Raw genomic sequence first — 129,419 nt, 5'->3', positions numbered from 1 at the left:
GGTCCGGGGACAGATCTGGGCGCCCGCGCGGGGAGGCGAGGAGTCGGGCGGGGGCGAGGTTGGCCCCCGGGGGCGCCGCCCCTCCGGCAGTTGGGGGGCTGGCGCGGCCCCCGAGGCGCAGGGAGGGGACGGAGCGGCCCCGGGGCTGACCTGCGCCGACAGGACCCCGCCCAGCCAAGGCCACGGGGCTCGCGTCCCCGCCCGGGAAATGCGCCCCTGGAAAGTCTGCAGGCGCTGAGGCCGGTGCCCCTGCCTCCGGCATGGAAGCTTCTCGCTTCAACTCGTAGGTCTGGTCACCAGGCGGGGGGCAGCGGGGCGGGGCTGCCCTCCCAGACCTGCGGGACTGCCGGGTCGGGGCGAGGACGCCGCCTCGACTACTCGGCTCTTTTGCGGGGAAGCGGGGTGCCCCGCTAGAAGGGGGCGCGGAGCCGTCTTCTGACGGGGAGGGGACGGGGGAGCGAGGAAGAGCACTTTTGGATGTAAAGCCAGAGACCGCCGGAGTTAGGAACACAACTTGCTCAGAGAATTTGAACTCAGTTAGGTTATTTCGTGATTATAAGAGTAATCATCCCCCGCCGCCTCTCTGGGTCCGTTGTTCTTCCCTGTGCGCTTTTCCCTCCCCTTCTTACTACAGTGTTTCCTTTTGTGGCTGCAATTCTAGTTTAGCCTATGGCTGGTCCTACAGTGGTTGCTAAACATCCTGAAGGGATCCTACAGGTAGTTTGAGCAAAGCCCTGACTTTATGATTGATGAAACAGAAAAAAATACGAATGTTTCTGAGATTATTTGCTTTTTTTTCTCATCTGATTATGAACGCACCTGATTCCACATGGAAACACCTCAATAAATGTGTCTCTGAATTATATACACAATTACGATGTATAATGTGCACAATTTTAGTTAACATTAATGAATATATATTTACACTACACAACTACCATGTTGAATGAAATTACTTCATATTCATATGTGTAATGAAAAGATTAAAAAGTGCTAATTTGCATTAAATCAGTCAAAGAAATCTACGCTCTTATGTCTTCGCGATTATCTTTCTGTGACTGGGTTGAATGGCAAGCTAATCTCTACTATAGCTACTATATTACACGGTAAATTTCTTTGCACTTCTAATAAAAAATGCATAGAAATGTCAGTCAAGTTTCTGTGTGACTTTAAATAATTGAAATGACAAAGTTTCTGTCCCAGTGCATCACTTTATTTGGGTCTAACACCTTACACCCTTTATTGGATATCCTGTAGGGTAGTTTAGTAGGAAAGCCTAACTTACCTGGAATCCTCAACCTTTCCCATGGCTATCAACCTCATGCTCCCAATCAGAAGCGTCTAAAAACAAGAGATAAAAGTCCCTAAAGGAGTGAAATAGGCCCAGCAAAATAGTGATTGAAGGTTGCTCAAGACTGCTAAGAAATGAAGAGTAAGGGATCAAATTTCCCACAGTGGAAAAACTGTGAATTGTGCCTCTTTGGATAGTTGATGCTACAAAACCCTGGACCGCTTTTCTTCTAACAGCCTTACAGGGTCTTGAGGTCGGAAATGAGATAGTATTCCACACAGTTGTCCCATCGTTTACTCTTTTGGAAGAATATGCAGGTGTAACATCTTTGAAGGAAGCTTACATTTTTTTACTTATCTGAAATGTTATTGTTCATATTTATAATGAGTATTTGTGGAATGATGCAACCTATTTTTAGTCATTTTAAGAGTTCTACTATTACTGAGTTCTCCAAGGGTATCACTCTTTCTTTAAAAAAAAAGTCTAGCTCAGGAAGAATCATTCCAAAAGACACACGATGACAGCATTTATCTCTGCATAGCCTCTAATCGTCATAGACAATTAAAAAGAAACTTCACTAGAGACCTACTCGTCGAGAGAAAGGCAGAAGGTTCAACTCACCAATTTTAGATTTGCAATAATCACAACAAATTGTGAATTTCATGTGACAATTTTGATAAATCTGCTAAGGCCATTTATGAACAAGAGGGTCAGCCGCAGCAATGGAGCGAGAGGGCAACACCAAGCGGAAGAAGAGGAAGCAGACGGGCAGGCCAGAAGGAAGGCTAGGGGAGCATCGCAGAAGAGGAGAAAGGCCCCCTCACCCGGCCCAGCTGGTCCCTAAGAACAGTGACTCCCTCCTTACCAGGCCTCCACTGGAAGCTCCACCCACTCAGGAGTTTATCAGTCATTAAGCTCTCAAAATTTCAAGATGCCTAGTAGCAGACGCTGCTCCCACAAAGAAAACTTGATCTTCCTCTTCTCCCTCCAGCCAGCATCTACATTGAACCAGTCCCGCCGATTCGTCAGCCCCCAAACCTCAAATCTGTCTTGCCGTTGTGGTAATACTCCACATCTTCCTCCTACTTCCGCATCCGGATTAAAATTTTCTCTTACTCCCTTTCATGGTCTGCATCAAGACTAGCATGCCTACCAAGCTCAGGAGCCACCCTCTCTCTAGGGAGCATGGACTTCCATTCGTGCTGCCTGTACCAACCTCCCCTCAGCTTTTCAGCCAAACCATCCACTAGAAAGTTTGTTAGGTCACTTGCTTGAGAGTTACGTTTTCCTTTTGCAAGTGTTCTTGGACGGAAACATTGCATCTTTGAAATATAAGGTCAGTTTTATTACTCTCAGATATGTAATCAATTGGTCGTGTTGATTTGCTTTAAGGTATAGTACTAGACAAATACTGCTTTCTAATCTGACAAGGACTGGAAGGAATGAAGCTGAGGTCTGGATCTCCTCTTTTACTTATGACTCCCATCCTTACTAGAACAGTCTGCGAAATACTGTTAGATCCTCTTTCATTGTTTTCTTAAACTAAGCTTATCATTCTTTAGGGGGAAAATCCCTTTAGAAGTCAGCAGTCCGTGACATCACTGACTCCAGTGTTAATTTGCACTTTGATAGTAGCGGCCAAGAGGTTCTCTGTGGGAGAATAATAGCATGCCCAAACCACATGATGTTTGTGGACACATGTAAAATAAAAGCAGTCTTAGAAAGGAAACTGGGTTTAGGGAATGGGTGACAAAACAGTGCAAAGATACACTTTGGCTGTCCGAGATTTATGGTTTGCAGTTAACCTGAAATGGAATGGAAGGTAACTTCAAAGGCCTAAGAAGTGTATGGTTGATTGGGTCAAAATATTGGAAAAATTGTGAAGCAGGAAAAATCGTTTCTGGCAAACCTTGCGTTTCAAGCACGCGAGGATCTCTGTGAGGGTATTAATGCATCTCACCCCTAGGTGGCAGGCGCGCACCAAGCAGTGCAGCTCTCCCGGCATCTTTTCATAGATTTCAATAGCATCAACTATTAGTTTAACCAAGCCAATTATAAAGTATGAATTATAACTTCATGACCAATTATATATAATTATACTTAATTATAATTATATAACAATTATACAATTTTATGCTATAATTTAGTGGCTAATGATTAATTAATAAAAACCATATTCAGAAAATTGAAAAGAATTAAGAGAACATTTTTCTTATAACAAATCACTGATTCTGCTTGCACTTCTTTACAGTTTGCACTAAGGTTAATGTCTTTAGAAATAAAATTGGAACTTTTCATTTAAATGAATGTTTTTGCCTACTTGACCCCCTCTCTTTCCCCTAAATGAGGAGAAAGAGTGTCTATGAACCCAAAAGGTGGGCAGATATTTCCTCCCCATCGACTGTCAGGATCTTCAAGAGGTGACACAGTGGCCAAAGTTCAATTAGAAATTATTAGAAGTGGCATTGTGGAGCTGAGAGTTCAACGGCCAGCAGAGAGTGATCAAGGGCAACAGAATCCTGCAGTGTGATGGCAAGTGTCCAGTGGTGTCAAGCCAGCAATGGCAGCCTAGCCAGACTGTTCTTGGTGGTGGGATCTTGGCCATGCGTCAGCTTCACCTATGCCAGCTCAAGCTTGATTCTCCAGGCTTCCTGTTGATTCTATGGGGGGTCTATACACCTACAAAAACATTTTTTTGTGTAAGTCAACTAGCGTTGACTTGTGTTTGCAACCAAGAACTTTGAGAGGAACATAGCTTTAATTTCATTCAGCATCCCATTTCTTAAAGGGTCCTGGAGACTGAGGCACTGTGAGAAATCAAGATACAGGAGTTTGGGGACAGAGGAGCCCACTGGTACTCTTCAAGTCGGACTCTCTAGGCCTGCACTGTCCAAAAGGGAGCCGCTAGCCACTTGTGGCTATTCAAACTTAAATTAAAATTAATTAAAATAAAATAAAATAATTCTATTTCTTTAGTTGCAATAGCCACATTTCAAGTGCTCATAACCGTGTGTGACTACTGTATTGGACAGGGAAGATCTAGAACATTCCCATCATCATAGAAATTTCCATTGAACAGAACTGACTAGAGTTTTAATCTTATCTGAATATTCATGAAGCAGGCTTTACATTTATAAATGCAAGAGACAAAAAAGCCCCCTCCCTAATTATATCTCTACTGTTTTACAGAAACAAGAAGTGAGGGGTAATAGGAAGTTGAAGACACTTGGGTTTATAGAGTAGGAGCTTTCTTCCTTTGAAGACATGAATCTAAAAAGTAAGAGACCAGCTGGATCATCATAGAGGGGTCAGAGATAGCTACAGATTCATCAATCTGAGGCTTGTAATAAAGTAATACAATGATTACTTTCAAAGGATATGCAGGGAGAAACTCACCAGAATACTGTACTCAAATTCCTATACATAAAGCTAAATCTTGGGTTTAGATTTTCACCCAACAGTGCTTGAAGAGATGGCCTTATTCCTGGGTAATTCCAGCCTTAAAGCACAGAATCATCTGTCTTCAGCCAGTGGCCATCAAGCACCCTTTCTGCTCGGCTGGTTGAGCAGATAATCATTGGGGCACCCAAAGGATAATTGCTTATATTCAGCTCTGTCTCTGCCGAGCTGTAGACTAGATTAGTCATGCTGGATTTTCTGTATGGCAGATGTGGGGGGAGGTGGAATTAATGCGTCTTTCCCAGAGGTCTGCACAAACCCACTTTGGCTCTGGTTCAAGACACTCTCTTCTCATGCAAAAACAACAACAACAACAATTCTTTTTTCAATGTACATTTAATGCTTAATATTAATAAGCATTTCTGAGTGTTGTCAAAGACTTTAAGTGTAACTTAGAGATCAAGCTCATGTTGAAATTTATCATTGTAGAACAAAAAAAAGAAATCTAACCAGGGTTTCTCAGGCCTTCAAAAAGAGCAGGGGAAATGAAGAATAAATATTTAATGATGACATTTAACAAAAAGGCATGTTGGCTTCAGATTTGTAGTAGAAAAAATTTGATCATCAGAGATTCTTCCATCAGCCAGAATTTATCCAGTGTAAATTATGTCTTATACCTCACAGTCTTTGAGTCTATAATTATTTTCAAATGGTAGTTGGACACTCCAGATGCTGAATTTCTTTGGATTATTTCACTGGTTGATAAAACCTTCCTCCACATGCTCATATTTCAGTCTCTTTGATAAGGAGTCCTGCTATGAAATGCTAGGTTGACACTGAAATATCAATAACCTTTATATCTGGAATATGAGCCAACATGGGTTTTTGTTTTTCAAACACTCAGTATTGTGGTTGAGGGTTCAGAATCCAAATAATTAGGGGTTTTGGATTTTGACCTTTAAACCAAATAATAGGATTGCGTGATAAATTTTCGTTCTTTTAAGCTTTCCATTGGATTCAAGAAAATATTAAAGATAATATTTTGTAATTTCCAACACATAGAAAAGATTTTACAACTTGGCATAGTCACTTTGTGAATTATTGAAAAAATATGTTAATTTAATTATAATGTATAAATTATTCAGTTTAAAAATGTGTTTAATGGATAGAAAAGGTAATTAGGCTTTATTTATACATGATGTAATAATGAAACTTTTTAACGTTGTCACTGGAATTTGCATTCAAATATGTGTATTCATATTCCTAGATGCTGCTAATTAAAGAATAATTATAAATTCCTGTAGATAACTATCTTTACCACGGGAAAACATCAATATTCCATTATTTTGTTAAATATAGTAAGCACTGCAATGACTTATATTGCCTCCAACACTGAAGTAAAATATCTAGTTTGGCTAAAAGTACTAATTAATTTTCTTCATAAAAGGTCAGTTATAACTGTCATCGTTAGAAAACAGCTAAAGTTTCCAAAATGTTAACAAAATTTTAAAATCGTGGACCTATTGAGGCTGCTTAAATATCACTAGGGACTTTTCAAAATTTCTGTAGAGTATTATTTAACAAATATTTATCAATTGTGGGCTGTGTGCCCAGGTACCAGGGATATTCAAACTAAAGAACATGGTCTTTAGGCTCAAGGAGCTTATGGACTAGTGAGAAGACCAGTGTACAAACCTTTGTAGTGCTGTACCAATTACGATAAAGGAGAAATGAGTCCCTGTGCCTGGGACAGCCAGGGAAGCCTTCAGAGAACAAGTGGAATTTGTGCTAAAGCTTAAAGGATGAGATGGAGTTTGCACTATGGAGAAATGAAGGGATGGTCTTCTTGCACAGGGAATGCCTTCTCTCCTTGAGAGGCCTATTTTGGGACCTAGAAGGAAAGGGAGTATTAGTCAAAGTCCAGCCAGAAAAGCAAAACCCACGCTAGGTAATTCAATGGGAGGAATTTAATACAGGAAATTCAATTCAAGGATGTTAGGAGAGGTGAAAGGGCCACCAGGGAGAGGCGAGACAAGCAAGATTAGCAACTACAGGGAGCCACTGCCACCCTGAGGACTGAAGGACAGAGGAAGGTGGTGTCACTGCACCCCAACATGATGGGTGACCTGGTAGCTGCTGGGGACCATGAGATGATTTAACCACTGCTGGAGACATAGCTTGAGGGAGGGAGAGAGGGAAAGAAATACCAAATCTAGTTGTCACCTCCTTCAAACAAAACCAAAGAAATTGGCCTTGTACGCCATTTAGAGGAGTCTGAATGTTACCCAATAGTCACTAGACAACTTTCCAACAATTTTAAGCGGGAGAATGAGATGCTAAATTTACGTTAGAAAGATAATTCTGAAAGCACAATAGTGTGTAAAGTGGAAAGGCAGAAAAAAAATAGCATAGAAACTCTTGTCCACTTGAAAGAAAATGAAATCCTGAACTGGGACAACGACAAAAGGGATGGAGGGAAAGGGACCGATTCCCGGAAAGGCTGGAGGAATAAGAAAGACAGGAAAGATGAGAAGTTTTCCTAGATTTTGGAATCTGCAGAATGGAAATCCAGGGGAAGGCCCAGGGGTTGGACGGCCCATCACACTCCATGTGGCTCAGAGTGGACACGAGCAGGGCCTGAATTCATTTTTGAAGTCCTGGGATCTTCATTTGCAGAATCCCCCTGCGTTTCTTTCGTGACCTCTAGTTTCTACTTCACCACAGTCAGCTAAGGAAGTATACGTCTCTGGCTGCCACAGCTGCCGTTAACCATAGCATTTTTGAAAATATCCCTTCAAAGTAAGATGCATGGGAGACCCCCAGCTCTAGAAAAGTGGGCATGGTTATTTCTTTCTGCCTCACAGGAGTCTACACTTACCCATTCCATCTGGATAATAAGTTAGGGCACATCTTAAAAGTTTTTTGTATTTTATCCTTCAGTTATTTCTTCATGTGTAACAACTCGCACTCTTTGGTTTGGTTTGGTTTGGTTTGGGTCTGCTCCTTATTCAGAGGGCGTTGGGGCTGCAGCTTGGGAAAATCATTTTGTTAGCCACCATGTTAGAGATGAAAAAGCAGAAGCACAGGGGCTGGCCCCGTGGCCGAGTGGTTAGGTTCGCGCGATCTACTGTAGGCGGCCCAGTGTTTCGTTGGTTCGAGTCCTGGGTGCGGACATGGCACTGCTCATCAAGCCACGCTGAGGCAGCATCCCACATGCCACAACTAGAAGGGCCCACGGCGAGGAATATACAACGATGTACTGGGGGGCTTTGGGGAGAAAAAGGAAAAAAAATAAAATCTTTAAAAAAAAAAAAAAGAAAAAGAAAAAGCAGAAGCACAAAGAGCTTAGATGACCTGCCCAAGGTCACACCACTCTCCGGTCAAAAAGCCAAGAACCCAGGCCTCCTGACTCCCAGCCTGCTGTTCTCTGCGCTCCACTGCCAACGCAAGCGGATCAGCTCGGTTTCTTTTAGACTCCAAGCTTGGCTAGGAGTCTAAAAGCTAAGCCCAGGAATTGAAAGTGCGCAGGGGAACCAAGTGAAATGCCATTGTTAGATCTTATTAAAAGAATATTAAATATACGCAGGGTAAGTAAATACTCTCGGGTAAAAGATCTAACCTAGAGAAAGTGGAAGAATCACGCAGGGGCTCAGATATTGTTGGCTATTCATTGTGTGAGACTGTCGTCCAGCATCTCTGGCTCCTTTGCGCACTAAGCGACAGGCCCGCCCCCTTTCCTAGGCATCTGACGACAAAACCATTCTGTCACTGGGGCTGGGTGAGGAGGGGAGCTGGGAAGGCAATACCACCTTCGAGACAACCACTGTTCGACTAAAGAATGGTACAGAAGCTTCTGTCTTCAATAGACACTAGTAGGTGGGATTATTGTACCATATAGAAAAAGAGTAGACTTGTATAGAACCTTGTATAGAAAAAGAGAAGAGAATCTTGAGGAGGAGAAGAAGTTTTATCACATTTGTATTGCAAGAGCAGGGTCATTTCTCAGGCTGGATGTTTAGAACTATAATCGAAGTACCAGCATTAGAGTTTGGTTTTCCTCAGGGGGTTGAAAATGGAAAAATCTGCATTGGAATTCTGGTTCTGCCACCTACTAGCTGTTTGATCTTAAGCAAGTTACTGAAATTCTCTGACATTTCTTGAGGATATTTCTTGTTTCCTCAACAAGAAAAGGGGGAAAGCAACATGCGAAAGTCCTTTAATAAATACATTCATTCATCCAGTCAATAAATTGTGATGGTTCCTGTGTTCGAGGTATTATTGCTAGGTGACGGTTATGTGGGGGGCACAAAATCAAACCAAACCAAACCAAACAGAAACACAGCAAGGGGCTTGCCTTACCAAGTTCACAGTGCAGCTCAAGAAAATGTCCGCTTTGAGGTCTCTTGTTTGAATAGGGATAACTTTAGGTTCCCTGGAGGGGCTGTCATCGAAGATGTCCCGCTGGTTTGTATACGGTCTATGCTTACACAAAACCTGGTACAGATATGCGCATCCAGATTCAAGAATCCATCTGAATTGCCATGATCTAAAATGCAGGCAGTCTGTGTCTAAAAGTGAAAATGGCCATAACTGGCATGATATGTGGACATGTTAACGTGAATAATTTGATCCCAAAATGTCTATTCCTCAAATATTGCTGATGTCAATTTGTAGTATATACTGTATGCAAGAGCTCTGGAATGTTCTCACCAAAGCAGAGCATCCCCTGTGCTGGATATCTCTCTTTGCTCTTGCAGATCCATTCTCTACCCTTCTTTGTGCTATGGGGAGGCTCACCTTTTAAGATCTATATCAAAGGATTCCCTTGCACTCTGGGTTCTGGTGGGTTCAATCAGTGGAAGGTGGGAAGGTGATCCAGAGGGTCAGATGATTTCATGGGGGTGTGTTTTACCTCCTGCAGCCTGATCACTGAAGATCACGGCCTCTGGGAGCTCTCTACGCTCTCTCTTTGCCTCTTCAAGCCTGGCGTAGGGCTAATCGCCAACTCCCTGGGGGTGCCCAACCTGACTCAAATGTCTTTTACGTTACTCTACAGGCTCTCGAATCCTTTTGAATAGCTACAAATATTCTATTCTGTAGAAGTACTATAATTCATTAAACCGTCCCTCTTTTGCTAGATATTTAGGTGTGTTTTAAAATTTTTCATTGATGTAGCAACATAAATAACTTAGCTCATATAGTATTTTCCTTGTATTTACTGTTTTCTTTGGTTAGAGTCTCAGAGGTAAAATTAAATCAAAGAGTCAAAGTTTGAAAAAATTATGCAGCTGTAGTGATTTTAAAGAAGTCCACAATTTCTTTGATACTCCTTTCTTTTCTTTGAAGATTGGTCCTGAGCTAACATTTGTTGCCAATCTTCCTCTTTTATTTTCTCCTCAAAGCCCCAGTATGTAGTTGTATATCCTAGTTAAGTCATTCTAATTCTTCTATGTGGGATGCCACCATAGCATGGCTTGATGAGTGGTGTGTAGGTCCACACCCAGGATCTGATCTGGCGAACCCCTGGCCACCAAAGCAGAGGCCAGGAACTTAACTGGTATGCCACCAAGGCGACCCCTCATACTCTTCCTTTCGAGAAGTGGAGGCTAATTCCCCTCCCCTTGAGTGAGGACTGGACTTGGTGACTCACTTCTAATGAGTAGAATAAAGCAGAATTGATGGTGGGTAACTTCAAAAACTAGGTTAAAAAGACTCTGTGACTTCCTCCTCTCTTTCTCTCTCAGACCTTTTGCTGTGGGAGAAGTTAGCTGCCGTGTCATGAGCAGCCCTATGGACGGGCCCTCCAGCCAAGGAGTGAGATTTCTTGGGAATCGATCCCCCAGTTACAGTCGTGCCTTCTGCTGACTACAGTCCTAACTGACAGCTTGACTGCATCTCATGAGGATGAGAGACCTTGAGCCAGAATCACCCAGCGAAGCTGCTCCTGAATTCCCGACTCTCAGAAATTGTGTGATATGATAAATGTTTCTTTAGGCCACTGCATTTTGGGGTAATTTGTTCTGCAGCAATAGAGAACTAATACAGCAGCAGAGGAAATACTGTTTTGTAGCATTTGTCTAAATAGGTTCAAATATGAGGCACTTAGTGAGCATCTTAATTCCAGGTAATCATGGCAAATTACTGCCACTTAAGGTACACGGAAAGAGCCAGTGAGAGATGTGGGGAGAACAAAGAGGAGGAGAAAGGGAGAAAAATAGGAGAAAAGAAGGAATAAAAGAAAAAGTAAGAGAGGGACCTGGGAAGGGTGACGTACGTCCCGGGCAGCCCCGGTTTGTGGTGGTGTTCTGATGTAATTACAAATAGAGAGCCCCCTTTCACTTTCAAAAGTGTCCTGGTTTGGATGCTACCTTATATGACTGTAGATGTAGGCGAATATTTCCACCCAGTTTTCTGTCTTGATGTTCCATCTTTCTGCCATGCCTAGTGGACCACACAGCCTCTCTCCAATCTTCTCAGAAGCACTGGCTCACAGGCCTAAGTGTCCCACGAAAGCATAGCCTGTCACTAACACCTCTTCTAGGAGTTAGAAGTCACCTCTGTCCACTTCCTAGTGTTCTTGCATCACCATAAAGCAATTTATCATAGAGGTTAAGAGATCGACTCAGGAATCAGGCAAACTTGGGTTTGAATCTTGATTTTATTCTTAATGGTTATTTGACTTTAGGGGAATTACTTAACTCTTTTAAGCCTCAGATATAAGCTGGGAAATAAAATATTATCTACTACCAGATAGGATCGTTTAGGATATTAATGAGATTATGTATGTAAAATGCTTAGCCTAGTGCCCACATATATAGAGAGGCTATACATATATGGCATGTGTCCACATGTAGAGTGTACTAAGCATTTATATGCATAATACATATGATGAATATATGTCGGCTACTATCAGCATTTACTGTCACAGGAGGCAAATTCATCTCATTGAAGCTGAAATACTTTGTGTTTTTTATTTTTAAATTTTTAAAATAATATCTATCTATCTCAAGGGACTGTAAGTATTAAATGAGATAGTCCATAATAAGAGCTCATCAAATACCAGCTCTTTCTTTCACCAACGCTTCGTTAATGGGAGTTAAAGGTAAAGGCTGAAGCACTGCAATTGTTGGGTCGTGTATTTTCCTAGGAAACTCTCGAGTATGGGAGTAATTGCATTTGTTAGTTTTAATATGTGAAGGCAGAGACATGGTTTTGGAAATGTATTAAGTAAAAGTCAGGCAGAGACTGTGTTTGCTCTTCAGGCTTGATATGCCTCACTCTGTTTATTCGTTCATTTACTCATCCATCCATCCACCGATTCTGTCAGCAGATATGCAGTGGTTATCTACCAGATCCGGACACTATGCTAAGCACAGGATTGAGCCGTGCTTTCCAACAAGAACAAAGCTTTATTCCCACTTCTTAAAGGAAAATATTAGATTCAAAAAATAAAAAATGGTGTTGTGGGAGCCAGCCCGGTGGTGCAGAAGTTAAGTTTGCATGCTCCACTTCGGCAGCCCGGGGTTTGCTGGTTTGGATCCTGGGTGTGGACCTATGCACCACTTGGCAAACCATGCTGTGGTGGGCATCCTACATACAAAGTAGAGGAAGATGGGCATGGTGTTAGATCAGGGCCAGTCTTCCTCAACAAAACGAGGAGGATTGGTGGCAGATGTTAGCTCAGGGCTAATCTTCCTAAAAAAAAAAGAGGTGTTGTGAGGGAATATGAGTGACTGGGGATCTGAAGCCAAAGTGAATATATATATATATGTATGTATGTTTTTCAGGATGACCAGATTTTTCTTTTTGTAAGGAAGATTTTGCCCTCAGCTAACATCCATTGCCAATCCTCCTCTTTTTTTGCTTGATGAAGACAAGCCCTGAGCTAACATCTGTGCCAATCTTCCTCTACTTTATATGTGGGATGCCTCCACAGCATGGCTGATGAGTGGAGTAGGTTTGCACTTGGGATCTGAACCTATGAACCTGAGCCTCTGAAGCAGACCCCACAGAACTTTAACCACTCAGCCATGGACTGGCCTCAGATTCTTTTTTTTTAATTTTGAAGAGTTTGTTTGAGCAATCATCGATTCAAATCAGGTAGGACCAGACGGAAAGTTGTTAGGAGCACTGAGATTTTATTTTAAATTAGCTTTGAGCAGTAGAAGCAGTTTTCTGCTATAAAAGGAATGTATTTTAGCTTTTGAGTTAACTTAATGTTGTTTTTTAAATTTAAACTAAGAGTGGAGAATGCAAATTAAGTGAATATATGATTTGGAATCCTTGAGATATCAGCAGAAGGAGCTGACAAGAAGATAGGCTTCTATTTTTTTTTTAGCCGTAGGCATTCCTCTTTTCTGTTTTTAGGAACAAGAAAAACTAGTAGACAGAAATAATCCTAGGTACATGGACTATATATTTCACATGCACAGCATAAAATATGTAATGAAGTTAAGTAGGTGCCCAAAAACCAAGAGAATTCAATAGATGAAGATGGTGACAACAATTAGAAGATGTACGGGATAGGTTTAAAGTATTTGGCAATATTTAACAAGAGAAATTTTTTAAAAAATATTTTCTTTTCACTGTTTTTATTCCACTTTAATAATCAGTACATTTTCAATTTCCCATGAATTTTTACCTTCACCTTAATCTTCAAGGTCAAGTTCATGAACATGATTATAAATAAGTTGATTCTAAATGAATTTTGTTCTTTGTGCCGTTGAGTGGATTCTGACTCCCAGTGACCCAGTGTTCAGCAGAGGGGAGCCCTGCCTAGTCTTTTCACGCCGCCCTCTCTCCTTCTGGTGCTATCAGACAATGGGGTTTTCATGGCCAATTTTTCCAGAAGTGGGTGGCCCAGTCCTTCTTCCTGGTCTGTCTCAGTCTGGAAGCTCCGCTGAAACCTGTCCACCAGGGGTGACCCTGCTGGTATTAGAAATACCAGTGGTGTAGCTTTCAGCATCACAGCAACACACAGCTACCACAGGATGACAACCGACAGATGGGTGGTGTGGTTCCCTGACTGGGAAATGAACCAGGACATGAAAGCGCCAAATCTTAACCACTAGACCACTCTAAATGAATAGGGATATTATTTTAGGAATAATAATAACTAACATTTATTAAGTGATTGCTAAACTCAGCACTTTCCAGGCAATGTCCCATTTAATTCTCACAACAACCCTAAGACTCAGCTGCTGCCATCATCTCATCCTACACGTGAAACAGCTGAGGTGTGGAAAGTGTAAGAACCTTGCGGAACTACAAAGGCAGGGAGTGACAGAGCCAGGATTTGGACTTGGCGAGTCTGACTTGGAAGCCTACGCCTAACGATGCTATTCTGAATGGATAGGCTACATGTATTTCACCTGTTATGGGTATTTTCCAATTTATCCTTTTTGAAATCTTTATGTCTGTTTAGATTCTGTTTTTAGTCCTTGCTGATTTTCCCACTTTTGCCCAGGGATCATTTAACTTTATAATTATACAAGTCCACGCCTGTCTGAATGATACACTGACTCATTCATTTAGTTGAAAGGCAGAAACCAAGTCGATTTTTAAAAATACTGTAGGAACCTAATTGAAAAACTTCGTGAATCACCTTAATGAGAAACTGGTACCACGATATCAAGCACAGAGAACCTCAGACAATTACTTTTTGAAAAATGCTAATCAACTACATGTTCCTCTTGAATGAAAATACCTCTTTAGCAAAACATTGTTTGAAGACAGTAATCATTGAAGTATCGGACGTGAGAACCATTTCAATGGCTTTTAAAGAATTATCCCTCATTCTTCTGAAAATGATGATGTCTATTTATTATTAAAAAGCAAGGAGACCAGTATTCTTTCCAGCACGGAGTAAAGACAAACAAAGTTGACATCATTATTTGCTAATTCTTGCATTTTTTCTTAGCAGCTGCCATTTATTATTTCCTTCCCTAATTTGGATCAAGGCTAGGTTATCTGTTAGAGTAGTCTGGCCACTCTGCCCTAACAGTTGAGGGCATGTTGTGTGTGTCCTTTAAACTCTCATTTTTACCTAATTTCTGCCTCATGTAAAATTTTAAAATATTGTAACATCTTGCTATTATTTGTTCTTTATAAACTTACATTCTGCTAGAGTTATAAGCTTAACTTTGTACTTTCTTTTTTTAAAGTGAACCTATTTGGAATTTGGTTGTTAAATAGAGTCCCTAAGTCATATTGATGACACTCAAGCAATCAGTTCAAACGGCTCATTGTAACTGCTCTCCAGACATCAAATTCTCCTAGAGCTTAATGCCAGGTTGTTGCCATGCACTTGGGGGTCATGAGCAGCATACTTACCACCTTAATATTCTTTTCTCTTATGTTTTTTCTAATACAGAAACCATTTTCTCCATTATAGTTTTGAGAAAATCAATACCCACTTCCAAGTAGCATAAAATATTACTCTTTTCCTCATTTGTTTCTTACCATCATGTGTCTCATCAAACCCACAGACACGCTTGCACACTGGCCCAAATGTCCATATCCCAGGGCAGGACAGGCTACATAATTTTTGGAGCCTGGTGCAAAATGAAAATGCAGGGAATTTTGTTCAAAAAGGCAGGAAAAATTTCTATGGTATCAAAATACAAAGCTTTTTTCTTTCTTCCATGGTCTCTCTCTCTCTCTTTCTCTTTCTCTCTCTCAATTTGTCATGATGTTTCTTATTTGCTATTGAATGTCATTTTAAGTAAGTAAAAATTTTAAAGTTTAAATTATTAGCATGACTTTTACCCTTCATCTTTATATTGTGCAATGCCAGTTTTAAATGCACATATCAGAGCCTTTAACTCCTCTGTGAAATCACTGAAATTACGTGATTTGTATTTCATAGCACAGCTTCTCAGAGTGCTTCCAGTTGGTCAGAAGAGGCATCACAAATCAGACACAGGAAGGCTGGAAGGAGGAAGAGAGGATTCGCCCAGCCTGAAGGAAGCCAAGGGTATGTTCCTTCGGGCATGGGGATGCTTATGTGGTGAGTGTGGACCCCCACAGGTGCCCGGGGACCCCATCCCATGACTCAGAATGCATGTGCATTTGCTCAGGCCTGAGGGCTGCCAGCTTCCTTCTCATGCCAGCTGCTGGACTGCTGCTCATGTTCCACCTGGGGGACACCCTGGGGAAGTCCAGTCAGACACCTCTGTTTCCCACAGGCGTGGTACCCCAACGAGCATTGGATGAGCAACCCCCAAGAGTAGGGCACCCTCTGAGCTAGAAAGCTCTCAGTACTGGGATTAGGAGTGGTTAAAGGCTTATTTCCACTGACTTGTGGCCTTTGGCTGGCTACCAGCCGATGCACCATGGCCCTGTTAGCCTAAGGCAGGATAGCCTCCTCATGTTGTGCCCCAAGACTCCATGGGGCATGGGTGTCCCTCCGCATTCCTACCCGTACCTGCACCCAGGGCCCTGCCAAAGGGCTGGAGGGTGGAGTCAGTTGCTGGGCAGGCGCAGGGAGGGTGAGGCTGGGAAGGCAGAGGGTGGCCAAGAACCCATCCTTGGGAGCAGGAAGAGAACCAGGTGTGAGCAGAGGCTCCAAGCCCCTGCATAAGCTCCATGGTCCCACTGAGCTCACGGACAAAACAAAAATTCAAAGACAGCATTATTAAGAATTTCAAGGTGGTGACTGCCAAGCGTTAAACCCCAAGTGTGGGGCCCTTCTCTCGTGGAGCTTTGTACAACTGTGCAGGTCACATGACCATGAAGCCAGCCCTGCCTGGGAATACCATGAGGGAGTCATCTGACCCATAAGAAGGTAGGTGTAAACAAACAACACAGTTTTAAAATAAAATGAGAAAATAACTCTTTTTGTTGTTTCTTCCCATGATTCCTACAAGAAAATTTAAAATGCTATTTTCTTTTCTTTAAGAAAGAGAAACTTCTCACTCACAAATATAAAAAATCCTACAGGATATATAACTTTCTCCAGTCAAATGATATTCAAGCCTCTTGGTTCATAACAATAATAATGGTAATATTAGCTGAACATAGCCTATGTACCAGGCATATGCTACGCACTTAAATGAATTTACTTTATGTAAATTATCTCATCTAATCTCTATAATATGGGGCAGATACAATTTTTAGCCCCAATTTAGAAATAGAGAACCTGATATAGGAAAATCAACTTGTCTAAGACCAGGAAATGAGAAGAATGGTCTGCCATGACCAGAGTTTATTACAATAATATTAGGAAGCTTATAAAGCAGATATATCACATCTGGGGGTGAAATTGGAAAAAAGTATAATCATGTCACTGGGAGCTGAAAAAGCATCTGAGATGATTCAATACTCATTTCTTTTTCCAGAATCTTCTAAATCCAGGAAATAAAGGATACTTTCTTAACAAAATAAAGTATTTGTCTCAAATCAACAGGAAAATATTATGCATAATTTGAAACATTATAGATAATCCTATTAAAACAGGAAATCAAAAGATTTCTGCTATCACTATTAGTATTTTACTTTGTCCTGGAAGCTATAATCAATGCAATAATACAGGAAATAAGAGCGATAAATAAGAATAAGAGAAATGGCAAAGACGCATTTACCATTATTTGCATATAGTATGACTGTCCACCAGAAAACTCAAGAAAATCAAGAGAAAAAAATGTCAGAACTACTGCGAGTTCAGTTAAGTGGCTGAATAAATCAACTGCGTTTCTATATACCAACAAGCAGATAAAAAATCTAATGGGGAAAATTCCCATTCTTTTTTCTTTAATTTAAAATTTTTTTTTAAAGATTGGCACCTGAGCTAACATCTATTGCCAATCTTTTTTTTTCTTCTTCTTCTCCCCAAAGCTCCCCAGTACACAGTTGTACATTCTAGTTGAGTGCCTCTGGTTGTGGCATGTGGGATGCCGCCTCAGCGTGGCCTGATGAGTGGTGCCATGTCTGTGCCCAGAATCCGAACCGACGAAACCCTAGGCCACCAAAGTGGAGCATGAAAACGTAACCACTTGGCCATGCAGCCGGCCCCTAAATTCCCATTCTTAACAGCAACAATAATTATGTAGGATCTAGAAAAGACCTGTGAGAAGTGCTATGCGTAGGTAATGAAAGCCATAAATCTTGAGAATAAATAACTGGAATAATTGTTCCTGGATGGGATCAAAACATTATAAACATGTTGTGATGGTTAATTTTTTTTGCATCATCTTGACTGGGCCATGGAGTATCCAGATATTTGCTCAAAAATTATTGTGGGTGTTTCTGTGAGGGTGTTTTTGAATGAGATTAACATTTAAATCAGTAGACTGAGTAAAGCGGATTCCCCTCTATAATGTGGGTGGGCCTCATCCAATCAGTTGAAGGCCTGAACAGAACAAAAAGACTGATCTCCCCCAAGTAAGAGAGAATTCCTCTTGCTTGAGTGCTTTGAACCGAATCATTGGCTCTTGAGCCGCCAGCCTTTGGACTGGCACTAAGCCATCAGCTCTCTTGGTTTTCAGGACTTCAGACTCAGAGTGGAACTCCATCATCGGCTCTCCTGGGTCTCCAGCTTGCTGACTCACCCTGCAGATCTTGGGACTTGTCAGCCTCCATAATCTCATGAATTAATTCCTTACCATAAATCTCTTTCTATGTATGTGTACATCCTATTGGTTCTGTTTCTATGGAGAACCCTGACTAACAGGTGTCAGTTCTTTCCAAATGAATTTATAATTTTAAAGTAATTCCAACAAAAACCCTATTTGGAGGAGATGTGATTAGACAATTCTAAAGTTCATCTGAAAGGATAAACAAGTAAGAAGAGTTAAGGAAATTTTTGGAAAGAAGAGGAAGCTAAGTGTGGCTATCGAGGGAGAAAATATATTAGTCTTATGGAATATGAAGACATTCTAAAGCTAAAATAATTAAAACAATGTGGTTATGAGGTTAGCCAGACAGTCCAAAGGAAGAGAAGAGTATCTGAAAACAGATTCAGGTATGTAAAAATACAATTTTCATTATATTGGGTGGCAAATATAACTAGAGGTTATATTTAATACACACAGAAATTGAATGAATAGATTTTTAAAAACTAAGATTTCAATATGTGTGACAAAGGACATGAGCAATCTATAAATGATAACAAAATTCTCAATGGCAAGCAAGTAAAATGCCAAAACCAAGGGATTTCTAGCTTCTGGTAATGGAGGAGCAGCTTGATTGGTCTAATTCTCCCATAGAAAACAATGACATGGTGCTCTCTCCCCACGGAGCCAGAACACGTGGGTTCAGGAATGAAGGGGTGGAAGCAAGACGGGCTCCTCTCATTATTACACCCAATACCCACTTGCAGAATATTTGCTTCTTATTTTGGCATCTTTGAGATCTACCAGTTTAGAGGTCTTAGTCCTCAAGTGGAGCATGGTCCCACCAGGGGACATAACAATGGTTCCATTTTTTGGAGAAAGAAGAGACTGCCATCTGGCTACTTTGACCTTCTTATGCCACTAAACCAACGGGCAGAGAGACGGGTTGCTCTTCGAGGTGGAGAGATTGATCCCTATTACCAAGAGGAACTGGGTTACTGCTACACGTTAGGGGCAAGGAGGACAGTGTCTGTAACCCAGGAGACTCTCTGGGTTTCTTAGTACTCCATACCCAATAGGAAAGTTTAATGGAAAACCACAGCCACTGAAAAAAAAAGCAGGATGGCTGACTCCAACCCTTCAGGAATGAGGGTTTGGATTACTTGACCAGGCAAAGAATCCTGATCAGCTTGGGTTCTGGCTGAAGTTTGGGGAAGTAAAGAATGGACAGTGGAAGAAGGAAGCCATAGATAACAATTAGGGCCTTGTGACCAATTACAGAAACGACTATAGTTGCTTTTCATATTTTCTTTTTGCTTCTTATAGGTCTGTGTTTATGGGTATATGTTAGCTATTTTCCTCTTCTTTCTCCTTTCCATTAAAAACATTTATATACGAGTTAGAGGTTAATTCTACAGTTTATAGTCATTAGGCAACAAAATATTCAGTGGATCTGTGATGGATTATGAGGGGTAATTAAAATAGCCCAGGAGGCATATGCAATGATTGTTGGGCTGTCCATCGCCTCATTTGAGAAGATGGTGAGTCTCCTGTCGGATGAAAATACCGAGTTGCTTCATTGTTGTATGGCATTCAAGAGTGTTAGAGGGTACATATGGAAGCTGAGTGGTGAAACGGGTGGACCATGCTCTTTATCAATTTATTTTCTTTCAGCCCCAAATCCACCCTTTTTGTCTACTCTGTAACAACAAAGCTGGATTTTGTAAACATTTCTCCTTTTTAGCCAGCCTGGTATTGAACCTTGTCACTAGAGGGTTCTGGAAGGACATTGGAGGAGGAGGGGATTTTCTCTTCCTGGTTCTGGTATGACTTACTCTCTAGGATCTGACAGACTGCACTTTTCCCCCACTTCTTGATCCCTGCCTGGTCTCTCCAGTGCTAGGTTCCTGCAGGGAGCAGCTGTCTCCAGCATTTAGTGACAGCCCGCATTCTGCAGTGCTCAACTCAGGCAGCCGTGGTGCATTTGGGATCCCCAGATAGCTTGAGACTTTGTCCCAAACCAGATCACGGCTCCCACATCCTCTCTTCAGCCCTAGAATCCCAGAGCCACCCTGCGAGTAAGCTGGGCTCCTGCAGAGGGCTGCCTCTCCAGATCTGGTTCCTGCACTACCCAGCCACCAGCAGCTCCCCCTGGTACTAGTGAGTCCTGAGGCTCACCAAGGATTCTGATGATGATCGAGAACTCCACTTCTATGTGGATGGCCTCTCCTGGTATCCCAGAGACTTCCAGAAAGTCCACTTACGAGGCAGCTCAGTGACTTCACCATCCAGTAAACCAAAGCTGTGCCCTTCCCAGACCCCAGTCTGGGTCTCAGCCCTGGTAGGGCAAGGACTCTGCCTTGGGAGCTCCATCTCAGCCCTGGTGGTAAGCGTTTGCTCCTGGTATCTGCTGCTCTCGTGTTCATTAGAATTCCCTTTCATTCTCACCAGTCTGTTCCCCCTTATTCCAATAATTCTTTGTGTTAAATTATCCTCTTTAAACCATTCTGTTATTTTTGTCTCCTGACTGAACCTCCACTAATACATCTGGCAATATTCCTGGCCTTGACATCTACTTTGTTTGATATTAATATAACCGCTCCAGTTTCTTATCATTAGCGTTTGCATGGTATTCTTCTCATTTTACATGATAGAAAAAATCCTATCCATGTCTTTATATCTAAAGTATATCTTTTCTAGACAGCAAATGACCTTCATAAAAAAAACCAGTTTGATCATATCTGTTAATTGAAATATTTAATGAATTTACATTTAATGTAATTATTAATTGGTTGGATTTATGTAATCATTTTGCTATTTTTTCTATTTCATCCTAGTTTTCTTTGTTTCCCCCTTTCCTGCCTTCTTTTGGGTTAGTCAATATTTATTATTGCATTTTTTTCATCTATGATTCTATGGGTGAAAATATGTGTTAATTGAATGAATATTATATCATTTCACCTATAATGTAAGAATCTTACAACAGTATATTTCCATTTACCCCTTTCTGTCCTTTATGATATTATCAAAAATTTCAATGATAAACTCCACACTGCATTCTTACTATTTTTGCTTTAAACAGTCGATTACTTTTTTATACATTTAGGAGAAAAAAATTTTATATTTACTAAAAATTTACCACTAATGGCAAACTTCATTATTTTGAATAGATCAAAGCTTCAGCCTGGTTTCACTTCCCAACAGCCTGAAGAACTTGTTTAACTTTTCCTGTAGTGCAGGTCTGCTGGTTGCATGTTTTGTAACCTTTATCTGAAGGTGTCTTTATTTCACCGTTATTTTTAAATGCTATTTTGCTGAATACACTATTCTACGTTGACATTTCTCTTTTCCTCTCTATACTTGAAAGATGTTATACCACTGTCTTTTGCCCTCCATTGTTACTGAGGAAAAGTCAGCAGTTATGCTTATCACTAACCTTGTGAATAACATATCTTTGGTCTCTGGATGCTTTCAACATTAAAAAAAAATTCTTTTGGCTTTTCACCACTTTGGCTAGGATATGACCAAGTATAGGTTTCTTCACTTGGGGTTTGTTGAACTTCTTGAAATTCTGGTTTATATATTTCTTCAAACTTGGAAAAATTTTGGCCATTATCTCTTTTGATATTGTTCTGGCCTGCACCCCATCCCTGACCTTCTCCTTTTGGATTTACAATTACACTGATGGTAGACTGTTTATGCGGTCACCGAGGCACCTTTTTTTTCTCAGTAATTTTTCTTCTTTGTGCATCAGTTTGGCTAGTTTGTATTTCTCTGCCTTCAGGTCAGTGAACCTTGCTTATTCTGTCTCTAATCTTCTAAGTTCACACAATGAATTTTTTATTTTAAATATTGTATTTTCCAATCGGTTATGTTTTTCTGTATATAATTCCCATTTCTTCTCTCATTATGTCCATCTTTTCCTTTAAACCTTTGAACCTATTTATAAGAGCTCTCAAAGTGTTTATTTGCTAATTCAAACCCCTGGGCCACCGCTCATTTGTTTCCACGATCTGCTTTTTCTCCTGGTTAAGGGTCACATTTTCCTGCTTAGCATCAGTAATACTTGTCCACCTTATAGTGGATGTTGTAGATACAACATTATTGAAAACATGGATTTGGTTGTCTTTCTCTAAAGAGTACTGAATTTGTTTGGGCAGGTAGTTACTATACTGGCAGATCAGCTTGATCTTATCAAGGATTAATTTTAGGTTTTAGTAGGGTAGGTCTAGAGTTGTCCATACTCTAGAGTAGCCTTACTCCTAAGGTATGTCCTTAATTTAGTTCTTGTTGTTTGGTGAGGCCTTTACACTCTGGCTGATTAGAACTCCAATGTCTCCCAGTGCTGCATGACCTCCAGCAGCTGTTTTCTGCCATGCCTCGTGGGGTCTCACCCTACTTATGTGCAGCTTAGTATTCAGCCAAAGACTTAAGAGTGCCCCATGAAGATTTCTGGTGCTCCTTCTTTGCACAGCTCCCTCTTCTCTGGTACTCTGTCCCACAGATTCCAGCTATGTGAGCTATCCTTAACTCTGGGCTCATTTCTTCCATCCCATGAAACTTGTTTTCTGTTTAGGCTTCACTTCCCTCTGAAAGCCAGAGTGAATGTAGAGGTCACCTCATGAATTTCCTTTCTCTCAAGGATCAAAGCCCTGATGTGTTTGTTGTACAGTGTTGTAGTTGTTTATGAGAGAAGGATAAGTCTAATATCAGTTACTCAGTCATGGCTGGACCCAAAACTCTCCACTGAGGATTTTTTGTTTTTGTTTTTTAAAGATTGGTACCTAAGCTAACATCTGTTGCCAATCTTCTTTTTTTCCCTTCTTCTTCTTCTTCTCCCTAAAGCCCAGTATATAGACATATATTCTGGTTGTAGGTCTTTCTGGTTATGCTATGTGGGACGCCACCTCAGCATGGCTTGACGAACAGTGCCATGTCTGCACCTGGGACCCAAACCCACAAAACCCCAGGCTGGCAAAGTGGAGTCTGCGAATTTAACCACTTGGCAATGGGGCCAGCCCCCCCCATTGAAGTTTTGATTTGAGCAATTACATTTTTTATTTCTGTAAATTCTAGCTGGTAAGTGTATCTGTTTAATCTCTATAGGTCTTTTTTGAAACTCATTTGTGCAATTTCATAGTTTGTTTCATACACAGCTCTCATGCATTCTGTATTCAGTTCAAACATAGGCATTCTTCGGAGTCTAAATTTATTGTCCCCGTTGATTCTCACTCTTGGTGGCTGGCCTTCCCCGGATTTGGTTGTCTTTAAGAGGTTATACTTGATTGTAATGTATGGGAGTCTTGTGGGATGGTTTCTTCTGCTTTGGCCAGTTGTGTGTGTGTGTCATGTGTGTGTCTGTACACTCATTTCAGGACCCTTCAGGACCTCCTTGAACATTTTAGCTCAGCAGAGGGGGTCTCAGATTCAGGTTCTCCTCCTCATTGCTCTTTCAAGGCTTAACATACTCACATACTGTCAGTGTAGAACTCTGACCTCAGGGCAGTCATACCCCTCCACAAAGCCTGCAGGCTCCCTATCTTTATAGTTACAAGGACCTGTGAGCTCTGTTGTTTTGGCCTGAGATCTCCATCTGTGTCTCTGGCTATTGCCAGCAGGTCTGCTCAGGCTCTAAGCTACCTGGTCTACATCACCGGCTACTTGGGGCTCAGCTCTTTAACTTTTTAAAATTTATTTTTACCTTTCATTTTTAAATTTTATTTTAATTTTTAAAGGAAAAATCCATGGAGACTAGAAATGCTTCAGTGTATGTTGTATTTGGGAGTCTAGCTATTGTGGAGGAGAAGTTAACCTCTGAGCTTCTAAACCTCAAGTATTAGGGAGAAAAAACATATGTATTAATTTTATAATTAGAAAAATAAAAAAGGCAACAAATATCTGTATCTGAATTACTAATGTACATATTTATGTGGTAATTAATCACTATGAGAAATTGAGTTAACAGTATAATCTATTTAGCATTTTCGTATTGCTTAATTTACTTCTTAAGTCCAAATACTAGCTAAAGGATACTTGCCATTGACTGAATCTTTGTAAATTTTAGAAAAACATATTTAAGTTGACAAATGAAGACTGACATTTGGCCATGCTTTAATAGGCTGAACACCAAGCAAATCCTACTTCTTTATTTGTTCATTTTGCAATAAGTCTTGACATCTCCTTCTCCTCTTTCTTACATTTGCTTACTTAGCAGGGTACAATGCAGTTTTGATGTGCAATCTGATTTCAAAAGAATCTTTGAGACAGCTAATCTCCTGTACACTCATTGTAATTAAATATTATAGCACAAATGGTATATAAGATACTCAATTTCTTGAGAACCTCTTTGCACCAAAGAGCAATGACATAAAAAAAGTATAGATTTTCAGAGTGGTTTTTTTGTAGATTTTTCAGCTTGAACTTTTAACTCTTATAGCACCTAGAGCTTGCAAAGAGTAAAGCATTATATACCACAGACTGGAAATATCTTTATTGTCTTTCATTCTGCCCTACATTCTCAACTTTACCTCAGTCTAAAATCTGCTAGTAGACAAATCTGCTGACCTTCAAGCCGCTTGCTTCATCCTTGAAAATATGCAACAGGCAATGCCATACTGAATTGGACTAATAATCAAGATCAACTTTTTGTCTCTTATGGTAAACATCACCAAAATAGGTTTTGTAAGGAGGTATGGCTGCTATCTTTAACGTTTTTAACCCGGTAACTGATTTCCACTGATGCTCTTTTGTGAAATAATCTCTTTCCCATCCCTACCATCCAAGCTTAAACCACGTGATAGCTCCATAAATTCACAATCACCATTATATTTTTATTTTTCTTAAAACTATCTCCATCACTTCAGGAAGAAGTAACCTATCTCTGGATTTGGTGACTAAATCCACCTAACACATGACCTTCATGATTCAGTCCCCCTGTTTCCAGACTGAGATGCCAAGTTTTAAAAACGTGCTTTTCTTTAAAAAGTAAACAAAGACATAGTAAAAACATTTTACTATGTAAAAATTTGACATAGTAAAAACATTTCAGTAACAGCTCCTTAAATATATTATACGAGCTTATGGCCCCCTTCATTAAATAACCCATAGCAGGGGCCGGCCCTGTGGCATAATGGTTAAGTTTGTGCACTCCACTTCAGCAGCCCGGGCTTTGCCAGTTTGGATCCTGGGTGTGGACTTGCACACCACTCATCAAGCCGTGCTGTGGTGGCACCCCACGTAGAAGAACTAGAAGGACTTGCAACTAGGATATACAACTATGTACTGGGGCTTGGGGGAGGGGACAAAAAGAGGAAGATTGGCAACAGATGTTAGTTTAGGGCCAATCTTCCTAAAAATAACACAAAACCCATAGTGCCATCTTCAAAGGGCCTTCTGAACAAAACAGGGGCTAGGCTTTGAACTATGAGGCAGGAGAAATTTGACCAAAGAGAAAAAATATATTGATACTGATGGTCCAGTTCCCTCCCATGAAACGGCCCAGCCAGAACAGCGGTGAGAGGAACCCGTCAGTCAGAAGCTCATTCCACGCACGCAGAGCTTCCAGTTTGTTTTAACATAGGAACACATGGCAAAAGATTACCAGATAGTTGAGAAAAACCTCTACTATGAGACACCTAAAATACAAACAGAAAAAAGGAAGGAGGCAATGAAGGAAGCAGAAGAAAACTACAAAAACACTGAAATTAAGTAATCAGAGAGAGAATAAAAGCTACTGAAAACACAAAACAAGAATAGGAGACAATAAAATGGTAAATTCAGAGAAAAATTTAAAAAATATGATGGAATAAATGAAAAACAAGAGAATGGGTAGAAGGTAAGAAGGTTCTCAAGAAATCTTTTAAAAAGGTACATTAAAAAGACAAAGAGATAAACAGTAAGAAAGAAGAAAAGAAAAATTCCAGGCTGAGCATAGGAGATTCAATATCTGAGTAATAGAAGTCCCAGAAAAACTAGACAGAGAAAACAAGGCGGGGAGGAAGTTCTCAAAGAAATATAGATGGTCCTCGACTTATGATGGTTCGACCTATGATTTTTCGATTTTATGATCGTGCAAGAGCGATATGGGTTCAGTAGAAACCGTACTTTGAATTTTAATCTTTTCCCAGGCTAATATGCGGTACGATACTCTCATGATGCTGGGCAGCAGTGGTGAACCGTGGCTGCCAGTCAGCCCCACGAACACCAGGGTCAACAACTGATAATCGACAGTGTGCTGTGTAGCCAGCGCTTGGACGAGCACCCATACACCAATTCTGTTTGTCACTTTCAGTACAGTATTCAAGAAACTATATGAGATATTCAACACTTTATTATAAAATAGTCTTTGTGTTAGATGATTTTGCCCACCTGTAAGCTAATGTAAGTGTTCTGAGCATGTTTAAGGTAGGCTAGGCTAGGCTATGATGTTCGGTAGGTTAGGTGTATTAAAAGCATTTTCGACTTACAGTATTTTCAACTTATGATGGGTTTATCAGGACGTAACCGGATCATAAGCCCAGGAACATCTGTAATTACTTTATTTCCCCCCAGAATTGAATGCCATAAGTTTTCAGGTAGAAAGGACTCTTGAGTGCCCAGTACAAACAATGAGTAAAAGACCTTTGCCAAGTTACAGCAATGAGCAATTTTAGAACAGTCGGGATAAAAAAGAAGATTCTACTAACTTCCAGAGAGAAAAAATCCAGCTCAGAAATCAGATTGGCATCCGATTTCTTGAGAACAACACTGAAAGCTGGAAAACAATGGGGCAGTGCTTCAAAGTTCTGAGGGAAAAGTGTGCCATTCTGGATTTCTACCTCTGGACAAACTGTCACCCAAGCATGAGGGGAGAATAAAGGGCATTTTTAGGCATACAAGATCTCGAGCATTTATTTACCATGCAGCCTTTCTCAGGAAATATGGAAGATTGTGCTCCACTCCAAAAAATGAAATGATAAAAAAGAGGAGGACCTGGGAGATAGAGAAGGTAAAATAGAATCTGCAAGAGATGGAGAAGGGAGATGCTGGAATGACGATTCTGCATCGGGACTACAGAACAACCATTCTAGATAGGACAGTGAGACGGAGAGCGCCAGGAGGCATTTCTACAACTATAATGAAAGTTTACATATTACTTGATGTGTTAGAATGTATAAACAATGTATGTTTAGTTCTGGAGATGAGTCTGGGGATAAATCAATGATAGGTAAATGAGAAGTACATAAAAAATTAAGCAAACTGTAAAGGAGAAAATGATGAACTCTAGAGAAAGTAAGAAAATCTTTAAGGAAGGAAATATAATAATTGATGATGATGAAATAATTGATTTAACTAAAATTATGCTCTAGCTATACTGAAAGGCTGGAGAAGGGGAAATGTGTGTCTGTACATCTTGGAGGGGCTTGTGTAAGAGCCAAATCCTCATCTTCCATTATAGGAAGTTGACAATTAATAATCTAAAAATTAAATGAATCTACAAATATTGGTATAAGCATATTATCTTGAAATATGAAGGCAGACACCAAAAGAAACTGCTAAAAGATTTGAAAGATTGCCTCTGAGGAGCAGCAATGAGGGAAGAGGTATGCTGGTTTTCATTTTAACCCTTTAGAGCTCTTTGCTTTTTAACAGTATGTACACATAACTTTGATGAAGATATATTAAATATAATTCTATGCAATGAAAGTGTGTTTTGAACGCACGCAGTAGCATATCACACACTCTTCGGTACCTTACTGCACTCCTGTAAAAATATCCTGCAGATTATCTAGTATCAGCATGATAAATGGACTTTGTTCTTTTTCATAGTTACGTACTAGTTCATTGTCTAAATATATTTGTTGACATGCCTATTTATAAATATGTTTTGGGATATTACAATCCCAGAAGTAAAATTCTAGATCAAAACTTTTAGATATTTCTATATTGCCCTCCAAAGACGTTCGACTCAAATTTATAGCCTTACCGACAATTGGTCCCCACACTTACCAACACGATATACAACAAAACCACTCTATCTTTTCAATCTGGTATGTGAAAGGATGTATTGTCATTACTGATTTAACTTGCATTTCTTTACATTTATTTCTCTAAAAACTGTCTACTCAATCCCAATTTTTAAAATCTCTCCTCATTCAGCTCCCTTCTCCATTCTCATTTTATCTATTTTCTATTTCTCATAAACACTTGTCTTTCTCTTCTTTACAATACTGGACAAAATTTATCTTTTCCAAAAAACTTTTATAATAATGTTTTTACTTCCTGAGCATTGTATATTTATGTGCATATAGTCACAATTATAGGTATATTCCTCAGTTTTTAAGATGTGTGACCAAAATACTGTGTTATAAAGAGAATTATAAAGATATAAAGAGAATTATATCTTTTTGTTGATTTTCATTATACAATATTTCACAGAATTTAAGATGTGATTGATTGCAAGATGCACCATTATTTCATGAGCTACTAAGAAAGTAAAAATGCTGCCAATTAAAAGAAAAAACCCACAATGTTTTCATATCATTTAGAATTTTTATTTTTACTTATAGAATATTATACAATTCATGTTTTTACATCCTTTGGACTTAAAAGCACTATAAAAATGTTAATTTATTGTAAGGCTATAAAAAGTAGGATAATTAGTGTATTTTGAAAACTGGTAAATTTCTAGGAGTTTTCTTAGTTAAGATGATGCCTACAAAATGCCAACATTAGTAAAACAGGGGCTGCTGGTTCTAATTACTTTAAGCCATTTAAACTATTCAGTTCTGTAAAGCATAACTGATAGTCCATTACGTCTCATGAAAACTTTCGGAAAGCTTTCCAGTACCTACCAATGACCATAATTCTATAATGTACGAATTCCTACTATATACTTAGACAGGCTTTATAGCTCCATGATTTATCTAGTGTTGATGAGATTAACAGTGTTGATGAGACTGATGTCATTAGCATGCATTGCTAAAGCAGAGGGTATAAGATCAACAGAAGTTTGGTAACCAACAAAGATCAGCCAAAGTTTGGAGGTGATACTTTTTGGAAAGACATTAGTTCACAGATTTACATAAAAACAAAGTACTAAGTTTCTTGATTCAAGAGCAGGTATATTTATTTTAAGATAATATAAGAATGTAACATAATCTGCTTTACAATTATATTTTATAATAAGAACAATAAACTGGAACTTTAAGTTAAATGAATTCCTTAATATGAAATGATTCTGAGAGAACCATAAACCTTTTATCAGGGAGACTTTCTGTAAAGAGTATGATAGTAAAATTTTACGTATAGCTTCATCTTTCCAAAGAATAATTGGCAGATGGAAATGCTGAGAATAAGAGCATACATGTATTTAGTATATTACTATTTTCAAAGCATTTAAATTTTTTTAATTGATGTAAACAACAATCCAGTGAGACATTTTACCTCCATTTTACAGATGATGAAGTTCAAGAGTGATAATATAGGGAATTACTGTAATTTACTACTCTTTTCCATTTTAATTGATTAGAATATTTCATTTATTCACATTTTAATATTATGCTGCAGTCTTACAAACAAATGAATATCCATTCACTCTGATAAGCAATAAAGAATAAAGATTGCATATGTAGGATTCCTTGGGGAAATGGCAGAATTATAAAGAATTTTAATGAGCTAATTCAGTTTTTAATCTATATTTATAGGACTGTTCTAAATAGCAGTTTTTCCATGTATGCAAGATAATATAACTTACAGTCAAAGATAAAAGTAAACTGGATCTTTTCAATGGTTTTAAAATAGTCCTGGGGCATGTTAATGAGTGGGTAGGCATTTTCATTTAGTCAGTCAATTGAAGCAACCTTCAAGCAGGTGAAATTAAATTATTATACTCTATGGAATCTTCAAATTTATGCATCATATATTTCTATAACAATGTAATAAATACTATCAGATAAAGAATGTAAAAAGTCTAACAAATACATAGTCAATGTTAATAATAACATTTTCTTGGAAATAACATTACTTTTATAAATAGACTGATGGAGAACTACCAATTTCACATTTAGTAACATAAAAAAAAGTCAGTGTTTCCTATTTTCATGTGCAAAAGCAAGGTAATAGTTGGAGTGTGTGCAATTTACATTAAATACATCTTAGAAAAGAAGAAAAATGAACTTATCTTCCACATACAGTATATAAATATATTAAACTCCTTGTTCTATTTTTGTATAGTACCCTTTCATAACCTATACTTTTTAATTGAACAGATTTCCATTAAGTACTATTGAATTATTTTCTCCATGCGAAAACCCAATTTTGTTTTTCAATAGAAAGTTTTCCCTTTCTTTTTTATGATTTATTATTTTGAAATAAGGAATTATATTTAAATTATTCATTATTACTGGTTGTGTGGCATCACTTTTGCATGTGGTCCTTTTACAAGAAACAAAATAATAACTTTTACCTAATATATACATCAGTCTTCTAAACCATTTTATATTAGTCTTTTATAGTACTCATTTTGACACTACAGACATATACTAAGAATATGCAATAAGTTACCAAGCTGTAAGATATTATTTTTAGTAGTGTTATTAACATACACCATGTGCAATCAGGAGCAGCATCATGTTTAAGATGATAATGACAATGACAGTGACTACTGCTACAACAACTACCAGTGTTTCTACCATCAATATATGACTTATTTTGAGGAAAAATATCTACGTTTTAAATTTCTTTACACAAAAGAATAACAGACATTCTGTTACCTTTGGTAAATAAACAAAAACTTAAAAAATTTTTTACATGATTCAAACAATATATGTTAAGTACTTTTAAAAGTTAAAAGTACAATGTAAACCATCATGTTTTATAGTAGTTTAATTTCTATTTGTTTTTCAAAATTATTTCCATGTAACTAAAAACCTGGCAAATAATGAGGATTTATTAACAATTTTAAGAGCCCTGAGATAAATCTCAAGGAATAGTCATTTTCTGAAAATAAGTTCACAGTCTAAAACCAAAGGAAATATGTTGTTGTTCATTTTTAAGTGATCTAGATTCCAGAAGTCATACATTATTTTGAAATGAGGCAAATTTCTAATAAATTAAAAAATATTTAAAATACATTCTGACATAGTCATTGGAAGTATCTATATACTTCTGAAGGGAATGAAAAAGTGCAGAGAGTTCAGTAAATCAAGGCAAAAGCTCAAGTTGGTAACATATAACATTTGTAGTTAGTGAAGATCCATTTTATCTCTTATGTTCAAGAAAAAATGATAGTTAGCGTTTCACCTTCTCCTTCAATTCTACCCGTTCTGATCCCAGACCTCCTTCCGCTCTCTGAAATTTTTGCTTGTTGCACTTGTCATGTAGATAATAATGCTTTAAACTTTGCTTTAGAAGTACCTAATTAAAAAAATATACATATATAAGCAATATTTATTTAAGATGAAATTCAGAGGTGATTTCATCAATCAAATATTATTATGATAATATGAAACAGTCAGGTACATAATAAAAACACTCGGAAAATATAAGATTCAAAGACAATAATAAAATATTTTCTTTAATTTAAAAGCTCAGTGTTTTCTTTAGTAACTTGTCTAATCCAAGTCTTATAAAGGTCTAGAATAAATGTAGTCATTTTTATCTATGGTTCTCTGTACGACTACATAGAAGCAACAGTGTCAGTGTGACACTATTACAAGTTGGTTGGGAACACCACGCATATGGACATATAAATGGTATAGTCCTACTTTCTTTAATGTTTACCTTCTTACAGGGCACTAGAAAGTTTCTCAAAATAGGGATTAAGACCTGACTTCTTTTGTTAGCTCAATCACAGCAGTTACCACCTTAGATAAATAAATAAACCTACTTGCCAATAAGCATTTTAGACCAGCATTTCCCAAATGGGTTCCATAAAACATTAGGCCTCAAAGCTACTTTGCAAAATACTGAATACTACAGTTTTCCTTCACAGAGACAAACGAATAGTGGCATATTAAGATCTGATAAGTTCTAAGGGGGAAGGAACGTATTTAACTATGTTTATTTTGGTATTTCTCAAACTTATGTGACTAAGCAGCTTCTCTTTTTCTTTTAAAGAATAATATGCATTGATAGCCTATGGAATCACTTTGGGAAATACTGCTATAGACAAATTTAAATGTTTCAAGCTTGAGAGAAACAGCAAGAAATATATATTTCCAAGTATGTATAAATGAACAAAACCTTCACCGCAGAGATCTAACTAGTCAGAATCCATAGCTGACCAAAATTTTATAGCTACAGTGGACTTTTAAAAGAAAAAAGGAAAAACAAACCCTTCATTTTGGAGATCAGCAACAAGTCTGAGATATTTCTTTGGGTTGATACAAATTGAATGAATCTCCTGTATCTTCCTCACCTAACGCATTCTATGGTGCTAGTGCAGTAAATACTAAGAGCTCTGCCATCAGACAGAATGAGGCTCAGACCCTAGCTGGCCACTGACTAGCAAGTTATCTTGGGCAAGTTACTCACTAAGCCTCTATTTTCTCTCCGGTTAAATGGGACACCTCTCTGTGAGGATTAGCTGAGATGCTGCCTGTGGAAGAACACCTAGCAGAGTGCCAGGCTCCCACTGTACCTCTAAAAACATTAGCTGCTATTATTGTGGTGGATGTTTGGAAGCATCATCCTAAAAAATGGTACCAAATTCTTCTTAGATGCTAATGAGCCTAAACTATAAAAATCCAATTTTTAAATATTGTATCTGTACAAAACTGCAGGTTAAACAAAATTTTTCAATAAAGACACTGCAAAAGAATGCCAGTCAGATGAGTATTTATTCCAGTTCATTTTTAGATGATACCTTAGTGTCGAACTAATGATGGCACTAATTAGGGGCAAACTAATGTTTTGTTATAATGACTAATCCTTAAATTGAACTACTACTGGTCTAAAATCAAATCATTAAAAGATTAGTTCTTAAATTGAATTAGTGGCTTACAAATTAAAAATAAATTATAATTCTATTTCTTTCAGCTATTTTCTAAATGTCATAATAGAAAAATAAATTATGACCCTTCCTTTATTGTTACTGGACAAATTTAGACAGCAAGCCAACATACTTATCTGCTATGAAGTTCCTTCTTCAGACAGGATTTGAAAGTGGGATACTTCTGAACAGTTTTATTATAACCCTGTGGAACAGAGGATTGAAAGTGTGCAAATGTAAATAAAATATTATGGGGCCACAGGTGTGCAATAAATGAATGAAGCAAAAATAACACAGAACACCTAAGACAGCAAAACAGTGCCAGAGGTTTATAGCATAGTTCATATTTTAATTTGATCTTGCTACTCTAAAATTTTTGAGGAGAAATACATGATTTTCAATGTCTGCCCTTCCAGGTACCTGTGCCATCATTGCAAATGTTAACTAACCACTAGGTGGCAGTTAAGTACACAGTATCTTCACCAGGACAACTTGGATTTTAAAAAATCTTTAAAAATACGATGTAAGATGAATCTTGTTTTTTTTTGTATGTCTAACTTTTCCCCTTTCTAAATGTATAATACTTAGGGGTATTCTTACCAAAGAGGGAAGACTGAATATTCTGGCTGTTAATAGAAAAATGTTTTTCTTTTCCTATTCGTGGCACATCCACAAATACGTTAGGTGTAAACACATTTATTGATTCACGCTATATTTCATTGTTTAAAACATGTTTCTGAGAAAAAAATCATCGAATTTCTAGTACTTGACTTTGTAGTATAAAATGTTAATGGAAAAAGAGTTCAACAGACTAAAAACATTTTTTACTTTATTTTCCACATAGAAAGTACTAAATATGCAGTGACTTAAGAGCCTCAAGTTGCCTAGTGGAAAGGTGTGTCATATAAAATGAGAAATAGTGATATTTCTCATATACTAACAAGTCTGAACAGCCAGTGTGCAGACTGAATCTATCAAAATATTTGGCAACATTCCCCCTCCCCCAACCTGAGATGACATTAAAGTAACAACATGAAAATAAGTTATTGAAATTCAAACTGATTTTATATTTTAAAAAAGTAGTATTTTTTATCACCTCAAATTGTCTGAAGGTACGAAGGCCTTACGTTTTTTTCTTTTCCAATATAACTTTTCAGTTTATATCCTTAAAAATTTATATAAATTATTTCTGAAACTTAGATGGATTTTTTTCTTTCAGATTTAAAAAAAGAATATCAATAGGCTTGAAATTTATAGGTTTACCCGGAATCCTCTATGGAGTCTGTCTTTCATAATTCCAATAAATTCTTTATAACTTAATTGATCATCTTTGTCAACGTCAAAAATCTTGAAGACTGTGTTCACTAAATGTGGTGAAAGTTTGAGGCCAGTAGCTACATAGACGGCACGCTTAAATTCATCTAGATAAATGTTACAGAAAAGGAGTAGACTGTTAACATTATTTTTATAATATGTGTTAATTTACTAGAAAGGTTATTAAAGTTTTTTTCTAAACATGGGTAATGAACTTATGTAACACAGGACTTTTCATTAACCACGCTATCTTCCAGGGAACAAAAAATTTTTGTGGTTTTAAGTAAAAGGCCAAGTAGCTGTATTTTAGGTTAATAATGCATTCATATCCAATGAATTATGCTTAACGAGCACCTAATGTCAGCAACAGACACTTGAGAGGTTATTAAGATGAGTAAGTTCTCAAGAAACTTAGAGTTCAGGTGGGAGACGAGACACCCACCCAAAGACCCATTACGCAGGACCACACAAGAAGTACCAACAAAGCACTATAAGAATTTGGAAACGAGTGATTGTTTCTGTCTGTAGTGTGGAGTAGGGAAAACAGAGAAGGACAGTGATTAGGAAAGGCTGGGGCCAGCCCTGTGGTGTAATGGTTAAGTTCATGTGCTCTGCTTTGGCGGCCCAGGTTCACAGGTTTGGATCCCAGGCATGGATTTACACCACCTGACAGCCATGCTGTGGCAGTGACCTATATATAAAGCGGAGGAAGACTGGCACAGATGTTAGCTCAGGGCTAATCTTCCTCAAGCAAAAAAAGAGGAGGATTGGCAAAAGATGTTGGCTCAGGGTGAAGCTTCCTCAAGAAAAAAAAAAAAAACGAAAGGCTGCAATTTTGAATATAAGCTGAGTGCTGAAGGATAGAGGACTTCAGCTTACAGGGATGGGAGAAATGGCAGATGAGATAACATAAAGGCACAAAGGCATGGGGGAGACAGGAGAGTATAAGGCACACTGCGAAAACAATGAGCGGTCTGGTCTGGGTAGAGCCCAGGGGACAGAGAGGGGCTGGAGAAGCCCTGCAGAGAGATTTTGAGGCAAGGAACCTGTGCATTCTTCAACAGGTAACCGGGGAACTGAAGAGTTTTCCATAGCAGCGTGTCAGAGAAAGCTTACTCTGTATTTTAGAAATATTACTCTGTGAGTTGTCTAGAAACATCGGAGATGCAAGTGGAGAATGGCAGGAATACCACTGAGCTGGCTACGGCAATAGTCGTTTTGAGAGGTGATAACCTGAATTAAGGTTCTAGCAGTGGCAGCAGAAAAGAGATATATTCCTAGCACCTGCAGGAGTAAGCAACTGATTGCTTTCATTTCCCAGTTCCACAAAAAAGCAACTTTCCATTGTGAACCAGGTATGCAGATACTGACTTTTATTTTCTTTTTAAGGTTGATTAGTAGGTTTATCATGGTAGTTAAGGATGGTCTGTGAAGGCAGGGCTCCCAAAAGTTCTGGTTTTTAAACGCTAAAATGGATTGAGTTGAGAAGATACCCTATTTGAACATCTAGGCTAGACAAAGGATAAAATATGAAAAAATTTCCAAGCTTCTCTTCCTCAATGAATAAATGAGTGAAGCTATGTGAGGGAGTCAATATCTACATTTCCGGGAGAGAGACAATTATCATTAGCACTTACAGGCTGCAGTTTGGCTCCTCCTTAGAACTTGGTCATAAAATAACAAGACTGTCCTCTGAGATTTAAGCTTGGGAACCAGCACTTATTAGATCATGGCAGACACAGGTAAAATCACGTGAAAGACATAAACAGAAAGTCCTCATACGGCAAGAATATTAAAAAAGGATATGGTCATGCAGGGAGGGAAAGTGGTCATAGCTACAGAATCCTAGCAAAAGAACTTGACTTGTTAGTGTACCTACAGGGAAAGAATGAGCTGCTCCTGAGCACAATAGCACTCTGAATTCTATGACAGTTGTATTTCTTTGTAAATTAAGCAAAATTGACATTCAATTTTGTACATCATTCTTAAAACTTGGCTCATGTAAGTCCACAGGTAAGAGGTGACTCTGTTGACAAAATTCAGGTTTCTGAGCCAGCAGGGATTGTGGGTAAAATCAGTAATATAAATAGCATCCTGTGAAGATGTCTGAGGCGTGGCCAGCTGGCCCTTCTATAGATAGATACGTCCCTCCATGCCATCAAGTGGCCATGAAGCTTCTTCCTCTTTGAACCTTTACAACATCATTAGCTTTTTCCCGTTACACAAAATGAAGGGCAATAATAAATTTAATACAAAAATTTAGTATATTTCCCTAAACTCTACTTAGGGAAAACAGATTTCCCACTGAAGTATACATCAAACTTACAGGCAAGGTGATGGCTAATATGATATATCTAATGAATTTGTTGTGAAAGTCCCTAGAAAAAAATGTAGGATTATTTTTCGCTTTTAATTTTTGAAAGAGGCTTACTTACCTTGCCCTATAGAACGACTTGCAAAGTTATACATGTTCAAGGCAATTGCAAAGTCTTCTAGGTTGTTCAAAAACTGGAAAAAAGACCTGAATTCATCAAATGTGATGCCCTATATTAAGAAAACACATGTAAATATATTTGGTATTGCCAAATTTATTAAAATAAGTATCTACACTTACTAGAAATAAATAGATTAAGCATCTGCAATATATCTTGTAAGTAAACATTTCCAGGGTACATTCTGACACCTTTTTCCAAATGGAATGTAAAATTCACTCAGATTTATTTCCACTGGGTAGTGTTGCTACCATTAGAAATGAAAGGTGAAAATATTTTAAAAACACTGCCATGTTGGCACAAAGTTCCTAAAAATGAATGTAAAAGTTTCAATTTTGAAAACTTTGTATTTCAGGTCTGAATTATTTAAACCCTGAAAGCAAATATGCTGATTAAGAGAAAAAAAAAAGAGTAAAAGAATCTAAAAAAACAGTTTTTGGGGCTGGCCCCATGGCCTAGTGGTGAAGTTCAGCATGCTCCATGTTGGTGGCCTGAGTTCTGTTCCCAGGTGTGGACCTACACGACCTGTTGGCAGCCATGCTGTGGTGGTGACCCACAGGCATAATAGAGGAAGATTGGCATAGATGTTAGCTCAGGGAAAATCTTCCTCAAGCAAAAAGAGGAAGACTGGCAACAGATGTCAGCTCAGGGTGAATCTTCCTCAGCAAAAAAACCCCAAAAAACAACAGTTTCCCCTCTACATGTACTCCTTAAATATAATTCAGCATTAGGTCACTAATGTCTTTACAATGACTATGCAAAATCAAAATGTTAAATAAACCAACAGTAGTGTCTTCTCCCTAGTTCCTGCCATGATAACACTGCCAGGACAGCAGGAGGAAGTACAATGACTGTGTGCGCACAGCTCTGGGAGGCCCAGCACCGGGCTTGGTGTGGGACCACGGAAAGGACCCTGGAATGTCCTTTACATAAACTGCAATTATGGCTACTGCTATTACGTCAATCAAACAGGAAAGTTATTTGAAATAAGCACAATGTATCTCAGATAATACAAATTGGGACATGAAGAACTGCATTTAATTAATGTGTTCTCCTCAGCAAAATTAACATAATTGAGAAAGTAAACAGAAAAGAGCAGAGGGCCAAGAGATTAGGCTTAACAAATTCTGACCTTAATACAATGCAGGGGTAAAAGGGGAAGGGAAGCTACCAAGGCAGCATTGGAAAGCTAGGGCAGGAACCAGAAGAGTCTATTTTCATATAAGCCAACTACTGATTAAGTGATTTATTATCAAAATAACATTTATTATTGAAAAAATAATACCAAATTTTGGTATACATTATTTCCACTTCAATTACAACCCCTCTTTATTGCAAGGAGAATCCTCACTGTCTTTTCTCTTAAGATCTTCTCTTTCTCTTTCCTTATATTCATTTATGGCCACGCCTCCCCTGGAGTCTGCCTGCCGTGTCTTCCAGAGAGGACTGTTTGAATCAACCAGGGAGACTGAGCCAGAAGCGGTTTGTCTCCATGAGTAGAGCTTGTTGCCAGGGAAACCGGTCACTGCTCTGCTTCTCAATCAGTTTATGCTGCGACCAGCTGCCACGGCAACAGTCTCTGTCTCAGGGTGACAGCTTAATGCTGGTACATTAACAGGAGGATGGGGTATTTTTAAGCAAAGTGTAAACAAAAACGTCAATAATTTTAGGGAGTATAAAATTAAAAAGCAAACCAAAGAATGACAGGATACAATGTTTACCATTTGAACCTTTGGAGTTTTCAAAATAGGCTTCTCATTTTTGGAAAGACAGGTCAAATTCAAAATTGTACACTAATTCTTTTGTGTAGATTAAACTCTTTGTGTTTGGAAATATGGAATCGTAAATTGAAAAACAGGGCATTCATTTTGATGGAAATAATTTAAAGCAATCAGTTCTTAACAGCACTGAGGGAACGATTGTCTGGGGGAATGGCAGGAAGAGCGGGTATGGCCGTTTCTTCTCACTCCCCACTCACATCCTCAGAATCACTTCTGTAATGAGCCACTGGGACTTGAATGGAATGTGTCCTAATTGTTAGGTGTGCAGTGAAAAGAAGTAGCTTATATTTTAACAAAAATAAAATGATGATAACTGAAAAATTTAAAACATCAAAAATACATACATACTGAGAGTCCAGAAATAAACCCAAACATCCATGGTCAATTGATTTTCAGTAAGGATGTCAAGACCATTTATTGAAGAAAGAACAGTCTCTTTAACAAATGGTGCTGGGACAACTGGATATCCACACATAAAAAAAAAGAAGTTGGACCTTAACTTCACTCTGTATATAAAAATTAACTCAAAATGGATCAAAGACTAAAATTTAATAGCTAAAATTGCAAAACTCTTACAAAAAAACACAGAGGCAAAAACTTCATGACCTTAAAATTGGCAGTGGTTTCTTAAATATGGCACCAAAAGCATAAGCAACAAAAGAAAAAATAGATAAATGATACTTCATCAAAATTAAAAACCTGTGTGCATTAAAGGACGTTATCAAGAAACTAAAAAGACCACCTACAGAATGGGAGAAAATACTGCAAATCATATATCTGATATGAGTCTAGCATCCAGAATATATAAAGAACTCTTAGAAATCAACAACAAAGACAACCCAATTAAAACATGAGCAAAAGACATGAATAAACATTTCCCCAAAAAAGATATACAAATGGCCCAAGAAACATAGGAAAAGATGCTCAACATCATTATTCATTGGGGAAATGCAAATCAAAACCACAATGATACCATTTCAAAGCCACTAGGATGACTAAAATTAAAAAAGCAGACAATAACAAGTGTTGGTGAGGATGTTGGGAAATTAGAAACATCGTACATTATTAATGCAATTGTAAAATGCTGTAGCTACTTTGGAAACAGTTTGGGAGTTCCTCAAAATGTTAAACATTAAGGTTACCACATGACTCAGCTATTTACTCTGAGGTATATACCTAATTCTCTGGAATTCAAAACATATTTCCAATCAACTTACAAAAATCAGTTGCCTTTCTACACAGTAACAAACTAGCAGAAAGAGAAGTCAAGAATACAATCACAACAAAAAGAATAAAATATCTAGGAATAAATTTAACCAAAGAGGTGAGAGACCTATACACTGAAAACTATAAGACGTTATTGAAAGGAATTGAAGAAGACATAAAGAAATGGAAAGATATTCCATGCTCTTGGATTGGAAGAATAAACATAGTTAAAATGTCCATACTACCTAAAGCAATCTGCAGATTCAGTGCAATCCCAATCAGAATCCTTGACATTCTTCACAGAAATAGAACAAAGAATCCTAAAATGTATATGGAACGACAAAAGACCTTGAATAGCCAAAGCAATCCTGAGCAAAAAGAACAAAGCTGGAGGCATCACAATATCTGGCTTCAAAATATACTACAAAGCTATAGTAATCAAAACAGCATGGTACTGGTACAAGAACAGACACACAGATCAATGGAACAGAATTCAAAGCCCAGAAATAAAATCACATATCTCTGGATAGTTAATCTTCAACAAAGGAGCCAAGAACATACAATGCAGAAAGGAAAGTCTCTTCAATAAACAGTGTTGAAAAAATTGGACAGCCACATGCAAAAGAAAGTATACCATTATCTTGCACCATACACAAAAAATTAACTCAAAATAGATTAAAGACTTGAATGTAAGACCTGAAACCAGAAAACTCCTAGAAGAAAATATAGGCAGTACACTATTTGACACTGGTGTTAGCAGCATCTTTTTGAATACTATGTCTGCTCGGGCAAAGGAAACAAAATAGAAAATTAACAAATAGGACTACATCAGACTAAAAAAGTTTCTGCAAGGCAAAGGAAACCATGAACAAAATGAAAAGACAACCCACCACCTGGGAGAAAATATTTGCAGACCATAATCTGACAAAGGGTTAATATCCAAAATAAGTAAAGAATTCATACAACTCAACAACAACAACAAAAACAGCCCAATCAAAAATGGGCAGAGGATATGAACAGACATTTTTCCAAAAAAAGATATACAGATGGCCAACAGACACATGAAAAGACATTCAACATCACTAATTATCAGGGAAATGCAAATCAAAACTACAATGAAGTATCACCTTACACCAGTTAAGAATGGCTATAATTACCAAGACAAGAAACAACAAATGTTGGAGAGGTTGTGGAGAAAAGGGAACCCTCATACACTGCTAGTGGGAATGCAAACTGGTGCAGCCACTATAGAAAAGAGTATGGAGATTTCTCAAAATATTAAAAATAGAAATACCCTATAATCCAGCTATCCCACTACTGGGTATTTATCCAAAGAACTTGAAATCAATGATCCAAAGAGATTTATGCACCTCTATGTTCATGCAGCATTATTTACAATAGCCAAGAAGTGGAAGCAACCCAAGTGTCCTTCTACGCAGGAATGGCTAAAAAAGATGTCATGTGTATATACAATGGAATACTATGTAGCCATTAAAAAAGACAAAACTGTCTCATTTGCAACAACATGGATGGTCCTCAAGGGTATGATGTTAAGCAAAATAAGCCAGAGAGAGAAAGACAAATACTAAATGATTTCACTCATATGTGGAAGACAAACAAATACACATGGACAAAGAAAACAGATTAGTGGTTACCACAGGGGAAGGGGGCTGGGGGTGGGCAAAAGGGGTAAAGGGGCACATATATATGGTGATGGACAAAAATTAGACTGCTGGTGGTGAGCATGATGAAGTCTATTCAGAAACTGATAAATAATAATGTACACTTGAAATTACACGGTGTTATAAAACATTATGATCTCAATAAAATTATTGAAAAAACTTATTTTCACACAAAATATTGTATACAAATGTTCACAACCACATTATTCAAATAGCCAAAACTGGAACAACTCAAATGCCCACACTAACTGACAAATAGATCAAACGTGGTATATCTATATGATGGAATATTACCTGGCAATAAAAAGGAATGAAGCACTGCTATTTGCTGCAACACAGATGAACCTTGAGAAAGTTATGCTAAGTTAAAGAAGCCAGACACAAAAGGTCACATACTGCATGATTCCAATTATAGGAAACGTCCAGAATAGATAAATCCATACAGACAAAAAGCATTTTAGTGGTTGCCAGGGGTTGTGGGGAAGGGGAGTGAAGAATGGCTGCTTAATGGGTATGGGGTTTCCGTTTGGGATGATGAAAAAGTTCTGGAACTAGTACTAGTGATGGTTTCACAACACTGTCAACACACCTAATGCCACCAAATTTTACTCTAAAATGGTTAAAACAGTAAATGTTACATGTATTTTACCACAATAAAAAAATTATACATACTCATTGAAATATGTTATTCAGGATGTGAACATGCATATATAGGTGCACTTGGATTGAACTGCGGCAAAGCATAAGTGGACAAAACTGAGATAGTTAATAAAACATAATTCAATAAAAATAGTTATTAAAACATAATTAATAAATAGTTAATAAAACATAATTGTCTTTTGACAAACCAGAAAATGCTGTGGATGTCAAACTGCTACGATAATTCACTGGTTGCACTGGCTGATAATGTGCTCTGTGTGCAGCCATGACAGTGCTCTCAGTGTGCACTCTTGCTTACCTCTGGGTGAGTTATAGAAGCTGGAAATAATTGCTATATGGCTAGGAGAATGGGAGAGTGGTGTCACGGAAAATGGGAGAGTAGGGTGTTTAAAGAATTAGTCCCTCCACTGAAACAACCATAAACCGGGAAAGACTGATGACATCAACTCTTGTGGAAGTCTGGAATCTAATCCAAAGTGTACAGCAAGCAGGGGACTGATTAATGAAGAGAAGGGTGGCTGAAATTCAGTGAGAAAATTTCAGTTGTGGTGTTTTTGTCCACTGAACTACTATTTTTATCTTTCAGTGCTGTGGCAGCTGTGGGAACGGCAACTGGTGTTCCTGGTGTACCTTCCTGGTGCCAGATGGCTAATATGGACCTTGTTCTTAAAATGTTGTAGTGTGTGATTTGACCCATCTGGTGGTTCCCTGAGGAACCAGCACAGAGGCTGACTTTTGTTTCATCCCCTTCCCCTTGGACTGGAGCAGCTTTCCTGGTGACAGCAACATCTATGAAAAGATTTAAAGACATACACACTCTGTGCCAGCCTGGGGCAAGTGGCAGACAGAACCCAAGAGTCTGGGAAGGAGGAAGCTGAGAAGAATGGACACTGGAGGAAGATGGGCTCAAAGGGCCACTGCATATACCTGGGAAATTGGATGTGCCCAGGAACTGATGCTTGCTTTGAAAAGACCTGAGAGGACCCTAGGTTACCACCTCTGGCAGATCTGTGGACTCTGGAATCAGTAGGTGAAGCCGAATGAAGAAACTTAGGTAGGAAAAAACTCAAATGCCCATGGACAGATGAATGTATAAACAAATAGTGGTATATACATACAATGGAATGTTATTCAGCCATAATAAGGTATGAAGTACCGATACAAGCTACAACGTGGATGAACCTCAAAAACATTATGGATGAAGCCAAACATGAAAGGTCAAATACTACATGATTCTCTTTATAGAAAATAGCCAGAATAGGTAAATCCACTGAGACAGAAAGCAGACTGGTGGTTACCAGAGGCTGGGGGAAAACGCTTAATAGGTACAGGGTTTACTTTTGCTGGAATGAAAATGTTCTAGAAGTAGATAGAGATGGGTGTGAAGTGGTAACTATGTCATTACCTTTACTGGAATTCTTTATGTCTTCATATGGCTTTGATTTAGTGTATAGTTTCCTTTCTTTTCAGCCTGAAGGACTCCCTTTAGCATTTCTTGTAGACAAGTGTACTAGTAATAAACTCCCAGAGCTGTTATATATCTGAGAATGTCTTAATTTCTTCATTTTTGAACGACAGTTTTGGCACATACAGAATTCTTGGTTGACAGATTTCTTTCTTTCAGCGCTTGAAACATCCTACTCATTTCTGGCCTCCATGGTTTCTAATGAGAAATCAGCTGTTAATCTTATTGGGGCTCTCTTCTATGTGAAGAGTCACTTCTCCCCTGCTGCTTTCAACATTCTCTGTGTCTTTGGCTTTTGATAATTTGTGGATATCTAAGAGAAGAGCATTCAGGGCTCATAAAAGAATATATATATATGATTCCTGAGACAGAAGATTGCCTAGTATTAAGAAATAGGAAAGCAGCCAGTATGGTTGGAGCAGAGTGAGCAAAGGGGAGAATGGTAGGAATGAGGTCAGCAGTAATGAAGGAGCAGCCTGTGGAGGCCTCGTAGGCCATTGTAGGGATTCTGGCTTTTACTTTGAGAAAAATGGGGGGTTATTACAAGAAAATCTGAATCATGGTGTAAAGCATTTCCTTAAATGCTAAATGGAGAACAAATTGCAGGGAGGCAAAGCTGGAAGCAGAGAGATGATGTAGGAGGCAACTGGAATAATCCAGGCAAGAGAGAACGGTGACTCTGTTGGTAGCAGTAGAGGTGGTGAGAAGCGGTCAAATTCTGATAGATGCAGTATCAAGAGGATTTACTGATGGATTGTATATAGAATGTGAGAGCAAGGAGTCCAAAAATTTTGGCTAGAACAACTAGGAAGAATGGAGTTTCCATTAATTGAAACAGAGAAGACAGTGTGTGGAGCAAGAGTTTTGGGGTGATAAGGAGTTTCGTTTTGCAACTACTAAACCTGAGATGTCTATTGCATACCCAAGGGAAGATGCTGAGGAGGCAGTATGATGCGAAAGTCTGAAACTCAAGGGAGAAGTTTAAGCTGGAGACACAATGTGGAAGTCTATACACAAATGATTACCAAAACTAGTCGTGACTGCAACTGATTGCTAGAGTCACATATCCAATTGCCTGCATAATTTCTTCACTTAGATATTTCATAGGAATCTCAAACTTGTCCAAAATAAAACTATCGATTCTTTCCTAACCTCAAACTTGTAGTCTTGCTTAGCTCAGGAAATGGCAATGGCACCACTGTTTCACCTTGTGGTTCTAGTTCTTTTTTTTGTTTTCTTTGCTAAGAAAGATTGGCCCTGAGCTACCATCTGTGCCAGTCTTCCTCTATTTTTTGTATGCGGGATGCTGCCATAACATGGCTTGAGGAGCGGTGTGTAGGTCCATGCCTAGGATCCAAACCTGCAAACCCAGGGCCGCCAAAGCGGAGCACGCAAATCCAATCACTAGGCCCCTGGGCTGGCCCACTTAGGAGTTAGTCTTGATTCCTCTTTTTCCTTCATTTTGAAGTCTAACCCAGCAACAAGTTCTATTAGCTCTACTTTTCAAATGATCCAATATCTGACCACTTTTCCCTACTTTCACCCTGGTCCAAGCCATGCTCATATCTTACCTATACTCCTATAAAAACACCCTAAGTTGTCTCTTTCAAAGCTGGGCCAACAAAAGTCTATTCTGTATAAACCAGCTAAGATGATCTTTTGAAACATGAATCAGATCATTTTCTAGTACTTGAGTCAGATCACACTTAACTGTCATAGTAGACAGGAAATACTCACTGAATGTGTATTTGTTGAACTAACAAACATCACACCTATGCTCAAAAGTAAGCTTGGCAAACTTTTTCTACAGAAGGCTGGAGAGTAAATATTTTTATTTTTGCAGGCTACACGGGGTGTGTTGCAAACACTCAACTCTACCATTAATAAGCAAAAGCAGCTCAGATGATACATTAAAAGAATGAGTATGGCTGTGTTCCAAGAAAACTTTATTTACAAAAATAGGAGGTAGGTTGCTGTTCCCTATTTTAAAGTGTAAATACTACGGTAGCTTCCAGTCACTCTTAGAATCACCATTAGAATAAAATATAAACTCCTTATCTGTAAGACCTAATACCTTTCTATCTCTCCATCTCCTACTACTTTGCCACTCACTTATTTTACCCTTTTGGCAATTTCTCAAATAAATCTAGCTTTGTCTGTCCCCAGGCCCTTGGTATTTGCTGTTTCCTCTGCCTGGAATGTTCTTCATCAAAAGCTACCTCTTCAGAAATGCTTTCCCTGACAGTCTATCTTCTTTTCTGTTCCCCTCACTTTTGGTCCTCTTCATAATATTTATCATTATCTGAAAATATATCATTTATTTACTTTTTGTTTGCTTGTTTATTGTATCTCTCCACTAAGATGTATTTCCATGAGAGAAGAATTTATTATCCTGTCACTTTATCTACAGTGGTTAGAATAAGGCCTAGTAAATCGCAGATGCTTAATATTTGTTAGGTAAATGAATGGAAATTAAAATATTTTAGAAATGTAAAGTGCTATTCAAATAGGAGAAGATATTACCCTTTTGGAGAGAAGGGGCTGAGAGGTGGAGGGAAGGGAAGGACATAAGTAGGGTGTGGTAGGAATGTCACTGGCTTAGAGTCTTGGGTTTGAATCCTTGGGAAAGTGTCTAAGTACCTGAGGGCCTCAGGTTCCCTGTTTCTAAAAGGAAGATGTCAATATCTGGAAGGTTGTTCTAAGTATTGATGAGGGAATGCCAAAAAAAGGGCAAAAAAAATCAACGAGAATCAGTGCTGGTTCGTTTGCCAAATTTTCCTTTTTTATCGTAATGCTTTGTAGTGCTTAAGATACTTCCATCAATTAGAAGTTTTCAGGAGCGGATTTAACTTAAAACTTTTTATTCTGAAATAATTTTAGATGTAAAAAATAGTTTCAGAAGTAGTACAAGGATTTCCCATACACTCTTCATTTCCCATTCCCATTCCCTCTTCATGGGAAAGATTTCCCATTCACCCTGGAATTGGACTTTTTGAGTTACATATTTCTCAGTTTCCATTAGATAAAAGAAAAAAAAGGTAGATTCTTTAAGGTCCTGAATAATACCTTAGCAGCTTGATAAAGTGGTACAACATCCAATATTTATCGTTAGGTGAGTGTCTATGAATTGGAAAAATTCAGTTTAACATATAAAACAGATAAAAGACCCCTGATTAAGAGATTATGTAAACTAATAGCCAAATGCATCAAGTCCTTTTTTCCTATTCCTTAGGGGACCTGTAGAATTGTTAGCACTGTCACAGTGTAACCATTTTAAAAAAGGTCAAACTATTTGCAAGTTTTTCTTGGAAAGATTAACTTGATCCTTCTACAAACACAAACAGAAGGCAATATATCCAAAACATCCCATACTTGAAGGGATACTTGTAACACCAGTTCTATTTGGTTGCAATGATGCATTCAAATACCGCTAGATAATGCAACTGCTTAGAAGTGCTGACAAAACATTTGCTACTAAATAAATAGACAATCAGTCGTCCCAGGTTCTTAACCATTCATGCCATCCAAACCCTTTGAAAACCTCACTTTAACTGCTGATAAGATCACTCACTCCCTCATCAGTGGCCATCTTCAAATGAGCTTTTATTAAGGATATTATAGAAATGACTAAAGTGTGACTGAAATGAAGTCAATATAAACTGTTTTATATGAGTTGATGTTTATGTGGTAGTCAAAGCATATAGCTAGGCAGAATTTTCTTGAAATATGATATTCATAATTTGAATAAAACAATTGCTAATAACCTTAAGTGTTTTCAGCATATCTAAGAAAAATACAGATATCTACCCAGAATTTTAAATTAATCAATTCTTAAAATTTAGCCAGAGCACTTAGCACACAGAGTAAAAAAAAGAATGAAATATATCCAAAGTATCTGTTAATCTACAGAGGAGCAAAAGAACTAACAAAAAGACAATATATTTCAAAGGCCTATATTATTTCAACATTATAACACATATAACAAAGTAAACATGGGGATTAGATACCTTTTCTTCAGGTATACTGTAACGCACATTTTCCAAGAATACTGACGTGTTTTCCACATTTGTATATCGTAAAAGAATATGAGCAAAATCTTCTTCACTGATTGTATTCATCCCATTAGAGTAGGAAAGGAATTCTATTTCAAGAACTTCTGTTTGCAGGTTATCCATGAATCTACGACAAGAATATATGGAGAATGAACAAGACAAATGAAGAGAGATGGTAACAGATGGTACCTAGCCTCTCAGGGCTTCACCTTCTTCATCTGTGAAAACACCTTGCAGGGTAGTGATGAGACTTAAAGGAGTTAATGTAGTGCCTAGCAAACACTATGTACATGCTTACTGTCATTACTGTGGCTTAATAAGACTAAGGAATTGATAATATACTTTCTTCTGAATATACAGGAAATAAAAATCAATCCAGATACCCCAATTTTTTTCACTCAGTAACTTCCCATTATACTTATCAATATGACCACTGGTACACAGGTACTGAAGGAAATGGACATTTGTTACAGTGTATCTTCAGGTAAGGTGACAACAGCAAAGAGCTGAGTATCACCACACTAGATGATTCCTAAAGACCTTTCTGATTTTAGCATGTCAACATTTTTCAATACAAATAGAAAAATTAAGCTCACCTATAAAAATCTTCAAAGTTGAGCTCAGCTTTTCCTTTCTTTCCAAAAAAGTGTACAAGAAGTGTAGTGTCTGTTACTAAACTTGTAATGTCATCAGCACGCTTAAAAAATCACAATTTAAAGGTTAGCTGCAATAAAACAAACAGAATAGGGATATCCAATATCCCTCAAAGAATTTTATCAACATATAAATTTCAAGAACATAAATATATTAACATTAGAATAAAAAGCATAAGGCTGTATTAATAAATGCCATTACAGTTAAAATGAAGTTCAAAATTTGCAAATAGAAATAAGAATGAAATTGGTTTTTTACCCTCAAAAAAACTTTAAAGATCTGATTATATTTTAAGAAGTTTTCAAGTTCTAATTATGCATCTAGGCTATCCATATTTTAAATTATCTAAAATAATTGAAACCCTTTAGTAATCATCAATTATTTTATTTTTACTTATTCAGTTTGGTTTTTCCTAATGAACCTGAAAAATCCATTCATTTAGGATGTTCAAAAGAGGTAAATTCTTCAGGTGTATTGAACACATGGGGCTGACAAAACAATGGTCTCAAGCTTCACAGAATAGCTTCCTTGACCCATGATACTTTAAATAGAAGATAGTGTATTTGAAAGAGAAATTACAGTAACACTGCCTTGGAATTTACATCATCTATAATTTTTTTCAAATAAAAGTCTCACATTTTTTTAACGGATAGGAAATTAATTCCAGAAGATTTTTCCTTCCCCACTTAAGTTTATAAACCAAGCTCCAACAAATGTAATCTTAAAATAGCTTAATTATAGTCCTTATAAATAGTTTAATGGCCTATGAAAATCTTCTTTCTTCCTTTATGTAGCTTTATAGGTTTTCCTTTCTTTTCCCTCTCTCCCTCCCTTTCTGTTCCCTTTTCTTCATTCTCTTTCTTTCCTTCATCACTTGGTCATTAACTCATACCTATCTTATAAACTCAGGTACAAAAATCATAAAATTCAAAAGACTGTACCTCTCCCATATATTATCCTGGGAAATGTAAAGAAAAACAAGAGGTTAAATAATAACCACCATTTTCTGTATTAAAAAAAATAGCTGTAAACGTCCACCTAAAGGTACATATTTGAAACATTACTTCTTGGCCAGACTCCTCATAGTACTCCATAGAAAACATAAGAAATAGAATGCATATACTTCTCTACAAATGGTCAGTCGTCTTCTATGTCCCCTGACAAAAAGTCCCATCTTATTCGTCTTCCACACACTAAATTTTGGTAATCTTTAGACTCCTCACAGCCCTCTTCCCAATCTTTCATGAAGATAGCTATTTCATCCTCCATAACATTTGTTGGATCTTTATTTCCCTTCTCCCTGGACCAATATTCTTCTCTTCTAATGACTAGTATGTAGAGACATCTTCTGATTAGTCTTTGCCCTCCAGCATTGCCCTCCTTTAATCCATGAAACTGTTTTTCTAAAGTGAGCTCTCTGCCACTTTGAATATTCATATCTCTCTTAAAACTCCAACATCTAGGGTATCTTCTACTTTAAATAATCTAAAATTGTTGAAATTCTTTAGTAATCATCTATTTATATTTCACTAATTTAGCTTGGATTTTCCCAAATAATCTCTAGCATAGAACCTCTGTATAACTAGTGTGGAAGAGCTCTACTACTTGTCAGTTTAGTTGGCTGACCAGTCCCGGGTACTCTCTGGAGTTGCAATAATTGAGAAGTTCCCTATAACATAACCAACTCCTTTGAAGATCTGATTGTGGTTTGATCTGATTGCTAGGGAAAAAAATAACACAGCCAGAAAGCCAGGTGTCACATACTATCTTTTAAATGTACTTTCTTGAACAAGCTTCTTATGGATGTTGAAGAATATTAGGGGTGCCAGCCAATCAAGGCTCCATACGTGTCAGTAGACTAGTTTAATTTTGGTTTAGATCGAGGAGGCAGACTGTGGTAATGGAAAGAGGATAGGATTTAAAACCAGAAGACCTGAGTTCACTGACTTTTTTGACCTTCAGCTTCCTTATCTGTAAAATGGGATTAAAGCGATCTATAACTACAATTTTGAGGATAAAATTAGAATATGAGCGTAAGTGAAACATATAAATATTCTTATTGGTAGTCATAAGATGCTGCAGAAAAAATTATTATGATCTTTGGGGCACACAAATATATTTCGTTAATTACAGACATTCTTTTGTGATTGTGTATAATTAAGTCTAATCAGTTTATTCTCCATGGAACAGCTTAAATTAGTAGTAGGAGGAAACACTTGAGAAGGCATGCCTAGATGGAGTGTAAGGGGGAAGGCTCTAGCCAATTAGAAGTCAGCATGAAGAACTGGGGCATCTATCTGGAAGCTAGAGGAACGGGATGAGGGGAAGCCACAAAGTGGAAACAAGTGGAGGGGGGATGGTGTTTTAGAAAAAACCGCTTACTTCACAAATAAGCAGTAGTGTGGTGAGCAAACAAGATGATGAGCTCAAAAGTCAGATTTCTGGCTTTGAATCCTGACTTTTTTCCTTATTCCTTAAGTGACCTAGGGGAAGCTAATCTCTCTGAAGGATATTATTATCCACAGGAATAGCAGCAGTGCTCCCTGAAAAGGTTGTTGTGAGCGTTAGGTAACACATGTAAATCATTCAGCACTATAACTGCATATTGTAAATGCTCAATAAATGTTAGCTATTATTATTCATTTTTGCCAAATCAATATATTTCAAGAAACTGAAATAGGACTAGACAAGACAGAAAAGATGATAACGTTAAGCTTAATGCAAAACAGATTTTTACATAGTACACTGTTTTTTGTTATTGAAACTATACACATTATATAGATCTGAAAAAAATGACTTAAAATGAGAGGTTACAGGAACACCAAAAGTTAGTGGACTCAGATAACTTAATTATGGAGTGTTTCCTCCAGGCTGTGATGTCCTTTATAATACACGAAAATGAGAAGGCTTTGTTTTACACGGGTTTTAAATAATGACCTCATTCAGCCAGTTTTTCTCATGCCCATTGAGCACAGCAGAGCTTCATTTACAGTCTTTCATCATCAAAATCTTATTAGACTTAGGTTGCACTTATCCAGATAATCCAGACCCACAGAGGCATAAGTAACAGTTTGACATTAGAGGAAAAAAATTAGAAAATGAAAATGCTGAAAACCTTCTCCCTCCACTCAGTGAAACAGAGCACAGCTGGGAGTCACCGAAAACTATACCAGTGTCCTTGGTATCCCAACAGTGTTATATAACTTAATTCACAGGACAGCTGAGACAAAAATAAGAGACTTTATCCCTTTGATTCTTGTGCTCATTGTTAAAATAAAATGAATCTAAGTGTTTTCATAACAAAGCAAGAAAAAGCCACAAAAAGAACCCCATAGGCCACTTACATGAAAGGCCATTATCTAACTTTACTTTGATTAAAAATTATTTTAAATGATTTCATCAACAATAAAACAAATTAATAAATTTGCATGAAATAAATGTCAAACTATTAAGGCATTTTAAGATATTCTTTCAACATATTTTTAGTGATTACAATGTGATAATAAACTGATCAAGCTCTATCCAAGGGCTGGAGGAAATCTTTAAACTCTTGATTTGTAGTGAAGGTTCTGAATAATCTACTGAAACTTATTAAGCATAAGTAAAAGTTTAAAATAAAAACAATTAAAATTTCATCGGTAAAACTCAAAACAGTTTTTGTAATTTGGGTACTCACAGACTGTATTCAACAGTTGCATGATAGGCTTATATTGTACTATGAATTTATTATCTATTATTTTGGTTAGAAAGTGCTGTCAGCTACGGCATATTCAAATTTTCATTATAACGCGGTTTTACTAAAACTGAAAAAAACCTATGGTTAGAAATAGCTCTGGAATAAGAATATAAGAGGCTAATCTCAAATTTATCTACAATATTTAAAGAGAACTGCTTTATCTCAATATTCATATTTTAAATATACGAGAAACAAAGAAATACAAATACAAATAGATTTCTAAGCTTTCTTTCTGAACTAATTTGAATCCTGAAATACTGATACTATAAACAATTCAATGTTAACTGGCATCACTAGTAACCTATAAGAAATTACAATGAGTTGTAACTTAACTACAGTCAATTCTCAATTATCCTCTCTAACGTGGGAGGGTGGTAACAGAGATAATCCCCAAATAATTATTTTACTTTGGAACACAATGTAAGTTTTGTTTTCTTTTCTTCTTTCTTTTCTCCATCAGATTTACTTTCATGATGTTTGAGTCAATTCGTTAATTAATTTAGCAGCTTACGATTACAGCGTGGATTGATTACAGCCAAAGGTGTGTTAGTAAACTGGCTCTCCAGGGGAAAAAACCCCTGATTTGCAGCGTTTACCAATTTCTATATTAATACTCCTATCACAGCCACTTTCAAGGGACTAATGGGATGTCGCAGAATGTTGAGCTGGGAGAGATGTGCAGAATTAGCTCTGGGAAGCCGTAAAAGCTGCTCCAGCACACCTCTGAAAGAGTGATAAACATCCTCAAAAGATCTTCCACACATAATCTTTGAGCGTATATAAGAGCTGGCTGATCTTCTGATATTAAATCTCCCAAGATTTAAATTAAATTCAACATTTAATTAGCAGATTGTGTCTGTGAGAATTTCTAGCAAAGTTAAATGAGATTAAAGACAGGTTGGAGTCTGGGAGAGATGACAGTGATGTGACTGATAATTTGAAGCTGGGCCACAGCTGGCTTGTAGGGACTTAGGGACTTTACAGGTTGGTGTCCCCAGTTGCTCTTACTTTTAGGCAGTGACTACTGTGTGCCTGCATAAATGATTACAAAAGCACTTCTAAAATATCTGTAAATGGAACATCTATTACCACTTTATGCCTAAAACTGGTTCAAATTTAAAAGGTAATTTTAAACAGTTAATTGCTGGTCATAATCACATCATATATATGTATTACAAACAGATTAGAGGTAGGACAAAATGCTTGTTTTGTTTTGGGATTTTAAAATTGAGTGCAAGTGACAAAATTAACATCTCCAAGTGTTTGCCCTAGACTAAAGGTGTCTATTGAGTGACACTGCGTATACGCATAACAGAAGGCACATTTGATTTCAGTTTACTTCCCAGCATATTTTTAGATGTAATTTTTAAAAGTCAAACTTTAGAAAAAGAAATGAGAAGCCAACTTTAAAGACAAAAAGATACTGAAAAATATACCTTAGTATTTACTGAAAAGTCCTTTGTGGTAAGACTGATAGCCATCTCTAACAAAGTTCTTAAAAATTCTTAATAGGAAACACAGAGCAGTGTTTACTCCACAAGACACAGCCCATCTTTGGAAATGACAAATCCCTATTAACGGTGGTGTAATGAGAGTGGGGTGGTGGGAGTTGCCCACCTGACGGCAGCAATAAGGGGTGTGTCTCTAGGGAACTCAACAGCAGTAAGGAGTAAGGGTCAATCTGCTTTTAAGTTTCCATGCACTGGCAATCCTCAACAAGGTCAAGGTGAAATATTCCTCCCTTCCTTGACTGACTGCTCCTAGCACACCTCCCCCAAGCCCTACTCTTAGTAAGGCACTCACTATCAGTATTAGAAGTTTAGTTGTTTAAATCTACCCATAGCTCTAAGGCATTAACTATCTTTACCAAGTTAAAAGTTTCAGTACTTCATATAAAATTGCAAATTATTAGGTTTAAAAAATTCAGTGAAACTACAAAATAGTATTTCCAAATTTCCTAAAAGTGATCTCTAAGTAAAAAATAACAGTATTTCCTTTTAACCAAGTTGTAAAGTCCTGTTTTCTATAAGAAGCAAGTTGATTTAATACAGACTATTACAGGTGAGCTTGCAGCCCCTGCCAGCACAGCTGACATATTTAAATATACCACTTATATAAAGGAATTATTACTTTATTGGAGAAAAGGGAAAATATAAAATATATTTTTGACTTCATCACTGTGACTCTAAAATGAAATGAGAACTAGATTAACAAAATGGCAAATAGTACAAGGACCTGGTGGAGGTTAATTATACCTCTGCGAGGTCTGAAAAGAGTGCTTGGCTTGTGTTACGCCTCAGTGTATCCCAATAGCTTCTGGAGACAAGTTCCTCAGCATCTGTTTTAAGTACCTGCAGAAGTTTTAAGAAGCACAACTGAAATCTAAAGAACAGTCACAAAGAACGACAATTTATACACTTTAAATCTCTTCTAGTCAACCTTGAAAAGAAAAGAAAACACATTAACTTACCTGTTTTGTTTTCTGCTGCACACAACAGTATCATATTACAGTGCTAGTAAACCCAGGGTAATTTCAAAGGTGTAATGGTATACAACCAATGTTTCCAAGTACAATGTGGCTTTGTCAAAAAGAATCACATTATCCACCCCCTCCCTCCATGCCCTTCTCCTGAAACATGTGTAACCTCTAAGAAAGTGTGAAATAAAAATTTTACTCCCACCTCATGTGAAGTGAATTCACTGGGAGAAGATTTTTGGTCATTTTGTAGCAACCTATAAAAATCATGCTTAATTTAAAAATGAATTATCGTTGGCTAGGATATATTGCGTTAGTGCATCAAAGAATCAAAATGACCACATCCATACTTTAGAGAAACAAAATTTAAACTAATCCAAAACTTGTCAAAAAGAAATATGCCAGTTTAAGTCAAACCACTCAAAGCTACTCAGTGATTTGCTAAGTGTGCCTATTGTGAACAGATAATGTACTTTATAATCCATTACAAGGACAGAACACTAGCTCCCATCTCAGTGCTGGCTAGTCAGAAGAAGGCGATATGAAGATTAAGAGGTGTAGTCTTATCTTCAGATGAAAACGTAGAACCACAAGCTTAACTTGGGTCTCACAAACAAAATAAGTAAATGCCATTTCTGTGAGGATTTATCAGGGAAGATTTCATAGTTTCTCAGTCTCGGCTGTTGTGAGAAAATGCTGCATGATGTACTGAGGAGTGTCTGGCTGATGATGAGAGAACTTTTATTTTTTTGTGTGTGTTAATTTCTAAAAGTGCCACTAATAAAATTATAATGCATCTGGGAATTATTTCAAAGGTCTAAGTTTTAATTGATTATTATTAACCAGAAAACACTGCTTACTGCCATATTTTAATAAAATGTTAATAGGAAAGTGTTACTTGGCAGGAATCGCTTATACAACATAGACATATTTATTACCATGAGTGCAAATGTAGCAATATGACAGAGAATCTGCTCGTCATCCCCTTTAGTAATAAATAAGCTTTAATTAAGCAGTTATGTAAGGTAAATAAGTAGAACTAGCTAACTGGAACTAACACAGTTCATTTTCTTTTATATAGGTGTGGTAGAACCTCAATAAGTGGTAGCTAGATTAAATACTCTGCAAATATTACCTAAATATTTTTATTGTGAGTATATTTTTTAACTGTAACTTAGAAGGCCAGTATATGATAAACAAACGGACTGTTAAACCTATCAAACTGGAAAATAAGGCTTACTACACTATTATTACGAGGGTAACAGGAACGATTCGCTTTGTGAAGCCATGTCTCATCCCTACTTCCAAACACTGGTCATCGTCGCACACGCAGACACACATATGCACGCACCCACGCACGCCCACACACACACGCTGATGACATTAGAAAAATATTCACAACGTGTTAAGGGATAAAATTAGTTTAACAAACTATATCGAAAAAGATCTCTATAGAAAAAATATATTTTCTGAGCATAGAAAAGAAGTAAATATACTAAAATATACTTATTATCTCTGAATGATAGGATTAGGGTTTTAAAATTTTCTTCTTTTTGCTTTCCCATATTTTAAAATATTTTAAGAATGTATACTTATCTATCAGGATAATATACAACTTTTTAAAATAAAAAAATCTTATTTAGAACATAACAGCTTAATAGTCCCCTTTTGCAGAAGCTTTCCAACTCACCATTTAGCTCCAAAGATTAAGTTATGATAGAATATATAGCTGAATTGTTGTAATTGGCTATGTATATATTTTTTAAATCTTACATAGTCTTTTAAATTATAATGTTCTTGAGGGAAGAGCCAATACTCTCACAGCAGCTACTGTCATTCCTTGTAGTAAGTATATGATATAGAATCAACAGAAAAAATAGCTAATATAGCAGTGATTTCCCGGGCACAGTCATAGATTCCTATATATGTGTCTGTTCAGGAGCCAGTATTTAACTTTTTAATTAATGACTTGGATGATAAAATTAAGAGTAAATTTTCAGAACATTCAAAACTAGCAGAAAACTTTAATACTAGAGAAATATAATAGGATATTTAAAATAAGCTTAAAGTAGCCATGAAAATCAGGAAGATTTTAAGTGCAAGAAATGCAAAGCAAATACAAAATCAGAATATATGAGTATAGGCTAAGGAAAGACTGATAGGGGAAAATGCCCAAATATAACTGAGCATTGTAATGGTTATGAAACAGATTATTATGATGCTTTGATATGCAAATAATAGGAAAATTTGCAAAGACTTCCTGAAGCCTTCCCAGTGTCTTTGATTACTATGTGAATTTTAGGCCTCCTCATCAGAGCGTTAGGTAGACCTTCATTGAAAGACATAAGAGAAGACACAGTTCAGAAGAACTCCAAAAACAGATGGCATAGGGGCTGGCCTGGTGGTGCAGTGGTTAAGTTCGCAAGTTCCACTTCGGCAGCCCAGGGTTCCCCAGTTTGGATCCTGGGTATGGACCTATGCACCACTTGTCAAGCCATGCTGTGGCAGGCATCCCACATATAAAGTAGAGGAAGATGGGCACGGATGTTAGCTCAGGGCCAGTCTTCCTCAGCAAAAAGAGGAGGATTGGTGGCAGACATTAGCTCGGGGCTAATATTACTCAAAAAAAGAAATTAATTAATTAAAAAAATAAAAAATCATAGATGGCAAAGGCAAAATGATGTCCCAATGTACTGTACCCTGTAAGTCTGATATATTTTTTCCCTAAGTTTAGAGTCTGCTGTTAGTAGAACTTCCTTAAACTTTGCAGTTTTGGTCAAGAATTTACCTAATGCCTTTTTGGTTGAGGCAAAATAGGCTCCTATTCAAGGCATTCTATGAGGGGGGTAAGGAGGGAGGGAGGGAAGGAAGGAAGGAAGAAGGAAGGGAAGGAGGGAGGAAAGGTGGGAGGGAGGAAGGGAGCAAGGGAGGAAGGGAGCAAGGGAGGAAGGAAGGAAGGAAGGAAGGAAGGAGCTATCATCTGAAAAATTCATATATTGAAATCCTAACCCTCAAGGTTATGGTGTTAGGAGGTGGGGCCTTTGGGAGGTGATTAGGTCACCAGGGTAGAGCTTTCATAGGAGGGATTAATGCCCCTATAAAAGAGGCTCAGGAGAGCTCCCTTGCCCCCTTCCACCAAGTGAGGACACACTGAAAAGGTATGTCTATGAACCCAGAAGTAGGTTCTCATCAGCCACCACACTGAATCTGTCACTCTACCATCTTGGACTTCCCAGCTTCCACAACTGTGAGAAATGTTTGTTCTTTATAAGCCCCCAGTTTATGGTATTTTTGTTATAGCAGCCCAAATAGACTAAGACAGAAGGAAGGAAGGAAGGAAGGAAATGAAAGAAGGGAGAAAGGAAGAAAAAAAGAAGTTAGGAAAAAATAAGACTGATTTAGAGATGGGAATATATCCCTGCGGTATGCAGAATAATGGCTCCCTCAAGTTATCCATGTCCAGACAGGCAAATACCCTATATAAAGTTCAGGTCTGCAAAAGGTTATACTCAGAGATTAGGCAAATTAGGGAAAAAACCCCAAAGTGGCAGCCCACAGAATCAGACAGTAAACTTTCTTTACTTTTAGTGATATGTAAAAAACACACACAAAATGTAAACAAACTGTATCTTCATAATCTGTCCACTGTGACAACTGTGGCCTGAAAAATTAAATCTGAGAATTGTAATTTAAAGTTACACAGGACTGCAGTTCCTCCCAGGATACCACAGGATCACACACTCACATTCCTCCTGAGAAAACACACCCTTAACCCAGTCCTTGAAGAATCCCCAGAGATGCAGTCCAACAAATACATGCTCACAATACAAAATTACTAAACACAAAAGAACACAAGCCTCCAATTAGTGAGAACCAGCGGAAACAAGAAAAAGTAGATCTAGACCTGCAGACTTCAGATATTGACGTCATTAGATATAGAATACAAAATAAGTTTAATAAGTTTAAAGAATATGAAGCCGTAATTGAAAGGAAAGGATTTTTCAGGAAGAACAGACTACCAAAAATTACTAGGCTGATTAGGAAAAGAACCAACTAAAACTTCTAGAAATTAAAAATGGAACCACTAAAATTTAGTATCATATTATATATAGCTAAAGGGAGAATTAGCGAACTGGCAGATAATATGAAAAAATTTATACAGGATGCAATATGAAAAGATAAAAATATGGCAAATCATTAAAGAGAAGTTATGTGACATAGGAAAGACCATAAAAATCTATGAAAGTTCCAGAAAGTATTAACAGAGAAAATGGGAAACAGAAAATATTCAGAGACTTACTGGCAGTGAATATTTAAGAATTAATGAAAGAAAACAATCCTCATATTTGAGGAGCCAAATAAATTCATGATACATAACAGCAAAAACAGAGATACACTGTAGTAAAATTGTAGAATACCAAAAGTAAACAGAATCATAAAAGTAGCCGGAAAGAAAACAGATTACCTACAACGGAATAATAATTAGACTCGGAGCTGACTTTTCAATTTCGATGATAGAAACTGGAAGACTAGAAAAATACCATCACTTTTTGAAAGTAAATGTCAATTCACACTAATATATCTAGTAAAATTATCTTTCAAAATAAGGGCATACATACATGTATCGAATTATTGTGTTGTCTACTTGAAACTAATTTAATGTTATATGTTAGTTATATCTAAGTTTAAAAAATAATTAAAGATAAAAGTAAAAATAAACAAATTCATAGAAACAGAACAGACTGGTGGTTGCCAGAGGCAGGTGGGGGTGGGGAAATGATTAAAAGCTACAAACTTCCAGTTGTAAGTCCTGGGGATGTATGTACAGCATGGTGACTATAACAATACTGTATTGTATACTGGAAGTTGCTAAGGGAGTAGATCTTAAAAGTTCTTATCACAAGAAAAAAAATATGTAACTATTTAAGGTGATGGATGTTAACTAAACTTATTGTGGTAATCATTTTGCAATATATACATATGTCAAATTATGCTGGACACTTTAAACTGAAACAATGTTATATGTCAATTATATCTCAATAAAACTGGAAAAAAATAAGGTAAAAATAAAGATACTTTCAGAAAGAGGGCTTTTTAAAAAACATTTACCAGAAGACCTTCACTTTAGATACACTGTGAGCAGAAAATTATGAGATTTAAGAAGGGTGAGATTAAAGAGGGAATTAGTGAGTAAAGATGGCAAATACATAAGTAATTCTAAACAAACACTGATGGTATACCTTAAGTCTAATTTGTGGGATTAAAAAAAAAGACAAAGGCAAACATTGTGCAATTTCAAGTACCCATGCCAGGAGGGAAATAAAACATATCAAAACACTTTAAGACTTTAAGGAAGAAAGTAAAGATATGGCCTAATCTAAGACTTCATTATTTTAAGTATACCTATTAAAATGTCAAGAATAACTACACAACAAAATAGAAATATAGTGACTGTCTTCTAAACTAATATAGAGAAAATAAAAAGAGGAAAAATAAACTTAAGTTAATGCAGAAGAAGGTAAGAAAGGAGAAAAGAACAGTATATAGAATGGCTAAAATATATCCAAATAAATTAGTAATCACAGTAATGTAAATTGACTGAATTTTCCAACTAAAAAGCACAGATTATCAACCCAGATTAAAAGAAACCAATAAAATACACAAGATATGCTTTTAAAAAAGACACATGTAAAGTATAAGGAAAGAGAAAGGTTGGAAAAGATATACCAGGCTTCTATTAATGACAGGCTAGTAAATAGCACCAATCTTCTCACTGAGAATAACTGAAAAAGCTGGACAAAACATAAAATAGATATTACCTTCCTCAAAGCATTTTAAAGACATTATTTGTCTTTGGTAATGTGTTGACATTTGTACCGATGCAAAAGCAATGGTGGGTAAAATTGCTGGAGCCTTAGTACAAGGACAGCAGTGGCACCAAAGACCAAAGTCATTACATTCTTGAGAACTCATTACATTCAGAAGTCATTCCACATACCCACCTTAAAAAAAAAAAGATTCACTTAAGAATGTACTTGCCGAAGAATAAAACTTACAACTGTGTTAAATGGACCTTTGAGCACACATCCTTTTAATATCTGGTGTGATGGAACTGGAAGCATGCACACAGCACTTCTCCTGCCTACTGAAGTTCTATGAGTGTCTTGAGAAAAAACATTTGTGTGATGCTTTGTGCCACAAGGTGAATTAGCCACCGTTTTCATGAAGCATCATTGTTACTTGAAAGAACAACTGACAGACAAACTATGGGTATTTAGACTTTGCTATTTGGCAGACATTTTTTTGAAAATGAACCAAGTGAGCCTGCCATTTCAAGGGAAACAAACGATAGTATTTGTTGCCAAAATAACATATTGCAACAGACTGAATGCAGAAGCACCTATGAGAAACCATTAGGTGAGATATTAAAGAGGTTTGCAAAGAATGTAAAATACCACACTCCTCGCTACATTTTTAAAGTTATTTTTCATAAAAACTTGTTTAACATTATTTTTAAATGGATTAATAAATACTTTTAAATTTCTCAGTTTTAATTTCTAATATAATAAATATACATAGATAAAACCAACATAAACAAAAGCTCTTTGGGGTCTTCAATAATGTAAAGCGGTCCTGAGATGGAAATGTTTGAGAACTGTTGCTTATAGCAATAAAAGTGAATGAACTAGGACTAGATACAACAATATAATATGATCCCATTTACACAAAGTACAAAAATGGGTAAAACTATATTGTTTAGGATGCATAGACAGGTGGTAAAACCACAAGGCAAAGCAAAGAAGTGATTTACACAAGAGTTATGATTGTGGATATCTTTTGGAGGAGAAGGCGGGGATTATGATCGGAGAGACATATGAAGGGGCTTCCAGGGGCATGGCAACGTTGTATTTCTTGATCTGTGTGGTGGTTGAACTTTTATTATTATTTATTTCATTTTATACACACATTTTATTTGTAGTAAATTTCTGAACTAAAATATATTTAGAAAATCAGGGAAGCTTCATCATCACTAGAGGAAAAAGTAGAAAATAAAAAAGAAAGTAATACAAAATATTAATAAAAATAAAGGTGGTATGGGGGGCCAGCTCGGTGGCGTAGTGGTTGAGTTCACGTGCTCTGCTTTGGTGGCCTGGGGTTCACAGGTTTGGATCCTGTGGGCAATCTATACACACTTGTCAAGCCATGCTGTGGCTGCATCCCACATAGAAAATGGAGGAAGACTGGCATGAATGTTAGCTCAGGGACAATTTTCCTCAAGTAAAAAGAGGAAGGTTGGCAAGAGATGTTAACTCAGGGCCAATATTCCTCACCAAAAAAATATATATATAAGTAAATAAATAAAGGTGGTATATTTATTCTGACAACTAAAATAGATTTTAAGGAAAAAACATAACTAGAGCTCTAGGGATAGTATAATAACAGAAGATTTATTTCACTAAGAAAATGTAAGTAATCTATATTCCCATACAGGCAATAACAATACTTCAAAATATATAAAATAAAAAACAGCAGAATTACAAGTAGAAATTAATAATCATCATAATGTGTAATTTAACATATTAATTGAGAGATCAAGCAGACAGCAACATTACTGACAGAGATTTAAAACACATAATTAACATGTTTGGTCATATATATGTATGTATATGTGACCCACACATATATATGATAAACACACACATACATACATATATATATACACAGCAACCCTGTACCCCAAATTGGAGAATACACATTCTTTTCAAATACAGATCATTTACGAATACTGACATTGTTTTAGCCCATAAAACAAGTCTCAGCACATGTCAAAAATTGTATAAAAACTGGTACACTTTCTGGCTACAATGGAATTAGGGTAATTAAGATAACCTTTTAAAAACTTTAAAAAAGTCATACAAGGCATGTCAAAGTCAAATATACTTGACTTTTGCATTATTTATTCTTTCAAATGTTTTATATTTCTTTCCATTATTGTGGTAAGATAATCAAGTGTTGAGTATATAAGAAATATGAAAACAATCAGGGTGGTTTGGAACAGAAAAGGTTATAAAGTAACTATCTTCATGGATACAAAGGAGTACGCTCAACCTTACACTGCAGCAAAAAATACTTCCTCAGAACAGACGCAAAGTCTACTGTAGGAATGATTAAATTTTGGAACAGGCTACTAGGGGGGCCACAGAATCTCTCTTCCTAGTAACAGTCAAGAGGGGCCCCGTCTTTCCTGAAGGAACTTCTTCCTTAAGGTAGAATCCTAGGTTAAGTTCAGCTACATGAACTGTACTCAAATCAGATACTTTATCACTCCAGTTGATCTACAATTCTGGAAACTAACAGATAACTGCCAGTTAACTTATAACATTATACTACTATATTTGTGCAATACACAAATCAAGGATATTTCATATAAATTTTTAGGTTATCTGATTTTTTTCTAATTTTAAATGAATTTTTCTTGTTTGCTTGCATTTTTTTTAAAAATAATCATTCCTTTCTGAACAAAAATTTTTCTATTATAGGAAAAAAAAAGTCAGTTTATATAACCAACTAAACTCCTAAGGAAATAGAAAAATCATGAAGCCAATTTAAGACTGTGGATAAAAATGACATCAAGTTACATTACTTTAAAATATGTATTTTATATTCTTAGATGTAAGAAAAGATGCCTTCAGTAAAATAAATAATAGAAATAAAAGTATATATTACCACAATAAAATGTAAAATCATAAATTTACTTTCCTATTAAATAAGCAAGCATAATATGAGTGAAATAATGCAATTCAAATCTGCTTCTCAATATTATTCTCTTAATGTCTACTCGAGTGACTGTAATTTGTATACATGGCTTAAACTAGAACTATATTAGTACCCATTTCTTTTTAACAATATTACTCTGAAATGTATTTTTTTAAAAAACACAGTCATCTATATGAAAATTACATATGAGTTTAAAGGAAAAATATAAAGTGCCATGGTTGGAGAAATGGCTCATGCAATAACAGATTAGAAAAATAAATAATAAAGTCATAACTATTATTAAGTTTCACAGGGCATATTACATTAAAATCTGTGAGATTTTCATCATACGCATTCTTTCAAAGTTTTGAAATGATTAACAGATGAATCTTTTAAAAGGTTTAAGAAAATGGTTGACTTTATTTAATGGAAAACAGTAGTGAATTTTGTAGAAAAAATTTAAAGTATCTTGTTAGGGATCAAAACAATTAGTCAGTCATAAAAGTCCCATGGACTTGGCTTGTTCTCCAGCCCATTCGAGGCCCATTCCTTGTGATTTAAGCAAGATATCTTAGGTTTATTTTATGCTGAAACAGCCCCGGTGTACGTTCAAATCTAGAACACAGTGAGTTTCCGTGGTTTGGAATTTGGATGAACTCTCCACAGAGGAGGTAGCACACCTACTTTTAGCGTGGTACACTAACTGGAACACTTCCAGCAGGCTAATACTGAGTCAGTCACCCCGAATTCAAGGGCTTCTCTCAGGTGGAATCTGCATAACTTGAGGGATCCTTCTAAGTGACTTAAGGATCCTTGGGGAAATTAAATGAACTGTGCATGTTTACATTCAAAAGGGGCCAGAGCCTGCTCTCAGTTGTTTAGCAGCTGGGCTAACCAACAAGCTCTGACCTTCCAGGAGAAGAGAAAGAAGAAGAAAGCGTACATTTGGAAGATCATTTGCAGGAACTCCCAACTTTTTCCAGAAAAAGAAGAGTATGAAAGTTATAATCTTCTTTGAGAAATAAAATGATACATTGATACACTAAACATATCAAGTGTCATCTTATACTAGACTTTTTGTATAGACCATAGGCAGTAGGCAGGCATCAAAGGTTTTAGAATAAATTTGGGAGAAATACTGAAAAGTCTATCCATTACAGAAAAGACTATATATCCAATGAGGGTCTACCCAGTGAGAAAAAACTGTATATAAGATGGATAGATCTACTTCTTAAAATACCTGTGTTTTGTAGGAGCACAACCTAAGAATCTGCTCCATAATTTGTATTTAACTCTTCAAATACCAACGAAAAATGTAAAATTTCAATTATGCTACCAGAGTTTTTGTTTGTTGTTCACTCACCTTTCCCTTATTTTAATCTAAAGTTAAAGATATACAATTGGTCTGTAAATTTTAGTCTTCTCATAAATCTAGGAAGGAAATAAAAAATTTTGGCTTGGTTGCACCTTATTATATTCATTAATTCCTAAACATTCTCAATAGCAGATATAGCCTTATTTAAAGAAATAACATTATCAAGTATAACAGGTGAGGGCTATTTACATAAAGAACATTTAAAGTATTGTACATACACTATTAGTAGGAGAATGGTATCCATAAAGTTGAACACGCTGACATAGAGCACAAAGGGCCAAATGAAGTGTCACATTTCAGAATGAACCCAAGTATAGCAAAAGAAAAAAAGAAAAAGACGACAAAATAATCAATTAGGAAGGGCAAATCATTATGCTATATTCTATATAGAGCACACACATAATACAAGTGGGATAAATGTTAAAGATGAGTAGCAAAGTTTTTAAAATCTCATATAATTAAACACTAAATGAATTTGTGCTCATTTCAACTATTTTCATTGCCACCTTCTGATAGAACTATTGCTTTGAGTAGAACATGTTCCTCAAAGTATGAGGTTTTATTCAGACACACTTCAGGAATTCTACATATGACGGGAAAAATCCAGATGTAGTGGCATGGCGGTGGAAATGGCATGAGAGACCTACAGTGGAATCCTGTTCTACTCTTAATAGTGCTGTGACCTTAGGCAAGTTAACGAACCTCTCTGAGATGGTTTTCTCATCTGTAAGACAGTTATGATACTTACCTGGGAGAAATGTCATGAGGACTAAATGGGAGTAACATTTATAATGGATATAGCACAGAGCTTAGCACATAATAAATGTCCCATGAAATGTTATGTTTGTTTCTCTCTTCCCTTCTGAAGCATACTTGGTTTTATTTTGGTATGTAAGTATTTTTAAATTTAGTTTTGATTTGGGTATGTAAATATTCAGTTCAAAGCAGCTGCGTGGTTCCACTAATGAAAACAGAACTTTAAGTTTTACAATTAGCTAACTTTTTTGAGTGTTTATTATATGTCACATACTGTTAAGTGGCTACATGTTTTAGCTCATTTAACCCCCATAACAATCACATGTGGTCATCACTCCTATTATTCCCATTGTACAAATGAAGAAACTGAGGCACAGAGAGGTTAAGGACTTTGTTCAAGGACACGTAGGTAATGAATGTCAGAGCTAATATTCAAACCCTGCAAATCCGGCTCCTGAGTCTGTGTTATACTGTCTTTCTAATGTAATCCACATATTTTCACTATAAGCTAAATTTCAATTGCCTCAAAACTCAAAAATCCATAAGTTCAGATCTGTGTTATTTAAAATGTGACGACTATTAAGTTCCCATTAGTTATCATTATCATTAAACATGGTAACAAATATTTGTAGAGGGCTGCGTTGTTGTAGAGTGCTGTTTAGTTCAAAGGTTGTACTAAAGATTATTTCTGAATTGTTGTAAGGAATAGTTCTGATAGCTAAATTATATAAATAGGATTTCAGAAGCACTAATTAAACTATGTAAGATAAATACCTCTGAGGTAATGGAGAACAAGGACTTTAGTAAGCATTCCTTTACATATAAACAAGCTATGTATTAGCTGTAAGTTACTTATTTTTTTAACATTTTACTTTTCCTTTTTCTCCCCAAAGCCCCCTGGTACATAGTTGTATATTTTTAGTTGTGGGTCCTTCTAGTTGTGGCATGTGAGATGCTGCCTCAGCATGGCTTGATGAGCAGTGCCATGTCCACGCCCAGGATCCGAACCGGCGAAACCCTGGGCCGCCGAAGTAGAGTGTGTGAACCCAACCACTCGGCTACTGGGCCGGCCCCAGTTGTAAGTTATTTTTATCTGTTCTTTAAAAGAAGTCTCCTTCCCCATATATTTGCCTGAGAATGCTTCACTAACCTATATGCATATAAAATAATTTAGGGTATGCTGATATAACTTAGATTTCATAATTCAGATAGACTTTCTCTAATCAATCTAAGTTAATGAAGTTTTATTATATCACTATTATGAACTTATTTAAATTAAATCAGTATTAATTTACTTTACCTGGGCTGCAATGAAGCTCAGAGCCAAGTTTGTGCTGACACTGTAGCTTTTCCCAATGTGGGTTGTCTGCTATTATTTCTCCCTTTCCTTTCTCCCTTTGTTATTTGACTTACGTATTTTAGTAAATGTTAATACTTAGAATAGTATTGTATTTTTACCGGAAGATCCATAAGTCCTTTCTGGAAGTAGTACAAATGAACAAATACATAAAACAGTTAAATTTCTATCCGCTGAAATACTATCTACTTTATCACTGAGCTATATCAAAAGATTCATTAACATAATTCAACCTCCTAAAAAATATTTTATTAACAACTTACCTATCCAGTCAATTATAGTTAATCTATCAAAAGTAAAATAATTGTTTTTTCTTTCAATATATTATATTATCTACAGAAAACAAAATTTATGATGGTATTTAATTCTCTAGTGTTATTTGTTAATACTCTAAGAAACTGCATTTATGGGGCTAATTCATATAGGATTTATTGATCACAATCTGAAAACCATGAGACCTGAATTACAGAACTCTTTTTTTTTAACTTTTTTTTTTTTGGAGGAAGATTAGCTCTGAGCTAACATCTACCGCCAATACTCCTCTTTTTGCTGAGGAAGACTGGCCCTGAGCTAACATCCGTGCCCATCTTCCTCTACTTCATATGTGGGATGCCTGCCACAGCGTGGCTTGCCAAGCAGTGCGTAGGTCCACACCTGGGATCAGAACTGGCGAACCCTGGGCCGCTGAAGCAGAAGGTGTGAACTTAACCGCTGTGCCACCTAGCGGGCCCCAAGAACTCTTTTTGTTTGTTTGTTTGTTTGGTGAGGAAGATTGGGCCTGAACTAAAATCTGTGTCAAACCTCCTCTATTTTAAATGTGGGGATGCTGCCACAGCATGGCTTGATGAGCAGTGTGTAGATCCTCACCCAGGATCTGAACCTGAGAACCCCAGGACGCCGAAGTGGAGCGTGCACACTTAACCACTATGCCACTGGGCCAGCCCTCTAAACTAGAGAACTCTCAACGTCCCTTTTAATACTTGGCTAACACTATAATCAGCTGTTTGAATTTTTAAGAGTTTCTTCCATAAGCCTTGTCAATTAACATATTTGGAGGTGGTTCTACAAATACTGATGATAACTATATCATAAATATCCCATGAAATAATATTTATTTCATAATCCAGATAATCTACTTTTATTAATATAAATATAAATACACACTTAATAGATCTATTGGGGTTGAATATGGCACCCACTTGCTACGGATAATTCGTGTTTTAAAAAATACACATCCTTATAACAATGAGAATAATAAAAACTGGTGCAACTCCCAGTTAATTATTTGAATTCCAAATAGACCAATTAAACTACTGCATGGGGTCACCAATTTATAAATGAAACAATTATCATTTAAGTGCCAACAAAATTCACCGCGTTTCTGCTATCTAAGTACCAGATGAAGAAACATGCTATCACGGGTGAAAGTGCAGATTTTGGAGCTGGCCAGCCCTAGATTCAAATCTTGACTTTGCCATTTAACAGTTATGTAATTTTGGATAAGATACTTAACCTTTCCAACTATCCAGCTAACCTTTCCAACTCTGTTTCCTTCATCTATAATTAGAGATAATAAGAGAACTGTCAGGTAGATTAAATGAGAAAACACATGCAAAGCACCTAGCATAGTGCTGATAGTAAGGCTTCAGTAATTGTTATTTTTATTATGTGAACCTGGAATGTGGTCAGGCTGAAACACTTGGGACAAGCAAAATGAAAACTGGTAGGAAAATGGAAGGAAACGTTGCTTATCTCTACCTTCAGAATTAGATGAAAACTTACTCATCCCAGAGGAAGAATCTATGGCGTATATTTCTGAGAAAGCAAAAAACATAATTTCTTGTTTTTGCTTCAACATTCATTTTGTTATAGTATCACTAAATTCATTCACGTGTATACTTAAATCTTTGCAATTCACCTTTAAATTTTTACATGCATAATGATCTGTATTAATCTATTATATAAAATACCCTTCAAATCTCACAAACAACAAGAATATGGATGAAAATGATTTAATGAATGTGATTATGGATACAGATGTTTAATATCAATATTTGATATAAATATTGATATTGATGCATATAAATACTGAAGCAATTTTTGTGCATAACGACTTTAGAAAGTTTTTAAGAAAGAGATAGCTCCAAAGTTACAGACTTTAAGTACTGTTTCTCAACATGAATAAAACAATTCTTACCTAGAAAACCCACCTGAAACTACTATCATTATTCTTACCAGCATTGCACGCTTTTCTTCATCTCCTTTAGTTTCTCTCTTTTCATTTTTTTTCCTGAATATCTCTTGAAGCTGAAAAGGAAATCAATCAAGAATCAAATATCCAACAAGAAAACAGCTTCATCCATCGAGAACATTAAGACTACTTATATTAAGAAAATATAGATATATTTTCTGACACCATTTTTCTCCTGAGAAAAAGAAAATACATCCTTTGATACTGGCAACCCATAGTGAAGTTAAATGTACAAAATCATAGTTTTACTTTATCTCTAAGACTCAAAGACATGGGGTCTGTGGTGCACACACAAAAAGAGATGAAGCCTTCTGGGGTATAAAGAACATTGGAATAGAACCAGGGACTCTGGGTTTGAGCCCGTCTTCTGTCACACTAATTTTACGATGGTGGACAGGTCACTCACGCCCCGCCGGGCTCCAATTTGCTCATCTATGAAATGAAGACGGGCTAGAAGACCTCTAAGGTCTCTTTCAGGTAACTGAGCACTGTGGTGGGAGCATGGGCCCTGCATGTGTAACGCCTTGAGCAAGCTACTCTAATTATTTAAAGCTTGTTTTCCATATCAGCAATAAGGAGATAATTCCTTACCTTACAGGAATACTTTTTTTCTCCACCTTTATTGAAATATAATTGACAGGTCTTAAAAGAATGCTGTGCAGAGGAAATATTACAAGTAATTACTTAGCACGTTGCCTGTCACATAATGACTTAACATATGTTAGCTATAAGTATAAATGGTATTTTTCCTCTTTAAAATCCTATTTTACAAACGGAAGCCTAATCCTACCTCTATCTCAGTTTTCTGAGGAGGTCATTGTTCTCATCTACGTAATTTGAACAGCAGTCTCAACCCTTCATTTCATTTTGTATGGCAATAGTTGAAAGTCAAATAAAATGTATTACCTCCTAAGATATGTAGTAACAACTAAAAATACAATAAAAATACAAATGATTTTATTACCATCAATTTCTTTGCACATTTTTTCTTACTGAAAAGAGTTTTTAAAAAAGGAAAGGTTAATAATCACTTTATAAACAGGCAGGAGAATCACAGATTTTAGACCCCCACAAATAACTTAGCCCAACTCCACCTCCTGCTTTCAGGAACTCTTTCTGTTTACAAACAAACAAAAAACATCCCATGTGAGGCAGCAGTATGGCCACTGCTAAGAGTAAACCAAAGTTTGAAACCAAGGGCAGCTTTAATAAGAGCATAGAGTGGTAACAAATAGAAGTTCTACACGAATATTTTTACTTTCCATCTCCACAGACAATATTCTAAAAGACATCTATAAAAAAGCAGCTATTAACAGACTGAGTTCCAATAGACAGTTTATTGAAAATTATTTAGATTACTAGGTCCATCCTCAAAGTCCTAAAATACAGTTGTACACTGTCATAACAAAACTATATTAAACGAAATCTGTCCATTTTAGGATGTTGGGAACATTTCTCTATGTGTTGCAATGAAACTGAAAACTCTCACCTCCCCATTATCCTGAAAAGCACTAAAATGAGGGACCCTTCATGGTCCCAGCTCCCATGGCTTGGCTCAGGGACTGTACCTGGGTAAGGGCTACACGGCTGTCAGATTAAGCCTTTTGATAGATCCCAGTAAAAGGCTGCTTGCTTCCTTTTGAATGGCTACTAATTAGCTTTTGATGAGGATTTTTATGCCTTCTCTCTTCTACCACAGAAAAGAATGATTTCATAGTTTTTCTTCCGTGTTCCAACCTCCGAAGAAAATACTAAGCTGTTTAACAGGTTTTCTGAGGGATTTTCTTTTTATTGAAGTATAGTTGACATACAATATCAAATTAGTTTCAGGTGTACAGCATAGTGATTCAACATTTATATACATTACCAATGATCATCACAAGTCTAGTCACTATCTGTCACCATACAAAGTTATTATTGACTGCATTCTCTATGCTGTACATCTAAGGGAGTTTTAATGGCTTGTTACAAGAGAAAAATAGAAAGTCAAATGGCTATTTATAGGCCATCTTTCCCTTTTATTTTTACTAGGAGAGCATAAGTAAATATAGAATTGAATATAAATGCTAAGAGTAGACCTTGTTTCTGTAAGGAATAAATTAATGTTAATCTCCACATCGGAAAAAAAACAGAACAGGCATTTTGCTGCAAAAGTAGAAGCAGGATACATGAGTAAAAAGAAATAAAAATTCTGGAAGGGGGGCAGGGGTAAGATGAGTGAGCAGCTGACGATGTTGCCAGACCAGCACCCACACTGGACCAATCAGGTGAGCACGATCAAAGGACAAATACCTAAGAACAATCGTACTCCTCCCACTTTAGATCAGCCCTTGGTCAAAGACAGGAGAAGGGAAATGGAAAATGGGGACAAGACTAGGGGGACAACACAAGGTGGTAATGAGTGGGAGAGGAAAGGAAAAAGGAAAATCATAAATCCTATAATGAGAAGGAAGGGAAGCTCCTGTGGCAAAAAGTTGTGACTGGGTGGCTGATATTACGGGACTGAGTATTAAATGGGCATATCTAATGCCTCAGGATTACCTGCTACCCACCCAATGGAAAATACTTAACACACTTCAAATTTCCAGAAAATGTGGAAACAACTAGAATCATCTTTATACACTGAATATAATTTACATTTTTATAATGTAAAAATTATTCAAAGTACATGAGAATATATTTCTTTATTAAATTCAAGTGAAAGCATACATTTTTCACTTTCTTCTAAAACAGTATTCCAAATAATACAAAAATATAAGTAACATTTAATGATTGATAAAATGCAGCATATAACATACATACCACCAAAAACTCCTTTTTATCCACCATCTCATTGCCATCGGTGTCAAACATGTTGAAAGCTATTCTAAAACCTGCGTGTGGCTCTGCCAGAAAAACAGAAAAGGATTTGTGAAATGGAAAAATGTTTTTAAAGTACAAAACCATATTAGTTGTAAGCCGTTATTCATATTTTGTACAGAAATACTTTCTTTAACCAAAAAATTAAGAGTAACATGTTACTATTAGTTAAATATAATAAAAGCCATATATATGTATACCTATTTCTGCTTCATTATATTAGCACACTTAATAAAAGAATTGATAATATACTTTCAAAGTACTTGTGTGGTACTTGTTGCATAGCACTGACAGTAAAATTTGACTACTTTCCTTCCCAAACTAAATATTTCTATTTCCTATCCAAAGTCTGTCAGTTTGTTTAAAAGGAAAATATCAGCTCATCACATTTGAAATATTTTCAACTACTTAGATCAGAAGAAAAAAAAAATATGATACAACAGACTAGTCCAAATTCTGGGGAAAATAATAACAGAAATGTCCTATAAAATAAACATCAAGCCTGAGAGATTACACATTTGGATTTAAACTTCTACAGACTTCAATAACAGAAATAAAAAAAGAGGCTTGAATAATTAATTCCCAATTCCCTCTAAATACAAGAAACAATTGCTTTTCCGAGAAAGACTTTCACACACTATGAAGTGCTGTAATTTTATGAACCTTATAATGAGGTTCAATTCCTTTTCTGTTTTCACTTCTAAAGCATAAAGGAGAAAACTTGCACAGAAAAAAACCTTGAACCTGTCCTTCGAAGAGGAGCTCAGTGTACATGCCTTTTTAAAACATTTGACCTTTTCTTTTGAGATGACCGGCAAGAGGTTAAAAAGGACCTCCCACATTTACACTTGCCACTGCCTGTTGTGAAATCTTGGACTGAGCAAGAAAGCAGCACACAGCCCTGCTTTCTTAACTGGTAACAGCTGTCTCTGAAAATAATGGAAACGGAAGCCAGTCTTTTATGCAAGCTCATTTCTTGCATATATTTTAGGAATCTAAACTTACTTTCATTATCATTCACTGGAGAAAGAAAGAAAAAGTTATACCATCTCTGATAACCAAGTTATAAGCTTTAAAAAGATGTTGAAAATACACATAGAAAGGAAGTCCTTAGAAGCATTGTTTGGAAGGGAAAATAAAGTTAATAAGAAGTAAAGAGGAGAAAACTACACATAGGTAACATAGATTACATAGCCCACTTCCTGCCAGCCCTCTTCTCACATTTTTCTTGGTTCTAATCTGAACATGCATAATTTTCCAATTCAAATCCCTAGAAGTTTCTAAAAGGGTCCTGAACGCCAAAGGAAGACTCACGGTATCCAGAAATCCTAACCTTTCCATAGTAAGCAGAAGCCACCATATGTGTTTCTTCCTATACCCTCAGACCATACCTCGTGCCATCTCAACAAGTGGCTTTCCTAACCAGTTCTGTTTCCTTCTTGCCTATCACTCTGCTGGTTTAGGTACTTACAACTTATAATTTAGATCCAAAGTTGTTCTGGCTAACAAGATCACTTTCAATAAGTCTCTGAGATACTCCTTGGCACCCACTCACGGACTCAAATCGTCATAATGGCCTTCCAGTCTGGAACAACGTCAGGTAGTCCTATTACTAACTGCACAAGACTCGTTCTTCAGCACCAATGTTTTAATTTCATTTGGAGTCCAGGAGTGAAAAAGCAAGAAAAACTAAAAGAGGCTAATTTTTTGAAACACACACACACATTCCCCAAACTTCCTGCAACAAAACTCCAACATAACGTCATTCATTACTAAATTCAGAATAACATAGTGGCTGTGAATTTTCTAATCATAGAAGTACAAGGAATTTTAAGACTCATTTCTAATGACAGGTTTATTTATTTATTTTTTAAAGATTGGCACCTGAACAACTGTTGCTAATCTTTTTTTTAAATTTTTCTCCCCAAAGCTCCCCAGTACATAGTTGTATATTTTAGTTGTGGGTCCTGCTAGTTGTGGCATGTGGGATGCCACCTCAGCATGGCCTGATGAGCGGTGCCATGTCTGCGCCCGGAATCTGAATCAGCGAAACCCTGGGCGCCAAAGCGGAGTGCGTGAACTTAACCACTCGGCCACCACGGGGCCGGCCCCTGACAGAGGTTTATTGACGTACTTGTTTCCACACATCTCTATAAATCCCCACAACTGGAAATTCCACTAGTGATATTCCTTCATTCATTCCTTTCTTCATTCATTTGCCAACTATTTTTTGAGAGGCTACATGTGCCGGCCACTGTTCTTGATATGGAAGTTAACAAAAAAAGATAAAATCTTTGCCTCCATAGACCTTGCAATCAAGTGTGAGGAGACAAGCAAGACAGTTTAGTGCTGTGAAGAAAATAAAACAAGGAAAGGGATAAAAAGGGAGATGGGAGAGGGAGCTACATTAGGGAGGATGGTCAAGTAATGATTCTCTAAGTCTTCACATTTGAAAGGAAACCTGAATGACGTTTATTATCATGAGCATCTTGAGGAAAAGCACTGAAGGCAGAGGGAGCAGACAGTACAAATTCCTGAGGTGGGAACTCAAGGAACAGAAAGATCCGGTGGCTGGAGCACAGTAAACTATAGGATCTAAGTTCCTCCATTAAAAGCAATGAAATTTAACTGAAACCCTCCCTTCATATATTTCATAAGAACTGCTGCACATGAGAGGAAGAGGTTAACAAAGCTGTTTGAGAATGTATGATGGGTATTCTGATAGACTCACTAGTTAGAAGACTCATTCTTTCACAATAGTCTTGCAGAAAATGTGCTTTGAATGAGTATAGCAGGAAATTTAAAATCACTACATGCCCTGACCTTTAGGCTCTCATGTAGATTAAACCACAAGGATTGAAACATGATATTAAATTTACAATTTATGACCATTTTATTACTATACCATAAGCTATAAAAATATTTATGTTTTTGACCCCTGATAGTGCTATGCTTAGCATTTTACACTGGCATTTAGACATGAATTTTGCAAAACAGCATGGATAGGCCTAAAGTGATTTTCAATAGTAAGAGAACTTAAGAAAGATTTGTTTTCCAAGATTCTGATTAAAAATGAAAACTGCATCCAGATATAGACTTAATGAATATACTTACTTGTTAAAATACATAAAAGAAAAAGATATTCTGTGTAAGAAATCACACCTAGAAGAAAAACAGTATGTTACGCTATATATAAAATACTACTTTCTCTTCATATTTATCAAGTAAAATATTACTCTTATAATAGCAATAAATAATATTAATAAAGAACTTAGTTTTAAAGAAGATACTAAGTATTGTTTTGAATGAGAATAAATTATTATAAAATGATAGCAAAAGAAGCAACAAAATTAATTTTACATTGTTTCACACACCTCTGTAGAAACCCATGCAAAATTCCCATTAATGTTCCCAGACATATTGGCATAAAAAAGCAAAATTATAATGTTTACTTATAGCTACAAATTTTAAACTTGTTAATAGTTTTCAATATATGGATCTAACATAAAATAAAAAGGTTGGAAATGGTTAACACTGTAAAGTGCTTAATTACTTCTTAGTAATTCAAATAAAAGATTTAGACATTCTTCCTTAGAAATTTGATTTCTGTATTGCATTCAAAAAACAAAACTCCATAGTTACCACTTTTCTGCTTTCAAGTTATCATTTATTATTCTTGACAAACTTAATGCTTCTATTAAATGTACTCTAATAAGTTTTTCTTTTAATTAAATGGCTTACACTTTCTGTATATTGCATCCTGAGTTCCCTGTAATCCCACAATTACAAACTTTAAAGGAGTTTGTTCGGAGTAAATAAATATATATATTCTGTTACTCAAATTTTTGCTTTTGGACTATAACACCCAAAATTACAATTAATGGCTTAACTGACTTTCCAAGTGGATCTTGAGAAAATTAAAATCAGGAACAAGTTAGTAACACTCATCCAGATATCAAATAGTCCTGATGTATGGTTAAAGGGTATAACAAATCCTTGAATAATCAGACTGTAAACTTTAAAACTCCATTTTACCTGATGTTCTTTGAGGCTGCCCTCTTTGTTACAGAACAAAGACAAGAGGAGTCACTGTCAGGCAGTTTGTCAGAAGGCATGAAGAGAAGAAGCCAGGAGGCCCTGAAAGCATTCCCCTCTTTTGTTTATACTCGAATATTGTGACCTATAGACATAGTTCTGGTTGATTGCCATGAATGTTATGGGAGAAAGATTCTGGAATGGTCAATGTATATAAAGATACAATACCTAGATTCCATAGGGATCCCTCAAAAAAAGAAAGAAAGAAAAAAATAAAGAAGGAAAGCATAGCAGGAGGAAAGAAGGGAAATGGTATGGGGAAATGGGCCCTCTGTCTCCACAATCCTGTCGGACTGTTGATCTAATTGACTTGGTAGAACACAGGAGATGTTGGTTGGTATAAAGAAGTTTAATTAACTCAAGGTTTCCCTCAGTGAAGGATTACTTAAAAGTGAGAGTCCTGATCATGATTATCGTGGTGGGCACTTGTCTGTGGAACTAAATGGCTTTTGAGGTAGTGTAATCCACAGGGAAGGAGAACAAACTGAAACTCATGACATAATTTAGTAAAAATGGTGAAGGAAAAGAGGAAATACTACTGAACATGAAATGTAGATTCTTAAAGCTTTCGCATTACAAAAATGGAAAACTATTAGACTGACCTTTCAATTTATTTTAAGGCCACTCAGGATCAAAAAATAAAATAAAAATAAAAGCTAAGCATATAGTAATGTTGCGATCTTTAGAAAAAGAGGATAAGGAAGAAGCCAACTAGGTTTCTTTTGCAAATTTAATTAAGGGAAATTCCTTAAAAGCATTACACTGTTTACTTCCTATATCATGATACATTACAGTTGGCTAATGTAATATTTTTTGTAAAACTACATAACATTTTCTTGCTGGGTAATATTTTAAGCAGATAAAATTCACTTGTAAACTAATCTTTAGTAGCTCTAAAGATTTAGCTTTAAAGTTCCTCTGCCACTTAATCTCTTTACAAAAAAGCAAGGCTCTCTGTACCTCTCTACCTCACCTGACCAAATGGTTCTAAAACTTCTTGGGCACAGGGATTACCTTGATCATCCAGTCACCATGTCATAGATTTGCACTGTCCTACAGCATAGCCAATGGCCACATGTGGCTATTGAAATTTAAAATAATTACAATTAAATACAATTAAAAATTCAGTTCCCCAGTTACAGTAGCCACATTTCAGGTACCTAATAGCCACATCTGGCTAGTGGCTACCATATGAGGCAACACAGAAATAGAACATTTCAAATCACTGCCGATAATTCTGTTGGATAGCACTGAAGAGATCACTGCCTTGAAAAAATATATAAATATGCACATACATAACAAGATCAGGACACACCTACACCCAGGGCTTCCAGATTTAACTCTCCCCTCAACTAAAAACAATTTCCTTCTTCCATGCAGTTATTTTTCTCCGATTATATTTGATCCAGTTTGTATTTCCCCAGGAGAGGTATTAGGAAATATTTTTTAAATTCACCATCTTACTTGATTTTTCTGAGCTCTGAATTTTCCTGATCCTATCATCCCACCCAAAGATTTGAATGGCAATCTTTAAAAGAACTCCCAGGAAAAAACTTCTAAGAGCTTTAAAGATAGCTTGGCCCAGATTGAAACCATAGTTACGAAAAGCCTACAATAAAAGATAAGAGTCCATGAGAACCAGGTGGATGCAATCTGGATTTCTAATTCTACTCAAAAAATATATGGATTACAACTAATCCTTTAAGGAATTTGTCTTCATGCTAGAATAAATACATTTTCAAACCAGTATCGATTAAAATTGATGAAAAAAGTCACTGTTTATATAATTTCTTTAATATTTTTATTTTGAATACTCATAATTGCGGATACAAAAAAGCATATTTCTAAGAAAAATTCCTTTTTAAGATTAAAGAGATTTCATTAATTATTTTTTGCTATAAATATGTACAAAAAGTACACTGTAAAAGAAAACTGCAATAAAAGCTATATAATTTGATTGCAGGGAAATGGATAAATTAACGAGTTAACTTAGACACATAGGCATAGATAATAGAGTAAGTTGAAACAGGTGGCTTTTGCAGTGAGTGTTATTTTTAAGAGAAACATGCTCAAATTCAGCAGCCAAGACATATCCAATAAGTTTTTCATATTGATTTGATTTAATAAAATCTATAATTTCCCAAAAGTAAAATGTAAGGAAGAAAAATAGACATTTGGAGTTGTTCTGAAAAATGCTTTCTGTGGCAAATATAAGCTATACTTCTCAATACGGTTAAAGAAAATACTGGTTTTTTTAAACTATAAAAGTTCACTTTGTTGTAAAAAATTTGGAAGACATGATTAACATATATAAAAACTAAAACACAAACCATGCTTAATTCCACTATCCAGAAACAACCATTATTAATATTTTGGTGTTTTTCTTTCAGTTTTTTCTGTAGCGTGCACACACACACACGCACATGTAATTGTAAAATTATTTTAAGTATGAGGAAAATATGTATATGAAATATATATTTACATATATAAAATATATATGAATATTATACATAATATACATTATATATAAATATATATGTATATATACATAAATATATATATAAATAGTAAAAATAATATAGTGTCAATATTAAAATGCGTAAGTGCTAAAGTTAACTTACCTCTTTCTTTAAGACTGCGAAATAGCTTTGATGATCCTTTCCAAACTGGTGGTGTTTCTGAGAGCATTTGATTTAACTCCTATGACATAAAGTATCATAATAGTGATTAATAGGTAATAGGTAATAGGTTTAAATTAATAGGTTTAAATTAAATTAATAGGTAATAGGTTTAAATGCCTATGCAAAAAAATTCTTCACTTAAAAGACCCTGAGACATGGCTATATTTACTCTATTCTATATCTGTGCTTCATTCAACCACAAAAACATTTGCACACAGTACAATATAAAAGAAATGATAAAGATGCTATATTAAATTCAATTAGAGCTACCAAAAATTACAGGTAAATTTAATAACTGGAGGAACAATATAAGATAATCAAATTAAGATAAAACAGTGAGTTTAAGTTGTGGAGCCAGTTAGAAAAGGATAGTTTCATGAAAGCCATAGAAAAAGGTGGATTTTCTTATTAAGGTCAGAGATGATTACCTGACTTCACATACCCTCTCCTCTGGAGCCCTCTTAGATTTAAGGGGCTCTGTGGTAGAGGAAGCAAATAGACAAAGGATTACACTGGGAAGGAATGAAGAGTATTTTAATAGTGACTCAAAGAACAATGACATCAGATCAAGTGGGAGGACAGGGGTATTGATAATTGTGGTCACCACTGCAGTTTTTTTTTCTAATTTTAACTTAAATATTCAGTAAAGAACACAAACTTAAATTGCTTATTAATCAGTTTTTTCTTTTCTTTTTTTTAAAGATTGGCACCTGAGCTAACAACTGTTGCCAATCTTCTTTTCTTTTTTTTTCCACTTTTTCTCCCCAAATCCTCCCAGTACATAGTTGTACATTTTAGTTGTGGGTCTTTCTAGTTGTGGTATGTGGGATGCTGCCTCAACATGGCCTAATGAGTGGTGCCATGTCTGCGCCCAGGATCCGAACAGGTGAAACCCTGGGCCACCGAAGTGGAGTTCGAGAACTTAACCACTCAGCCACAGGGCCAGCAGCAGTTTTTTTTTTAAAAAAATCAAACTATCAGAGCCGGAAGGGAGGGGAAACTATTTTGGAAAATTTAAACATTGGAATCATGGCTCAGATACTAAAACAATTTTGAAAGTATTGTGCATACAGTACTAAAAATAACTAAGTGAAAATTATAATTTGATTAATTGTGAAGAAAAATTATTTGGTGAGATAACTTGAAATGAAAATATTTGTCTGCTAAGTAACACAGTGAAAAACCCTAGAAACCACTTCTATTTCCAGATCTGATTCTTGCTACTCAAAGCGTGGTTCCCCAGCAGCCCAGGCATCACCTGGGAGCTTGTTAGAAACACAGAATCTTAGTTCCCATCTCAGGCCTACTGAACCAGAATCTGTACTTTTAATAAGAACTCTTGGTGATTTTTATACACATTCAAGTTTGAGAAGCTCTTTTAAGAAACCATTCATGGTGCAGTTGTACCTAAAAATGCTCTGTGACATTGTAAACCATCTTTTTCATTACAAAGCTGAGTTAGGAGGCAAATAAGGAATCCCTGGGCTGCCAAAGGCAAGAGAGGTATTGTTAAGGGAGTAGCAGACTCCCTGAAGCCCATCTGTGAACCCTGCTTTCATTTTCTTCACGGTGCTAGCGTCGCACTGCAGGTAACAGATGCCACCAGGCAGTCAGTAGTGTCATTAGGGTAGCAACGGCACAGAGGCAAGCATTCAGGGATGAAGAATGATGAGAAAATGGGAGATTTACTGTTTATACAATAGTAAACTGATAAGTATTTCTGTTAGAGCAGACTAAAAAAAATTTTTGAATACATTTCATATACTTTAATTTATATCATCTCTATTTTATAAATATTAACTTCTTTTTCCAATTTAACTGTTTCTATGTATTCAACTCCATTTGTTTTACCTTAAACTCAGCTAGAGTTTAAGACCAAAAATTCACAGCTACCTTTTATTGAGTGCCCTGTATGTGTTTGGCAATGGGCTAATACAATATCTCATTTAATCCTAAAAAACAAATCCTCATTATGCATATTTTACTGAAACTCAAAGAGGATAAGTAACTCACCCAAGGTCACACAACTAGTAGATAACTAGATCCTTACTGACTCTACGCAATTTACATTAGTAATAATTTAGCTTCTTCTGGTCTAGATGATGAATCGACACACTGATCTTTGTCTTCTGTTGACTTTAAGGACTTTTAAATTTTATTAAAATCAGTATTTCCATTCAGCCTGGGAATCTCTCTCCCACTCCCAGTGCCTGTTTTGGTCTCTTACATATAGTGGTGTTGTATGATGAAGAATTCGCTTGGCCTTTGCCCCTTGTTCCTGGGAGGGTGACTCTACAGCCTCGGATCACACCTACGTTATGAGATGACTCAGGATGGGGGCTGATCGCCAGAAAGAACCAGCATGTGATTAGAGGGTTGGGGCTTTGGGCTATCCCAACCTCTGAGGAAAGCAGAGGAGACCGTCTGGAGACCCAGTTCAATCATGTGGCCAATGAGTCAATCATGTGGCCAATGAGTCAATCAATCATGCTTATGTAACGAAACCCTCAATAAAAACTCTGGACACCAAGCTCAGTGGAGCTTCCAGGCTGGTGAACACACTGACGTGCTGGAGGGTGACATACCCTGATTCCATGGGGAGAGGGCACAGAAGCTCTGTGTTTGGGACCCTTCTATAAGTTGCTCCAGGTGTCTCTTCATTTGGTTGGTCTTGATTTGTGTTCCTTATAATAATTATAAACTATAATTGTAAATATAGTTCAACTGAGTTCTATGAGTCAGTCTAGCAAATCATGGAATTTGAGGGGGGTTGTGGGAATCTCCTGGATTTGTAGCCAGTTGGTCAGAAGTGTGGTGACCCTTGAACTTGCAGCTGGCATCCCAAATGACCACAGTGTTGTTGGGGACTGTGCCCTTAAAGTGGCGGAGTCTGATGTTAACTCTCGGTGGTTAGTGCCAGGATTATATCATGATACTGGAAATAAGTACTAAATAAGTATTTGCTGGATTAAACTCATTTTCTTTGAATTATAGTTGCCTTTTAGAGGATTTATACAATTTTGTTAAATGAGCACAACTTTGTCTTATTATATAGTTATATATACATTATAGGAACATTAGTAAGTACAAAAAATAAAAACTAATTATAATCCAGGGATGAACACAATTAAAAGTTTTATTTAACATCTTTTTTAGGCTAATTATCTATCTAGGCACAGGTAATAGTATTTTTGTTTTTATTGTTGCAAATACTAAAGCATTTTCTGCATATTATTTCATAACTTACTTGTTGCACTTAATATATCATGGGCATATTTTCCTGCCAAATATTCTTCATTTTCATTTTAATGGCTACACAGCAATTGTCTATATCAGCAGTTCTGTACTGTAACTCTTTATACTCTTAAAAATTATCATGAACCCCAAAAAAGCATTGTGTATGTGGGTTATATTTATCAATATTTAATGCATATGGAAATAGAAATAATAAATTTTTAAAACACAGAAATAAACAAGCACATATTCTATTAGTTGTCAGAGTGATGGCATCATCACTCATAAGGCAGCCTCTGGAAAACTCCACTGTACACTCATGAGAGAATGAGAGTAATAAAACAAATAGCTTCTCAGTATTATTATAAAAATAGTTTTGACTTCAAAGGTCTTTGCACTTTAAGAATTGCCAGTCTATATTATTCTGCAACTTGCTGTTTCACTCAACCTTGTTTTCTAGGTCTACCCATATTGATACACATAGCTCTAATGTATTTATTCATTTTAGCTCTCTAGTACTGTGTTCGTCCTTGATATGTCTATTGCAGATTCTTTTATTCATTTCTCAACTGACTGACATTTATACTGTTTCTAATTCTTTCTTGCTATTACAATCGATGCTGTAGGAAACATGTACAGGACTCCTGGTGTACACACGCAACTGTCTGTCTAGCAGGCATACCCAGAAGTAGAGTTTTGATATGCATTTTCAACTTTACTACAAATTGTCAAATTCCTCTCCAAAAGTGAATATACGAATTTACATTCTCACCTGGTTCCTTCTTCTTCTCGTCCTTGCTAATTACCAGTATTGTTAGATTTTTGGAAGCTGACGATCTGATGGGTGTGAAATAGTATCATATCATTAGTTTAATCTGCATATCCCTGATCTCAAGTGAGGTTGAGCTCCTTTACATATATTTATTGGCCATTCAAACTATGTTTGTCCATATTTCTCTTATTGAGCTGATTATCTTTTTTCTATGGATTTATGGGAGTGCTATGTGAGTACAAGACCTTTAACACTTCCTGTTAATATACTGTAAGCATATTCTCCCATCTCTCATACATCTTTTAACACTGTTGACACTTTTTCAGTCTACAAAAGTTTTTGATATTTAATTTAGTAAAACTTGGCCAATAATTTCCTCTGAGTGTTGCTTTGTGTCTGTCTAAAAAATCCTTTCATGTCCCTCATTTGTTTCTAATGTTTCAGAATTTTTGTTTGTCAAAAATACGAACTTAATCCATCTGAAATTTGCTTTTATGTATACAGTGGTCAATATGAGATCTAATTTTGTTTGCTCCCAACTTGGAAAGACTATTATTCCAATATTTAAAGGTTAATCCTTTCTCTAATGATTGTTAGCTCTCCCCATACATGACTGGATCTGCTTCTGGATTGTATATTCTATTACTTTGATCTAATTTCTAAAAAGACTCTTGCAATGATACAATACTATTTTAATTATTATAGCTCTATTATTAATCTTAAAATGGGACAGGCCCAATTGTTCTCATCCCAATGTTTTCCCCCCTTACTCCTCGCTTTCAGAATTGTTCTGAAAATTTGGGGCCCTTACTCTTCCAAATGAATCATCCATGAACATGATATATTTCTCTGTTTACTCATGTTTTTTTAAAAAATATAATAGCTTGCACATCCTCTCTTAGGTACATTAAGTATCTAACAGTTTTTTTTGCTATTGTAAAAAGTATCTTATTTGATAGTACAGTTTCTAATTGCTATTGCTAGTGCAGAAACATATTATTAACTTTGGTTCATTGATCTTACATCCCACAGCAACCTTGCTAAACTTTTACAAAATTTGAATAAATCTGAAATACACATATTTTCACATTTTTCTCTCAATCATATTGTTTGCTCCTGTCCCAACCCTTAGAACCTCTTTATTTTTTCTTGTCATATAGGCTGAATTGCATCTGCCTCAAATTTGTATGTGAAGTCATAACTCTCAATACCTCAGAATGTGACTGTATCTGGAAACAGGGCCTTAAGAGGTAATTACGGTTATTAAATGAGGTCATTATGGTGGGTCCTAATCCAATACGACTGGTGTTCTTATAAGAGATTAGGACACCGACACCCACAGAGGAAAGACAGGTGAAGACAGCCACCTACAAGCCACGAAGAGAGGCCTCAGGAGGAACCAACCCTGCCAACACATTGATCTCAGACTTCCAGCCTCCAGAACTGTGAGAAAATAAATTTCTGTTGTTTAAGCTCCCCAGGCTGTGGTATTGGTTATGGCAGCCATCGCAAATTAATGCACGACATTAGCTTAGACCTGCAGTAACACAGTGAGTAGCAGCTGTGATGGCAGACATATCTGCATTATATCTGATTTTAAAGAGATGTCTCTAAAGTTTCACAGGTAAACATGATGTTCAGTATAAGCTTTGGAAGATTCTCCTTAACTGGTTAAGGAAGTTTCCCAGATTGTTACATTAACACTGTTTTATTTTTTTTATATTGAAATTTATCATACATATAAAAGTGCAAAAGGAAGATATGTAAAATTTAAAGTTAGAAACTATTAAGAAATGGAAAATTACCAGTACTTTAGAAGCCTCTTTGGACCCCTCATGGACGATATTCTCCTCTGTCTCCCCTAGAGGTAAATATTGTCTGGAATTTACATGTATCATTCCTTAGGTTCCCCATCTATGAATGCATCCTTAAACAGTATGGCTTCCTTTCCTCAGTTTTGGACTTTATATAAACGGAATTATACTTCATATTTTTGTGATATTGCTTACTTTGTCATTATGTTTCTGAGATTTATCTAGTTAAAGCATTGGTGTAATTCATTTGTTTTCACTGTGGTATAATACTCACTGTATGAATATATCAAAATCTGTTTATCAATTCTACTACCGATATTGTATTGCAGTCTTTTTGGTCATCATGAATAATCTAAGCACATTCCTGTGAACCTCTCTTGCACAGATTAAGAGTTTCTCTAGATATATACACTGGTGTAAAACTACTGGATCACAGGGTATATTCAAGTTTAACTTTACTAGGTACATGTGCATGTACTGTGGCAGGCTCTAAACCCAGAAGCAGAACTGCTAGGTATAGGGTATGTGTATCTTTAATTCTAGTAGATAATGCCAAACTGTTTTCCAAAACGGGTATACCAATTTACATTCCCACATGAGAGTTACCAATGATCCACATCTTCAATGCTTAGAATTGTTCACCTTTTTATTTTCAGACAATCTGGAGGGTAAAAAACGGCACTTTGATGTGATTTAATTTGCAGAAAAAAATTATAGCCGTATATATCACATTACACACACACACACACAAATATATGCATATATGTAGTGTCCATGCATGTGTACACCAAGAGCTTTAACTTACCTGTTTGGAAAGTGACTTCCATGTTTTAGCAACTATAATAAACAAACAAAAAGATTAGATAATAAATACTTCATGTAATGTATATCCAAATTCAATAACCATCACAACATAACTCATAACACCAAGCTTTTCTATCTAAAAGACAAAGTTTTTTAACCTCAAGATTTGGATCTAAGATATGATTTTATTTATATGTATTTGTTTCATGTACTATGAACTATTTATAATAAATAATATCAGTGGAATAGGAAACATATTTCCATAATCATTACCTTACTCTAGGGATTTCTGGACTTAATAAGTTAACTTACTTCATGTTAAACATCCTATGGGCTTAAAACCACAAATAATATTTATTAAATATTCACACTAGAATACACAATATTAACATAAAGAAATTATAATTTTAAGGTGCTACGCATGATCTCTGCTGTATTAGTATCTCTGATTATATTCAAAGGTCAAGTCTCTCTGGGTGAAAGGGAAGGATGGGGGCAATGAGACAAAGAGATGAAGGGGGGAGCAGGTAATAAGAGAGGGAGACTTGTGTCCCATTTTCCATTCTTTTTCTCTACAACTATTTAAGAATCATTTCTGGAACAAGAGTATTACAGTTGAATAAAAGGATCACTTTCTTTTTCTGATTCCTCCTCAGACCCTTGAAGATTTCAAACACTATAAATCTTATAACATTGGAATAAATGTGCAGCCAATATTGCTATTTCCTTTGTTCAGATTTAAACACTGTGACTATCTAATACCTTACCAAGAATTATCTCCAGATTTATATGTGATTACATTCTGTAATACAGCTACATCAGGAACTGGTAAATATTATTTCAGCTACATTCAAATAATGACAAACAATTTTTCTACATGGCAATGTGGCTATTTCTGCACAATTAACAATACTTAATGCAAACAACATATCAAATTCAAGATTATAGGATAGGCATTTTTTGCTATATAACTTTCTCTTTTTTAAGCAATATATTTCATTTTAAGTTCAAATGGGAAGAAATACGTTCTAAAATTTAGCAAACTGACTTTTATGGAGATAGATTTCTTCTCTAAATAGCAACAACATCCTTTTTTTACCCAAGATAGTTTAATCAAACTTAATCAAGATGTGTAATCAAGTGATGAAAATCACAGGTCTATTAATAAAGTAGAATTCAGCATTTAACCTTAACTATGATACTGTATACACTTATTCCATAAAGATACCCTCTTTTCCCTGATGAACAGAACGATGTGAATAATATGTATTATTCTATTGCTTTTGAAATATAGCAGTAAGAAAAGAAGAAAAATAAATGGTACAAAAGTACATGCACGTGCTCTTATGCAATGTTCAGAAGCTATTTATCAAAAGAGGAAGTTAGGCACTCTTGAGTTTTGTAGGGTTTATGAGATTTCCAGGGTAAATTATTCACAAAAGACATATTCATTCTGCCGGATATGTCACCATGTTCAATATTATTAGCTTTTTTTTTATAAAGACTAAAGAGCCATTAAGACTGTTCTTCAAAGGATTTTCTGATTTTCTGAACTCCTTATTTCATATGAAGTTACTGCATATATAAATATAACTCAGATGAAGACGGACTTCAATTCTATTGGATATATTTTATTTCTTAAGCTATAGGTTGATGTTCATTATATTTTTAATACTTTTATGTACTTCTGAAATTTTTAGTAATATATTTTTTAAACTAAAATTAAAATAATACTTGAAGCTATATGAAAATAATCAATTACTTATTTTCATTCTAGAAGAGAAATTCACCTTTTACGTTCTATTTAAGTAGGTAAAAGAAGAAATTTTCTAAATTTGAAACACAAAGTCACAGTCAACAAACAGATATATATCTTGATTAACATTTATTTGAACTGTAATTATTAAGCAAACGTTTACATAGCATACCATTTTTTCCTGTTGAGGTCAACATGAAATTATGTTAAAGATTTTTTAAAAATCGAGGTTATGAATTCAAGTGATGATGATGATATTGACGATGACGATGACAACAGCTACCAACATTAGTTAGGTGCTTATTGTGTGTCAGGTACTATACTAAACACAACTGATATCATTCAATCCTCAAAAAACTTCATGAGGCTGTTATTATTTTTATTTTTATAAATGAGGAAACAAAAGATTAATAACTTAACCAAGTTCTCAAAGCTAGTAAACGAATGCCAAGGTTTAAACACAAGTGTAATTTCAATATGCTATTTTGATATGTATATGATTTAATATTCAGTCCATGAAGGCTATTTTCTCTTCTGAGGCAAATATTTCTTTTTATAACACTACATTTTCAAAAATATTTTTAAAACTATCTTGATCTTTAGTGATGGTTCTTAATTATGTTTTATAAATGTCAGTTAGAAATTAACTGATGTTAATGTGTCATTGTTAAATATCCCGTGCAGATTTTTTGAAATGGAAACCAGTTTTTTTTCTGCAAGTGATGGTTTTGGAATACCTATCAAAAGAATCATCACAAAAGTTACTTCCAAAAGGCAAAAATCCAACAGCAGGCTTTCAGTGAGTATAAAGAAAAAATTCAGGAAAATAACAGACTAAAAAATTTCAAGCTATAAAGTTCAAATCATTAAGCATCACCTAATGAATAACTTCCCAAATATAACTTTGACAAAATTATAGAATTTGATGCAAAAATACCATTTGATATTCTAATATATTAATATTTTTATCAAATCTATACTAACTTCATAATAAATATTAAAAATCCACGTTGTACGAAATCAATTAAACAAAAATGTATTGAACACATATATCTCTACTTATGTGTAAAGGGTCTTTTCTATGTACAAAGTCCCTACACTCAGGAAACTTAAAATATTATAGGAGGACAAAAAAGATAGAAACAACTAATTCCAAGGTATAACATGGTTATCTGGTACATAGTAAGTACTCAATAAATATTTCTTGAAGGGAGGGAGGAAAGAAGGATTAAAGAGCAGAGAGAGAGAAAATCCTTACCATAGCCTTCAAATTCCTCAAAAGAAGAGCCCTACTTAATTTACAGCCTTTTCTATCGCTACTGCCTACATACTCCCAAAGTGGACTACAACGAATATACCATGTACTCTCTGGACCCCATGTTTTGGCTCGGGTAGCTCCCTCTCCTTAAGATGCTATCGTCACAGTCCCCTGTCAAAATATTGCACGAGGAAGTCCTCCTTCAACTACTATCTGTCATTTTCTTTCTCTTTCACAGTTAAACATCTTGAAAGAGTCCTTTACACTCACTGTCTTCATTTCTTCATCTTCTACTCTTGCAGTCTGGTCTTTAATCGCTATACTGAAACATCATTTTTTAAAATCATCAGTAACCTTTATATTACTAAATCTAGTGGACATATTTCTGTCCTCTTCCAACTTGACTTCTCAGTAGCAGTTCATTCAATTGACCATTGTGGTCATTTTCCTTGGCTTCTATGACTCCATATTCTTCTGATTTTCTTCCTATGTCTCTGGACATTCCTATGTTTCCTGTTGAGGCTCATCCTTTCAAGTCTTTGTACCTTTATTCCTTAAAGTGCAGGAATTCCTCAAGGATTGGTCATCTAACTGTACTGCCTCCCTAGACAATCTCATCTATGCACATTGCATTAATTACCAATCATGTACAGATAAATCCTAAATATATACTCTACCCAGCCCTCTCCCCTAATCTCCAATGGAAATCATCCAAAGCAACAAAAATTAGTTCATTAAAAGCTAATTTGCAAAGTAGCCAATTTGCCACATTATCTAGGATTTAATTTTTTTGAACTTTTACAATTTTTTTTCACCTTGCACAGTTACCCTTTTTTGTTCCTGTGGAGAATGCTTAAGAACTACTCTCTTAGCAAATTTCAATTATACAATACAGTATTATCAACTACAGTCACCATGCTATACATTAGATCTTTAGGATTTATTTTAAGGTTTGCCATATCCCTGTCTCTGAAGAAAAAATAGCTATAATTTTTCTAACCCACCTTAAGACATTTGTTTGACAGTTTCAAGCAGATTACCAAAAAACTGATTAATTGGTACTATGATTTTCAATGAACTGAAATGAATGATCAAGAGCCAGATCCATATCTCCTCTTTTGATATCTCCTCTTTTACATATCTAAGGCATCTTAAATACATCATGTTGAAAATTGACGTAATTTTTCCCTTCAAACCTCGTCGTTATTGCCATCCATCCAGTTAAGCCAGTCAGAAATCTGCAGTGCTCATTATTCCATCATCTCCATTACCGCCATCATTAGAAGCTTTTGAAGTCTAGACAAGAGTCTCCTCTCTGATCTGCTCATGCTTACTCTGGCCCTCTCCAATCTGTCTCCACCCTGAAAGATCTTTTCAAAACACAATCCAATCATGGTATGCACCTGCTAAAAACAAGACAACAGGCCCCAAATGGAATCACTCATGCTAAGCCCCATGTCACCAAACTGAGACCTAATTATAGTTTCGGCTCTTCCAGAAATGGAATATTAAACCAGTCAACCAGGAATCTCCTGATCAGCACTAGTTAGGTAATCTGCCTGATAGACCCCTGCCATCCATTAAAGGAAAGTAACCTTGCGATAGTCAACCCGCTTTTTCGCGTAGTATAACTTCCTTGTTCCTGTTCCCTTCTCCCTATAAAAGTCTTTCATTTTGTACCCCTCCTTGGAGCTCCTTTCTATCTGCTAGATTGGATGCTACTCAATTCATGAATCATTGAATAAAGCCAATAAAGATCTTTAAAATTTGGTCAGTTCAGTTTTGTTTTTAGTTTCTTTTCAAGTAATTTTATTGAGATCATAATGGTTTATAACATTGTGTAATTTTGGGTGTACGTTATTATTTATCAATTTCTGAACATGCTCTATTGTGCTCACCCCCACTGAGCACCACTCTGGGTTTTTTTTTTTGTGAGGAACATTAGCCCTGAGCTAACATCCACCACTAATCCTCCTCTTTTTGCTGAGGAAGATTGGCCCTGAGCTAACATCTGTGCCCATCTTCCTCCACTTTGTATGTGGGACACCTGCCACAGCATGGCTTGATGAGCGGTGAGTAGGTCCATGCCTGGGATCCAACCTGCGAACCCTGGGCTGCCAAAGCAGAGCGGAGAACTTAACCACTATGCCACTTGGCCGGCACCCCCAGTAGTCTAATTTTGGTCTATCACCATACATATGTGCCTTTTTACCCCTTTCGCTCACTGCCCCCAACCCCCTTCCCCTCTGCTAAAAAAATATGGAACGCTTCACAAATGTGCATGTCATCCCTGCACAGGGGCCATGCGTATCTTCTCTGTATCGTTCCAATTTTGGTATATGTGCTGCCGAAGCGAGCAATGAATTTTGTTTTTTAACACACCAAATTCTTCTGCAGCTTAAACTACCACCATGATTTTCCACTACTTTTAGAATAAAACAAAAATGTTTAACATAATCTTACAGACTATGAATGATTTGGCCCCACCCCACATACTCAGCCTTGCCTCATACCATATTCCTGCTTGCTCTTTGCACTATGGCTACCCAGATGTTCTTTTCATTCCTCAAATGTATCACGTTTCTTCTTGTCATGGCACCTCAGCACATGCCATTTCTTCTGCTGAAATTCTTTACCCTCAACTTCTCATTCACCTAGTTAACTCTTATTCACACTTCCTATTTCATGTTGATATTTATTTCCCCAGGGGAGATATCTCTGAGCTACCTGACTAGGTCATTTCTCAAACACATACTCTCACAGCATCAAGTATTTTTCTTTAATGGCACTTATCACAGTTATTATTTGTCATTTGTATAATTCCTTGAGCAACTCTGGTTTCTTCCATCAGACTGTAAGCATCATGATGGTGGAGGGCATTTATTCTTTTGTTCCCCTCATCACTGCATCTCCAGTGCCTAGTGCAGTACCTGGAATTTGATAGGTATCCTTGAGTACATGTCATTTAATACTCTGTGAGATGAAATGGGAAGTGTGCATAAAGCACTTCTGCTGCATTCCAAAATACTATGGTTGTCTTGAGAAAAAGCAATGTGTGATTACTTGAGTTGTGAACTGACCTAACTCCTTTTTCCATGGAACACAAGTTTTACTTGAAAAAACAACAGAAAAACAAATTATGGTTATTTAGACCTAGGTATTTGGCAGACATTTCATTACAAATGAATAAAGTCAGCGTATTGCTTAAGGAAAACAACTGACAATATTTGTTGATGATAACATTTGAGATTTCAAGTGAAAATCAGAATTTTGGAAAATTTGTATACACCCCAAAGAGTTTGACAGCTTTCCAATGAGTAAAGATTTTTCTGATAAGATTATGACAATATTAATAAAAGTGACTTTTTAAACATATTGTATAATGAAACATGTCAACATTTGAAAGCTCTACATAACTTAGGGAACCAATATTTTCCATTTGATGTTACAAGATTGTACAAGGATAAAAGATCCATTCAAAGTGCAGTGTAGGCCACTTGATTTTAATGTAACAGATGACAAAAGTTTCAGATTACATATTCCAACTAAACTTTAAGAAACTACCACTAGCCAAGTGTTGATATAGCATCAAAGAAGAATATCTACAATCATCTGAAAAGACTTAAAATACTCTTCCCTTTTCCTACCTGTATATCTATAAGGCAGATTTTCTTCACACACTTCATGAAAGACAACATATTCTAACAGACTGAATACAAAAGCAGATATGAGAATCCAGCTGTCTTTTATTAAGCCAGACATTAAAGAGATTTGCTGCCAGAATGTACATAACACCATAAAGTTTGAGAAACACTGCTCTAACACATGGAAAGGTGAGAAACAATTAGCCTATATTTACACAGTAGGAGTCATGACAAATAAAGAAGAGATCCAGGCAGAATTCTTGCCCAGGTCTAACTTCAAAGCCAGTCCTCTGAATTCCTCTGTTCAAGCTGGATATAAGAATAGAATAGGCAGAATATGAACCTATTATAAAGAACATCAAGAGTAAGGTGGAGCTTAAGTTTGATGTACTGAGAAAGAGGGAACAACCGAAAGTTTCTGAAAAGAGAAGAGATGCCAGTTTCTAATTTATAAGAAATATTATTCTGGTAACATTGTATAGCAGAATGTCTTTTGAAATATCACGTTACGTGGTCAGTTGCTCTGAAAAACTTACACTGCTCCACACTTTTACAAACTAGAGATAAGAAAAAAATCTTATAAAATTGTTAAAATAATTTAAAAATATACTTACATTTGGGCTCATCAGTTGTAACAGCCAAAATAAAATCATATGGAGTCATGAATAACTGCCCTTCACATTCTATGGAAGCAAACAAACGGAATCGCTTCTCCCGAGACGTAGCACAAAGGTCTAAGTCTTCAACGTCTGTTCTGCTGACAGCCACCTAAAGTTAAGAAAGCAAATAAATTTGGACTGTGTGAAGTAACATCCCTTTCAGAAGATAAATGCTTTTAATTAGGTTGAAAGTGAATTAATAGAGTAAATGAAAAAGTGTAAAAATATTGTCTTCTGGAGAACTTAATCCTTTTATAAATAAATTACCAACATGAATAAGACAAATTAATATTTGAAAGATCCTTCGATGAATATTATTAGAGGCATGAAGATTTTAAACTGGCACTTTGAAGAAACTGTGATTTATTTCTTAAGTTTCACTTTCAGAGAACATTGAATTTCTAAGCTAGTAGTTTCTTTAAAAGAACACCAACAACTGCTGAATGCCTACTATGTGCCCTCTATATAGGCTTATTTATTTAATTAGAAGTCTATTCATTATTGTCTATGAATTTTCTAAAAGAGAAAGTGAAACCCTGATAGCTGTTCATGTCTGCCACCACGGAAACCAGGTAGCGGTGGTGCTTAGATTAGAGCTGAAGTTGCTAACTCTAGATCACTAGTTAGTACAGCTACCATCAATGGTCATTCTGAATTCCACTAGGGTTAAGATTAACAGAATTAGAAGGAGGGTGTGTATACATGGGGGAAAGGAAGTCTCTTTTGATTTCCTTAATTTCAAGACCTTTCCTTGTAGAGAAATAATTTTTCACTGTTACTTATTTCCTCTCTGAACTAACTACAGCAACTTTATTTTTTAATAAAGGGATTTTTTTCCTGACTATAAAAGTAAAGCATTATTATATATAATTCAGAAGATAGAATTTTAAAAATTTTACAGATATAATTTTTTTCTTTATTGGCAAAAAATGGGCTTATACTACACTGTTAAGTCATCTGATCTTTTTTCCGTAGGAATACATGAGGGCCATTTCCCCAGGTCATTCAATGTTTTAGTAGACCATTTTTAGTAACTGTTTAATATTTCACAGTAAATGTTTGTAGCATAACACAATTAGTGAATTCCACATGGTTAAGTATTTAAGTGATTCATAGCATTCTACTCTTAGAAAACAATGTTCTCATGACCAGCCTTGAAAATATTTAGCTGTATCTACAAATAGTTCCTTGAGAGAAATTCCTAGGAGTAGACTTGACTGGTCAAACAAAACCTTTCATTCGTATTTATCAAAATGCCTCTAGGGAGTTTAGAGCAATTTACATGCCTATCAACAATATAAAAAATTTTTCACTTATTTCATAAAAATTATTTCATATTAAAAAATTCTTATTTAGGATGGCAAGCTGTTTCTCTTGTCTCTTCTATGTCTATTAAGTCATAATGCAGATTGTGTACAAACTATTAAAATTATTTAAGTATCTAATATCTTGAGAAGTCATACCAAAACAATCCATAAGAACTTTCGGCGAGGAGACTACAGTTTATCTTTCTAAGTTACACTTTATTAAATGAAAAGTCCAGCAAATGATTAATCTTTTTCCACTATTCTGAAGACTAAGACTTTTCAAAACATTACACAAGTTAGTCAAATAAAAAGTAAAAGAAAGGTTCACTCCCTACTTTTTAATGGCGTGTAAGAGAGAATACACAGTCTCTGCCTTTAGGAAATAGACAATCTACATGGAGGGACAAAACACTAGCTGGAGAGACAACATTTTCTACGGACAAACATAGAAAAGGTGAAAGTCAAGTTAGAGTAAAAACAGAAGAAAATCACTATAGGTTGAGGTTAATAAGAAGGCTTCAGGAAGAAGAAAATGTGAATTTTAATGTCAGGAACATATAGGAGCATTCTAGGCTTACAGAGCATATCTGAAAGATGGTAATAATCTTCCTGGAGCAGAAGATTTGCATTCATGGAAAAGGGTAGGTGAACTGATGATGATTTCTGAATGTCACTAAAGCACTAAATGGCCTTAGGAGGTTAAGTGGAGTGATGACATAAAGAAAATTACACTTTAGAAAGATAATGCAGGGGCCAGCTCTGTGGCGGAGTTGTTAGGTTCACGCACTTGCCTTCAGTGGCCTGGGGTTTGCTGGTTTGAATCCTGGGCACGGATCTATACGTCCCTCATCAAGCCATGCTGTGGCAGCATCCCACATAGAAGAACTAGAATAACTTACAACTAGGATATACGACTATGTACTGGGACTTTGGGGACAAAAAAAAAGAGGAAGATTGGCAAGAGATGTTAGCTCAGGACCAACCTTTCTTGCCAAAAAGCATACTTTAAAAAAAAAAAGAAAGTCACCCTTAAAAAAAAAAAAAGAACGAATGAATGAATGAACTAACAAACGATAATGCAACCTGGCAGCAGACAAGCGAGCTCAGCAGTATATTAATAACAATTACTCAGGTAATCCGTAGGTATTGGGAAACTGTTATGGCTCTGGCATGGGTGAGAAGTGAGACACTGAACAACTCCATCTCAATAACGGGCAATCACCTCCCTGAACCCTCCTCAGGCATCACTCTATCATCTTAGGTCCCCTTCTGCACGTATATCGCAGGGTTTTCTTCTTCCTCCCAGGGCAGGGACATCAATCTTGTCTGTGACCACAGTTCACTTTCCTGCTTTCTTTTTGCAAGGACATTTCCTTGGGCCTAATTGGCCCCAATCAACCATGACTCATTTCCAGTGAATTTCCCGGGGGACTACTCTGTGCAGAGTGCTCGCTGTTTCTGCACCACAATCTGAAGCCACGCCTCAGTCTAACATCCTGAACCACAATTTTTGTCTATAACATCTATATTTGCTATGACTTAATATGGACTTGATCTGTGACTTCTGTCCTTACCTGGTGCTGCCATTACTGCTCATGAGGAACCTACGTTTTCTCATCAAACTTTCCTTCGTTAAGCACAGTCTACCATTTGTCCCAGCATGCCAAACCTGCTTGACCACTGCAGCTGGGAATTTGATCCACCTTCTATGAGCTAATGCTGACAACTCCTCCTTTTCCTTAACTTCTAACAACCAATTAACAAGGCCTGTTGTTCTCTCTCTTTCTCACATGCACCCATCGTCACTACCTTTGTGCGAGCAGTGACTACTTTCCTTAAATTTTACAGTAATGGCCTAACTGTGATTTTTGCCTCTAATCCATCCTATACTGAGAGAAAATAAGAGAAAACAGGTAGAACTGTAACATAGTTTGTATTCTTTAACCAACCAAGGGTATCAGAAGAAACTGGACCAAGTAGAGGTAAAGGTTTTCATTAAAACTCCACTGTATGAATTCTATCCCTTGTTGCCTTAGCAATAGTATTCGTCATTTGTGATCATTGCATGAGGTGGTACTGACAGGTCTATTTAGCATCACCTTAAAAGAAGGTCTAGAGAGGAGTTTCGGAGTGGCTTGTGCCCCAAACAAAAAAAATATATCCTAAAAGGGAAGAAGATGATTTATGTATAGAAGAGACTACCAGAACCTAGGTGTTTAAAAGGGCTTCCCACACCGCAGGCTTGTTGCTTTGTCCATTGCCTCTGCACAATTTAGTGTGATAAATCACATAGTGTAATAATACACATTGGCACTGCTCAAATGAAACATGGATTAGCAAAAAGTGAAAACCAATTTTCCCATGATAACTCAGTAAACTGGCCAGATAAACAGTCTAGTTATCATCAACTAGGAGGATTGGGCTCATCTGGTTGAAGAATGGGATGGGATGAAGAGCAGACAGGAATCAATACTTGGGTTGGTTTTTATGTTCTCTATTCTCTTCCACTGACTTATCTGTCTCTTCTTACTCAAATGCTACACTGTGTTTTTTGTTGTTTTTTTGTTTGTTTTTGCTGAGGAAGATTTGTCCTGAGCTAATGTCTGTGCCAATCTTCCTCTATTTTGTATGTGGGTTGCCACCACAGCATGGCTGCTGATGAGTAGTGTAAGTCCACATCCAGGAACTGAACCCAGGCCACCAAAAGGGAGCACACTGAACTTAACCACTAGGCCACGGCCCCTCAAATGCTGTACTGTTTTAATTACTGAAACCAGTGGCCAGATAGCCATTAATGATTATTCTTAAAAGTTATGTAGATAAGCAGTATATTATGAGACTCCCATTAGGTTCCTTATAGATAACATTTCTGATGCTTGGGTTACCATGGTAACTAGTGCTTAAGTTGTTTTCCAGGCACTGAGAGTGGACTTCTTGTCCAGTTCAGGCTGGTTGAGACCACCAATCCATCAACTGGGCCTTTTCAAATTTCTGATAGGTTACCCTTTGTCAGGGGAGCCAAAACTCCACCCTCAGATTGTGCTAATGCCACCATTTTGTGAACATGAATGCTGTGAAGAGCATGAAGCTTGACTACGCTTGTGCACATCATCAATAACCTGGCTTTCCTTACGTTCAATCATATATCCTCACACTTCAGACCTCCCCGCCTCTTTATTCCATGAATATTCCTAATTCCCATTTTCAAGAAGGCAGATTTGAGACTTGTTCTCCTATCTCCTCCCTTGGTTGCCTTGTGAACAAACCGTTTCTCTTCTGCAAAACTCGTTGTCTTGATTGGCATGTTGTGTGGTGCACAAAACCTGCCTGGCTTGGTAACATTACTATAGCTTTTGATTATGTTTTGACATCAGGTAAAGCAAGATTCCATCTTATTGCCAATCTTTTAAAAATATTCATGGTGATTGATATGTAATTTTCTCTTTTAAGAGAACTTTGAAATGTAAAAATCCTACTAGTATTTCGTTTGGGATGACATAGATGACATTCAATTTTGGTGTAATTTAGAACACTTGACTTTTCCCATCTGGGAACATGGATGTCTACTTATTCAGGTCTTCAACTACATCTTTTAGTAAAGTTTTGCAGTTTTCTTCATATAAATTTTAAATATTTTTGGTGGATTTATTCCTATATATTTTATAGTTTCTCAATTGTTTACTTCTGATGAATGAGAAAGCTACTGACTTTAATATATTTGTTTTGTATATAATGACCTTATTAAATTCCTTCATTAATTTTAATAACTTTATTTTTGGATTTCCTAAGTAAATAATCACAAGTTCTTTAAAATAATAACAGTTGTAGCTTTTCCACTTTAATGTTTACACCTCATTTTCATTGCCTTAATTACTAGTGACCAAGGTCTCTAAAAATGATGTTGAATAGTATCAGTAATATTAAGCATTTTTGTTCCATGTTTTGAAGAGAATGCTTCTAATGAATTGCCATTAAATGCAATGTCTGCTGTTGGTTTTGATAATTATCTTCTACTTTAAATCGAGAATACGTGCTTACCTGGTCTCTTTTTCACCGAAAATAAATAAGTTTAGAATTAGAATGGTCCTTAGAGATCATTTGGTCCTCGTTTCTTTACCTTTTTACCAGAATAGAAACATAAATATGAGTTCCTAAACAAAAAACGTGCTGGGCAAGTAGAAGCATAAATAGAAATCCCCAAAGACCTAAAAGATATAGGACAAAACTCTATTATTTATATTACCTTTTAACTATTTTTACTTTCCAAGATGAAGATTTAACATCAACTAATGAGCTAATGTAAATTCATTCATTCATTCAACAGATACTTGGTGTGCGTGTAATACAAATGAATTAGTTACAAAATAATTAGTCAGCTGGAAGTTTACTTACTTGATCTAAAACTGTTTTAGGGACAAATATGAATAAACGAGCTTGGTTTAATCATGCTCTACCTACATACGCCTAACTACTTCTAAACTTTTCAAGGTCCATATGCTTCTTTCTCTGTAGCTTATAAACAAACTATTTTCCTAATGAATGACCTAATGGCACAGATGAAGAATTAATAATTTCTTTTTCTGTGGTACAGTTCTAATCAAATTAAACTCTACAGTGTTTAGGAGGGTGGCACGAAGCAGCAGTCCGTGAAGTTCAGCTGAGGACGCCTGACCTGATCTACCAGAACCTCTGAGGAAAGGGCAGCTTCTGGCCAGCAGACTACCAAAATGTTAGGAGGAACTCAGACCTTAAAAGATTCAGCTTAGCTTTGAACTTTCCAAAGGTTAAAAAATCTAAACCTTCTGATGTTTTAACAACACTATTATGAACATTCAGAAACAAGAACCAATAAATAAAGGGGGAAAATGATATTCAAACCAGTTTTCAAATCCTCTTGGCAGTCTTGCTTGCCTACAAATGACAATGATCTTGGATCATGTTAATGTTCTGGGCCTTTTGGAAAACAAATACATCCATTTCCCTCGAGCACACTGGCACGAATGTGTGCATATAGTCCTTACCTTATTACAAGGAGCAGGCTAAGTACACATAAATTCACTGGCTGATCTACTTTCTTGAATATCTTTTTTGCTTATCTAAATTTAATATATCTTTTAAAAGTTAATGTTGAAAGCCTAAAATTAACCTAAACATATTCTATTAGTATGTAGTTTCAGTAAATGATACTTTTTGCATCACAGATTGCCAATACAGTAAAAACTCATCAATAAGTATAATGTAGCTAAGGCTAACGGGAAAACTAAACTGAAAGTCAAAAAACCTGAATTATATTCACTTAGCTGTTAAAACATTAATTGCTAAAAAGAAAATCTTTATTATCAATCCAATACTATGTACTTAAAAAATAGGCTTTTCAAAAGCGGTAAAGTATAACCAGACCATTTGTGAACCGCAGGGAAGAGACTGAAAGGAATTCTAGAAGTCACGCTCATTTAAGAACAATTCTTAACTTCTAGAGGTTGACAGTCAAACTAAAAAACACATATTTGGGAAGTTGAGGAAGCGAGGCCTTTAAGTTGTTAAGAAATGTTGAAGAGAAAACTCTTAAGCTTATAATGGCTACAAAGAGCTATAGCCTCTCTAAGAAGCTGGAGGGTAGCAGAAGCCTAGAAGGAAGCTCCAGACTGGCTCAGCTTCTAAGAAATAGTCTCTCCAAAACAAACACAACACGAAGTTCAACACAAGCTTTCCGGGAGACGCCAGTTTAAAGTGGCCTATAATAAGGTGAAATCCTTTCTCTGCATGCGCTCTGGCTTTTGTTTTTTTGTTGATGTTATCATCAGCAGACACACTGAGGAAGCTCTTAAATGCAGGAAGTCTGAAACATAATTTTTGTTAGGGAATAAGCAGCACATCAAACCATGGAGTATAACTTATTAATTATCAATTTCAAAATTTGCTCTAGTCAAAAATTCTTACAGATTGAATTTAATTAATATTATTTACACCTGATAAATGTTTTCCCTGGTTTCTGTAAGAACGAGAGCCCCATTGTGAGAACTCTGATACTAAAATAGTATCCTTTAACTTCCTCTTCCTATGAGCAGCTGAGGCTGAAGATACTTAAGTACTATTTGTGGTATTCACTTCATATCCGTCTCTGGAACCAATCCTGTCCCAAGATGGAGGTAACCCAAGACTTTTGGGCCAGAGATTTTGGTGGTGTCTGTCCTGTTCTGGGACCAGGAACGGAGCTCCTGAATTGCTTCCTATCATCAGAACCGATTGCTTATCTCCCAAGTTCAGTACCTGGGTTCCTACCCCTCACCTGTGCCTGAGACCTTTTCCTGATATGTCGGTAGTTCCCTCAGGTCTACAGCGTGTGCTCACCTCCACACGCCAGTACTTGGTGTTAAGCTGCTGCTTACCAGGTCTCCTCGATGGTTCTCTCTAGAACGTCTGCTAATAGAGATCGGCTAGTTATCATCAACACATTTACTGGTTGTCTACTGCTAGCACTTCCTGAAACCCCCTAAGGTAATCCTAACTAAAGTCTAGTCCTAACCTGTTGATAGAAACAAGAATGAGTCTAATTTCTCTCTGTGCCTGAGATGAGCTCTGGGAACTGTAACAGTCTCTCAGCCGTGGTCAGCTCCAGTAATATGTGAGATCAATTGCAGTTTCCTGTTTGGTCTTCGGTTTCTCCGCAGGTGAGCCCTGATGCCTTTGCAGCTATTACCAAGGAGACGAATCTTTGCTCCATATCAAAGGATTCTCCTACTCAGACTCTCAGGAAGGCTACCAGCCAGAAAACGTCTGCGGCCATGCCCTCTACTGTATAAAGATACTGTGCCAAATCCATCCTGACGAATCACATCCCTTGGGATAACATATCTTAGACTTTGACAACACACATTCCTGAGTCAACCTTGTACCTTGGATAAATCCTAGTTATTTCCTTTATATAGCCGTAGTATATCACTTGTACTCCTTTCCCCCATTCACACTGCAAGTATCTGTTTACACATCTGTTTCTGCCATTTAACCATGAATTCCTTCAGAGGAGCAGCAGTTCTTACATTTATAAGAACTAGTGATCAATGTAGTGCCTGGCACATCTAAGAGGCTTAGGAAATGTTTATTGTGTGAATAAATGAATGCTTGTGGATGAAAAGGCCACTGGGTAATAAAGAGCCAAAAGGGATACTGAGTCTGGGTCCGATGGTGGTTAAAGACAACCAGAAGAGAGGCCTCTAATTCCAAACTAGGAATTTAGACTGAGATAATAAAAGAGAATCTAAAGCTTTAGTGAGAAAGGTACGACATAAAAACTTATGGGTATCCATCTTTTAAAAGTTTTTCGAACATATCACCTTTAAAATTAATGTTGGTAATTGTCTAAGTTTAGCTGTTTTAATAAGAAGGCTTATGGGATTTATTTTTCATTCGGATTGTTTATTATTTTAATAGAGTAAAACTTCTGGTAAGATGAATCTCTTCTTAAGTAGGGAGGCAAGAAAAGTAACTTGTGGCTTAAGTCTTGAAATGTAGAGCACTCAATTCTCAGGCACACCTGCCAAATTTCTGCAATGTATAAAAAGTGCATAGACATTTTTTCATATTTAGATTTTAAAAGAGGGTTCTATGTACTTAAAATTTTAAACTAATTACCATGTTACTAGCTACATATTACTACAGTTGGCTTCTTTCAGTTATACATTACCAATTCTTTTCTACAATAAAGAATAATTTTTGCTTCTATAATGTCTTTCCAAAAAGAATTAATGAAATTCACAAATTCTTCTCACTTTTAACTACATGAATAACAAGGACGTATGCACAGTATATTTGGTGAGAATTTTATCAGTATATGAATTGAGGAAGGCCAGAAATGAGAATATAGCTTTTCAAATTTGAATGAATACTGAGAGTTACAACATAGAAGTGCTTGGTTACTGCTGGAGAAAAAGACAAAGATGAATATAATTTGGAAGAGGCTCAAATTTGGTAGATTACCCTTTTTGCTACATGGAGGGTTGCAGGAGGCAGCAATGGAAGGGATAAGAAGCCAGAACAGGAAAGGTATGGGAGATGTAGCACATGATTCATTTGGCACAATCCTGAACCACGTAGAAGACCCAGACTACGGATCTCAGCCAGGAATACAGGTGATACACAAAGGATCAGGCAGCAGGCAAATTGGCTGAAGTCCATTATTCAAAGAAGAGATGAGGAGACTAGGTCAAGAGGAGCCTGGGTTCAGGCAGAAGAAATTTAGTCCCTGGGGAATTGGCATAAGGTCACTGGGGTATAAGATAGGAATTCATAAGACCGGGACTAAATCACAGGGATCAGTTACATTAACAATGTCAAATGTGCCAAATTTGCCATTAAGCTCCTTATATTCTCCTGTTCGTCTTAGTGTCTGTGGTGAGGCTGAGGCTGAACCTACAGGTGAGCAGTTAGGTAAACTTTCATACCAGGAAAATATAGGAGACTAGCCAAGCTGACAAAGTTAATTCACTTTCATCAAAAAAATAATCATTTCCCTTCTCAATGATCAAGGTCTTTACCAATCAATCCTTTCTCTACCGTTTTAGATAAGATAGGCTAAATTCCTCAAAAGTAATGGTTCAAACACAACAGAAGTATATTAATTTCTCTCTCATAAGAGTCCAGAGAGGACATGCTAGGACTGGGGCTGGGGTGGGATGGGGGAGCTCTGCTTCACATGGTCATTCAAAGACCCAGGGTGATAACGCCTCTGACATTATCAACCAAGGTGGAGAGCGGCGGGGGGGGGGGGGGGGGGGGGGGGGGGGGGGGGGTGTGCATGCAAGAAGTCCATGTGAGAAATTTTTATAGGCCAGGCCTAGCTAGAAGTAGTCTAAATCACTTCTGCTCACATTCAAGTGAAGAGAACTTAGTCACATGGCCACACTTAAGTGCAAGGGATAATGGAAAATGAAGAACTGGGTATCCACAACCTTAACTATCATAGGGGAAGAGATGAGATTATGGTCAACAACTTGCAGGCTTTGTTACCCACAAATTTTAGGTGACAACATCAAAGACTCATGGAATAGAAAGGACTAGGGAGAAAAATATTAGAATTATATAGATGTTTAACAAAGACTTGGAGAGATTCACTTCCAAAACAAACCACATCTGTAAGATTAAATGGGAGGTAACACTTCTAAATCACCTTCCTGAAATTTTTAGGAAATACTAAGCTGCTCTGATTTGCTTAGATTGACAGTTCCACACATTTTATCCTCTGCATACTGTATCTGCCTTTCCAAAGCCTTAGACACAGCGACTACTGGCTTAAAATATAATGTTGTTTGCACTTGAACTCTCCCTAGCTTTGTTTTTCCAAATTTGCCAAATTGCTTCTGTAGCTCTGACCTTTTCACAAAACACTGCAGTGAGATTAGGAAAACATTGGGTCTGGCCTTCCATCCTTGAATGTTGAGAGATGTTGAGTGTAAATAGAAGCTTTGTGCTCCACCTCCACACAACTACCCATGTTATTCATGGGAGGCTGAACAGTAATTACTGTCCTATAGTTTAATTTACAAAAACGGAAATGAACCATCTATAGGTAAAAAGATGACAGTCTTCAAATTTTTGCTCTACAATTATAAAACTGAGTTATTTCTTCTTCTTCTTCTTCTTTTTTTTTGGTGAGGAAGATTCACCCTGAGCTAACATCCCTTGCCAATGTTCCTCTTTTTATTGTTTTGCTTGAGGAAGATCAGCCCTGAGCTAACATCTGTGCCAATCTTCCTCTATTTTGTACGCGGGATGCCTCCACAGTGTGGCTGAGTAGGACCATGCCTGGGATCGAACCTGCAGACCTGGGCCACCAAAGTGGAGCCCATAGAACTTTACCACTCAGCCATGGGGCCAAGCCCCTAAAAATGAGTTATTTCTCAACTAAACTTGGTGACAGATTGCTGTACTCAAAATATCCTAGTAAAATAACTAAAACTTCTAAATCTAAAATCTAAGTAACAGAAACAAATATAAAATTACCTGAAAATTCATACATATATATACAATTAAGTTTTGATTTTAACAACTTCATTTCTTTCATTAATACAGTAAAATTCACTTTGAAAATATGGTATCACCAAACTTCAAAATAATGAAACTACAGCACGTGTGATTTTGAGAAATATTACCTATAAAATGTAATACAATTATGATTTCTTGGCTTCATGTGAGCATATTCTAAGGACATATGCTAAAATTTTTATAGTGCTATTTTTCAGAGAATAGGAAAATACAGACATGGTAAGTTTAAAGTAAGGTATCAATGCAATATTTTTAAATGTGGCAAATTTTATTGAGGAAATGGAATTTATCACATTAAAAAGATCTTGCAAAACTGATGTTGCAAATTACCCAGGCATGCACCTCAGAGTTGGCACGTAAACTATCTTATTTGTAAGCGTAAGGCCACACAGCAGAAAAATGACATCACAGAAATCTAGAGATAGAAGAGAATTTAAATTTGCCTTTTCATTTTACTTCTAGGAAATCACATTTTATACCTCCTAGGAAATTTATGGGAATTGCTTAACATTCTTTTCAAGTTTGTTAAAAATCTTTAAGGAATCTTCTTTCTAGCTCTGGAAAGCTCTCTCTTTTCTGTTTTACCGAGAAATTGTGAGCTACGTTCTAGTTTTTTAATCTCGGTGTTCCTACTTATAAAAATGGAAATTTACCCAGAAACAAAAATTTCAAATGCACCTGTAAAATAACATACATAATTTATTCATAAAAATAAGTAATGATCATTTTCAGGTAACTCTGTGGATCCTCTAAGTCATGCTGACATAAGTAAGAGTGGTTTAAGAAGTGGTAGAAATGATAAAAAGTTAACATTTTTATTACCTCATCTTTCCAAAAGAAACAAAAATACTGTATCAATGCAATTATCTTTGGAATTTCCAAACCCAGACCTTTGCAACTAGTACTTAGATGTTACTTCTTAAGGTAGTGAAACCAGGGCCTTCAGGCAACAGAGTATATCATTATCCTTCCTATGAATAACAGTGAGCAAAGGTTGGTGGCCAACGCACGGGCTCATGTTACCTCAGGTCAGCAATTCAAAATTTACTCTGTGGTAAGGGCTGGTTTTCCCAGGAAGGCAAGATTAAATGCCAGATAAACGATTCACTACTTGACAATTAGAGACACTGATGCCTACAAGTTGATAAAACCCTAAAGACGTAACTTGAAACAATTATATCAATTATCTAAATACTGTATGATGCACTACCTTTTAGCAGGTGAGAAACAGAGACGTGGGAATAAAGAAGGGAAGAAGGAAAAATAAAAACCATTTGTATTAACCAAAATTATTTCGATTACTCATCCTTCTTAGTTTCTTTTAAAAAACATTTACTTTATATTAAATCAAATCAACACTAATTTTTTTCAATGGAGAATGATTAAAAAGTTTATTTGATTTCATGTAGGAAGTTAAGCCTTTGGTATTAGGCCCTACTTGATACTGGCAACTGTACACTAACATTTTTGTAAAACATTAAAGTGCAAATATCTTTTAAATTTAGATTTTTTAAAATATTTTCTGGCCAAGAATCTTATGAGATGTGCATGAGATTCTACTCATATCTGTTTTTATTCTAGCTAAAAAGATGTTCACGGAAGTACTACATTTGGCCTTCTCAAATGGCTTCAGGCTTATTTAAAAGCTTCTAAGAAGATAAAAGGGGTAACGTTTTCTTTGCTTGTTGGGTGGTCGAAAGGTTAAACATCAAATCCCCAGTGTGGGAAAATCCCAAAGTACTCTAGGTGAAATGTTTTGATGCTTGGTAAACGTGTCTGTGGAAATACGTACAGCTGAAGACCAGCCAGTAATGTTTCCCTGACTGAGATCAAATAGACAAAAAAAGTCACAGAATAGAAAAAAAAGGGTAAGTGACCACTTAGGATTTTAAAGTCTCCACTTGTATTGTGATGGTAGCTTACATATAGGGTTCTTCACAAGTTTACAAAGAACTTTCACATGTTTCATCTCCTGATTGGACAGGAAGACGACACAGTGAAAGTACCTCTCTAAGGAGGCAGTTTGCACCGTGGTTTAGTGTGCACATCTCACCCCTTCTTGCCTATTCAAGGACTTTGCTCCAGCAATACCTCTCTTGCCCTAACTACCTCACTATTTTCACCTCTTCTACTGAATACTTTTCTTCCGCACACACACATGTTGATATTTCTCCCATCTTAGCAAGCTTCCTGTCCCACTTCTCCATTTAGCTACCTTTGCCCCCCTCCCCACCATTTCCCTCCTGCTCTTTACAGCAAGGCTACCGGAGAGCGCTGCCTACACTTCCTGTCTCTGATTTCCTTTACTTCAGCAGGTTCCCCTCTCTACCACTCCACTAAAATGCCTGTCAAGGTCATCGATGACATCCTTGTTGCCAAATCCAAAGGTCAATTCTCAGGTTTCATCTTACAGCATCCGACACAGTGGATAACTCTCTCTTCCTTGAAATAATTTTTCTCGGTTTCCAAGACCTCACTTCCCTGGTCTTCCTCCTACTCCTCAGCAGTTCCTTCTTGGTACTTTTGCTGCCATTTCTCATCTACATACTGCCCTAGGGCCAGTCCTTGGACCTCCTCTCTTTTTTTAATCTATAATTACTCCCTTCATGATCTTATCTAGACTTTACATATTATAAATATACTGACAAATCCAAAATGTATATATCCAGGCTTCAAAAATAATATAAATTCCTGAAAGGGAGGAATTTTTGTTTACGTGGTACACATCAGCTTCCCCAGTGCCTAGAAATGTTTTTGGCTTGTAGCAGGCTCTCAATTATTTGCCGAATAAATGAATGACTCAAAGTGGTTGTAAAACTTATGGTAATTGTCAAACAGTGATTCTTTTAAAAATTAAAGCATAATATTAAAAAAATCAATAATTATCTGGTACTAACAATATAGTTGACTAAAAACAATGTGGGGTACGGAATGCAATATAGTGAAACATGTTTAATGATTTGTCTTCTTGGAATGGAAAATTTTTGATACTGATTTATCCTCAAGTTTCAGACATATATATTAAAAACTCTTGTTAAATTTATGTGTAACCATTTGAAGACTAGAAATAGGATGTATAGCTTTCAAACAGCTAGAGGAAGAGAAATAATCAGGAAAAAAAGGACCAATCCAATGTCAGGTGATAAAGAGAAAGAAGTAGTGTACTCTCACATAATACAGCAAAAATGAATGCAAACAGGTCCATAATCACAATAACTATGATTCGGTTAAACTCTCTTATTAAAAAAAGCAACTCTTTTGGGGCCAGCCTGGTGGCGCAGCAGTTAAGTTCGCACATTCTGCTTCAGCAGCCCAGGGTTCACTGGTTCAGATCCTGGGTGTGGACATGGCACCACTTGGCAAGCCATGCTGTGGTAGGCATCCCATATATAAAGTAGAGGAAAATGGGCACGGATGCTGGCTCAGGGCCAGTCTTCCTCAGCAAAAAGAGGATTGGTGGCAGATGTTAGCTCAGGGCTAATCTTCTTCTTCTTCTTCAAAAAAAGAGTAACTCTCATATTGTGTTTTTTAAAGAGCCACATAATGGTTCCTTAGAAGAGTCAGAGTTAAACAACATCACCCAGAATGTTTGAAAATACATGGAATTAAGAAGGGCCAAAAGCATTACGTGGGACAAAGAAAAACAAACCAAGAAGTTATACACATAAATAAAATAGCTTAAAATTATATGATGGAAAAACTGTTTGAAGAATGCAATTTGATCAATTCACAATCAGGGCTGAGATGTCAACACATCTCTACTAGAAATGGATAGATCAAGTGGAGAAACCAAGTAAGAAACAGGATCTGAGTAACAAAACAAATAAGGGCTTATTAATTTTGTTTTTAATAAACAGAAAGTTTTTAATAAACTGACCATATACTAATGTTTCCACAAAAATTTCAATAATATATAGGTTTGATGAAATATTCATACAGTAGACTATCATACAGTACTGAAAATAAATTTGGTGGAAGTATGTGCATCAATATGGATAAATTTCTTTAATATTAAATTAAAATACAAATTATAAAAGAACAGGTACTATTTATGTAATTTTTTTTTCTTTTGAGGAAGATTAGCCCTGAGCTAACATCTGCTGCCAACCTTCCTCTTTTTTGCTGAGGAAGACTGGCCCTGAGCTAACATCCTGGCCCACCTTCCTCTACTTTATATGTGGGATGCCTGCCACAGCATGGCTTGCTGAGTGGTGCCGTGTCTGCACCGGGGATCCAAATCAGCAAACCCTGGGCTCCCGAAGCAGAATGTGCGAACTTAACCGCTGTGCCACCGGGCCAGTCCCTATGTATTATTTTAAAATTTGCAAAGTAAGTGTATATTATTCAGGGATACACCCATTTGTAATAAAATTATGAAAACTTGCATGGAAATGATAAAAATCAAATTCAGAACAGAGGTTAAATCTTTGGGAAAGAGAGAGAATTATGATGGGAGAAGGTATGTATGTTGATAGTTTATTTTTCAAGCTGGCAATACATACATAGCTATGCATTATATTATTATCTATTGTCTTTTTTGAAAGTTGGATATATTTCATTTTTTAAAAAAAGAAATCATTCAGATCTTATTCCTTGCCTCACATGAAAAAAATGCTAAAATTTAACAGCACAAGACTAACGGAAAAAATACCACTTTGGAAAATTTAAGATACACTATTAAACAATGAAGCAATTCTTGGGTTAAAGAAGAAATAAAATTGAGATTACAAGCTTTTTACAAATAGCAACTCTGTAATTTGGTCAAAGCCATTACTGACACAGGAAAAATCATATCCTTAAATGTATTTACGAAAAAGTGAGAATTTAACACAAACTATGTACTCAACTCAAGAAGCTAAAAAGAGGATAACATAAATTTGAAGAAAATAGAAGGGAATAGTCAATAAAGATAAAAGCAAAAATAAACAAAACAATAAAACAGTAAACTACTTTAATAAAAAGAAATGGTATTTGAAAAAACCAATAAAACAAACCCCTATCAAGTTTGATTAAAAAAAAGAACTGAAAATGAAATAAACAATATTAAACATAAATTATGGTATATCCATAGTTTGGAAGAGCATCCAAATATAAAACAAGAATGAGACCTATAATACATTGATAAAATAACCTCTCAATATAATATCAATTTAAAAGGCAAGAACAATAGGAACAGTATGGTCACATTTCTGTTAAAAAGGAAACGATACATGTGTTTAAGTTTATATGTCTGTAAATATATTTTAAAAAGGTCTAAAGTTAGAAGAAACACTTATGACCTATGAATTAGGAACAAGATTTAGTATTTTTATATATCTTAGAAATCAATAAGTAAAAAAACAAAAACTGGCAAAAGATAAGGTAATTCCTAGGAGACTATGAACAGACAAAAAATTCTCCATCTCACTCATTACTGAATGAGAGAAACGGAAATTACAACAATCATGATAAATAATTCTTTCATACTCAAACTAGAAAAACAATTAAATTTGATAATATTAAGTGAAGAGGGACACTGGAAGCCTATTACTTATTACCGGTGTGGTAATGGTTAATAAATTATGGCACATCAATGGAATAGTCTGTGGCCATTAAAAAGGATATAGTGGATCTAGGGGTGGTACTAATAATAAGAGTCACAAGACACATAGTTGAGTGAAAAAAAGCAAGTTATAGAAGAATGGGTAAAAAAAGACAAAAAAGTTCATGCTTTAAAGAAACATAATATATATGTTACGTGTGTATATATATACACACACATATATATACACACACACATATACATATATATATACAGAGAAAAAGTTGTATAATGGCGTATTATTTTTTAAAAAGCAAACAGAACATACATTATTAGCTCAATTTTTCAAAAGAGTTAGCTTAGTCTAGACCGACCTTCATCAAGGTCACCCAGATAGCAAATGAGTCTGGCACCAGGACGCAGGTGTTATGACACCCAGTCCAGTGTTCTTCCACATTAAACAACTTGGTATAGTAAAATAAAAGTGCATGGGTTTGGTAATCCTTCAGGCCTATATTCAAATGCCAGCTTTACCACTTCCTGGCTAGGTAATCTTGGGAAAAATAATCTCTTTGAGTATTAGCATTTTCAACTGTAAAGTGAACAAATAAATACTAACTCCACAAACTGTGATAATTAAATGAAAACTAAATGAGAACACTTCCTTCTCCCTTGGCCAACAGAATCAGTTTGTCAACATATCCACTCTACTAATCAGCAGGGTCCAGAAATAGTCTTTGGCAGCTCAGCTCCATGCATAAAATTTGAAGAATTGAGTACCTCCGTGGCACTCTAAGTTGGAAATTCTCTAAATATGCCTCTGATGGTAAAACTATTCCAACTGTCTGGCATTTCCCTGTGGCTCCCATCTGCCTCATGCTCTACCACCTTGCTCAATCTTCCTGGCTCAGTTCCAAACATCTAGAATAAACAATATGTGGTATTCTATTTATTTCTTGAGAGTGATGGCTGACTCTTAATGACAAAATCTCTAGCTATGCACTGAGCCACTGTCTCCTAGCCTGGCTACACAATGACTCCAAGATAGCTTTTCTAGATTGCAACTGAAAGAAATGAACACAACATACCATTAATAGTTTGAACTATTCTCCCTAAATGAATCACCTTGAACTTATCCAACTGTATTAGTTAGCTTGGACTGCCATAATAGAATACCACAGACTGGATGGCTTAAACACAGAAATTTATTTTCTCACAATTCTGAAAGCTAGACATCCAAGATCAAGGTGCCAGCATGGTCGGTTTCTGATGAGAGCTCTCTTTCTGGCTTGTAGATTGCCACCTTCTTTCTATGTCCTCACATGGCCTCTCCTCAGTGTGTGGGCACAGAAAGAAAGTGTGAGTGACCTCTCTGGTGCCTCTTCTAATAAGGACACTAATCCTATCAGATCAGGATCCCCCCCACCCCCCATGACCTATTTAACATTAATTACTTCCTTAGAGGCCCCATTTCCAAATACAGCTACACTGGGGGTTAGGGCTTCAATACATGGGTTTTACGGGAAACAACAAACATTGGGTCCATTACACCAACCACAAAACAACTCATCTGCCCTTTTTCTCTATTCATTCATACAGGCCTTAAAAATCTTCTGGCAGGTCATTCCCCTCAAGTTGGCATTTTACTCTCTGGAAGAACTTGAATATTTGGAGATTTTACCATGTATTCTCTCTTTTGGATCATTTATGAACAAACAAACAGAAAACATTAAGATCAGTCCTAGAATCCTCAGCCCACCTGTACCACACTGGGGGGGCGTTTCCTGCTTGCTAGACACAACCTGAGGTTCCCTGCCCACCAACCAGCCTTAGGCTGCAGCATTCCAGTGGGGGGTCTCCTGCATGCCAATTCCAGCCCATGGCTCCCCGTCTGCCAACACTGCCCAGTGGCACCCCAGCAGGCAGCTTCCAGGATGCCAGGCCCAGCTTGTGTTTCCCTGTTGCCAGCCTTGGCCTAGCAACTGCAGGAAAGCTCTAGCTGTGAACACACCTTTCCCAAGGAGGCCTGAATCCCAACCCAGGGAGGCGGCCCCCCACCCCAACTTTTTTGTTCCTTCCTTAGGTACTCTCCCTCAGCCCTGGAGTATTCTTTTGAATTCTGATTCCTTCTTAGTAGCTAATCCTCAGCAAATAATTAATAATTCTTTATATTAAACCTTCTCTGTTCAAATTTCTGTGTGGTTTCTGTCTTCTCACTGGCCCCTGTCTGATACAGAATAGCTTGAAGATGAGTGTCACTGTGTGTTCCACAGAACGGCCTCAGGAACAAGCAGAACAGCACCCAGTAGAGTGAGAGCGAGCAGCCTCTTCTCCTGCGTGTCCCTGCCTCAAGCCGTCCCGGCAGAGGAGAAATGCTCACAAGTCCCAGCGGCAGCATCACAGGCGGGGCAATGGCGGGGAGCTTGGCAGCTGAGGCAACAACCTGACACCCGGCACGCTAACCTCGCTGCTACCCATACACCAAGTCCCTATTTAGCTACAAAAATGTTTTTTCTAAATAGCTGACACATACTAAGGCCTTCTTACACGCCCCGGCCACTGTAGGCCCTGTTAAGAATCCCATATTGTAGGTACTATTATTTTGTCTATTTTACAGATGAGGAAAATGCGACATGGACAGTTAATTAGCTTTGGCAAGGCTCTCCAGTGAAAGAGCTGAGGTTCCTATCTAGGTATTCTGACTCCACAGGCCACTCTCTTAACCATATAGCCATATTCACCTTTGTTTTTATTACTAAGATAAAAACAAGTTTAAGAAAATAAAGAGAAACTCTATTAAAAGCCAATGTTCTTCAATACTGCTATTAAAAAGCATACTTAGGTAGTAAGTTTTTATCTCTGAAAAAGCCTAGAAACAAATACATCAAAATGTTAGCAACTATTACCTCTAAGTGGTAGAATATATCATTTTCTACATCTTTCAAATTTGGCAAAAATAACTTCAAAAAGAGAGTGCTAAAAAAAGCACTAACAAAAGATATAACATTTTAAAAATAATGTTTGATTTCTCATTAGTAGAAATTATTATAGAAAAGGATGAGTAAGTTTTAAAATTATATAATATTACTTAGTTTTGGCAGTTTATTCCCATCACACTGGCATTTTATTTTCTGGAGGAAAAATGTTACTGGAATTTAACATGAATGAAAGTTGAAAAGGCACTATCTGGGAAAAAGTTTATCAAACTAATGTTTTGATTTATAAAACAGATTTTAAAATTAAGTTTAGAGAGGATTAAGGGATGGAAACAAGATTAAAGCTGCTGCTAGTAATAACCAAATAAAATATTAGAAAAAGCAAAGTGATTTTAAGATTAAAGAAATGTAGGTGCAATGGACCTTACAGATTCAAATCAACCATCCCCACTGAGGTTATTTCATAGAAGAATAATGTCCCCGGAAGGTTAAATCATTTAGTTATTGCTACAGACATGGACAGGGCACTAAAGCTGAACCTCTTTACACACTCTATCTCATTTGGGAAATAAAGGTTTTTAAAGGCACAATTAATAAGTAGTCTCTAACTTAGCCCTGAAGGTTTTATATTTGGAGAGTACTGTTTGGAGACTCAGTTTCATCAAATAAGAGAAAGTCTGAAATATTACCATCTAGAAAGTTACCTACGAAAGAAGAAAAAAAGGCTGATTCTCAAGGAAATAGAATAAATTCTTCTCTATCCCCAAATACAAAATTGTGCAGTGTTTATGTGCAGGAACCACAGCACGCTGATAAATTTCCAGCAGATTACCGAGTATACTGCTGGAAAATGGCTCTACATCAGGATCAGAGAGGTGGTGGTTGTGGAGAAGATTAAGGCCAGTGAATTTCTCCCACCACAAAGAAACTGTAGGCATGAGGTAGGAAGCAGATTCTCCTTCAGGCTTCATCAAGGCAGTAAGATTTATTTTTGCAGACTGAGATTACTGAAGACTGCCCAAGGACAATATAAAATCTACACATATAATGTTACGTGTGATATACATACTTTTGATTAAAATTCTTCTTTAAACTTGGGGACTTAGTTCTTATAATGAGAATTAAAAAGTTAAGGACATGATGTTTGAAGTAGTTGGTGGTAGAGAAATATATTAATTATATTAGTGAAGTAACTGATTGCTCTTCCTAGGCATACCGCGTGAGTACATTTCCCAGTATCTCTTGCACTTAGATGTAGCCATGTGACTGAGTTTAGAAAATGGAATGGAAGTGATGCACGCCACTTCCCAGCCTGGCCCATAAAACTTTCCCACATATGTTGTCCCATGCCCCACTGCTTCCTTTTGGGTAACTGGGATGTTGACACCCTGAGTAACCTTGGAAACCACTTGCTGAAGATAGCAAAGGCATTATCAGTCTGGGTCCCTGAGTGACAACCTGGAGGGGAGTCACACAGAGGAGTCTTCCTATCAACCCTATATACCCACCTAGAATTATTACACAAAAAATAAATAAGCTTTCATTGGTTTAATCCACTGAAATTTGAAGGTCTATTTGTTACTACAAACTAGCCTACTCTAACTAATAAAATCATATTTGAATATGATTCTATATATTAAGTTGATCACGGGTCTTGGAGATGATGTGAATGTCTTGACAAGAAGCAGCAGAAAATGAAAGCATACAACTAGATTACTTAATCTGGTATTTCTTTCCGGAGAAGAGTACATTGCAGGGAAAAGAAAATGCTTCAGGAATGTGATATATTCTAAAAATTAAGGAGAAGCTAAAGGATTTTATGTGGTCAAGGGTATAACGCTTACTTTTTTAACAATCTTCCTTCACCTGTAGAACTTGGTCCTAAACATACTCCCAAGAGTTCAGCTTACTTGTGGAACTGAATGAACCTGATCTCCTGTCTTTTATCAATGTTTTTGTCATGGATGATGATGAACTCACTCTGCTTTTCTCTGCCACTGACTGCACTTAGACACCAATATTTGGAAAATAAATTCTGAGCCATTGATACTGATGGAGGCAGGTATGCCCTGGTTATGTTACTTACCACCTTGCCAGTGGCAACTTGTAGGCATTCCTACTCACTTACTAAAGAGGACTTTGAAACAACTCATGGTCCTTGCCATCCCAAATCACGTCAGAGAGAACTTCAACATTCAAGTAGATGACCCATCCAATATCTTACCTCAAAGTTCTCTGACTTCCCAACTTCAAAATTCAAGGACAAAATTCTATCACCTCACTACATCATCACCTAGAATGGCTCCATCTCTTGGGCTAGTGGACACTGCTAGAGAAAAATCACGGAGCCAATACCCACTTATGAACTGAAACTCTTTTCTCTAGTATCACAGGAAGATTCACTCTTTCCTATGGAACTAAAAGTGAGGGTGAGATGAAGGCAAATTTAGGGTGAGGTAGTAATACATTGAGCAAATTTACTTCTGATAGATCATTTCCTCTGTGAAGAATGGAGGTCATTTGCTTGAGACAGGGAAGGGTGGGGTGTGCTGCAGGTAGGGTAGGCAACAAAATCTTCGAGTAGCTGCTGTGGGATGAGAAATGGAGGTATCAGGGACATGTAAAAGGGTTGCTAAGCATGTCTCCTTGTGCATGTTTCTGTTTCTCAAGGGTTTATACCTAGATAGAATTTGAGTTATTAGGCATGTGTATCTTCAATTTACTACATAATGTCAATCTATTTTCCAAGGATTTGTACCCCTAACAGCAGAGTATGAGAATTTTGTTGCTCCATATTATTGCCAATAGTCATTGTATTTTTAATTTTACCAATTTAATTGGTAAGAAATGGGGCTTCGTTGTGGTTATAATTGTATTTCTCTTTTATTAGCAATGCTGAGCATCTTTTCATGTTTATTGGTCTTTTGACTATCTTCCTCTTGTCTTGTTCAAACCCTTTGCCATTTTTCTATTGTGCTGTCTTTTTTCTAATTGATTTGTAGATCATCACTATATATTCTGAATACCTATTCCTTGCAAATGCTATGTACTGTTAAGTTTCTTCTTCCAATCCAAAGCTTCTTTGTATTTTATTAGATATTTTTGTTTTAATGAAGTGAAATGTAGCAGTATTTTCCATTCTAGGTTGTGCTTTTTGTCTTGCTTTGAAAATCCTCCCCCTCATGGGGTAAAAAATTTATTTTCATATATCTTCCTCTAAATATCTTAAAAGTATTACTTATTACATTTAGGACTCTAATCCACCTGGATTATTATGGCATGAAGTAGGCATCTAATTTTATTTTATTTTTTCACACACAGAACACTTTAAGTCTAATCATGGCCTATTGTCTTGCATATCACTGTTGTTCAATATTTGAGATCCACCTTGGTTTAACTCCTTTCAAAATAATAATAATAATTATTGCTGTAATATGTAGTCAACGTTTAAGAATTACCCCCATTTTTACCAATTTCTTTATATACCATTGCTTCTTGAATTTCACCCTTCTTTTTATGTGCATTTCTTCCTGATATTCACTCTTTAATAGTTCTTTCAATGATGATCTAAGACCGGTAAAATCTTTCAGTCTTATGAAAATGAATTTATTTTATCCTCACTGCTAAATAATTTACCTAGGGATAAAAATCTATGTTGCAAGTTATTTTCTCTCAGCATTTTGAAGATATATTCTACTGTCTTCTGGCTTCTATCCATTGTCACAGATTAGTCTTCAATCAGGCCAACTGCTACCCCTTTGTAGGAAATCTGCTGTTTCTCTTCATCTTTGATTTTACATTTTCACTATAATCTGCCTAAATATAGATTTATTTTTATTTACCCTGTTCAGGACTGTTTATGCTTCCTGAATCTGAAGATTAATGCCTTTGTTCCTTTCTGAGAACTGTTCAGTCATTCTCTCTTAGAATATCGTCTTTCTCATTCTCTCTATTCTCCTAGTCTTAACCCTTAATAGATGAATTTTAGACCCTGTCAACCTATTTTCCACGTCTCTTAAACTCTCCTTAATATTTGCCATTTCTTTAAAAGTGTGTTTCATTTTGTGTAGTTTCCTCAAAATTATCTTCCAGGTTACTAATTGCCTCTTCAGTTACGTTTTATATATTGCCTAACCTATCCAACCTCCAATGACTGTATTTTACCTTTCTAGAAGTCCTAGTTGATTCTTTATTGTAATCTACCTATTCTTTTTCATACTGATTTCTCATTATGTCTTTAATCATTTTGAATATATGAATATACTTAATTTCTAGACTCAACCAAATTATTCTATTATTAAATTGTTAAGAATCTAATCACTCAGTTTGCTTGCTCTTTTTCACAGAACTTCATATATTTTGTACTTTTGGATTATGAGCTTATCCTCTTCTAGACCTTATCTGTAGGAATTACACATGGTCATTGTTTAGTGCATTTCCCTCCAAAGAAGCTTTGCATTTCTTCCTGCCAGCTACATCAACTTTTTCTCTCATCGAATAATGTAAGTTCTAACTCTGAACCCATATAAAGTAGAGTAGGATCATTTTTATACATCCTCAAGAGAGTCCTTTTTTCCACTTAGAGCCCAGGCAGACATCTTCAGGTTTCCCTGTCAACAACTTGTAATGGGAGGATAATTTTTTTCTACTCCATTCTTTTAATGAGGGCTCTGGCTTTATGAAGGTGGTGTCTCAGCTCCAACTTCCCAAGGCCTGTCTCTTGCCCCTAGAGAGGCATTAAAATCCAAGTCCCTAGAAGTCCATGAATAATGACCCATCACTCCTCCATGTAAGCCACAGCTCGCACAGCTCACACTGTTCTAGTTATTAGTTTCCTCCTTATTTCTGCCCTGGCAATGTCCCTTAATTTCTTATAAATATAGTAGGGTATTTAAAAGGATGTTTAAAATATCTTTATGACAGATTATATAGCATGCTGTATTGCTAGAACCAGAAGTATGAACCATTTATTTTATTAAAGGGGCATTCCATATTTTATTTATGAGTATTTTCATTTCATTTAAAAGCCATTTTCCCAACACAATATACTTCACACCTAACAAAGACTGACAGATATCTATTACTCACTCTCTAGTTTTTTCTTAGAAAGAAAACTCTGATTTTCAAATAGGCACAACAGCACACAGAATAAAGGTTACATTTTCCAGGCTTTGTTGCAGTTAGAGAGAGCCATTTGACTAAGTTTTGGCCAATAATGTACAAATAGAAGTTTTTTGAGACTTCTTGGAAGGCCAATTAAAAGATGCTGACTCAGCCATGGGAGGCACAGGTAAGTAAAGGCAAAGTCATTATCTTGACTCATTTCTCCTGACCCCAAGCCAACTGCTCTTATTGCACCTTGCTTTCACTTACTTCAACCTATGTCACGTCCATAATCACTTTAATCCCTGAGCTTAAAGCTGCTGTAGAGGGCAGCCATAAGTAGAAATGGGCAAGGAGATCATTGCAGAGGGAGGACACGAGAGAAAGGAATGGGAGGAAGATCTGTATTCTCCCAAGCATAGCTAAACAATCAGCTGAAGATCAAAATTGCTTTGGACTAGGATGTAGTGCTGTGAGTGAATCAGTAAGGATACCACAGTGTCTTCACCAACTTTTCTAGGTTAGGTACCTCTGACCCCTCTGTCCCCAAAAAGAATTCAACTCCCTAGGGAGCCACTCTGCTCGCCTACACAATTAAGAAAGCACAGCTGCAAATACTTGAATTATACAGTACATTTAAGAATGCCACTTTCTCTGTAGATTCTAAGAGATCACTTCCTGAATAAAACGTATCACCAAAATATGGAAGAGACATGTTTCTAGAACTTTTCTATCAGCCTATAATCAAACAATACACCCCTACTACCTGAGTAACTTCTGCTTTTATGTATCTGACATTCAGATAATCCCTCTCTGGTTCACTTGTCCATATCCTTCCCATTTTCAACATTCTATTGGTGATCAGAGTTCAACTCAATCTATGGCATCAGCCATGTTCCAAATTCTGTTGGAGGAGGGGTGTGGGTAGAAGACCAAAGATACAAAGTGCTACTCTCCTATAATTTGCCAGCCAATGGCAGGAACCTTGAGAAGTCTGCCTGCTTGTCTACAGTTTTATAAAAACTTAAAAATAACTGCTATAATAATTCAGGAGAAGTCCTAGATCTTAACTATTTGATAATATATATGTGTAATATTTTTTATAATTAAATATTTAGTTCACAATAGCACCTGGTATTTGTACTTTGGACTAAAAAGTTTAGAATCTAATGATCAAAGTATGAAGTGTAGATTTTAACCTTACTCCCCAAATATGATGCCTTGACTTAAAGTCTGTGTCATAAAAGACTTGAATCAAAGCTCTTATGTGACTTTTATGATGATGAGGTAATCACCAGGGCTGGCAGATCAGAGGAGAACATGACAGGCATATGTGAGAGCACACCTGCACAGTAAATGGACCGAAAGGTTACTAAGACTGTACTCTCTATGATGAGGACATAAAATCCTGATGTGAACCATTTATTTGGACAGGAAGCAGTCTGGAGGAAGCCATGTGCCAATTAAGATTGAATGTGGAAAGGAGGTAAAGCTCAAGTCACACTGATATCCTTTCACCACAAACCCTAATCCAAAAGCTACCTATTACTGTCCTTGGGACTCCATCATTAAGCTTGATCATAGTAATATTGTGAAACCTGTCTTAATCTGGGGACAATGAGTGAATGTGCTTGAGTGTATATGGAGATTACAACATATCCCATCTTTACATTAGTAAGAATAAATTTAAAGTGTTTGGAAGAAGTTCAGATAATCCCATTTGAATAGAACTAATTTTCACAGGTTGGAACTAGCTTAAACTGGACAAAACCCATGAGAGCCTCTCTGATCTGATGTGAAGCTGGGTAGGAAAAATGCACGTTGAACTGCTGCAAGCATGTTGAATAATCCTAGTCACCTAGGATTATCTCATCTAGTCAATACTTACAGTATCAACTGGATAGATATCCCCCTTTTCAGAAAGCAGAAAAAAACAGAATTATTTCAAATTCCTTTATATAAACTTCCTGTATTCTAAATTCTGGAGATGGAGCTGTGTACTAAAATAGTTTAAAGGCAACTTAGTGAATGGGCGGAAAAGCGGAATACATGCATTCTATTTTTTCAATTTAGAAAAATAACTCTTTAATGAGCAAACGCTTACTATGCTAGTCAATTAAATAAAACAGCACTAAAGTTCCCCATTTTACTCAGTTTATATAATCTATCAATACATCAGAGAATAAAAGAGTAGAGGTTTACTTAAAGAAAAAGGTGAAGAAAATAATATATCTAGAAAATGCTGTTTAGTACACAAATGACTAGGTGTTTTCTTTAATGCTAGAAAGATAATGCCATAAATAGAACTTGTTTGATTTTTTTTAAACACATTTTTCTCCAGCACAAGAGTGTTTACACTACACAAAATAAAGTTACTCAAATTCTTAGTGTTTGGCACAACAATTACAGTAGATCAGTGAGAATTAATATTCTCCAGTTTAAACTTGCCCATCAAGTTTAAACAAAAAGAATAAAATCTGTACTGTACTATAAATTTGGTGCATTTCCTATGTAACTTAAACATTATATCATGAGTAAAAAAGTACTAATTAGATCATATTACTAAAGTTTATACATCTCATAAAGAGGGATAACATAAACAAGAATTAGAACAGCAAAAGTTGTGACCATGTAAAAATATTCATTGAAAAAAAATTTTTTTTCTTTTTTTGAGGAAGATTAGCCCTGAGCTAACTACTGCCAATCTTCCTCTTTTTGCTGAGGAAGACTGGCCCTGAGCTAACATCCATGCCAATCTTCCTCTACTTTATACATGGGACGCCTACCACAGCATGGCTTTTGCCAAGCAGTGCCATGTCTGCACCCGGGATCCGAACTGGCGAACCCTGGGCCGCCCAGAAGCGGAATGTGCGAACTTAACTGCAGCACCACCGGGCCGGCCCTCATTGAAAAATTTACACATTTCATGAGCAAGTTCAATATTCATTTTATCCTTTAAAATCTCATACTTAACTTTGCAAATTATAAAACATGAGCAAATTAAAGGATTTCATGGTTTTCTAGCTTCTTTTTAAAATGGTTATTTCAATCTTCCACTCTCCCCCAAGTCTCTATCACAGTTACTCCACAAATGTCTATTGTCTTGCTCCCAGAAGATGACATCACCTTCTATTTCACAGAGAAAGTAGAAGCCACCAGGCAAGAACTCCTTCAACTACTTGCCACTACATGACTTGTGATGGAAATGGCATCACTCCTACTATCTAAGATTAAATTCTTCCCTGTGCTTTAACTTTCATCTCCCATCTCCACCTTGGTCCCTGGCAAATCAATTATCCTCTCTTCCTTTGGGTTTAGTGTTCCTCTTCTTTCTTTCAGCATTTAAATATATTTAAAGGTCTTTCATCTCAAAAAAAAAAAACCCAAAAAACAAAAAACAATTCTATGTCCCTTAAGCTACTGCCCTCTCTCCTCCCCTTCATGGCCAAATTCATGAAAGGGTTGTCAACACTTACCTCATGTTGTCCACTTCACCTTTTCTTTACCTGTACTCTCAACTTATCGAACTATAATCTGATTTTCACCTCCAAGATCTTACCAACATCACGCATGACCTCTTATTGCTAAATCCACCAAACACTTTCCACTTCTCATCTTAGCTGACCTCTTCTGGTAGCGTTCACTGTAACTGAATAACTCTTATTTGAAGTACTATCTTTTGTTGGCTTCCATGACTCTCCTGGCTTTCTTTTTACCTGTCTGGACCTTACTTCTCAGCTTTTTGCAGAGTTTCATTTCTCTGTCTGCCTTTAAATCAATGATGCTCGCCAGGGCTCTCTCCTTAGGTGTTTTTCTCTTCTTGTACATATTCTGAACAACGTCATCCATTCTTATGACTTTAACACTTAATGATTCTGAAACCTATTTCTATAGTGCAGATTTCTCTCCTGAGCTTCTGACTTATGTAGCCAACTGGAATTTCGCTTTAGCTGTCCAAAAGACACCCTGATCCACTGTGCAAGTTAAAAGCTTATCATCCATGCCCATACCCCCACACCTTTTTTTCCCCCTGAGGACCCAGTCTCAGTGAACCACTATGCAATCCACCTAGTTGCCCAAGATAAAAACTTGAATATCATCCTAGACTCTTCCATCTCCCTCATCCCTAAAATCCAATCAACTACCAATCCTGCTGATCCTACCTCCTGAATCTCTCTCCAACCCAGCAACTTCTCACTGCTTCACTGCCATTTCCCTAGTAAAGCCAGAACCATCTCTTGTCTAAAGAAATATTATGGTTAAAAACTGCTTGACATGTATTTTTTTTCAAGTAAAAAATATGGAGAATCATATCCTCTAACATTCTTATCTAAGAAGCAACAGCACCCTACCTGGCCTCCTACTTTTCAGCACTGCCTCTCTTCCTCTAGTTCCCCATTCAAAGTGATACTCTTAAAATGTAAATTGGATTATATCATTCTCATGACTAAAAATCTGTCAATGCCTCCCTATTACTCTTAAGATAAAGTTCAAACTCCTTAATAGGCCTAGAAGGTCTTGTACCATCTGCCTCCCGATTACCTTCTAGCCTAAAGTCTGATCACTCTTGCCTTAAATTTTCTGCTATACATCCACACTGACCTTTCAGTTCCGGGAACACACTATGCTTATTCTCACACATGTTTTCTCCTCCACCTAGAAGACATTTCTTCATCTCCCTGCCTCCCTCTTTACCTAATAATTCCCACTCATCCTTCAAGTCTCAACTCAGATGTTACTTCTGGGAAGGCACATTTAAGGTCACAAGTCTGGGTTACATGTCCTTCCTGCATGAGTAGACTCTCTTTTTCCCACCACATCACTTTACCATATTGCATTATAATTATTCTGTATCCTCACTAGACTGTAAACTGCAAAAGGACGTGAATTTTATTTTGTCCACCACTAAACCCCTAGCACCTACCACACCTCAGTAAAAATTCCTTGAATAAAATACCTGAACGACTAAATGGATCAATTGACAGATGAATGGATAAATTTACTGTTTCCAAGAAGCATATAATATGGAAATCCTGATTTTTATGGCTATGAAATTGAAAGAAACTGCTTGATACATAAGTCTTAAGAATTATTAATCATTTAGATAGAATCATGTACGCTAACATAAATGATCTTCCCTAATACTTTTCCAGGACCAGAAAAGATAATACTCTTTGGCATATCAAGGACCATTAACATAATGCATATTATTTAAAAGAGAAAGAGGTGGAGGGGATAGGAGTTTAAGGAAGATTTTCTGACAGAACTGCTACACTGATAGCAACTAAACAACTTCTGAAAACTGGTATGGGAATCGGGTGGTCAGCAGTTTAGATATATAATTTTACATGTGCAACAATCTCAAAATAAGAAAAACACTGAAGTATTTAATACTAAAAGACTAAGGACTCCAAAGAGAATGAAGCTGTTGTCTTCTTACATGTTTAGAGAGAGGAAAACAAAAATGTATGTACTCTGTATCTGCTATCTCGTGAAACTGTAACTAGTTACTAAATTCACATCTGCTGCTAATGCTCTGACTCAGTGTCCAATCCTTAGTCCTCACAGGTAACATAAGGAGGTAATACATCCGTTATTCTACCTTCCTAAATTAAGGTGTGCAGATGACTTCCTAATTTATAAAGTCAAATACAAATTTGCACAGATGAGATGATTTTGTAAAAGCAAGATTTCTAAAGGACTGTAATAATTAACACATTGTAATTTATTCTTGGATTTAGAATTCATTCAATTGGTCATTAAATAAGAATTGATTAAAAATATTATGAGATACAAGGCTTATGTGTTATATGGGGGATGAATAAAACTTCCCTGAAAGAAGCTTCAAAAATTTAGGCTTAATATAATTGTTTTAAGGATCCCAAATATCTTCTTTAATCATTAGGTAGAAAATGGCATCCATTTCTCAAAAATTATTAAAGGTAAATTATATATTCAATTCATATGAGGGCAGCTACATTTTACTTTACTTAGTACTCATTGACAGTCCAGCCCCAAATTATACAAACAGAATTATATGTGAGAATCAATTAGGAAGTCAACTTAAACCTAAATACTATTTACCTGAATTCCAATTCAAAATACAATTCAGTGTTTTTATTTTTTAACGTAAAGATCATACAGTCCAAGTTAAAAAAAACCTGTTATACACCTGTATTCAAACTGATTGCTGTGCATTATTTGAAAATCTCCAAGTCTTGGAAAATAGAATTACACATGAGAATTTTTTCTTTTTAATTTAAGTTCAAGGTCATGATGGTTGCAATTCCTGATTCCCAACGTGAATCTGAATAAAAGGACATCCATAAAATGTTGTAATTATCTTTCACTGCAACCCAGACAAAATGTGCATGCGTTTCACAACTCCTGGTTTGGTGTAAAACGAAAGAGGATATATTTTTTTCCAAATTCATCTAAATTTTATTCTGTGATTTACTTAGGAAAAAAATCAGCACTCAAATTGTTGTATGTGAATCTAGAACATGATCAGACCACTAGAAGGAATGCAGGTAGAATCTGATGCATTTACTTATCACAGAGTGATTCAGGAAACCAAAAGAGGGATCACCTAGTTTAGCTTCCTATACTAGAATGTTATTCTACCAGAATCAACCCATCTAATTTCACATCTATGTGACTTCCCTCACTCTATAAAACATTAGGACTTTTCTACATTTATACTTCTAGCGAATTCTTAAATATTCTGGGAAAGAATAAACATAATCTCATGTCTCAAAATGTGCTGCCTTAAAAAGAGGCTAGAAAAGATATACAGTGAAAGAAACTTAAAATGCATAATTATTGGCAATGATTATAGAAATATACAAAAGAGATACAAATATTGTTTTCTTTTCCTCTTCTCAAAGCTTCTTAAGATAAACAAATCATAAAATAGATCACATGTTCTCTATAATAAGTGAAATACCAGATTAAAGTGTGTTAAACAATCTAGCAGATTTTTTTTTTATTCTGGACCTAAAACAAGCAGGCAGTTCTAGAACAAAAATTTTTTCCACTAATAAAAATAACGCTTTAAGGCTAAAACTGTAAGGCTTTAAACAAAATCTTGTTAACATCTCTTTATAATACTAATAAAGTTCATGGTCATGTTTACTCAAAAATTTTGGCAAGCTAAACATGCACAATTAAAATAAATAGAATGTCACATGACTTGGTCTCCCAAAACCTGGAATGTTGACCTTGACTGAAGTATTCCCAATTCAAATGCTATAAATAACTACTTTAGCTGAACAAAATATAAAACTATTAATTGTTGCAGAATATAGTTATGGTTTTTCAATGTGTTTGTCCCATGCGAATATTTAGCATGGACTTCTTTGTTCGACAAATATTTAGTGTGTGTCCAGGGCTAAGCCCTATGACAGGCAATGAAGACATAAAGGTCATCAAGACCAACACAATGCCTCTTCTTAAAGGGCTAAGACAAGCAGAGAAGACAACAAATAATTGCAAAAAGTCATCATCTGGGAGTATAGGAAAAGCAGCGCTATTTTAACAAATCTATAGTCAAGGAAGGCCTTCTGGCAGAAGTTCGGAAGAGTGTCTTTAAAACAAAATTTCCAAGGCTACGGTAATACAACAGCATGTCTGTAGGTTACTGCTGTTCATGCCATCAGGTAAATTATTCTCATAACACATACACGTTAATTTATATACTAGGATTTTGTTCAGTATAATATGCTGCTTTAAAGAGGCTTTATAAATCAAAGGTTCTTAGGTATAGTTTTAAACATCAAAAAGGATCATTTCTACCACTTCAAGAAAATCAAATAAGCATAATAAATGAAGTGGCAACAAAGGTTTAAAATACTCCTGAAAAACAGGAGATTGACCTCACAATTTCTTTCAAACTCTTCCTCCCCTAACCACATTAAAATCACAATAAAGGTATTTTTAAAAAGGTGGAAACATACAAGAACTAAGAAAGAGAAAATAGGAGATGAAAACACTCAAGAGAATTAATCAACTTTTTATAAAATTGAAGAGATGGGGGAGTGATAATTGACCCAGGGGAGCACAGGCACTACCGGTGTACTGTGGAGGAGGAGGCGAGATGGAAGTGAGCTGATTTATGGTACAGACCCCAGAAAGGATAAGGCCTTGAGAACACAAGGAGCTGTGGAGGCAGAGTAAGCGGTGGGGCTGAAAACAGAGGATTAGATACAATATGTGAGTAGTCACTGGATACTCCCCCAGCACACATGCTCTCACACATATGTGCACGTGCACCAGCATCCAGATTACTACTCCTCTCACTTCTCCTATTGTTTGCAGAAGCTCAATGACACCAGAGAAAAAGACTTAAAAAACACTGACCTTTGGATGTCACTCTAATGAAAAGCCCATATAATCAAATGAAAAGCCACACTCGTGTATAAAGAGCTTCTGAGTGGCTCTCAAATATAGACAGGAAACAATCACAGATATGTGATGAAAACCCCCAAAATGAAAGTGATAGCTTAGACAATGAAACAGGAATAAAAAAGAACCTGGAGGAAATGACACATGGAGCAGAAGACAATTAAAAAGCAAAACAAAACTAGAATCAATATCCTTATACTAAAGAGAGAAATTTAGCAGCCATGAAACAAAATAGAACGCTGTAACACATGAACATTGGAGAATACAAAATAGTTCTTCGAATTAAAAAGTCTGGATAGCTGAAATAAGACATTCCATAGGAAGGCTGGAAGATAAAGCCAAAGATATCTCCCATAAAAACAAACAAAAAGATTAAAAAGTTGGAATATAAGAGAGATCAGAATTAGAATTAGATTAAGATCTGTCATGCGGTATAACTTCAGACTAACAGAGGTTCCAGAAAAAAAAAACCCAGAGAAAATGGAGAAGAGGAAATTACCAAAGAAATAATACAAGAAAAGTATAAACTACTTTCAGACATGAATTTCCATATTGAAAGGGCCATCGAGTACCTAGCACAATACACGAAAAAACGCCCACACCAAAGCTCATTACTGTGAAATTTTCAAACACCGGGGATAAAGAGAAGATTATAAAAGTTTTCAGAGGGGAAAAAAGATCAAATACGAAAGGAATAACAATGAGAATGTATGACTAGAGATTAGGGAAGGGTAAGATACAGGACATCAGTATTATCTGACTTCTAAAACAACGTACAGGAAGTTTCCTAAATACTAAGCAATAGTAATGTAAGGAAATAGATAATAAATAAGTAAATAAATGAATAACATAAAAAATAAAACAAATTTATGGAATACTTACTACATGCTAGGGGTACCATTCTAACTTTTAAATGTATTAACTCATTTAAATCTCTTAACTCCAGAGAAAGACACTATTAACCTCATTTTATAGTTGAGGAGACAGGCACTGTAGGGTTAAGTAATGATACAACTAGTAAGTGGTGAAGCCAGAGTCCCAGCTTTCTGAGTGTTGTCTTTTAAAAACTGCATGATACTGTCTCTCAACTTTAAAAGTAAAATTAATTTTAGAAAATAAGAAAAGAAAATACTATTTTAAAGTTCCATACCATCCTATTCTGTTCCCAGATGAACTACGGTTGATTAAAGTTGTGACATGGTCAATCACGACACAAGTTTAATGAGTCTGTGTATGACTCATGGTGGGGGGGTATGAAGGTTGAGGGCATTTGCTAGTATTTTAAGAATTCATTGTATAAAAGTACTTTCTGCTTTATGTATTTGTGATTTGCTGCTAGAAGGTCCATAAAGTAGATTCCCCGACCTAAATATATCAACAACCTCCACCAAAAGAACTGATGCACTTACATCAGATCATTACCGTGTATTTGGGAAAAGAACCAAGGGTATACAAATTTCATCAAAGTTAAAAACTGCACGGCTGCCTCTTTTCTAAATTATTGGCATCTAAGCCCTTCACACTCTTCCAGTCTTGCATGGAAAACGTCCCTAGATGACTTTCCTAGTCATTTACATGACTACTTTTTAAATTTACTGATATGACCAAAATATTGTGCTCCTTTACTCTCACCTTACGCTCATCTTCACCTTAGTTTATGAACGACATAATGATACTTGCACATTTTCATTTGAGTTCCCCTGTAGGAGTTAGCTTCATTGTTTCCTACTTTTTTGCTCTCCTATCCATTTTCTCACTTATTGTTCCTACTTAAGAGATTCTAGCATGCGGGTGGGGGGAGAAATATACTCTTCTTGAATAGATTTTTTTTTTCTTTTCCATTCTGGTGACATCTTCATTCTTTCTGACCAATGATAAAGAAGCTAGGCAATTTTGGCATTTCCTCTCTTGGGACTAATAAACTTCCACACAATAACGTAGTAGCTTTTGACACCTCAGACCACTGCTTCAAAACTCATCCTACTGCACCGGACCTCCTGGATCATTTGCTGTTGCACAGCCCAACCTGGCAGTTATTTTCTCTCACCTATAAAGACCTCCACTTTCTGCCTGCCATGCCCTTGACTTCTTCTGAGTCGGTTTTTGGTTTTGTCTTGGTTTGGTGGTTTGGTAGGTAGGTGGTAGCTGCAGCTACCCTTAAGGTCCTGATGCATCAATGACAGCATCATCTGTGTCCTCCGAACACCCGCATGAATGGACCCAGAGCTGCCTGGCCTAGCAGGTCTCGGTCTCGTTCACGGGAGGTCCCCATCCGCGCCCGCAGAGCTCACACTGCGACAACCTCCAACGTCCGGAGTCACTGGGGCCCCCAGTCTCAGGCGCCCCCAGCCCGGCTGGGCTGTCACACCGTCCCTCCCCGCGCTCAGGTGGCACACCTGCGGGCCGGCCGGCGCGCGCACGCGCTCACACACCTACCGTCTCCTTGGCAGCCGCGACCGGGATGGGAAGCAGCCCCCGGCCGCGCGGCGGGTCCTCCGGCTCGGCGGCCGCGCCCTCGGAGGGGCGCCCGGGGGACGGCCCCCGCGTGGAGTCGGCCCTGGGGTCCCCATACAGCTGGTAGCACACGAGGCCGACCAGCCCCCCGCCGGCCGCCGCTGCGATGCTCAGCTCCCCCCAGCGTCGCCGCCGCCTCCAGGCTGCCTCAGCCACGGCCCCCTCCTCCTCCTCCCTGCAGGAGAAGGGACGGCCAGGAGGGCCCGGGGCTAGCCCTGCAGGCCGCCCCCACGGCCCCGGGAAGGGGTGGAGAGGGGAAGGCGGAGGCGGGAGCCGAGGCGGCGGCCACAGGAGCCTCCGCAGCGCAGCCATAGCGGGTGCTGCCGGCGCCAGAGCTGGGGGGGGGGGGGGGGGGAAGGGGGGGCGGGGGAGGGGGGCGCGAAACCTCGCGAGAAGTCGGTGTGCGGAGCTTCGCTGGTGTCCGAGAGCGACCCCTACAAATACGCCGCTTGGGGTGCCCGCCGGACCCCCTATAGCTGGCTGGGCCGTGGGTCTCCGGCTGAGGAGAGCGTGGGGTAGCGCGCAGATCTCGGGTGGTTTTGGCTTCGCACTCCCTGCCCGGCCCCGCGCTGCCAGCCCAACCCCGCAGTCATAAATAACTGCACCTACCCCCCACCCCCCCGGGTGGCACCTGACTGCGAGAGAACCCAACACCGCAGGCGACACCCAGGTCACCGGAGCTTAGACGAGCCCTCGTGCGCGGGGGGTGGAGGGGAGTGCCGGACGCCCCTCCGCTAACTTGGCCCTTCGCCTCTGTTTTGCTGGGTTGGTCTCGGATCGTTGATAGCCCCCC

At 36.7% G+C, this 129,419-nt stretch overlaps 1 protein-coding gene and 1 non-coding gene across 6 annotated transcripts; both read right to left on the bottom strand.

Annotated features, from left to right (window-relative positions):
* Positions 1-29,321: 29,321 nt before the first annotated feature.
* On the bottom strand, positions 29,322-128,960 carry MICU3 (mitochondrial calcium uptake family member 3). 5 transcript variants are annotated; one of them, XM_001488647.7, is made up of 15 exons: positions 128,549-128,960; positions 92,757-92,910; positions 85,486-85,517; positions 78,801-78,879; positions 75,199-75,246; positions 72,028-72,110; positions 69,210-69,281; positions 65,080-65,118; positions 54,509-54,604; positions 48,460-48,560; positions 47,819-47,990; positions 36,961-37,069; positions 34,475-34,632; positions 33,345-33,416; positions 29,322-31,635 (listed from the first exon to the last, which is right to left on the bottom strand). In XM_001488647.7, the coding sequence occupies exons 1-14, from the start codon at positions 128,936-128,938 to the stop codon at positions 33,345-33,347; spliced, it is 1,605 nt and encodes a 534-aa protein (XP_001488697.4). In that variant the 5' UTR covers positions 128,939-128,960; the 3' UTR covers positions 29,322-31,635. The 5 variants fall into 5 exon arrangements, 3 of the variants coding, with proteins under 3 accessions (XP_001488697.4, XP_023486509.1, XP_070108878.1); XR_002804436.2 differs by lacking the exon at positions 34,475-34,632; XM_023630741.2 differs by lacking the exon at positions 65,080-65,118.
* On the bottom strand, positions 90,752-90,858 carry LOC111770983 (U6 spliceosomal RNA). Its single transcript, XR_002804484.1, has one exon. It is a non-coding gene; the product is annotated as a U6 spliceosomal RNA (small nuclear RNA).
* Positions 128,961-129,419: the final 459 nt, after the last annotated feature.

This window comes from Equus caballus, chromosome 27 (genome assembly GCF_041296265.1).
Source record: "Equus caballus isolate H_3958 breed thoroughbred chromosome 27, TB-T2T, whole genome shotgun sequence".
Classification (NCBI taxonomy): domain Eukaryota; kingdom Metazoa; phylum Chordata; class Mammalia; order Perissodactyla; family Equidae; genus Equus; species Equus caballus.
Note: the sequence above shows the minus strand (reverse complement) of the source record. Positions and strands in the feature narration are given on the sequence as shown.

Bases quoted from the DNA above. Each gene is read 5' to 3' on its own strand.
- MICU3 (XM_001488647.7), bottom strand. From the start codon at position 128,938: ATGGCTGCGCTGCGGAGGCTCCTGTGGCCGCCGCCTCGGCTCCCGCCT. The intron at 72,111-75,198 runs GTAAGTATATTC...TTTTTCTGGCAG, and splicing joins TCTTTTATGTATTTTAACAA to AGCCACACGCAGGTTTTAGA. The intron at 47,991-48,459 runs GTGAGCTTAATT...TTCTTGTCGTAG, and splicing joins AACTTTGAAGATTTTTATAG to ATTCATGGATAACCTGCAAA.